General features: G+C 37.3%; 2 protein-coding genes and 1 non-coding gene across 4 annotated transcripts; 2 read left to right on the forward strand and 1 right to left on the reverse strand.

The window, feature by feature from the left end:
* The first annotated feature begins 2,881 nt into the window (after positions 1–2,881).
* LOC131073499 (uncharacterized) lies at positions 2,882–64,418 on the forward strand. Of its 2 annotated transcripts, XR_009112882.2 has the most exons (3): positions 2,882–3,034; positions 63,226–63,931; positions 64,059–64,418. XR_009112882.2 is itself a non-coding variant. In XM_058009938.2 (2 exons), exon 2 carries the CDS (start codon positions 63,239–63,241, stop codon positions 63,800–63,802), a length of 564 nt encoding a protein of 187 aa, XP_057865921.1. In that variant the 5' UTR covers positions 2,882–3,034; positions 63,226–63,238; the 3' UTR covers positions 63,803–64,418. The 2 variants fall into 2 exon arrangements, 1 of the variants encoding a protein (XP_057865921.1); XM_058009938.2 differs by having other exon boundaries at positions 63,226–64,418.
* Positions 64,419–114,291: 49,873 nt separating this feature from the next.
* On the reverse strand, positions 114,292–114,374 carry TRNAL-UAA (transfer RNA leucine (anticodon UAA)). Its single transcript has one exon. It is a non-coding gene; the product is annotated as a tRNA-Leu (tRNA).
* A 7,891-nt stretch (positions 114,375–122,265) lies between these two features.
* LOC131073500 (UPF0496 protein At3g49070) lies at positions 122,266–124,118 on the forward strand. Its single transcript, XM_058009939.2, has 2 exons — positions 122,266–122,534; positions 123,118–124,118. Exons 1-2 carry the CDS (start codon positions 122,492–122,494, stop codon positions 123,906–123,908), a joined length of 834 nt encoding a protein of 277 aa, XP_057865922.2. The 5' UTR covers positions 122,266–122,491; the 3' UTR covers positions 123,909–124,118.
* The last annotated feature ends 20,061 nt before the right edge of the window (positions 124,119–144,179 follow it).

Raw genomic sequence — 144,179 nt, forward strand, 5'->3', positions numbered from 1 at the left:
AAACAAACTATTCTATCCATGTTCTATTCCATCTAAAGACACAAATTTCTCTTATATGTAACTCTTTAAAACTGCAAATAATGTTTAATTTAATGCTCCTCGTGGAAGAAAATTAGTAACAATATGTTGAATTCCTTAGATGGAGTATCCATGGTCACCTTTGAAGCCATAGGAAGGCTATTTCAGGAATTCAATAATAAATCAATTCAAATCATTGAAGAAGATTTGTATGTTTAAATGGTTAAAAAATTTTTGACATTTTTTGGCCACTTTTTTTGCCATTTTCTATTTATGCAGATCATGAAGAAGTTGTTGGCTGCTATTAAGCAAATTTATCTGTAATTTTTTTTGCACATTAGTCATATTCCTGAAGTAGTACTTGATTTGGCAATGGAAATTATAGATTAGAATGATAAAATTCCATTTAATGTTTTTATTGTATCCGACTTACTAATTTTCTTTTTGTTCCTCACTTCAAACAAAATATATGCTTTTGAAATGAAACATTTGAGGGTTGTTTCAGAAATGCTCATTTCTATGGCTATAGAAATCTCATTTGTTTATTTCGATAAACTCTTTATTGAAATAAAGTTAATTTACTGCTCCTCATGGAAGAAAATTAGTAACAATGTGTTGGATTCCGTTAATGCAGTTACCATGGTCACCTTTGAAGCCATAGGAAGACTATTTTAGGAACTAAATATTAAATCAATCTAAATCATTGAGGGAGATTTGTATGTTTAAAAGGTTAAAAAAAATTAACATTTTTTGGGCCACTTTTCCTTCCATTTTGTTAATGCAAGTCATGAAGAAGTTGCTGGTTATTATTAAGCAAGTTTATAGATATTTTTAAGTGCACATTAGTTATAATTCTGAGGTAGTACTTGATTTGCCAATAACAATTATAGATTAGAATGATAAAATTCTATTTAATGTTTTTATTGTATTTGACTTACTAATTTTATTTTTGTTCCTCGCTTCAACCAAAATATATGCTTTTGAAATTAAACAATTGTGGGTTGTCTCATAAATGCTCGTTTCCATGGTTGTATAAATCTCATTTGTTTATTTTGATAAGTTGTTTGTTGAAAGGTTTAGTACCATTTTTTGGTTATCTAATGTCATTGATTTACTCTTTATTGAGTTTAGTTTCTTTTATTCTTCCATACTTATGCTACTTAAATTTTTTTGGTGTGATGATACTTATTCATATCATCTTGGTTGTGGGTATCATAACACTGGTTGAAGGAACCTACTCTTTCATGAAAAATATTGTAGACAATATATGATGATTTTTTAACTCTTTCTATTTCAGCACTAACTTTGACCTTTCTTAATGAGAATATGAGGTTTTGGCTATGATCTGTATTCAAGCAACATTTCCTTTGTTATGGATTTTAGGCCCCTATTTGATTTTTTTTTTAGAATGGTTCAATGCTGCATTTTATCATTTTATTGTAAAAACTATGCTTATCCATGTTTTAAATGAATGGTATAAAGGAAGATATGTAAAAGCTCAAGGATGATGACCAAAAAATTATAATGATTGATTCTAATCATGTTTCTATTTGACATTGTTGATAGTAATGAGAAAGCATTTCATACTCCCTTACATGAAAAATAATCTTCCCACCAATTACCAAATCAATATTGTAGCCTCAAATTACATTTGAAATGCTATTGAGACATCACCAGTTCAATATGAAAATTTTAAATTTAGGTAATTCTCAAGGATGCCTTTCATTCAAAAGGGAAATCGGACTTTGTACTCCTTTAGTGGCTAGAAACCCCTTTAGAGTGCAGTAACACTGCTTCATCCAGATTTATTAGACCCAATTAATACTTGTTCATTGAAACCAACCAATGCATTAGCTCATGCGTTGAAACCCTTCCTCACCATTTAGGCACACAAATTGGCATGTATGTAATGACAAACACTTAGTTTTGCACAAAGGAATCCAAAGCAATTACCTGATCACAAGTTAATTTGTGGAAGTTGCTTCACCATAAAATGCTTCCTTCTCAATATCAATCCCATCAAGTGAGTTGCTTGCAAAAAAATAAAATTAAACAAATTGATCAACATGTATTTCAAACTACAATTTCGCTAAGCTTATTTGGACAACTCTGCACAATGCTTTCCTTGCACTTTTATTTGTCAAAAACTCTACTGATAACAAGCCTTTAAGATTGCATGCATCTAACAATGTGGTATATTTATAAGCTTCATTAAGCCTTAGCTACGATAATAGATAAACCTAAAATTTCCTTCAATGATTTGTTGTAAATTATGTATTAACTAAGCACAAATACTATTATGGCAATATAAGAAGACAACTTACTATTGAATTAGTTCCTCTAATTTTAATTATTTAAGATTAAATAAATGAGCCTTGTGCTACTACAATTAAAGAGCATAAGACTCAAATAATATCAATGCCAAATCTATAAATAAGAAATAACTTCAACAACAAAATAGTATCAAGGCCAACAATAGCAACAACTTTCTTTCACTCTAAAACAACAACAATCTAACAAGAAAGCGCAACAATAAAGATAAGAAAGGAAAATTCACAACATTTGCTAACTATAAACAATACACCAATTTCATGGCCAACATTTAATCATAAGATCTAAACTTATCTTAATGAAGTACTATATATATGACTATTATAACCTCTAATGCCCAATTACAATTCAATAGATTACAATTACATTAATATATTGCTCTCAAAATATTACTCACCTAGATCTGTCATGTCTATTCACCTAGATCTAAATAACTCTACATGTCTATTCATCTATCAACTACACAATGAAGTTTTACATGTCTCAAAATATTATTTATCATATTATTAATTAAATTCATTTAGACGAAATTTTCAAATTTAAAAAATGAACAATATTTTTTTGGAACTTCTTTAACGATATTGAATCATTCTCGTCACTTCCTTTTGTTGTTCTTCAGTTTTGCATGTTTAGTTCAGACTTCACCAACGCTGTAGGCGACCGACCTCGGCAGCAAAGACAAAATGTGAGGGTTAGCATTTATTTTTTGTATTCTTACTGCCTGTGCTAATGTGATGTCTGTTACCTAATGAGAGTAATACTGGTTCATTTAATGCATTTGAGATTGCTGTATTCTTTATTTTTTGATTCTCCAAAAGGATCTTATTTGCTCGTCATTCCACAGTAGAGCACTCCCATCCCAAAACCTTCTGCCATAGTAAAACTCAGCCTTTTGCGCGCCCAGTTTGATAAAGCAGGCTCAATTTTCCGGCTTTCTGGACTGCATGTTACTTAATTTTTGGGCCGTCGAACCTTTCTATCTCAGAAATTAACTCGCATGCCAACAACAGAAGCGAGGCTTTTATTTAAAAAACAGAGTGAACCCTATCATGCTACCTGTTATGTCTCGCACAGCTAAGAATATGGTCGAATTATTTCACACAAGAGCAAGCCTATATACATCCTTCTTAAATAATAATAATCGCTTTCTTTCATAAACTCCTACACCTAATAAAGTAAACTTGGCGCGAAAGTATTCAATATCTGTTTTAACAAGCAAGATTCGTTCTGGTTGATCTAGCTTTAGGGACGTGATGATTTTAGGGTAAGAACAGAGCAATTTTCTAAAGGAATTCATACTTCTAATCCTAGATTGTGAAAACAATAAAAGCCAAATCGATTATTATAAACTTTTATTTACCTTCTGCCGGTTTGAGAAATATTAGAATTCGATATGACTTTTTAAATTTCTCTAGTTCAAACATTCCAGTTAAATGGCTAACACTAAAAGATCTAGTTAGGGACGATCGAATTTACTTCTTAACCATCTATTCAACATACCCAAGCAAATAAAAGCTCAAATTCTAAACCCTAATTATGAGACCAATAAAACCCTACAGCAAACAACATGAAATCAACAAAAGATTCGACAGAGTGACATACATTCGATATTCCTGATATAGTTTCAAGAGAGTTCGCTCCATTGCAAGATACAAGGAAAAAGGTGAAATCACTTTCTGTTCAGCTTCCCATTTTTAGAAACAGGGAAATACCAAGATGCTTGGAATTTGTCAAAAGATTTTCATCTGGTTATATGGAAAGCAACATTTGCTATGTAATGTGTAACACAACAATTTAAATGACATGAGTGATATCAATTGATATTTTAGAAAGTATAGAGCTATGTTATATAGGGACACGTGCGCTGCTCCAAAACCCTTCATCCCTGCCCCCTGCCGTTTCGGGGATGGGGGGATGCCAAGAGGACGTCCCTTTGTCATCCCTGCTTGACAAAAAATCCCAGGAAACACTAGGGAACATCTCCAGCCATTTGGGGAAGTTTCACTGTCTCTAAGATGACAAGGGAACATTCCTTGGCGTCCCCGCGTCCCCAAAACGGCTAGCCACCCCGTGCAGCTGGGAATGATTCCAGGCTTACAAAAACAAAAAAAAAAGTTTTTTCTAATTTTCTTTGCTTCTATTGGTCTATGGGGGACCCATAAGGACTTCTAAACCACAAAGGAATCCTAAAATGACATAAAGAGTTAAAACCAAACAAAACACTAACGCAACAACCAGGACTTGTTGTGCTACAATTGGATGATCCACTTCTGCTAGAGGGTGATAGTGACTCAGATGGTTCTAAGTCTTTACATATTGATAGCTCGAATGAGTCTTAGTTTCATAGATTGTTGTATTTTGATGTTTGAGACTTTTGGATACATGTTTGAGACTTTTGGATATTGATAGACCATGTGTTTTTGATGTTTGAGGCTGCAGTTATAATGCTCTATTGAAACTTATTATGCTGTTGTTGTACTACCCTCAAGATTTATTTACAAATGATATTGTTGTTATCATTTATTGACATCTCTCTCTCTCTCTCTCTCTAATATATTAATATATTTTGAAAAATTCATATATATATATATATATATATAATTTTGTATATCGCCATACAGGTTTGAGACTTTTGGATATTGATAGACCATGTGTTTTTGATGTTTGAGACTGCTGTTATAATGCTCTATTGAAACTTATTATGCTGTTGTTGTACTACCCTCAAGATTTATTTACAAATGATATTGTTGTTATCATTTATTGACATCTCTCTCTCTCTCTCTCTCTCTCTCTCTCTAATATATTAATATATTTTGAAAAATTCATATATATATATATATATAATTTTGTATATCGTTGTCCCTTATGTATATATATATATATATATATAAAATTTTGTATATCGCCGTCCCTTGCCATCCCTTGCCATCCCTTGAAAATGGCCCTATAGGGGACATCCTAGAAACGTGTCCCCGTCGCCGAAACGCCATGGAACATAGTGTTGATGTGTTTTTTAGATACCTCTAACACAGAATAAAATACCAAATGTACTCTCTCCTATCTTGATCAAAATCACCTCGGATGCTAAATTATTTGATCAAACAAGATGACTCCAAGGTTCCGATAGTCTGGTCTTGACTTTATACATGGATAGACTCAGTGATTGTGATGTGATTTGCTGGAATCACAAGGGGGACTTACATTGAACTTGAATGTTTGAATGTTGCTGGAATGCAAAATTTTACTTGATTTGAAAAAAATAAATAAAAAGGGTGAGGGTTTAGAAAGCTAGCCTAATCCTAGAATGTAAGAAACTATGAATGACTTGGTGAAATTCTACTAGACTTTGCTTTGCCATGCAAAGAACAACACCACAAAGCTAGTGTGATCTTCTAAGGTAATCTTATGATGTTCAAATCACCACCAACAACATAAACACCATCAATGCGATGCATATCAATGGGTGAGTAGTAATCAAAGTTAAGCTTATAATGAGTTCAGTTGACCACGCAAAGTATTTGGCAATCAACCACATACAAGTAGTATGAACATGCGAATTTTACCATTAATCATCCACAATAGCTTCCATCCATCTAATCAACATGAAAATAAATGAGAAGTAGAGACCATGCAAATTGTTGAATCAACACATGAAATTCACCATATTCAATTAAAATAATATGCTTCTTGCAACAAAGTCTTGGCAACAATCTCTTTTTCTCCTACTCTACTCTACCTATTTGCTAATGATCTGGCTGCTAACTATTGATCTATTCACTATTACTCAACTATTAACCTTGACAAATGAGAAAATTGAGCTTTATATAGATAGCTCTTTACAATGAGTGGCTCAAATTGATTCACAATCAATGGCCAAGGTTACACGATAAAACCCTAATTCTGGTTTGTTACAACAAATTCCTTTTCGGCCAATGAGAAAATTACATTTTATTTGACATATGTTCCACATTGAATGTGAACCAATAGAAAATGAGGTTAGGTATCTTGAATTTTGTGCTTCCATTGAATGAGTCAAGTACATTACATCTGGACATGCTGACGTGGAATTCTGTGATTGGTTGGTGATGACAAGGATGCCACCTCAATTTGCACTGTAGACTTGATACCTCATCACACACGTATGTAGTTGAGAAATATCTCTTGATACTCAACATCTCTAAGTTTGTTGTGATGATGATGGCATTGTCACGATCAAGTCGACCCTCTAGCTTTGATTGTTTAACTTGCCTGGCTTAAGCAAACCCTTTTACCTTCGGAGATGTTGTGAGCCTCATCCTATTGCAATTGTTTAGCTGAAGCTATGAAGTCTATCATCTTGCTTGTATGACTTTTTAATGTTGTTCACTTGATTCTAGCTCCTGTTTGTCCATTTGGTGCTAACCTCATTGATAGCCTTTGATGAAGTCCTTTTACACTTGTTTCGCATCCTTGTGCATCTTTTCATATCCACGTTCTATCAGACCTGCAGAAAGATAAACTTGAATCAAAACACTACGAATCAAGAAGCAAATTTAAAATTGATTACAAACTCAAGTGTGACATGTATGTTGCATTTAGGTCTAGGTTCAAATTCAACTTCACACACTTCATCTCATGCTCTCCAACACGTTACATTATGCTCGAGTTGACCTCCTTGCTTGGTCACACTTTCACCCCTCATTCGCACAACTTCTTGCTTGAGCGCATTTTTAACCTTCATTCGCACAACTTCTTGCTTGAGCGCATTTTTCACCTTCATTCACACAACTTCTTGCTTGAGCGCATTTTCACCCCTCATTTGCACAACTTCTTGCTTGAGCGCATTTTCACCCCTCATTCACACTACTTCTTGCTTGGGCGCATTTTCACCCCTCATTTGCACATTTTCTTGCATGAGCACATTTTCACCCCTCATTTGCACAACTTCTTGCTTGAGTGCATTTTTCACCTTCATTTGCGCAACTTCTAGCTTGAGCGCATTTTCACCCCTCATTCGCACAACTTCTTGTTTGAGCACATTTTCACCCCTCATTTGCACAACTTCTTGCTTGAGTGCATTTTCACCCCTCATTTGCATAACTTCTTGCTTGCGCGCATTTTTCACCTTCATTCGCACAACTTCTTGCTTGAGCACATTTTTCACCTTCATTCACACAACTTCTTTCTTGAGTGCATTTTTCACCTTCATTCGCACAACTTCTTCAAGGGAGGGCATTGTTGACGTGTTTTTTATGACCACGTCTAACACAGAATAAAGTTACCAACGGTCACCTTATCCTCTCTTGATCAAAATTAGTCCGTATGCTAGGATTACTTAAAGTTCAAACGGCTAATTCCAAGGTTCCTTCAGTGCGTGGACGTGACTCAGTTGTTTGATGGGTTTGCTGATAACCCAGGGGCCTTACGTATGTTGAAGAAACTTATGCAAGCTCAAGGATTTTTTGTACGGATGATTTGCAATAAAAGCTCTAGTTTTGGATCTTTTGGATTTTGAATTATGTGGAAAGTAAATAGGAATAGGGTAGAGGAAAACTAGGCTAAGGCTAACTTAATCCTAAGAACAGGAGACGGGATTACTTATGGAAAATCAAACCACTCTTCGCTTCGCCAACAGAGCACAACTACACAAAGGTGGTGCAATCTTCAAAGGGTGCGTGGAGGCTTTTCAAATCATCAATACAAACCATTGGATCGAACAATCTTTATTGACAACCAAAGTTAAACACATACACATCAACAAGCTCATGCTAACTTTGCACGGCATACAACAATCAACTGCACACCAAAAGTATGAGCTCGGATTCTGCAACCAGTTCTCCTATCAAATCCAGTTCTTCTAACAACATATAAGCAAATCTAATCTAATTGAAGAGAATGAGACCATGCGAGCTCCAAAACAACACAAGAACACACCAACCATGGAACAATGTATTAAGTGTTTGCTTCGAAAGCTCTTAGCAACAATCTTTGACGATAGTCTCTCCCCCTTTACAAATGAGGGGGTCACCCCTTTATATGGGCCTTAAGCCATGATTACATGCAAAACCCTAATTAGGGTTTGCCCTAAAGATTCCCCACTCAAGGTGCAACAAGGTGGGAATCGGCAATTAATAACCCATTATGCCCATGTACAATTAATTGAAAGAGCCTAAAATAGCGCCCACTAGCACATTAAATGTGCCCCATGATGTTGATTATGCCTAGAATATAAACGACACCACCATAAATGCCCATCATTCTCCTAGTGACGGCGACATGCACGGAGAATCTGTCATAAAACCATAATGAGAAGGCGACATGCAAGAAGATTCCTTATCTGATGATGACATGCATTGACTGGACCCACGTCGAGTCAACCTTCCCTCAGCAATAAGTACGCCATTACTATTCAACCAAAAGACTTTTGTCCAAAAATGGACGACCCCTTAAATGCTCCAAGTCATGCGCCATACTTGGAAGATTCCTTTCGCCAACTCATTGATTTTCACTCTTTCCCATTTTGGAGGGAATTTGAAGGATTCTCTCAGGATTTGCTTGATTCTACCTTAATCTTGTCGCCTCCTGCTTTTGAAGGAATTTCCATGTCTCTTTTCAACATCCCTATTTTTTAGGGATCATCCTAAAATTTAGGAGTCAGGTTCATTTGATGGAGAATTTCACCCCGATTCCGAATCTATAAAATTTTCCACTCTGTCGAGATTTGGTGTCAAAAAATAGCAAATTCAAAAATTTGCCCGAGGGGAATTTTTCTTTTTATTCCTCCTTGACTCCTTGGATTCCATGCCTTAGGCAAAATTTCAACTTTTAGTTTGGGTGGAATTTTCACTATGCCAAGGATTCATGGAATTTTCCATCTGTCCTTGATTGACCCATTTTGGCGCCCAATTGCATACTTGGGCGCAATTTTCCTCTGGCCAAGGATTTATGGATTTTTCCATTTGTCCTTGCCTTCTCCAGTTTGGCGCTTGACTGCATAGTTGGGCGGAATTTTTTTAATGCCAAGGATTCATGGGTTTTTCCATCTGTCCTTGGCTTCTCCATTTTGGCACCTGACTGCATATTTGGGCGGAATTTTCACTCTGCCATGGATTCATGGAATTTTCCATCTGTCCTTGCCTTTCTCATTTTGGCGCCCAACTGCATACTTGGGCGGAATTTTCACTCTGCCATGGATTCATGGATTTTTCCACCTGTCCTTGCCTTCCTCATTTTGGCGGCCAACTGCATACTTGGGCGGAATTTTCATCTGGCCATGGATTCATGGAATTTTCCATCTGTCCTTGCCTTCCTCATTTTGGCGCCCAATTCCACATTTGGGTGGATTTTTACTTATTCCATGGATTACCTGTCCTTGCCTGGAATGATTTCCCGAACCTTGGTGAAATTTTGAGCTTTCCATTTCAGGCATAGGCTTCCAGCACCTGATCAATCTTTGGCTTTCTTTGTCTGCTGTCTGACTTTCCAAAATTAGAAATGCCTGCGAACGTCTGATCCTCGTCGCCTTGTTTGACTGACCCTGCCAGTAATGACTTTCCAAAAATAGAAACCTTCAAGGTGTTAGCGTTAGATCCCTAGACAGGGTGTAGGAATGACTTACTATAAATAGAAACTTATTAAAAATAGAAATTACTAAAAATAGTAAGTTTGATTTTTGGCAAAATGACGACATTCCGGGACTCGAAAAAATCCCTAAAAAATAGGGACTTTCTAAAAATAGAGTTTCTCCGTTTGGGCTCAAATTTTACTGGGAGGTCCCTTGAAGGGTCTCGATTCTAGTCGTATGTTCAGTTTTCCCAAAACCCTAACAGGAACCCCTAAAATCTAGGACAAAAGGCAGAAACCCTAAAAAGGGACAAAACAGGCCCTATACTTCGTAGAATTCACTCGACAATGAAGCAGATTAACTCTAATTGACCCCCGAACATTCGCAAAGCGGAGAGATTGAAGAGATTGCCACCGAAACACACAAAAAAACAAGACCAAACGACCAAAGGGGCCTAAAAGCTAGGGGGTCCCTATTTGGGATGGGGTGATGTGTGATTAGGTCACAACATCTGGCGACTCCACGGGTGAAGTGTTGAAAAACACTTCAAGTGTTCAAAAACTCTCCAGGGTTTGAACCTAGAGTAAAATTCAAGTGCATGGACATCAACCTTGTTCCAGGAGATCATCAAAACTCTTAGAATTAGTTATGGCAGGCTGGTGGTATCTGTACTTCAAAAGCATCCGGGACATTGCCTTGCTGCCAGTCAGGCGTCCATAGCCTCGACGAGGTTGTCTCTGGAATTCCACGAACATAGCTCCACTGCCGGTTGGGTGTCCATAGCCCCGGTGGAGTTATCTGCACATTCCCAAAGCCAGTATTTTGATATTTCTTTTATTTTTCATCTTTCTTTCTTTCTTTTCTAGTATTTCATTTTGCTCCTGTCAATTCCTTTGGCTCATAAGCGGTGAAGCCTACTATGGGTCTGGAGATTCCAGTGGCGCTGAAGCAAGATGTAAAGTTTTCACCAACCATAACTTCTAAAAGATTTGAATGGCTCAGGATAGAGGTTTGGGTACCGTGGAAAAGATAGGCCAAATAACATCACCATCCCACCAACAGACGAAGACTCCAAATACTTTGAGGCCACCCAAAAACCCCAGACCCAAGCAAAACCACACGAGTGGACAAGCTCGAGGGAAACCGGCACCGAAAGCCGCAAACCAAAACCAAAGAAAAAGCAAGCAAAACACACAAAAGGGAAAGAACTCAAAACCCTAAACTAATATGGTACAAAGAAGGCCTCATAGGAAGGCCTATGATTGGAAATAATGCTTAAGGAACTGCCCATTGATGGGCAATGGGACGTCCTCTTCGGTCAAAGCCTTTAATCTGAATGCATTATCCCCGAGGATCTCGGAAATCTGATAAGGACCCATCCACAACTTGTTGAATTTGTCATGATCACCTCTTCTTTCATGGGCCTTATCCCAGTACAAAACCAAGTCGAAAATCCGGAAACATTTGACCTTGGCTTGTTTGTCAAACCATCGTTTGACCACTTCCTGATGCTTTGCAAAGTTGTCTAATGCTTGGTCCCTCTTCTCCTCAAGGTGTAGTAACTGCGAGAGACGTGCCTGAACCGCATTTTCACCATCCAAGTATTCTTGCAAGAACTGTAAAGTCGGGATTCTCAGCTGGATGAGAAACACTGGATCTTGTCCGTAGACTAGATGATTGGGAGATGTTCTCAAGGAATTCTTCACTCGTGTCCTGTCTGCCCAAAGAGAAAACCTTAGTTGCGTATGCCATTCCTTGGGATTCTTGTCCAACAGCTTCTTGATAGCACTCAACAGATTCTTATTTGTTGATTCTGCCAGCCCATTTCCCTGGGGATAGTAATTCGAGGAGAATTTCAATGTGATTCCGTACTCGAAGGCCCAGTTAGAAAACTTTAATGATGAGAATGCAGGGCCATTGTCGCACACCAAGGCGTGTGGACATCCAAATCTTGTAATAACGTTCTCTTCGAGGAATTTGATTAATACATCAGAGTTACACAATTTCAGGGCTTGGGCTTTGGACCATCTGGTGCAATAGTCTGTGGTGGCAAGGATGTATTTGTGCTGGGCTGAAGAAGGGGGGTTGATTGCTCCAATAAAATCCAACCCCCATTGGGCAAATGGCCTTACTTCAATAACTGGCTGAAGTGGAATAGCAGGATTCTTTTCTCGAACAGCGGCCGTCTTACACGTGTGACATGCCTTGACATGTTGGTATGCATCCTTAAATAGTGTGGGCCAATAATATCTTGCCCGGGCAATCTGATGTGCTGTAGCCAAACTACCTCCGTGACTGGTTCCAAATCTACCATGAAAATGTTCCATAATTTGTTTGGCTTCTTCTTTGCCTACACATCTTAAGTATATTCCTTCATGATTCTTCTTGTATAGGATAGCTCCTTGCAACATGTATCTTTGGCTCTTCATTCTTAATGCTCTTTTCTGGACAGGGTTCAAATGCGGAGGGCATCAGTGGTTCAGTAGATAGAAAACAACTTCATCGTACCGTTCTCCAGGAGATACCTCTTCAAGAACATAAATCTGTTGTATCAGTCCAGGCCCTGTTGTGGCAATTGTCTGTGCTAATGCTTGGCCTCAGACTATCTTCATCGGTTGTATTTCGATGTCATATTCTTGGATCGTGGCGACCCACTTGCCCCTTCTCTCACCCAATTCATTTTGCATCAATAAAGTCTTTACAGCCGCGTCAGGAACAATGGCAAATACCTTGCTTCTTAATAAATAATGTCCGAACTTCTTAATACCCTTGACCAATGCATAGGCCTGTTTCTCCACGTTTGGGTACCTCAACTCCGCATCTTTCAATCGAGAACTCATAAAAGCAATTGGATGTTCATCTTTCTCTTCATCCCTCTGGGTGAGGACTGCTGCGCAGGTATGTTCTGAGGCAAAGGAATACAAATAGAAAGATTTGGTATAATCAGGGCTGACTAGGATCAGAGCATTAACAATTGCTTGCTTTATTTATTCAAATGCTTGCTTTGTTGGAGTCGTCCACTCGATCTTTGCTCCTTTCTTCAGCATGTCATTCAGTGGCTTCACGATTTCAGCGAATCCAGTAATAAACTTCCTGACGATGTTAATTTTACCAAAGAATGATTTCAATTCTCTTTGACTGGCGGGCAGGCCGATCCTTGAAATGGCCTCAATGCGCTCTGGATCAATAGAAATCCCTTTCTCGGAAATAACATGTCCAAGAAGTTTCCCCTCAGTAACGCCAAACATACATTTCTTGGGATTCAAAGATATCCTGTACCTTCTACAGCGTTGGAAGATTTTCCTCAGATCATCAACATGACCTTCCCTTCTTTTGGAAAATAATGTGAGGTCATCCATGTAAATTATTATGCATTTTCCCACTAAATCACGGAATGCTATGTCCATTGCCCTCTGGAAGGTGGCTCCTGCATTGATCAAGCCAAATGGCATCCTTCTGTAGGCGAAGGTGCCCCACTTGGTGGTGAAAGTTGTCTTTAGTCTATCTTCTTCCTCCACCAGAACTTGGTTATATCCAGAGTATCCATCCAGGAACGACATCATTTGAGATCCATTGGCGATTTGCAACACCTCGTCCAAAGATGGCAGGGGGTAATTATCTTTCTCAGAAGCCCTATTCAGATTTCGAAAGTCTATACATAACCTTATTTCTCCATTTTTCTTCCTCACTGGAACCAGATTGGCGACCCACGTCGAGTGCCTGATCGAAAATATTATCCTTGCTGAGAGTAGTTTCTTAACTTCTTGATAAATCAGTGGTTCTAGCAATGGATTCACAGGTCTCTGTCTTTGCCGAAAGGGCTTGCTTCCTAGCTTTAATGGAATTGTGTGGGTGAAAAGAGAAGTATCATAGGTTTTCAAATCCTCATATCCCCATGCGATAACATCAGAGAATTCTTTTAGGTTCTTTAAAATTCCTTTCTTTTCCTCCGGGGTACAAACTTTCCCAATGAACACGTTCTTGGTTTGTCCATCTTCCCCCAGGTTTACTGCTTCACATTCACTACCCTCTGTAGTTTGATTCCTGCTCAACCTATCAGGGTCAAAGAGTCTTTCTAACTCAATCATTCGACGAGGGATAGTATTTGTTTTCAAGTTCATTATCCCATCAGCATCATATTCTGCTTCTTCAAGCTCTTCCTCATCAATTATCTGTGCCGTAAACACCTCTGAGTTTGTAAGAAAATCCAAGATGTGTTTATCATCTTCGAACACTTGGAAATTTGTAACATTGTCTGGCACGGAGGGAACTGAAGTTAATTCAACTGTAAATTTCTTCAAGCCTTCCATGGCAAGGGGCTCCAAGGAACTGGCTGCTTGAGCCAACGCATTGGTGGCCTCATTGTCACCTCTGTGTATCGTCTTGATCTTGAATGCGTCAAAACTCTCAATCAGGTCCCATACTCTGTTATGGTAACGACACAACCTTTTGTCATGACAGGCATATAATCTCCTTATTTGCCGTACCACAATTTGTGAATCTCCCAGCACGTGCAAGGTCTTTGCACCCTTTTGGATCGCAAGGAGCAATCCATGGACCAATGATTCGTATTTGGCTACATTGTTAGTGCAGGGGAATTGTAGCCTGTATGCAGCCAGGTAAGCTTCTCCAGTTGGACTAATTAATTCAACTCCAACGCCACTCCCATTCTTGGATTTGGATCCATCGAACCTTAAGGTCCATATCTGACTGGTATTTTGAATTTGGGGCGGCTGAATGGCGTCTCTCTTGTTTTCTCCTTCTTGGGAAACTTTCATTTTTTCATCTCTGTGTTCCAGAACTGTCTTGGGACAGGCTCCAACATTACTGGTTTCTACAATATTTGCTATTGTTGGGTTTGGTGGGACCACCTTTACTACTTGCTCAATAGCAAGTTTACACATTTTGCAGGTAAGTTCTGAATGGAAGGCATTATGAATTCTGCACCAATTGGGCAGCAATAAATCACGAGTGCCAATGCCTCTTCCCAACTGGGTCTCTTGCTTTACACTTCTCAGGACGAAATCTCTGAAACTATCAAACATATCCTTGCCTCCACTTGGTTGTTCTTCGGGATCATCTTCAATAAGAATCTATGTGGAGTCAAGCATTTCCTTCCTCTGTTCCGTCTTTGTCGAGTCATGCAACATCAAAATCTCCTCAACCTTGGGCCTTGTTGACGTGTATTTTGTACACTATCAAACACAGAATAAAATACCCAAGGGTACCTTATCCTCTCTTGAATAAAGCCTCTGATTGCTGAAGATGTCGCGAAAAAGGATCAATCAGGATGACTCCAAGGTTCTTCGATGTAGGGTCTCTACGTGTGGATAAGCACCTGTGGTCGTTGTGAATGCTGTTTCATCAAGGGGCCTTACGTATCCGAATTGCAGGAACAAAAATTTCCTAAAAACTAACAAGTTCTCAAAAAAGATCAAAAGAAAGGGTTTGCAAGAGATGAATTCTAACCAAATCCTAAGAATGACTCAATGTAGGCTAGACTTGGTAAGATTCTACCAATTTCAGTATTGCCAAGGAACTACAACTTTACTAGAATTGATGCGATCTTCTAAGGTGATTAGTGATTTTTCGAATCATCAAGAATTATAGACACTACCATGAAGGTACATATCATTAGTCAATAATGATTGAAGGTTTAAGCAATCCAAATATCTCCAGTTGACTACACAAGGCGTTCTTACAATCAGTAAGAAGCTAGTGGTTTGGAATGTGAATCTCACCAAAGATCAAGCCCAACACTTAGTCCTTCAAATTTAAATACTATTTCGACTGAGAATGATTCAAGAAAGTAAACAACCATGAAGATAGCCACAAGAATTGCAATAAAACACCATAACTTCAATATTTTATTGATCTCAAAGCCAAAATAAACAACAATTGTTTGAAGTCCTTTCTTCAATGCTCAATCTTGCTACAAAATAACTTTCTTCTTTCTAATATCTAAAATCTGATTTCTAATCTCTCATCTAATATCTAATGACAAAATGAAAATGAGTGAGGGTATATATAGCATCCTCAATTACAATGAACGGCCCAGATCAAAAGAAGATCAACGACTGAGATTCTGACACCTAAACCCTAATTAGGGTTTATTACAAAAAGTTCCCTTTTTAGTTGAACAATATTAAATACATAGCCAAATATTTAATTGGCACAAAAATCTAGGAAACATAGACCAATGATAATTAAGGCGCCACATCATCTACAACAACCTCTCTTCTAGAACCTTATTTCCTTTCCAATGTTCCTTCTTAGCATATGCAATGAATCTGGACACAATTCCTTCAATTTCAGCAATAGGAATCTCGGGAAGATTCCTCATTTGTTCCTCTAAGTGGATAACCTGATCAAAGGCCTTGAGAAGAGCCACATCCCATCCAAGTTCGAGTTCTTTGATTTTCTCAATCAGGAGCATAGTAGCGAACATTTGATCCCGTTGCCCATCTGTGATGACATTCTCATCTTTGCAAAAAGATGACCTTGACTCTTTCTTCCAACTCTTGAAGGTCCACATCTGTCTCAACTTCAATCCTCCTGCCAAGAATGGTACATAACACCTCAAACACCTTGTCCTGAATTGGATGGATGACGCCTTCAACTTGATTGCATTTGGTGCTGATGTCCTTGAAAAGAACCTCCTTCATCTGGAGTAGAGTTGACCTGGAGTAAATTATGAGCTCCTCCATCCATTATCTTTTCTTGTGCTAGGATCTTCCTGGGTGTTTGCCTGATTACTTGTAGAACAGGAATGATAACATCCCTAGTGTGAGCGAAAGCGGCTACTGTTATCATTAGGTTGTGGACGATCTCAAGGACCTGGATAGCTCGATGGATTGTCTGCATCATTCTTGTTGCAGATTCAACAGCTACTGTGTGGGATTTGTCAATCCAAGAGCTCATAAGCTGAACCAAGCTCTTGACTCTCTCTGCCTCGCCAACTGATTCAAGGGGAAGTGCTTGCACAGGAGACACTGCTGGATCCTGACGTCCCAAGGGCTGATTGAGATGGCTAAAGTAGCCTCTCCAAGCACCGACCTCTCTTTCAAGCTTTCTATTCTTTTCCATTTCTTCCTTAAGCTTATCTTTAAGTACCTCAAATGAATCGGTTGCCTCATCCAGTGCCTGCTCAGCAGTGAGTGGACCAAGTTCAAATGTTTCTACATCATACTCTTTTGCAAGGATTTCACCTTCATACTCGTCCACTGTTGGTGTAGCTATCTGCAACTTCCTGGACCCTGTCTCATCTCTGATCATCTTGGTTATCTTGGTGGCCTTCTTCTTCTCCGTTACTTCCTGAGAATTCCCTACAAGGCTCTCTAAGTCAATTACATTATCTTCATCCTCAATCACAATCACCCTTGTCAATCTCTCCTTCAACCAATCTGGAATGGCGGATCTTGTCTCTCTGACTTGTATTTCTTTAGGCAAAGGTTCTTCTTCTCGGAGAGGAGATGTCGCTTCATCATCATTCTTGTCTTCATGTAGCTTATTGACTTGGGGAGATCGACTTGACGAATGCTGAGGTGCCTTCCCTTTTTCAGGTCTATCATTCTGTACTATTGACTCTATAGATTCATCCACCTCAGACATCGTCATCTCTTGTCCTTCAACTTGACTTGTCCTTTTCTCATGTCGAGATGATGTACCTGATGAGCGATCTCGATTAGCCTCTTGCTTCTTCTTGGAGGGTTCCCTTTTCTCAGGTCTTTCTTTCCTCTTCGCGCCTCTAGGATGGGAATTGTCTTCACTTGCGCTTGCTCCTCCCTCTTCTGGTCTTTCCTCCAAAGTATAAGTCATTGGTACGTTCTGTTCTCTTAAGTTTTGATGTTGTACATCCACCCATCTGCGAGTACATGACAAAATTGGAGCCATCAAAGCTCTCAAGTCTGTAATCTCAGGCTCGTTCCAATCTATCTTTACTGCTTTGTCCTCTCTGTCATAGGATGACTAGAGATGTCTGCCACTATCCTGAGCTTGATCGGCCACTCTGTAAACTTTGCATTTCCTGATGAAATCCAAAGGTAATCTGGAATGCATCTTTCTTTTCACTTCTAAATCACTTGAGAGATTCATCCAAAAGTCTTCTACCTGAAATTCGTGCTTGTACTTTCTACCATATGTCTCCTCTATATACCCATAAGGGTCAAAATTCTCTCTCGAGGCAAAGAACGTGAATGAATATGAGGCCAACTCCCTCTCTGCATCATCCAAGGCTAGAGCATTAGGACATACCTCAACTGAATTCCCCAATATGATGGGCACGGGAGCTCCATTTCTATGCCTGTGTCTGAATGCCTTCGCATAGTCTGCCAACTGCCTAGTGACCTCGAGTAGCACTATCTTGTCTGTCGGATACCTCAGCAACATGTAGGGGGGTGAAGGACATCCATGGACTCTGATATATGTAAACTTTTGAAATTGGATGAACCAAGCACCGTACCTCTTTATAAGCTCTTGTGCATCTAGAGATAGCCGGTTGTGAATCTCGCCTTGCAATATCCTAGTGATGTTCATCGTGAAGGTATCATTGACTAACTTGTAGTCACTTCCTGGTGGATGATGCAAATGAACATAAGAGTCACAAACTCTAACCTCTCCAGGTCCTCTTCCGATCACTCCTCTGTGAGGTAGTCCTACATATTCAAAACTCCTGATCAAGGCATATATGACGTATGAGCTCATGTGAAATGACTTAGTAGGCTTTAGTCTTCTAAACTGCACGTCCAAGCAATGGCTAATAATTCTAGCCCAATGAATCGTTCCTTTTCCTTGAACTATCACTTGGATGAAGTAGAACATCCACTTCTCAAAATAGAAGGCTTGAGGAGCCCCTGTAACTCGATTGAGCAAAGTTATCAAATCTCTGTACTCCTCCTGGAAGTCGATCCTATGTGGTGTATTGGGAATCTTGCTCAGGCGAAGACGACTTTTGAGTAACCAATTCTTATTGATGATGCTCAAGCAAGAGTTTGGATCATCTTCATACATGGACCTGGCTCCTTCTAAGCTTTTGTAAATCATATCTTTATGCTCTGGAAGATGGAGAGCCTCACTTATAGCCTCCTCTGAAAGATAAGCCAAAGTGTTCCCTTCCTTGGATATGATCGATCTTGATTGTGGGTCATAATGGCGAGCACACTCAGTCATCAGCTCATGGCACTGTACTGTTGGAGGAAAACCGGCCGCCTTGATGATGCCACTTTCAATTATTCTCCTTGCGACAGGTGATGGCTTTCCAATGTAAGGGACCTCTCGAAACTTCCTGACACTGAAGTTTCCCTAGTTGGTATCTCCAATGTTGCTCCACTTTGACACGATCTTGGTCTCCAATTCTTCATTCCTCTGATCTTCCTTCCTGAGGGCTGGACGACTAGTGGATGCTCTTGCCTTTGGGGTCGCCATCTTGACACCTACGCAACATCTCATAATGAGTAATATATTTTGCAACGTAGAAATATAGAGTAGAAAGGAAGATTAAAGATATTAATTAGGAAACTTCATGATAAATCTTGAGTTATCATTTCCTAATTAACTACGCCATTTTCAAAAACTTGAAGTTCAAAATTCACAATTTCAACGTTGGGACTAGGATGATCTCGCCATACCTCCACTTGAGAATTAATTCTAAAAAAATGATGCAAAAATAAGGAGAATTCGCTAGGCAAAATGTAGATTGAAGTCCTTCCTTTAGCAAAATGCGCCTCCTTTAGTCTTCTCAAGCATCAATTCCACCACCTTTAGTCTTCAACACTTAAGATAATTCGCTCCAACTAGACCAGATTTCGCACCCCCTTCCTTGCTCCTCAAATCGCACTTGAAGTAATGAATGAATGATGATTAAAATTGCTCAAAATTCCCCCATTATATAGGGCGCTCACCATTTCATCTCCCCATAGGCCGACTTGGCAAAATAGGCCAAAATATAAATAAAATTAAAAAAAAGAAGAGGCAGACTTAATAAAATAGATAAAAATAATACCTCAAGTGCTCCTTTTTCAATTTTAATTTAATAAAAATTAATTTTAAATGCCTTTATAATTAAAATTTCGATTTTCTAAGGCCCAAAATTAATTTATTAAATGCCATGCGCCTTTATTAAATGCCAATTTAATTTAAATTTTTTAAATATTTCGAAGTTGATGATTTTGGCATATAATGCGATTTGGAGGATGTCAACGTTAGGATATGGCAAAAAAATAATGAATGCCAATGACTTCGCTCTGGTCCCTTGGAGAGGGATGGGAGCACTTTTTCATTTTTGGGCTAGGATTCTCAATTTTTTGAAGTCAAACCTTTGTTCACCATGCTTTAGAGGATCCTTACCATCTCACACAACTTTGCCTTAGCATAATCTCAGAAGGAATTTGTTGATTTCATAAAAAGTGCTCTGGTCCTTCAGTGAGGGACGGGAGCACTTTTTACCTTCTAGGCAAAAACTTCATCATTTCATTGTTTTCAATCAAGTCTGGATGCTTTATCATGTTCATTTCGTCCTCCACCATGCCTTTGATGTTTCGATTTGACCAAACAAGGCCAGGAATGGCTCAAATAAGTCTTTTCGCCTTTGTCCTTCAGTGAGGGACGGGAGCACTTTGCCTTGGTCCCATGGAGAGGGACAGGAGCACTTTTTCCTTTAACCTTCAAAATTCACCATTTTTGTGCCTTCAAAATCTTCAAAAGTATCAAGTCATGTCCAATTATCATTCCGGAAGACCCTGCACAAAACAAAATAGAAAAGTCAGTGACAAATATGCATAAAATAACATTTGTGCTCTGGTCCCTTGGAGAGGGACGGGAGCACTTTTGTCCTTTCTGGCTAAAATATTCAAAATTTAGGTCTCCAATCATTTCACAAGGCAGAATTAGGTCATCTTCAAGGCCAGGAATCAGTTAGCAAGCTCTTGCAAAATAAGAAATTGCACTTAGAATGAAATTTGCCCTGGGCCTCCAGTGAAGGACAAGAGCACTTTCTCTGCTTCAGGCATCATCTTGCCTCCAAAATTTGATCAAAATTTACCTAGGCAAGAATATACAATTTCATCTTCAAAATACTAACACTTAGACAAAATTTGAATTTTACCCCAAAAAACCCTGACTAGACCTAACCTGGGACCTATTTGACTTCCTGACAGAGTTATCTTACTTCAATAATCAACCCTCGGAAGGACGCTTAATAACTTTCAAAATTTGACTGGACTCAGCTTGAAAAATATCCAAAAGAAACCCCTAAGGCTTAGCCCTAGCCTAGACCGCTCACTCACCCAAAACCCTAAAAGCAGAGAGAAGAACAGGCAAAACAAAAGCGAAAGAAAGGGGGTCCCCATTCTAATGGGGCGATATGTGAAATGGTCACAACAGGCCTGTAGGTACCCAAGTTGGTCTCTAGAAACAGGATCTCATTGCCTTCTCCATATTCAGTGATTGTCAGGGGCAATTTGGGCGTGCTATCAATTCTGATCTGGTTGGGAACGCACTTCCATGGAAGCCACATGTGGGAAAAGTCGATAGAGATATATCCGTTTAACTTCCTCGACCAATCTCTACTCAGCAACATACCATATCCGTCTGGGATGTCCACCACTGAAATATCAATACAGCTCTGCACCCTTGGCTCGGCAACTAATTGCATGTGAATGTTGTTGAGCTCTCAGACAACGGGTACTTCAGTCTTGTCAAGCTGCGTGACCTTCTTGTTTGTATGTAAAGGCATTAATCCTAGTTTCTAGCACATTGCCAACGACATTAAGTTGCTTGAAGCGCCAGAGTCTATTAGGCAATTGTGTAAGAGTTTGCCAAAAATCCTGACAGAGACCAGGAAAGGAGCAGGCTCATCCCTTTCTATGTAACAAATTGTGGGCTTCCTTCTCTGTTCACTACCATTGCTAAATTCTTGATTCCTCCCCTCTTGCTGTGAATCTTGTCCTGTAGCTAGTGCTTGAATGATTTTTGTAAAGGTTGGCTTCACAGGTTCACTAACCTTTTGAGTTGTTTCTTCTTTCCTTGCTGCAGGGGTATTTTGCAGAGCCGGTTGAGTCGTCACAGGATTCTGCTCTTGTGGATGATAGGGAGAAATTTGCACCATTTTGATAAAGCTTGGGGGCTGCTACGGGGTGTCGAATGCATCAGGAAAAACTTGTGGCACATCCTGAACAACATTTGTGTTTGATGCCAGGTTTGAATTGTTGGGCGTGCTCCTTTGAACATTCGTTAGGGCTTGCGGGACACTTCTTGGTAGTGGAGCATCGCTCAGGCTTCCCAACAACGAATCTCTTACTTCAAGGATTTTCATTAGTTCGAACAAAGGCAAGCTTATCTTAATCTTCTTGAACTCTTCCAGAACGTAAGAGCTCAATCTTTTCAATTCCTCCCTGGGAGGATTATCTTGTTGTCTCTTTTCTGCAGGTTGAGCGGATGGTTGGACTCGTTCACCCTGAGGAGCAACTGCTTGTCTGTACTTTGGCGAATCCCTTAGTGGACTAGGAACATTGCTGGCGTTGGGATTTGGAGGAGTTGAGAAATTATTTGGAGGGATAGAAGATGTGAGCGGCTCATGGTTCCGATGATTTCTCTGATACACCTTTGGAGCGGCATTTCTATTTGTTTGTTGAAATGCTTGAACCTCGCCAACTGCTTCCACTAGAACACTATTATTCAATGGAGGGAAGATGTATCCATCTTTGACTTGAGGTTTGTCAGGCGAGACTTTTGATGATCCTTGATACCTTGGGGCCTTGTTGTGACGTTTTCACACATCGCCCCATTGCAAATGGGGACCCATGTTTTTTTGCTCGTTTTGCTCGTTTTCGCTTTGCTTTTTTAGGGTTTCGTTAGTTTGTTAGTTGTCTGGATTTAGGGTCAAGCCTTAGGGTTCTAATTACCGTCTTTTCGGACCAAAATCCAGTCGTTTTTGAGGGCTTTTGAGTTTCCTTTTCTAGAATGCAAATTTTGAATGAAATGAATTCGCCAGAATGGTCTATTTTCAATTGGAATTTTGAATGCAGAGCTTAAATTTGTCTAAGTGTTGAAGATGAAATGTGAATTTTTGTCCAATTGAATATTTTTGACCAAATTTTGACATTTTTGATTTTTGATCCTAGGCATCTCAAATGATTTGTTTTCGCCTTGTGAAGTGTTAAAATGTCTAAAATCATGTTATTTTGGCCTGTAGGAGCAAAATCGCTCCTGTCCCTCAGTGAAGGACAGGGGCTCGTTTTCAAATATTTTACTATTCCTGCAGGGTCAAGATGAATTACGAATTGGAAGTGATGGAGAAAGGCGAGATCTTTCCATTGAATATAAATTGAAGATTTTCATGAGCACAGAAATGCCTCCAGGGGAAAAATCGCTCCTGTCCCTCAGTGAAGGACCGGAGCTACAAATCCAATTTTGCTTTGTCCTTGCAGGATTTTAACGTCTTGACGATGTGAAAAGGTCCAAAGAGGTATATTTTATCAAATGAATATAACTTGAAGTGCTGTCGGGGAGATCAACAGGGTAGCAGGTCCGGCTTGAGTGAAGTCCTGATCCTGAAATTTGGCTAAGTCTGGAATGCCCTGATCCTGAAATTTGACTAAGTCTGGAAACTAAAAAAACCTCCAAAAACTAGATTTTGCAATATAACTCCTGGAGGTCTGAAACCACTCTCAAACATCCTGAAAGTATATATGGAATATAACTTAAAGTATAAGAAAGAAGAAACATAGAAGGAAATGTTATATTCCATAAAAGTTATCCTGATAGAGAGTGCGAAAAGTCAAATTTCGCTCGTGTCCCTCTCCAAGGGACCAAGGCGAATCGCTCGTGTCCCTCACCAAGGGACCAGAGCGAAAATGCTTAGTTGAGCCATTCCTGACCTTGTTTGGACGAATCGAGACATCAAAGGCATGGTGAAGGACGAAATGAGCATGATAGAGCATCCAGACTTGATCAAAAACAACGAAATGATGAAGTTTTTGCCTAGAGGGTCAAATTCGCTCCTGTCCCTCACTGAAGGACCAGAGCGAAATTCTTCATAAGGTACGTCCTGAACAAAGACCAAGCAAAATTTATGTTCGAAGGCAAGAAAGGAGGTCAATCGAACCCGTTGAAGACAAATTGAAGATTATCAAATGTCAACAAAGGACCAAAATGCTTAAGTTCGCTCCTGTCCCTCAGGAAGGGACCAGAGCGATTTTTGTTGTAGATGATTTTCTCGCCAAATTTCAACCGATCTCAAGGCATGAATGAATGAAAGGAGGCATTGCGAATCCGTTGAATATAATTTTCGAAGGTGATGAAGTAAAATGAGGCCCACAAGAGCAAAATCGCTCCTGTCCCTCTCCAAGGGACCAGGGCGAGGTACCTTGTAGCCCTCGTCCCTCTCCCAGGGACCAGAGCGATTTCCTTCATTAGACAGAATCCAGGCAAATGTCAAGACAAGTGTACGTTCAAAAGCAAGGAAGAACATGAGATGGACGCATTGAATACAAAATGAAGATTTTTTGGACGTCCACAAAGGTCCTAAATGTCTAGTTCGCTCCTGTCCCTCAGGAAGGGACCAGAGCGATTTTTGATATAATTGATTTTCTTGCAAAGTTACAAACAATGTCAAGGCATGAACGAATGGAGTGAAGAAAGACGAATCCGTTGAATATGGACTTGGAACCTGACAAAGTGAGATAAAGGCTACAAAAGGAGGATCGCTCCTGTCCCTCTCCAAGGGACCAGGGCGATACAATGGTGATGTTACTTCCTATGCAAGTTCAAGGTCGATCCAAGTCAAGACAAGGTGGCGAGGGACATTTCAAGGCGTCTTTAGCAAGCACAAACATTAAAAGGTCGTCACAATGATGAAATTCGCATCCTAGGACATAGATCGCTCCTGTCCCTCTCCAAGGGACCAGGGCGATGTTAGATGCATTGGTCATTTTGTGCAAGATTTACGTAAGAACAAGATTTCATAAGGTAATGCAAGGTCTAAGGCATCGTTTGAAGATAACATACAAGAGTTTTGAACGTCCAAACATTGCTAATCAAGGTAAAAAGCTCACATCGCTCCTGTCCTTTGGACAAGGACCAGGGCGATCCTATCAAGAGCACTCATATTCCTTCAAGATCAAAGCAAGGTGAGGTTAAGCGAGGCAAGGGACGACGTTTGGAGGACATCACAATGAAGATCGAAGATAAAAGGATGCATATTGAACGTGGAAATTTGAAGATCGCTCCTGTCCTTTGGACAAGGACCAGGGCGATGAACATCCAAAGACACTCATGAACGCATGCAAGGCAATCAAATTCGAAGAGCTCATCATGATGATTAATGTTGAACGTGGAGATGAAGGAGTTGAACGTGAAAAATGCAAAAATCAAGACAAAATCATGGATCGCTCCTGTCCCTCTCCAAGGGACCAGGGCGATGAGGTACGTCCCTCTCATTTTCATAGTTTTGGCGCCAAATAAGCAATTCAAATTTTCCTTAAATGCTAAGTTTGATAAAAAATTGAAAATCCTATTCAATTTGGCATTTAATGTGGCATTGATCTTTTATTAATTATTTTGCCTTTATTAAAAATCGAAATTTGCAAATTAAAAACGTAAGGCATTAATAATTAATTAATTAATTAATAAAAATCGAATTTGAAGCGCTACAAAGGGAGGTCGGCCTTGCTAAATCATTTAAAAATCATTTAAAAAATTGTTTTATATCCTCAAGTCGGCCTAAGGGATAAATGCAATCCAAGCGCTATATATGGGGAGTGGAAGATTTCATTTTCACATCATCATTTTATCCTTCTACATGCGAATTAAGGAAGACAAGGGAGAAGTGCGATTTGGAGTTTACTAATAAAGGTGGTGCGATATCTTGGAGACTTCGTTGGAGCGAATTTGTCAAGGATTGAAGACCACGTCAAAGGTGCGAGACTAGGAGGATTTGTTAAGGCGAACTTGAAGATCCATTTGAGCGAATTGTCAAAGAGGCAAGACTTGAAGATCACGTTGAAATCCAAAGGTGGTGAAATTGATCTTTTGAGGAGATAACATTGAAGACTATTTATACCTCAATTTCGCCTAGGCGATTTTATTCATTTTGCATTTTAGAGTTAAGCTCTCAAGTAAGGTATGGCAAGATCTCTTGTTTTAATTTCGAATTTTGATTGTCATTGCCTTAATTTTGAATTTTGAAATTTTGTTTTTCTCTTAGCTCAATCGTCGTTTTTAGGAAATGATTAATAAAGGACTTATCATTAAGTTTCCTAAAAAATTGCTCTCTAATTTATGTTATGTATTGCAAAATCATGGTACTAATTTTGAAATGTTGTGTAGGCATCAAATGGAGGTCTCTTCAAGGAAAATCAAGCCGGATCAAGGACGGTCTTCGCCAGGACGATCAAGCCAAGACAAGGGCGACCTCTTCCAATCCAGCGTTCCAAGGCGAGGTACATCATCCTGCACATCGAGGACAAAAGGAGTTAGAACAAGAGTTAATTAAAGATAGCCTCTCAACGACATCAAATTGAATATCTAGCAAGCTTCAAGTGTCAGATGAGGTGGCATCCCAGTCATCACTCCTCCAGTCAGTGAAGTCCACCTCAGCATGTCCAGATTCAATGTACTTAACTCATGGAAGGTGGCACAAACTCCGATGTACCTACCCCGGCTATCCATTGGTCGATTTTTCTAAAAGGGACATGTGTCCAAGCAATACAATTTTATCATTGGTCAAGCAAATGTTATGTAATGGTTGTAACAAACCCTAATTAGGGTTTTCATTGTAAAATCTTGGCCATTGATCTTGAATTGATCTAAGCCATCAAATTGTATTGTGGGCACTATATAAGCCCAAACATTTCATTTGTAAAGGATGATTAGAGAGAGTTGTAAATAGTTGGAAGAGTTAGAATATAGTTGATAGAATAGCAATTAGAGTAGAATAGGAGGACAAGGCAAGAAATTGTTGCCATTGATTGTAAACAAACTCCATTTTCATTGAAGTAATGGTGAAATATGTCGTTTTCTTGCAATTTGCATGGTTTCTTGTTGAAGTCTTCAATCTTAGATGGTAGATAATTAGATGAATGGAGGAAGTGTGATTGATTGATGGTGGAATTCGTACATCCATACTACTAGCAGTTTGTTGATTGCAGACTTGCCTTGCGTAGTCAACTGGAATCATTCAGCCTAAGCTCAATTTCAATTTGTTGCCTCTTCATTGATATGCATCAACTTGGATGGTATCTATGCCTGCGGTGATGATTTGAACATCATAAAGCTTCCCATAGAAGATCGCACTAGTCTTGTGTAGATGTTCCATTGATGTCAAAACAAGATCTAGTTAGAGTTTCATCAAAAAATCAAGTCATTGCTCCTACATTCTTAGTATTAGGATTAGATCCTCTCTTCGCCCTTATCCTTTTTCATTTTTTCAAATCTAAGTTAGTAAGAGCCTGTGTCCAGCAAAGCAGATCGGAAGTTCAATGTAAGTCCCCTTGTGATTCCAGCAAATCACATCATACCACTGGAGCTTGTCCACACGTAGAGACCCTACATCAAAGAACCTTGGAGTCTACCTAACTGATCCTTTATGCGAATCTTCAGCAGTTAGAGACTATTTTCTCAAGAGAGGATAAGATGCCTTTAGGTATTTTATTCTGTGTATGATTGTGTATAAAATACACGTCAACAGGCCTCCACAGGTCCATTTGTTGACGTTGGTGGGAATTTGTAAGATCCTTGTGGTGGCGTATAATCCTCAAATTCAGGTGGGAATCTGAAATCCTCTAAAATAAGGGCCTGGTCATATCTTTGCGTTGGGACTATCTCATATCCCGTTGTTGGAGGATTCTCAGGACCTTCAGAATTCTTCATTTCTTGCCGTAAAATATCAGCAACTACTTGAAATTCATGACATTGTAGCTCAGAATGCTGACTTGTATTGTGCAGCCTACACCAAGTTGACAAGGTGGCTTCTGCTAGGAATATTTTATCTGCCGACCTATTGTCGGAGGGTGGTGGATTGTCCAGCAGTGAAGGCACACCCCCATTATTTGGTGTTGTGTTCCATGCTTTCTTATGGAACCCTTGATTATTATTGTTATTTTGAAAACCATGATGGTTGTTTTGATGCTCGGTACTATGTCCTTGATGGTTTTCATGATGGTTTGGAGGGTTATTATGATACCCTCTGTTGCCTCCTTGGTATGATTGATGATTTCTCTGCATGCTTTGCATCTGGTTATTCTGATTTCTAAGGTAAGTCACCTCAGTAGACAGCCTTTTCACTTGTTCTATCAGTTCTTTCATATCATCCCTTTCTTCTTGAGTTCTGGATGGAGTGGCTGTGTTTTGTAGATAGACTAGCTGCGATGGCAGGGCTTGTGACATTGGGGCCCCTAGATGAGGCACTAACTGATTCGCTGGCGTGGGAACTGGATTGATAGCAGGGAGATAATTTGCTATACCAACTTGTGGGTTATAAGGCATCGTTCTTGCAGCAATCGCTGGTGATCGTAGGCCAATCTTGAAAGCCTCATCATAGGCCGCCTTCAGATCAGCAGGGTTGGTTTGCTGGACAAACATAGAGGTGAAACAATCCAGTGCAACATAGTATATATTTCTGGCTGCTTCATCATTCACATTGTAAGGCGAGCGTAGCCTAGAATAAGCTCTCTGGAATCTGTTGTTAAAGGCGCCAATTGGCTCCCGTTTTTGTCTCCTTACTTCGATAAATTGCCGATACACTTCTGCTGGGGAGACAAGCAATCTGAACTTTGCCAAGAATGTGTCTTTCATTTGTTGCCAAGTTCCAACTGAATCCACCGGCAGGTTAATGTACCAATAGAACACCTCTTCGCCCAAGGAATATAGAAATAGTCGGCAGGCGACATCCTCGTGTTGGATATCTCTATTCTGGAGAGTATCTTCAAATACTTTAATATGTTCTTCAGCAGTACGATTGACTTCATTAATGTGGAACATGGTGCAGAAATGCTTCGGATTCTTTGGCATGTTATGATATGCGGCAAAGGAAGCGAGCGGTGAGGCATTTATAGGATGCCAATTCAGTCCTGGGGCTTGTTGTTGTTGTTGTTGGTGTGTGTTGATGTGTATTTTGTACATGACCAAACACAGAATAAAATGCCTAGAGGTATCTTATCCTCTCTTGAGTAAAGTCTCCGAATGCTGAAGATATCGCGAAAAGGATCAATCGGAAGGACTTCAAGGTTCTGCTTTGTAGGATCTCTACTCGCGGATAAGCACCAGTGGTCGTTGTGTTTGCCGTTTCTTCAAGGGGCCTTACGTACTTTCAAAGAAAGTTTGTCCGTTTTACTATCTTTCCAAATGAGGGAACAGGATTTTCCTAATACTAATAGATTTTCAAAAAAAAGATCAAAAGATAAGGGGTTTCAAGAAAGAGATACTTAAACTAATCCTAAGAATGACTTGATGAAGGCTGGTCTTGCTAAGATTCTACCAATTTCAGTATCGCCAAAGATTACAACTCCACTAGAATTGGTGCGATCTTCTAAGGGTATTCAACGATTTTCAAATCACCAAGGAGATAGATACTATCAGGGAGATACGTACCAATACTTCCAATGATAATTGAACTCTCAATCAATTTCAATGTTTCCAGTTGACCACACAAGGCGTTCCTACAATCAGTAAGAAGCTAGTAGTTTGGAATGTGAGTCTTATCAAAGATCGAGCACAACATTCGTCCTTCAAACTTCAAATCTAAATGATATTTCTACTAAGAGTGATTCAAGAAGATAAACAACCATGAAGATAGCCACAAGGATTGCAACAAAACACCATAACTTCAATATTTCATTGTTCTCATAGCCAAATAAGCAACAATTGTTCAACTTTCTTTCTTCACTACTCAAATTTGCTACTAACAAAATTAAACTTATTTCTCTCCAACTTTCTAACTTTTTTCTCTCTGTCTCTAACTCTTTAAAATGAAATGAGTGAGGGCTTATATAGCATCCTCAAATACAATGAACGACCCAGATCAAAAGAAGATCAATGGCTGAGATTTTGACACCTAAACCCTAATTAGGGTTTGTTACAAAAAAGTCCCCATTTAGATAAACATTATTAATCCATAGCCAATACAAAATTGGCACAAATACTGAGGAGACATAGACCAAGAGGAATTAAGTTGCCACATCATCTTATAACAATTTTTCATCTAGAACTTTGTTCCCTTTCCTATGCTCTTTTCTAGCATATTCAATGAATCTGGACACAATTCCCTCAATCTCAGCAATGGGAATCTCAGGAAGATTCTTTATTCGTTCTTCCAAGTGAAGGACTTGATCAAAAGCAGTGAGAAGAGTCGTCTCCCATCCAGGCTCAAGTTCTTTGGTTTTCTCAATCAGGAACATAGTAGCATACATTTGATCTCGTTGCCTTTCCGTGACGATGTTCTCTTCCTTGCAAAAGATGACCTTGATTCTGTCCTCCAACTCTTGGATGTCCACATCTGTCTCGATCTCAATCCGCCTGTCAAGGATGGTACACAACACCTCAAACACCTTATCTTGAATTGGATGGATGATGCCTTCAACTCGGCTGCATTTGGTGTTGACGTCTTCAAAAAGGACTTCCTTCATCTGGAGCAGAGCTGACCACTGTAGGAGGCTATGGGTTCCTCCATCCATTATCTTTTCTTGCGTCAGAATCCGTCTTGGTGTTTCTCTTATCACTTGTAAGACTGGGATGATAACATTTCTAGTGTGAGTGAATGCAGCCACAGTTATCATTAGATTATGGATAATCTCAAGGACCTGGATAGCTCGATGAACTGTCTTCGTCATTCTTGTTGCAAATTCAACGGCTACCTTGTGAGATTCATCAATCCAAGAACTCATGAGTTGAACTAGGTTCTTCGCCCTTTCTGCTTCACTTATTGATTCAAGAGGAAGTGCATGCAAAGGAGATATTGTTGGATCCCGTCGTCTCAAAGGCTGGTTAAGATGGCTAAAATAATTCCTCCAAGCACTGATCTCTTTTTCAAGCTTCTTATTCTTTTCCACTTCCTCTTTGAGTTTGTCTTTGAGTGTTTTCAGTGAATCGGTTGCTTCTTCCATAGCTTGCTCGGTAGTAAGTGGACGGAGATCAAATGTTTCTAGATCGTATTCTCTTGCTAGAATCTCATCCTCATATTTGTCCACCACTGGTGTAGCTATCTGCACTTTTCTGGATCTTGTCTCATCTCTAATTATCTTTGTGACCTTCTTCTTCTCTATTACTTCATGAGAATTTCCTATAAGGCTTTCCAAGTCAAATACATCTTCTTCCTCTTCAACCACAACTACCCTTGTCAACCTCTCTTTCAACCAATCCGGAATGGCAGATCTTGTTTCCCTCACTTGTATTTATTTAGGTAGAGGCCTATCTTCCCGGAAAGGAGATGTTGCTTCATCATCATTCTTTTCTTCATGTTGCTCATTAGCACCAACTTGGGGAGATTGACTTGATGAATGCTGAGGTGTCTGTCCTTTCCCTTGTTTATCATTCTGTACCATGGATTCCATAGACTCATCAATTTCATATACTATCTGCCTCTGATCTTTTCCTTGGCTTGCTTCCTTTTCATGCCTAGAAGATGTGCTTGGTGGGCGATCATGATTCGTTTTTTGCTTCTTCTTGGAAGGTTCTCTCTTCTCAGGTCCTTCTTTCCTCTTTGAGCCTTTGGAATGAGAAGTATTCTCACTCACACTTGCCTCTCCTTCTTCTGGTCTCGCTTCCAAGGTGAATGTCATAGATACATTCTGCTCCTTCAACTTTTGATGCTGTACATCCACCCATCTGCGAGTGCAAGATAAAACGGGAGCCATCAAAGCTCTCAGGTTTAAAACCTCGGGCTCATTCCAATCTATCTTCACTTCATTGTCTTCCTTCTCATAGGATGACTGGAGGTATCAACCATTATCCTGGGCTTGATCGGCTACTCTATAAATTTTGCATTTCCTGATGAGATCCAAGGGTAACTTGGAATGCATCTTTCTTTTGACTTCGACATCATCTTGGACATTCAACCAAAAGTCCTCCACCTGAAACTCATGCCTGTACTTCTTCCCGACTGTTTCTTCTATATGACCATGAGGATCAAAATTCTCTCTCGAGGGAAAGGATGTGAATGAGTATAGAGATAATTCCTTCTCTGCATCTTCCGCAGCTTGAGTATTAGGACACACTTCAACTGAGTTCCCTAGTATGATAGGCACGGGAATTCCATTTCCATGCTTGTGTCTGGATGCCTTCGCATAAGCTGCCAACTGTCTAGTCACCTCAAGTAGTACTATTTTGCCTATAGGATATCTTGGCAACATGTAGGGAGGTGAAGGACACCCATGAACTCTGATGTATGTGAATTTTGGAAACTGAATGAACCATGCACCATGCTTCTTCACGAGCTCTTGTGCGTCCAGAGACAGTCGATTGTGAATCCCACCTTGCAATATCCTGGTAATATTCATCGTGAAGGTATCATTGACTAGCTTGTAGTCACTTCTGGGCGGATGATGTAGTTGAACATAAGAATCACAAACTCTTATTTCTCCGAGACCTCTTCCAACAACTCCTCTGTGAGGTAGTCCTGCATACTCAAAACCTCTGATCAAGGCGTATACAACATATGAACTCATGTGGAATGACTTGGTAGGCCTTAGTCTTCTCAACTGCACGTCCAGGCTGTTGCTAATGATTCTAGCCCAATTGAGCATTCCCTTTCCTTGGACAATCAGTTGTATGAAGAAGAACATCCATTTATCAAAGAAGAAAGCTTGAGAAGCACCTGTGACCCGATTGAGCAAAGTTATCAAATCCTTGAACTCTTCTTGGAAGTCGATTCTGTGCGGTGTATTGGGAATCTTGTTTAGGCGGGGCCTGCTCTTGAGTAGCCAATTCTTGTTGATGGAGTTCAGGTAGGAATCAGGATCATCCTCATAGATCGACCTAGCTCCTTCTAGACTTTTGTAGACCATGTCTCTATGTTATGGGAGATGAAAAATCTCACTTATAGCTTCCTCCGAAAGATAGGCTAAGATAGTTCCATCCTCGGCCACGATCGTCCTTGAGTGTGAATCATAGTGCCGGGCGCACTTAATCATCAACTCATGACACTTGACTGCGGGAGGGAAACCTGCAGCTTTGATGATGCCACTCTCAATTATCTTCTTTGCAACAGGTGACGGCTTGCTGATGTAGGGCGCTTCTCAAAACTTCTTCACATTGAAGTTTCCTAGGTTGGTGTCTCCGATATTGCTCCACTTGGACACGATCCTGGTCTCCAATTCGTCATTCCTCTGATCCTCCTTGATGAGAGCCTGTCGAGTAATGGATCCTCCGGCCTTGGGGGTCGTCATTTGACACCTACATAAAAGCTTAAAGTTAGGATTTGAGCATAATATCTTCATTATAGGAGATTTGAGACCTTTCAAGGAAATAACTAAATATTAATTTGAAAATAATGATAAATCTAAGAATTATGGATTTTCAAATTAAATTAAAATCAGATTGTACAAGACTTAGATTTTCAAAATGATTACTATGGAAAATCAAACTAAATCTTGAATTAAAAAAACTTCAAAAATCTGATTCTTCATACCTCTTTCTTGAATTTTAGCTATCAACTTTGAAAATGAAAGAAGGAAGATGATGACTTCGCTGGGCAAGAATGTTAGATCTGAATTTCTGGTCTTCCTTTGGATGAATTATGCTCCAATCAGCCTTCAAAAGAATTTCGCCTTCTACTAGCCTTCAAATACTTGGCAAATTCTGGAAATTATCCTCCAATCTAGCAAGAAATTCGCCTCCAACTTAGCTAGAATTCGCTCCTCTAGATCTGCTCTTCTAGTTCGCATGAGAACAATGAATGAATGATTTAAATTCATCAAAATACTCCTCCCTTATATAGGGCGCTCAACTTAATTCTCCTTGAGGTTGACTTGACAAATATAAAAAAAATTAAATAAAAACCCCTTTTAAAGGATGGCCGACTTGGCAAATAAAGGGAAAATAATAAGTATTGAGCGCTCAATCATAATTTTTATTTTTAAAATTAATTCCAAAGCTTCAAGGGTGGATTTTTTCATTTATTTCAAGGCTTAGCAATTAATTAATTAAATTATGAATGCCTTAATTCATGGCGAACTTGTTTCAGCCTCCCAAGTGTCTTGTAATAGGCTAATTTTAGCGAAAATTTATGGGCTAGCTTAGGAATGTCAAAGCTTGATTAAGGCTTGATGAATTGTTTTTTGTTCTCCTTAGGCATTAAGAATATCCAAAGTGATGTAGCTTTAAATCCTTTCAAGGCTTGTTTGGACCTCTTTCCTAGGTTTGTTCACTTCATGAATCAAAATCTTTACAACCTAGATTTGCAATCTCCCATGTCCTTGTCTTCACAATTTTGCAACTTGCCTTTGACTCAATCTAACAAGGATGAAAAATAGGTGTTTTTGAGGATTTCGCCCTGGATCCTTTGGAAGGGTCAGGAGGGATTTTCCTGACTAGGCCATGAATACTATATTTTCTTCACTTCTAAATCCTTCGGAAGGCGAGTTTACGCTTGTTTTGGCCTAACAAAGTCTTGGATTTCAACTTTTAGCTCTTCACATGAGTAAATTGGGTGAAAATAGGTATTTCGCTCTGGACCCTTTGGAAGGGTCAGGAGCGATTTTCATCATTTGGTTCAATTCCTTCAAACTTGATAATTGTTGACCATTCAAGGACATGCCTAGAGGCACCTCTAATCTTGACCCACACTAAACTTGGCATAAATTTGAGGGAAAAGATAGGTTTTGAGAAAATTCGCTCTGGACCCTTTGGAAGGGCCAGGAGTGATTTTCTCTTTTTGGGTCAAAATTCATCTTTGCTTGATCATTGATTTCCTCTAAGGCAATCTCCAGGGTCTATTCATCTCAACCAATAAGTTAGCTCAACAGGATTTTGAAGGAAACACTGCTTTTTAGGAATTTTCGCCCTGGACCCTTTGGAAGGGTCAGGAGCGAAATTCATCTCTCAGGCCAATTTTCCAATCTCCTTCACTTCAATTCATCAACATTCGCTCAGTTTGAACCCACTTCCCAACCTACTAGCATTGGTTTGATCTTCACCAGGCGAAAAAGGTCAATTTTGCTCAGTAACCTAGCCAGGGACAAGACCTATCCAGAATTTCGCTTTGGACCCTTTGGAAGGGTCAGGAGCGAAATTCTCTCGAGCTCAAAATTCACATTTTTTGAAGGTCCAAATCTTTCCAAGGCATTCCAAATAGCTTCTTTCATTGCAATCCAGGCTTAGTTTTACTCAAACCTTGAAGGAAAAGGTGACTTTAGTGTTTTTCGCTCTGGACCCTTTGGAAGGGTTAGGAGCGATTTTCTTTGCTTGTAGCTCATTTTTCATCATTCCGACTTCAATCTACCTCACAAGGTTAGGAAATAGTTTTCTTCTTTCACCCAATCCAAGTTTGATTTGGTTTTGCAAGGCAAAATAGGAGATTTTAGGATTTTCGCCCTGGACCCTTTGGAAGGGTTAGGAGCGGTTTTCCTCCTTTGGCCTAAAAATCATCACTTTTGAAACAAACATCAAATCAAAGGTAGTCTCAAGGGCATTTCTTACCTTAGTCTAGCCTTGTCTTAGCACAAATTTGAAAGGAATAAGTAGGTTTTAGGATTTTCGCTCTAGACCCTTTGGAAGGGTTAGGAGCGAAAATCTTGTTTTAGGGCTATTTTACCATCCTTCCAACTTCAAATCACCTCCAAGGCATAGAACATCTTGTCTCTCTCCTTTCCAGGGTATAAAAACCAAAATCTTGTCTTGAATTGCAAGGAAAAAAGGGGAATTTTAGAAATTTTGCTCTGGACCCTTTGGAAGGGTCAGGAGCGAAATTTTCATTAGGCTTTCAAATTTGCATTCTTGGCAATCAAAATCTACTCTAAGGCAATCCAAATGCCTTCTCACACCCTTGTCCTAGCTTGGCCTTGCGCAAAATTTTGAAAAAAAGATGTTTTTAAGGATTTTCGCTCTGGACCCTTTGGAAGGGTCAGGAGCGAAAATCACCTCTAGGCTCAATTCCTTCATCTTTCATGGTCTCTGGCAACCTAAAGTCACTGTTAAGGGCAACTTCCTCTTGATTTTGCCTTATCCCACACTTGACCTAGCAAAAATTTGATAGCAAAAAGAAGTTTTGAGAAAATTCGCTCTGGACCCTTTGGAAGGGTCAAGAGCGAAATTTTCATTTTTGACCCAAAATCATCATTTTCTAAACTTGAAACTTCTTTGCAAGGTAGGATTTCGTCCTTCGTTACCCTAGGAATAAGAATCCATGTCCAAGAAGGGTCAAAAGGTAGGTTTATAAGGAATTTCGCCCTGGACCCTTTGGAAGGGTCAGGAGCGAAATTTCCTTTCCTGGCTAGAATCCTTCATTTTCTCAACTTCTAAACATCCCCAAAGGCTAGATCATGTTCATACTTCATCTCATCATGCCTTGGACATCAAGTTTTGGCCAAATAAGGTAAGAGATGTCTCTTGGAGAGATTTTCGCTCTGGACCCTTTGGAAGGGTCAGGAGTGAAAATCCCTTCTTGGGCTAAATCTTTCATTTCTACTTTCCAAAACGACCTCAAGAGGCAAAAGCAAGTCATTTTCCTTCCATCCATGCCATAACAAATCAAAACTTGATTTCCTTTATTGCAAAAGTAAGAGCTTTTAGGGATTTCGCTCTGGACCCTTCGGAAGGGTTAGGAGCGAAATTTTTCATTTTTTGTCCAAAATCCTTCATTTTCAATGCTTTCAAACCTCTCAAAGGCAATAAGAACGTCCAAGCTTCCTTCCAAGGTACCCTGCAAATCAAAGATTAGCCAAACTTAAGATGAAATGTGCTTTGGGAAGATTTTCGCTCTGGACCCTTTGGAAGGGTTAGGAGCGAAAATCCCTTTCTTGGCTAAATTGCTCATTTTTCAAGCTTCAAACCACTTCACAAGGCAAAATTAGATCATCATCCACATGAGGAGCAAGGTTTCTAATCCATTCAAGTCAAGAAACAAGGTTTATGATGAATTTCGCTCTGGACCCTTTGGAAGGGTCAGGAGAGAAATTCTCCTTTAGGTCAAAATCTTGTCCTTGGTTCATTTCATTTCCTTTCTGCAAAACTCTTTTCAATCATCATCAGGTGCATTTGCTCATCAATTTCTGAAATAACCACTCCGATCTCCCTCTGATCACTGACTTTGCTCAATCGACTCAAACCTAGAAGCAAACAGGACTCTAACAAGAAAACCATCAAACTGGACCTACCTTGACCTTAGACCTATCCACCCTGCTCTTCAATCTCACCATCTTGATTCCCCTCAAAGGAATACTTCATTAAGGCAAACTTAAGGTTCCAGGCAGACGACTAACGACCTCCCAAAATTAGACTAGACTCAGCTTGAAAGAATCCCTAAAACGAGCCCTCAGAGATTAACCCTAAACTAGCCAGCCCAGGCAACCACTCACTCACTCAAAACCCAGCAAGCAGAGAGAAAAACTAAGGGAAAGCAAAACCCTAAGAAAAAGAGGGGGTCCCCAGCCTGATGGGGCGATGTGTGAAATGGTCACAACAGTGTGCCATTGCAGATATTGGCTGCCGCTGAACAATTGGTGGTGTTGGTGCTTGAATGAATCCTTGCTGAATACCCGCACCAGCTACTCTTATTATTGTCCGCTGCGATGGTGGGGTCTGGTGTTAATGCATTAGTAGCTTCTGCAAGATAAGACTTTCCTAACCCTTTAATCTCCTCTATTCTGTTTTGGTTTACTCATCTATGTTATTAGATTATCTGATTTATGCTTTCCGAATTGAATATGTTTATCAAATTATAACATTGATCATGATTATGATATTGACATTGGATAAAGATTGACGACTTGCTTAACATAGTTAAGCGTCGATCTAAATGCTTTCGGGCTAGTAACCCGATAGCATATGTAATGCTTATTGTTATCGGGATAAACATTTATTCGGGCCATTAACAAAGCATCATAACTAACACCGTTTCAACCAAGTGTTAAGTATTAAATGTTAGTTAACAAACATAACCGAAATCGGGATGTGCACCGATCAATAGGTGCCTTGATCGGTCATGTCTAAAAGACATGACCAGTCAAGACATCTATTGACCGGTCTTCTAAACATATAAAGCCCGACATGAATCATTTGGAGAAGACATATAAAAATATTAATGATCTCTCTCCTTCTGCCTGCAACAAAACAATCATATTATTAGACAATATAATCATATAAAATTCTCACATATTTAATATGTTCTTTTATTGCAATTGAATAAAACTTTACATGGTATCAGAGCCAAGTTGATCGAACTTGAGGCTATTCAATTTTGTGAATAATTTAAGAACAAGGTTATATACTACATCACATTTCTCCAATGGCCAGTGCTATCAGATTCGAAGACAGATTCGGAGGTGGCGATGATTTTTCAGCCTGGAAGTTTAGAATCCAGATGATCTTAAAGGAGAACAAAGTGGATTCATTTGTTCAAACTAAAAATGATCAACCTGAAAATGACCCTGACAAAACAGCATGGATTGAGGGAAATGAAAAGGCCATCAAAATAATAGTTGATGGGGTGAGAAACAACATAATGCCCATCATAAGAAAACATCAGACAACCTATAAAATGTTCAAAGCACTTGAAAGCACATTTGAGATATCAAATGCAAGTCGAACTCTGACATTAAAACGAGAAATAAATCATATCACCATGAACAAGGGGGAGACAATCAACGCCTACTTTATGCAGATATCAATTCTAAGAGATGAACTAGCAACTCTGGATTACGAGATCCAAAGCAAAGAGTTAACACTTATTGCTCTAGATGGGTTGCCTAGTGGATGGAGTACATTCGTCTAAGGCATCAGTGCAAGGTCCAAGCATCCTAAGTTTGAAAGATTAAGGGACGATTGTCTCCAAGAAGAATCAAGATTGAACAAGATGGGAATAAAACAAAAGAACATAGACGAAGACCTTCAAGCTCTAAATACTAACACAAATAAGACAACCAAGAAGAAGCAATTTAGGAAGAGGAAGGGTCATCAAGGCAAGAACACTTCAAAGAGAGACCTATCACATATTCAATGCTATAGGTGCGTTAAGTTCGGGCACTTTGTTGCAAAATGTCCAGAGAGAGCCAAACAAGCCACATTTGCCAAAGCAGGAAAATCTAAAAGAGAAGATGACTCCCAGAACTATGTCCTCTACTCAGCACTTACAAGCCATGCATCAAATAAGTCTAACTCCTGGGTGATTGACAGTGGCTCATCCAGACACATTATAGGGTTTAGAGAAGTGCTAGACTCCATAACAGAGGATAATGATGAGGAAGTAACCATCGGAGATGATTCCTCACATCCAGTTAGAGGAATTGGTTCCTACACCATCAAACTGAAGACAGGCATATCATTGCAACTCGAAGGAGTACTATATGTCCCCGACATCAAGAGAAATCTAGTCTCCATATCAGCCCTAGAAGATAACAGATACAGAGTAACCTTCATGGAGAACAAGGTGTTGGCTTGGCCAAGAAATTCTTCCATCAAGAAAGCTAAAGTCATTGGTCAAAGACAAGGCTATTTGTATGAGCTGTGCACAAAGCCCAACCTAGCCCTAATTCATGAAGCAACAAATGCAAATGAGGTCTGACATAGAAGACTAGGCCACCTGAATTATAGAGCTTTATCATCTATGGGAAACCTTGTCACAGGTTTACCTAAGTTGCAGCAATATTTTTCAGAGGCATGCAAGGGATGTGCCTTAGGTAACAATATCAAGGGTGCCTTCCATAATAGTACTAGGAAGACGAGCAAAGTTTTAGAGTTAGTTCATTCTGATATATGTGGACCCATGTCCGTTTCCTCTCTAGGAGGATGTTTGTATTATGTAATATTTGTTGATAACTACTCTAGGAAAACTTGGATCTACTTTCTGAAGTGTAAAGAATCAAAAGAGATCCTTAGTAGGTTTAAAGAGTTTAAATCACTGACGGAGAACCTCCCAGGAAATAAAATTAAAATCCTAAGGACTGATAATGGGGGGGAATACACATTAGAATTATTTAGAGATTTTTGTAAAAACTTAGGGATTAAGAGGGAGCTAACAATACCTTATAATCCTCAACAAAATGGGGTAGTTGAGAGGAAAAATAGGACAATTGTAGAAGCTGCCAAAGCCATGATTCTTGATCAGAATCTAAATATCAATCTTTGGGCAGAAGCAACTAACACTGCTGTGTATATACAGAATAGATGTCCTCACTCACATCTTGAAAATAAAACTCCTGAGGAAGTATTTACCAAACTAAAGCCAGATATCAGCCACCTTAGGATATTTGGGTGTCCTGTCTATATACATGTACCTAAAGAGAAAAGACTAAAACTAGAACCTTCTGGAAAAAGGGGAATACTTGTAGGATATAGTGAAACATCCAAGGCCTATAGAATATATATACATGGTCAGAGAAATATTGAACTTAGTAGGGATGCAATCCTTGAAGAAGATTTAGCCTTCAAAAGAGCCCAAAGTACAATAGAGCCTGAAATCTATATCTCCACTCCTAACATAGAAGAAGATCCTACTCCTGAGCTTCAGAGGGAGAATCTTGAGGAAACTATAGGTGAAACTCCAATCCCACCTAGAGAAAACCTCAATAAAAGACCTCTATGGGCCACCAAGATTGTAGCAAAAGCTCAGAAGTTTGCTGCTCCTTCAGGAACCTTCAGGGAAAGCAAAAGACCTAATAAATTCACTAGCTATGTTGCTCTTATGAATGATCTCTCTAAAGCTGAACCAAACAATGCATCAGATGCACTTAAACATCAAGTATGGAAGGATGCCATGTCTGAAGAGTATCAGTCCATTATGAAGAATGATGTTTGGGAGATCGTTCCTAGGCCTACTAAGAAATCTGTTGTTTCATTTAAATGGCTTTTTAAAATGAAACATGTTGCAGATGGCAGTATTGAAAAGCACAAGGCCAGATTTGTAGCTAGAGGGTTCTCTCAAAGGGAAGGAATAGATTATGAAGAAACCTTTGCACCTGTAGCCAAATATACCTCAGTAAGAACAGTACTAGCCATTGCAGCAGCAAAAGGGTGGAAGGTGCACCAGATGGATGTTAAGACAAAATTTCCTAATGGTGAGATCTCAGAAGAAGTCTACTTAGAGCAACCTGAAGGATTTGAAATTCAGGGTGCAGAGTCTCATGTGTGCAGACTCAAGAAAGCTCTCTATGGGCTTAAACAGGCTCCCAGGGCCTGGTATGAAAGAATTGACACCTATCTCTCTAAACTAGGCTTCTCTAAAAATGATGCAGATCCAAATCTCTACTACAAACAAAATAAAGGTGATATGTTAATATTGATTCTATATGTTGATGACTTACTAATCACAGGAGAAGATCACCTCATAGATCAATGTAAGAAAGATTTATCTAAATAATTTGATATGAAGGACTTGGGACTCCTTCATTACTTCCTAGGTTTGGAAATATGGCAAAATTCTGAAAATATTATACTAAACCAAGGAAAGTATACCTTGGATATTTTGAAGAGATTCAGAATGCATAATTGCAGACCTATGACCTCTCCCATGGAAACAAATTTACATAAACTTAAGGAAGCATCAACAGAGTCACAATCCACTGACCCTACTCTCTACAGACAGATGATTGGGTCCCTGATGTATCTGGTGAATACAAGGCCAGATATCTGTTATGCGGTCAATGCCTTAAGTCAGTTTATGTGTGAGCCTAAGGAAATTCACTTGATTGCAGTAAAACACATTATGAGATATTTACAAGGTACTCTAAACCTTGGTCTCAAATATGAGAAAGTCGATCTAGACCTACACGGATTTACAGACTCAGATTGGGCTGGGAGTGTGACTGACAGGAAAAGCACTTCAGGGTGTTGCTTCAGTTTAGGATCAACCATGATATCTTGGATCAGTAGAAAACAATCTTCTGTAGCACAAAGTTCCACCGATGCCGAGTACATTGCAGCTTCCATGGCTGCTCGAGAGGCAGTATGGCTTAGGAAGTTGCTTGTGGGACTATTTGGTGAACCCATGAAACCCACTGTCATCCACTGTGACAACCAGAGCTGCATAAAGCTTTCTATAAATCCAATATTTCATGACAGATCTAAGCATATTGAGATTCCATACCATTATGTACGAGACATGGTAGACAAAAATGTGATCAAATTGGAATATGTTAGTACAGGAGATCAGACTGCAGATGTTCTGACCAAACCACTTTCTAGAGTGAAGGTTGATCACTTCAGAAAAGGTTTAGGTATGATAGAAAGGTAATCTACTTTGTAAATAAGATGTTTAATGTGTAAACTTCTTTTGTCATGTTGGGACATTCTGGGTTTCACCCCCTGTGTTCATATCTAAGAGGTGTCTCAGATTATGAACACTTGTATGCAGACATCATAAGGTGACGATCTTATGATTCTCTAAACCAATTATCATGTTGGATCTCTGGTATGTCATGGATGTGCCATGATGGTGTTGTGATAAAACTTTTGTATAAAATGTTTGTGCACATATCACAACCTGGATAAGATGAGAATCTAACCATTCTCATATGTTTATCCTTAGTATTGCGTGTTTAGGCAATACTGATATCACGTGCTCAGGTGATATCTTGTCATAATAAAATGATGAATCTTTTATATCAGATGGCTAGGTGATACTCTATGTCACATACTTAGTGATGTTTTATATTTGTATCTTATGTCCTGATGGTACTTCATATCATATGTATAGATGATATATATTCTTGGAGACTGACATTATGGAAAAGAAATGTGATGCAGGTTCCTTTATCTATCTTCCAAAGCTAAGAGGGAGTGTTAATGCATTAGTAGCTTCTGCAAGATAAGACTTTACTAACCCTTTAATCTCCTCTATTCTGTTTTAGTTTACTCATCTATGTTATTAGATTATCTGATTTATGCTTTCCGAACTAAATATGTTTATCAGATTATAACATTGATCATGATTATGATATTAACATTGGATAAAGATTGACGACTTGCTTAACATAGTTAAGCGTCGATCTAAATGCTATTAGGCTAGTAACCCGATAGCATATTAATGTCGATTCATTTATGAATCGGCATTAATATGCTATTGGGGTATTAACCCGATAGCATATGTAATGCTTATTGTTATCAGGATAAACATTTATGTAGGCCATTAACAAAGCATCATAACTAACACCGTTTCAACCGAGTGTTAAGTATTAAATGTTAGTTAACAAACATAACCGAAATCGGGATGTGCACCGATCAATAGGTGCCTTGATTGGTCATGTCTAAAAGACATGACCGGTCAAGACATCTATTGACCGGTCTTCTAAACATATAAAGCCCGACATGAATCATTTGGAGAAGACATATAAAAATATTAATGATCTCTCTCCTTCTGCCTGCAACAAAACAATCATATTATTAGACAATATAATCATATAAAATTCTCGCATATATAATATGTTCTTTTATTGCAATTGAATAAAACTTTACATCTGGAACAAACAGGTAAGATCTTCAACACTTGGTGAACCTTGACTTGAGGATGCGGTTTCCTTCTTCCCACGTCTTGGCTTGAATGTAACCTCTTGGAATTCCTTTGCTCCTGGGGTAGATCGCATAATCCTTTGATGTCTTTCTGGTGAGAATTAATTAATACGCTCTAGCTTCTTGGACCACCGGAGGCCCAGAGCACGTGGAGCAAGTGGAAACCTTTGGTTGAGCAAATCTCTTTCAATCTCAACAGCAATATCAATAGCCTTTTCTTGTTCTCCTTCTAACACCAGTCGAATTTCATTGTATTGATCTTCGCTTGTGCTTATCTTTTGAGCAAAATCAGCTATGTCAGCAATGATATCCTCCTGATGATCGTGAAATCCCAAACCAAGCTGCAAAATAGGAGATGAACTTCTAGTGCCAGGTAGCACCATCTTGAGTCATAACTTCTTCTTTGAGTAATAAAATTTCTTCTTCAAATGAAATCTGCCCTCCTTCTAGCTCCAATTCTGTTGACGTGTTTTTTATGACCGCGTTTAACACAGAATAAAGTCACCAACGGTCACCTTATCCTCTTTTGATCAAGATTAGTTCGTATGCTAGGATTACTTAAAGTTCAAACGGCTAATTCCAAGGTTCCTTTAGTGCGTGGACGTGACTCAGTTGTTTGATGGGTTTGCTGATAACCCAAGGGGCCTTATGTATGTTGAAGAAACTTATGCAAGCTCAAGGATTTTTTGTATAGATGATTTGCAATAAAAGCTCTAGTTTTGGATCTTTTGGATTTTGAATTATGTGGAAAGTAAATAGGAATAGGGTAGAGGAAAAATAGGCCAAGGCTAACTTAATCCTAAGAACAGGAGACGGGATTACTTATGCAAAATCAAACCACTCTTCGCTTCGCCAACAGAGCACAACTACACGAAGGTGGTGCAATCTTCAAAGGGTGCGTGGAGGTTTTTCAAATCATCAATACAGACCATCGGATTGAACAATCTTTACTGACAACCGAAGTTAAACACATACACATCAACAGGCTCAGGCTAACTTTGCACGGCATACAACAATCAACTGCACACCAAAAGTATGAGCTCGGATTCTGCAACCAGTTCTCCTATCAAATCCAGTTCTTCTAACAACATATAAGCAAATCTAATCTAATTGAAGAGAATGAGACCATGCGAGCTTCAAAACAACACAAGAACACACCAACCATGGAACAATATATTAAGTGTTTGCCTCAAAAACTCTTAGCAACAATCTCTGACGATAGTCTCTCCCCCTTTACAAATGAGGGGGTCACCCCTTTATATGGGGCTTAAGCCATGATTACATGCAAAACCCTAATTAGGGTTTGCCCTAAAGATTCCCCACTCAAGGTGCAACAAGGTGGGAATCGGCAATTAATAACCCATTATGCCCATGTACAATTAATTGAAAGAGCCTAAAATAGCACCCACTAGCACATTAAATGTGCCGCATGATGTTGATTATGCCCAGAATATAACCGACACCATCATAAATGCCCATCATTCTCCTAGTGACGACGACATGCACGGAGAATCTGCCATAAAACCATAATGAAAAGGCGACATGCACGGAGAATCTGTCATAAAACCATAATGAGAAGGCGACATGCAAGAAGATTCCTTATCTGATGATGACATGCATTGACTGGATCCACGTCGAGTCAACCTTCCCTCAGCAATAAGTACGCCACTACTATTCAACCAAAAGACTTTCGTCCAAAAATGGATGACCCCTTAAATGTTCCAAGTCATGCGCCATACTTGGAAGATTCCTTTTGTCAACTCATTGATTTTCACTCTTTCCCATTGTGGAGGGAATTTGAAGGATTCTCTCAGGATTTGCTTGATTCTACCTTAATCTTGTCGCCTCCTGCTTTTGAAGGAATTTCCATGTCTCTTTTCAACATCCCTATTTTTTAGGGATCATCCTAAAATTTAGGAGTCAGGTTCATTTGATGGAGAATTTCACCCCGATTCCGAATCTATAAAATTTTCCACACTCCGTCGAGATTCGGTGCCAAAGAATAGCAAATTCAAAAATTTGCCCGAGGGGAATTTTTCTTTTTATTCCTCCTTGACTCCTTGGATTCCATGCCTTAGGCAAAATTTCAACTTTTAGTTTGGGCGGAATTTTCACTATGCCAAGGATTCATGGAATTTTCCATCTGTCCTTGCCTGACCCATTTTGGCGCCCAATTGCATACTTGGGCGCAATTTTCCTCTTTCCATCTGTCCTTGCCTTCTCCAGTTTGGCGCCTGACTGCATAGTTGGGTGGAATTTTGCTAATGCCAAGGATTCATGGATTTTTCCATCTGTCCTTGGCTTCTCCATTTTGGCGCCTTATTGCATATTTGGGCGGAATTTTCACTCTGCCATGGATTCATGGAATTTTCCATCTGTCCTTGCCTTCCTCATTTTGGCACCCAAATGCATACTTGGGCGGAATTTTCACTTTGCCATGGATTCATGGAATTTTCCACCTGTCCTTGCCTTCCTCATTTTGGCGCCCAACTACATACTTGGGCGGAATTTTCATCTGGCCATCGATTCATGGAATTTTCCATCTCTCCTTGCCTTCCTCATTTTGGCGCCCAACTGCATACTTGGGCAGAATTTTCACTCTGCCGTGGATTCATGGAATTTTCCATCTGTCCATGCCTTACTCATTTTGGTGCCTAACTGCATACTTGGGTGGAATTTTCACTCTGCCATGGATTCATGGAATTTTCCGTCTTTTCTTGCCTTCCTCATTTTGGTGCCGGACTATATAGTTGGGCAGAATTTTGCTAATGCCAAGGATTCATGGATTTTTCCTTTTGTCCTTGCCTTCCTCAATTTGGCGCCTAACTGCATACTTGGGTGGAATTTTCACTCTGCTATTGATTCATGGAATTTTCCATCTGCCCTTGCCTTCCTCATTTTGGTGCCCAACTGCATACTTGGGCGGAATTTTCACTCTGCCATGGATTCATGGAATTTTCCATCTGTCCTTGCCTTCCTCATTTTGGCGCCCAATTCCACATTTGGGCGGATTTTTACTTATGCCATGGATTGATGGATTTTTCACCTGTCCTTGCTTGGAATGATTTCCGGAACCTTGGTGAAATTTTGAGCTTTCCATTTCAGGCATAGGCTTCCAGCACTTGATCAATCTCTGGCTTTCTTTGTCTGCTGTCTGACTTTCCGGAATTAGAAATGTCTGCGAATGTCCGATCCTCGTCGCCTTGTTTGACTGACCTTGCCAATAATGACTTTCCAAAAATAGAAACCTTCAAGGTGTCAGCGTTAGATCCCTAGACAGGGTGCAGGAATGACTTAGTATAAATAGAAACTTACTAAAAATAGAAATTACTAAAAATGGTAAGTTTGATTTTTGGCAAAATGACGACATTTCGGGACTCGGAAAAATCCCTAAAAAATAGGGACTTTCTAAAAATAGAAAGTTGCTCCGTTTGGGCTCAAATTTTACTGGGAGGTCCCTTGAAGAATCCTGATTCCAGTCGTATGTTCAGTTTTCGCAAAACCCTAACAGGAACCCCTAAAATCTAGGACAAAAGGCAGAAACCCTAAAAAGGGACAAAACAGACCCTAGACTTCATAGAATTTGCTCGACAGAGAAGCAGATTAACTCTAACTGACCCTCGAACATCTGCAAAGCGAAGAGATTGCCACCGAAACACACAAAAAACAAGACCAAACAACCAAAAGGGGCCTAAAAGCTAGGGGGTCCCTATTTGGGACGGGGTGATGTGTGATTAGGTCACAACATGCGTGATGCGTTAAAACGTCACAACACATAGGTATAAAGATTTGGAATCATTTGAAAAAAAGCAGAGGATAAATAAAACTTTTACTAGTTGTAAAAGTTGTTTGGCCCACTGTAGTTATTGAAAAATATATTATGGAGGCTGTAAATATGTGTTGTATACGTCACATGTTTGATAACTGTAGAAATTTTCGTGAGCCTTCTTTTAAAGTGATTTTAAGGCCCATGCTTGTATATCCATTGTAGTGTAATATTGCTTAGCGTCCTACTACGATGATGTACCTGTTAATAACCCCACATGAATTGGGGTTAAGAAGAAATGAGAAATATTTTATTGTATGATGAACCATAGAGTTAATTCAGTGAGTGTTGTTGTCTTGGTGCTCATGATGAGTAGAGTAATTTTATAGTCATAGAAAGAAAGAGTGTTCTCCCCCTGGAGTAAGGAGATGCTAATCAATTGATCCCATTTGAAACTTCCTCGCCTCCATTATCTTTTGCTAATCAAGGATTGCTTAGTTCCCTGCTTTCAGAAAACTGGAAGTTCAAGTTCGATGGTGTGTCCTATGGGAATCCTGGTTTCTTTGCTGCAAGGTGTATTATTTGGGACTCCAATGGTTCCCTTATCAAATACACTTTGAGGAAGCTTTCTCTAGGGACACATATAAAGCAAAGGTGGAAGCACTCCTTGGTTTACAACTACTAAAATATTTCCCACCAATCAAGGTAGTAATTGAGGGCGACTCTATGGTTATCATCAAATGTCTTAAAAAGTGTTCATTGTTGAATTAAAGTTTGCAAATGATTCTACATGTGTCAATAACCATTCTTGATACTCTTGAGGAATTATTTGTCTCTCATTGCCTTAGGTTAATAAATTAGTGGATAGATGAATCGTAGAATTAATACAGTGGGTGCTGTTATATCGGAGCTCACGATGAGTGGAGTAATTTTACAGTCTCAGAAAAAAGGACCCTTCTCCCTCTAGAGTAAGGAGATGCTAATCAATTGATCCCATTTGAAACTCCCTTGCCTCCATGATCTTATTCTCTCATTGGCAGATCAAGGATCACTTGGTTCCCTCTGCTTTCAAAACTCTAGAAGTTCAATTTCGATGGTGTGTCCTGTGGGAATCCTGGTTCCTCTGCTGCGAGGTGTCTTATTGGGAACTCCAATGGTTCTCTAATCCAAGCCACTTTGAAGAAGCTTTCTCTAGGGACGAATATGAAGCAAAGATGGAAGCACTCCTCCTTAGTTTACAACTACTAAACTTTTGCCCGCCAATCAAGGTAATAATTAAGGGTTACTCTATAGTTATCATCCAATGTTTTAAAAAGTGGTCACTGTTGAATTGGAGATTGCAAAACATTCTACAAGTGTCAATAGCCATTCTTGATATTCTTGAGGAATTCTATCTCTGATTGCCTTAGAGAGGACAATAAATTAGTGGATCGATTATCTAATGGGGGTATTGACCAAGCCGATACCATGATCATATGGATAGGTGACATGATGGTGAGCTTGTGCAACAGTATGAACTCGAGCCAAGCCTCATTTGATCTTAATGATCCATAGCATGGTGCTTGGCCGCCATTATTGTTGTCACTGTTTCCTCTCAAGCTGCCAGCTCTTCTGCCATCTGCCAACTTTTTTTCTCCCACCTAATCAGTCATTTCTGTGTAGAGATTTCATTGCTACTTGTCGATCATGGAGGTGGTGAAACTGGGTTCCTTTGTTCACCAGGTGGCTTTTATTGGAGAAATCTCTCCAGCAAGACTTTACAAGGATTTTACTTTCCAAAAGGAGGATGTTCAAGATGCTATCGAGGAAATTCTTTGGTGGGATTTCATCAAGGACATGACTTGGCACCAAGTGAGTTCAAACTTTCAAAGATTGCCTTAACTTTTGTAAACAATGTGCTCACTCTCCTTGGGGACAAGGAATTGGCCAAGGTATTGGGGAGGTTCTACATGTGAGAGAAATTCAGAATGGGGTTGAAGACATGGTGGATAGAGCATTTGTAAGAAAACTCACCCCGCTTTCTTGCATGGTTTGGAGTTTTGTGGACTGGCCTACATTGAGGGTAAGAAAAATTGAAACCTGAACAAAAAGCTTTTGCTTAAGGAAATTGTTTCTATTCAGAATTTTCTAAAAGATGGTTGCTGGCTGGAGGGTTACTATCCTGTGGTGGATATGGCTGAACTCTTGCGATCAATGAAAATCTCTCCCTTTCAAGAGATTCAAAGTGGCCAGCTGAAAAAGCTGTAAAATTCCTCACTGTCAAGCTGCTCTGGTTAAACAGGTGGACAAAACTTTAATCTTGTAGCTGGGGTGTCAAAATGTGTTGGATCTGGTTCCCTGGGATCTCTTTCTGCATTCACATTTCTGTTTTGCTTTTCCAGTATTCTAGTTTGTTTGGTTCATTTTGACTCTTAGTAAATTTTGCCGGTCTGTTTGGCTATGATTTTACAATATGTTTTTGTATCAGTTTCTGTCATGTAATGCATCTTTTGCTCTCTGGTATTCTTTTTTGACTGGATTGTCATCCTTTTATCCTTATCATAGTGCTTATGTATCCTTTCTGTTTATTAATAAAATGGGAGAGGGCCCTTTCCTCACTTTACCTATCAAAACAAAAATACATTGACTGTTGGTTTTGCTGGGTTCTTTTTTGAAAGGATTTCCCTAGGGTAAATAAGCATATAATTTTTTGAATGTGTCATTGTTTTCTTTCAATTGCATATCATTCTGTTAGCACCACTTCTCCTGTATCGGTTTATTAGTAGTATCCTTTTTCAAGGGCGTGCAATTGTGCATTATTTTCGTATGGCTCTGAAACACACATTTCCATCATTGCTACTGGATTGATACTGAAGCCCCTAGCTACTGGATTGATAACAGTGATTATATAGAAGTTAAATATATGAAACCACTTTAACATGGCCATCTTTCTTATCAACACATTAATTACTGTCACCATAATATGCACAATGGAGGCCCAGCACCAGCTGAGGTGGCAACCTCAAAAGACTCAGGCTGACATACCCAATATATGATTTTAGCCCCAAGCATGGGAGATATCTTTTGAAATGATACTTATTTTGTTAGGGTAAATCTTCTTGTGCACCTTGTTGAAGAGGTTCACAACAGCCAAGCTTGAACTTGGGCAGTCAATGACTCTGTGGCATGTGTTTCAGTACTAAGCCACGCCAGCTCAAAATTAAAATCAATAACCTGACACCCAGGCTCCAACAATCAGTGTGTATGCTATCCTATGGAATGTCTCACATATCAAGCTTTGAACATTAGCATCTTATTAATTTGGGTTAGCATTTGACTCATCAGTTCAAATTGAAAATCTGTGCTCCCAAATTAAGATGAAACATGTATAATATTAGGATTTATGCTTGGGTTGTTTGCTTTGGAACGTATCTCATAATTCTTTGGTGGCTAGACCCTTTCATAGATAGCTACATTTCCCTTTTGGGTGTATAGATTTGAACTAAGGGGTCTTCACCCATTATATTAAACCTTAATATGATACTGTTTGACAAATTGATATTGAATTAAATTATTAAAATTAATAAAATACTGTCCGTGTAATATTTATGTTAGGTTTGTTTAGTAGATGTATGATTGATGGTATTTTTAACTTAATTCGTGCCCTTGACATTGCGATTCTGAACTAATTGTTAACTCTCTGTGCCTTTGTTAGGGAAGGGATTCTCAAACATGCCTTAATGTGTAAAATATACGAGTGATGGCTTCACAAAAGTAGACTACAGTACAAATGACATTAAAAAGGGACAAAATCAAACCTTGCATTAGGTCAAATATGTTAATTCATGTAGATCACATAGGTCAAATTTGTTAATTCATGTAGATCACATACTTTGAGTGTAATGTCTCTTCTCGAATGATGAGTCTCAGAAATGCATTTACTAGCCTTCCTCAATCCTGGGGCTAGGAAAAAGCAAATAATTAAATGGGAGCCCAAAAAGCTAAAGATTCAGTATAATATATTTAATTGTTCATTATGACTAAAGTTGGGGCCATTTTTAAGTTATAACATTATTTCCTCTAGGCGATGATACTTGAGGGTCATAAAATAATTAATAAACTTGTATATATTGCTTAAGTCGGATATAGAAGAGTCTCTAGAAGCATTGCTGGCTTTTTGTATTGGCTGGAGTTATTTTATAAAGGGGTCGATGCAGCATTGGAGGCATTCGTTCAGTCTAAATTTATTATTATTATTTTCTCTGCAATCGGTGAGCAACCTACAGGACGAACCCCGTGTCTCAGGCTAAACGTAGCCCCAGGCCTGTGTTTGGCGGCTCTCACAGTATTCCTCTACAGTTTGGAGCAGCGCTTCATAGCACTCCTTGTTGTTTTTAGTAATCAGATTTAAAGAAAATAACAGAAACTGAAAATGCAACACATTATGGCACAAAACAACACAAGAACAACACAGCAGTACCCTGGGAAAACCTCCCTCCTGGAGGAAAAACTCAGCAACAAGATTCAGCTCTGATTATATTAATATCAAAAGATGTTCAAGTAGAAATTCCCCACCTAGGGCATAAACAAACTGACTTATCTGAATCTTGGATTCGGATCAGAACATGACTGAACCTCAATCACATATAGGGCAGATCTTCAACAAACTTGAAGCACAATAGTCTGAAAATACTTTGCTCTATAAATTTGCCCTCCTTAAATGAATTCTCTCAGCAGGATGACTCAATATAGCTCAGACTATGATTGCAGACCTTCAATCACGATCGCTGACCTTCAGACTGTGTTCGCTGATCTCCAGAATGTGTTCACTGACTTCTTGAAGAATCACTGATAGTTTAGTAGGAAATTCGCTGTTTTGCAGACATACATTGCTTGTGTTGGATTATGGTTTGTCTTCAAATCACCTTGTAGATATAGGTGACACATGCCTTAAATAACCCTAAGTCGGCTTGCATATATTATGCCAAGAGTTTTACACGTTACAATTATATAGGTCAAGGTCTAATTACAAGCTACATATTTGATAGGTCTTGCCCCATAACAATTATATAATACATAAGTTGAACGCCCAAATAGGGCCTGCCCTATTATTATAAGTTACAATGGGGCCCAGCCCAATTACATGAATAACTTAAACTAGAATCCGATTCTAGCTACATATTTCAACCCTCCTCACTAATGCTGTGTTTGAAAGAGACATTTCTAGCAATCAGCAATCAAAATCAGTGACAAATATAAGAGGAATCTTGGACGGCAGAATTCTGGAGCTTAACTGAATTGAGCTATTAACAGCAGCCTTCATTGTCTTGCTTTTTCCATATTGCTGCAATCAACCCCTCTGCTGTGGCGTTTCTGAAGGAAGCAGGCTAAGTATAGAGGAAGAAACGTGGCCTACATATACGCAACAATCTGCTACAGACATCCAAACCCCACGCCATAAGCTGGAGATTGTTAGCCATTTCTTGAAGGGAAGATATTATTAAGAGTTAATGAGGATCAGATTTGTGGCATTTCATTAATTAGTTCTCTTAAAATTCGATTCATGCAGATTAGAAAAGCAGATTGAATTGCTGTCTATTGTTTCTGTACGCAATAATAATCCTATGCATATAGGTCTTGAGAAAATTAAAGAAAAATTTCAGTTAAATTGTTGCATGCATACAATCTTCCAATAATTAGAGGAAATTCTATTTCTTTGAAAAAAATAAAGTTAAATTTTCATACTTTTCAAGAGCAAATTCCGGTTAGAACATTTTAGTGGTATCAGAGCACAGTGACCCTGCCAGCCTGCGAGGGTTTCCTTGTGCATGTCGGTTTGAGGGTGATCAAATCAGTTGCATGTCAGTTTGAAACTTCTCTATGCACTCGAGAGGGTCTGGATCACATAGATACTTCACCAGGAGTAGGTCCGAACAGCAGTTGGAAGAAGAATAGAATCCCTTGTTTGATTCTGGCAACATGGCAGAGCAACATGAAGGAGGCAGTAATGGACAGCCTAGTCTTCAAGATATTATGGCTCAAATGGCTCAGCAGCAACAACAGATGATGCAAACTTTCATGCGGACAACAACAACAACTCGTTAATGCCATTGGAAATATGAGAGTTCAACCGCATGCACAGAACCAGGATGGTGAAAGAAGCGAAGCTGGACATGAATCTTAGGATAGAACAACTTCTAATGCTGTTAGGACAGCGAGCACAAGATCTGATTGGCCACTTCGTCCTGTGTATTTGCCAAGGCAAGCTGAGGAAGAAGTAGTTCCTATGTTGGAGAAAGGAGAGACTCATATTACTGATGATGTCATGGTGGCCTATGATGAGTATAGAGCTCTTCCCCCTGATGTAAGAGGATTGATCAACTTGAATCAGTTTATGAACCAGAGGAGAGATAAAGCCAGATACCGTCTAGAAAGACAAGAAAGGAGACCTAGAGGCCCAACTAGGCAAGACACACATCCTCAAGAATTCAAGGATGCTTTAAATAAGGTCTCTTTGCCCATATTTTACAGAAGTGGAAAGGTTAGTGCCAGGTCTTGGGTTCACAAACTAAACACATTCTTGTCATTGAAGCCTATGGAGGAGGACAAGGCCATACAATCATCTACGATGCATTTAGAAGGTGTGGCATACGATTGGTGGCACCACGGGCTTGTATCATAGGATCATGGTTTGATTCATTCATATGAGGAGTTTGTCAATAAGTTGATTGCACGGTTTCACAGGAAGGATGTTGAGGTTTATTACAGGGAGTTGGCTTAGTTGAAGCAGTTTGGTCATGTCAAGACTTACATCAATGAGTTCCAAAAATTTCAGTTATGGTCTTGTTGACATGTTTTTTATGACAGCGTCGAACATAGAATAAAGCTGCCTAACGGTCACTTCACTCTCTCTTGATCAAAGTGCGAATGCATGTTAACATGCTAAGACTGCAAGAAGTTCAAACAATCGACTCCAAGGTTCCTTCGATGCGTGGATGTGACTCAGCTGGCTGATGTGTTTGCTGGTAATCCAAGGGGCCTTACGTTTGCATCATTCTTTCACTTCTTTGTTGTGGCTGGAACTCCATCATCGAATATGACAATTCTGCGATGTTGCTGCTGCAAACGGACTAAAATGAATTGAAAGTAAAAGGGAAGGGGTTTAGAAGGATCTAAATCTACTCCTAAGGGCAGTGATAACAATGAATAGTGCTTTGGTGGACAAATTCCAAATAAACCAAGCTTTGCTTTGCCAAGATCAACTGCAACTCCGCAAGAACCGGTGCAATCTTCTGGGGATGCTAGAGGATTTTCAAATCGAGAAAGTACATTTGAATACCCAAAAACGACGCAATCCAAACATCTATCCACAATCGAACTCAGCACAAATTTAGGGGGCTCAGACTAACTTTACACTGCAACTTACAATCAGCAAGATGCAAAAAATATGAACCATGGAAATTCATCTGACACCATTACATTCTCCATTGAAATCAAAGCACTTTACTATTTCCAATCTAAGCAAGGAAGGTGAAACCTTGCAAGTTTTGAAAAAATAACTTAAGTGGACACCATCAAAGAACAATGTTTCACTATTATTTTCTCAAAAACTTATCGCAACAATTTCATGCAAAGCTTCCTCCTTTACAAATGAGGGGGTCACCCCCTTATATAGGCCTCAAGCCATGATTACATGCAAAACCCTAATTAGGGTTTTCTCTAAAAGATTTTCCACTCAAGATGCAACAAGGTGGGAATCTCCAATTAATAACCCATCATGCCCATACACAATTAATTCAAAAGTACCCAAAATAGCATCCATTGCACATTAAATGCACCACCTCCTTCAAATTCGCCCAACACGTGTTGAATATTCATCCATGCAAAAATCACCCCATTATGTCATAAATGATCCATCATTTCCACATGCGGCGGCTGCATGCAAAAGGAATCTGCCATAAATTCAACATGCAATGACTGGGTTGCCATTTGGTCAAATATTTCGGTAATGAATGCACCACTCTATTGCCATGTGTTCAATAGATTCTCGCCATGCAAGTGGACCCCGCCGTTGTATATTAGCTCTTGCACATCTGGAATTGTTGGAGAGGGAAAATTCGATTCAGGAAGAATTTTCCTGAAGTCTCTTCAACTTTCCTTGCTCAGAGAAGGTTTTTCATCAATTCTGCACATTTCCTATTTTTTAGGAAAATTTCCAAATTAGGGTTCCACGGTCCAGGAGAGAGAAAATTATCCTACGAATCCAAATTTGTAAAAAGTTTTTAAATTTGGATGTGATTTGATGCCCGAGAATGGATTTTTAAAAACTTTTCTCGGGGGAAATTGCTTGTTTAGTTCATCCCTGATTCCTCCCTTGCCTTGGAAATTTTATCTTCAATTCATCCTTGGATGTGATTTCTTGTCGTGGAGGAAATCTCCTTTGGAAAGAAATTTGTTCCTTACCCTGAGGAATGAAATTCTTCACGCCTTAGCCAATTTTCATGATTTCCAAGAACTATGTCTTGAAGGAAGAAATTTCAAACACTTCGTCAATTTTTTACCTTTCTTGGAATTTCTTCCTCTTGGGTGCAATTCTTCCTCGATGAAGGAATTCATCTCTTTGTGCACTGTCCATGAGAAGATCATTTTAGCGCACTCGTGTTCTTGGGCGGCATTTTACACTTGGTGGGGAATTCTTTCAATTCCATGGATTCCTTGCATCCCTCTATCTGGCGCTCCTTCTATCACTTGGGAGCTAAATGCCTTGGTCAAGGACTCTTGCAATTTGCCTGTATCTCCATGCACTCTTCATTCTGGCGCCCTCCACAAGGTTGGGGCAGAAATTCCTCCTGAGGAAGGAATTCATTGTTTTGTGAATTGTCCATGTCTTCTTTTCAACATCCCTATTTTTTAGGGTTCCTCCTAAAATTTAGGAGCTAGGTTCATTGGATGGGGAATTTTATCCCGATTCCGAATCTATAAAATTTTCCACACTTAGTCGAGATTTGGTGTCTAAAAATAGCAAATTTGAAAATTTGCCCGAGGGGAATTTTGCTTTTTATTCCTCCTCGACTCCTTGGATTCCATGCCTTAGGCAAAATTTCAATTTTTAGCTTGGGCGGAATTTTCACCATGCCAAGGATTCATGGATTTTTCTTTTATCCTTGCCTTTTCCATTTTGGCGCCCCAGTCCAGTCTTGGGCGCATTTTCACTTTGTCCATGGACTCGCGGATTTTTCCACCTGTGAATGCCTTTTCCATTTTGGCACCCCAGTCCAGTCTTGGGCGCATTTTCACTTTGTCCATGGACTCATGGATTTTTCCACCTGTGAATGCCTTTTCCATTTTGGCGCCCCAGTCCAGTCTTGGCCACATTTTCACTTTGTCCATGGACTTGCGGATTTTTCCACCTGTGAATGCCTTTTCCATTTTGGCGCCCTAGTCCAGTCTTGGGCGCATTTTCACCATGTCCATGGATTCATGGATTTTCCTCCTGTGAATGGCTTTTCCATTTTGGGCATGGATTTTCAGTTCTTGACCCATTTCTGGCTTTCTCTGTTTGCTGTCTGCTGTCTGACTTTCCGGAATTAGAATTGTCTGTGAATGCCTGATCCTCGTCGCCTTGGCTGACTGATCCTGCCAGTATTAACTTTCCAAAAATAGAAACTTTCTAGGTGTCAGCGTTAGATCCCTAGATAGGGTGCAGTAATGACTTACTATAAATAGAAACTTACTAAAAATAGTAAGTTTGATTTTTTTGCAAAATGGCGACATTCCGGGACTCGGAAAAATCCCTAAAAAATAGGAACTTTCTAAAAATAGAAAGTTGCTCCGTTTTGGCTCAAATTTTACTGGGAGGTCCCTTGAAGGGTCCTGATTCCAGTTGTATGTTCAGTTTCTTCAAAACCCTAACAGGAACCCCTAAAATCTAGGACAAAAGGCAGAAACCCCAAAAAAGACAAAATAGGCCCTAGACTTCACCAAACTCGCTCAAACGAAAAGCAGACTTGACCAATATGACCCCCAAACACTTGCAAAGCAGAGAGACTGACGAGACTGCTGTGAAAAGACCTCAAAAACAAAGCCAAAAGACCGGAAGGGCCTAAAAAGTAGGGGGTCCCCATTTGCAATGGGGCGATGTGTGAAAACGTCACAACAGGTCCTTGACATGGTTGAAAGGAGAGTTACTATGCTGGTTGTTGAAGGTCTGAGTGATAGACTGAGGGGATTGGTAAAGGCTCATAAGCCTAGTACACTTCATGACGCCATAGGACTAGCTTTGGACTTGGAAACTACACCTTCTTATCAGCCTTAGAAGTTAAGTTTTAGCCCATGGAAATCTGATAAAAAAGGCTTTAATCAGCAGAAAAATATTCCATCAAAGGCTGATCAAGAGTGCAAGAATGAACTTAGAAGGAAAAAATTATGTTTCAACTGTAAGGAACCATGGGAACCTGGACACCGCTGCCTTGGGAAAGGCAAAGTACACTTGATTGAAGTCACGTTTGATGATGAAGAACCAGAAGAGCAAGAGGCTTGTGTAGAAGGTGATGGTGAACAAGAGGATCAACAACCATAGATAGAGTTGGAAGAAACTTCAACCAAAGAAACTCCACGCATTGCCGCTCTATCTAGAGTTATAGCCGGCCTTTTCGGCTGAAGGGTGTTCTTAAGGGACAATGAATGGCGTGTTTAGTGGATAGTGGAGCCACACACAATTTTATGAGGGACTAGTAATGAAGTGTGGACTTCAGGTTGAGGAGTTTCTCGGATTTAGTGTCATAGTTGCGGATGGCTTTCCATTGACTTGCACCAGAGTGGTTCTTCAATTGAGTATACAGATTGGAGACTACACATTGACAGGTGCTTTTTATGTGCTTGGGCTCAGTAACATAGATGTTGTTTTAGGACTGGAGTGGCTGGAGTCACTTGAACGTTACGTTCTTGCCTTTTAGTAGATGCAGTTGGAATTTATGGTTAATGGTAAGAAGATGGTGCTTAAGGCAATGTCTGATGGTGGTCCATGAGTTGTATCAGCAAGAAGGATGGATGCCCTCTTCAGGCACAAAGATGTTGATTGGGCAACACAGCACTTCGTCTTCACCAAACCAACTTCCAGTAGCAAGGCCGAATACCATGTGGATATCCAGACAGTGCTAGATAAGCACAATATAGTCTTTGGTGATATACCTCCTGGACATCCACTTGATCACGGGTTTGAGCATGTGATTGAGTTGGAGGAGGGCGCAAAGCTGGTAATTACCAAGCCCTATCGACATCCGCGTCACTTTAAGGAGGAAATTAAGAAGACAATCAAGTAGCTTCTTAGCAAGGGACATATATGGCCTAGTTCGAGCCCATTTGCCTCATCGGTGGTTCTGGTGAAGAAGGATGGGACCACTACGATCGATGAGTTACACAGGGCTGTGTACTTTTCGAAGATAGATCTCCTCTCTGTATATCATCAGATACGGGTCTGAGAGGAAGACATTCATAATACCGCCTTCTGTTGCCACTACGGACACTTTGAGCTTCTGGTCATGCCATTTGGGCTCATGAATACACTGGCAACATTTCAATCCTGCATGAATCATGTGTTTCGTGATCAATTGAGGAAATATGTTTTGGTTTCCTTTGATGATATTTTGATCTATAGTAAGACCTGGAGTGATCATCTACATCATTTGGATGGGGTCTTGAGTGTCATGGAGGCTCAATCGCTCTATGCAAAAGCTTCCAAATGTGAGTTCGAGATGACAGTGATACTATATCTCGGACATGTTATTGGTGCAGATGGTGTGAAAGTGCATCAGGAGAAAATTCAGGCAATCATAGACTAGCCACCACCCAAGAATATAACAAAATTGCGAGGCTTCTTGGGGTTGTGCTTTTACTATAGAAGGTTTGTGAGAGTTTTTTCATAGCTGGTATCCCCATTGATAGATTTGACTAAGAGGGTGCATTTCTATGGTTTGAGGAGGCACAAATGACTTTTGACAAGCTCGAGGAAGCCATGAGCTTGTGTCCAGTGTTAGCATTACTAGATTTCACACAACCATTTGTTCTAGAATGTGATGCATCGGGTTTGGGGATAGGTGCAGTGTTGATGCAGAATCGACCCTTGATTGCATATGAGAGCAAAAAATTGAGAGACTGTGAGAGATTGTATTCTACATACGATAAGGAGATGCTAAAAATTATGCACGCGCTAGCTAGGTTCAAGCAGTTTCTAGTGGGAATCAAATTTGTTGTTAGGATAGATCACAACAGTCTCAAGTACTATCCAGAGCAGAAGGACTTGGATGAGCGTTAATAGAATTGGGTAAACAAGATTCAAGCTTACGACTTCGATGTAGAGTATGTGAAGGGCAAGAAAAATGTTGTTGCCAATCCAAAAGACCTGCACTTTGCTCTCTCACAGAGATTTCAGCTGACTGGAAATCTCAACTGTTGTCAGAATATGTGAAAAATTCATTTGCTTCTGATTTGATTGATGGCAAGGTATGAGATGACAAGTATTCAGTGATTGATGATATTATATATTACAAGGACAGGATTTATCTTGTACTAGGTTCCAGGTTGAAGGCCAAGATTTTGAGGGCACTACATGATGCACCTATGGCAAGACATCCAGGTTTCTTCAAAATTTATCCCTAGATTCATGAGAGATTCACCTGGAAGGGATTGAAGGATGACGTACTTCAACATGTTAGAGAGTGCTTGACTTGCTAGCAAAACAAGTTAGAACACACGTTCCCTGCAGGCCTTCTACAACCATTTACGATACCTGAGCAAAAGTGGGAGGGGATATCTATAGATTTTATTACAGGACTTCCTCGTGTGCAGGGGAAAGATTGCATATTTGTAGTCATTGATAGACTCACAAAATATGCACACTTCTTTGCTGTACCTACAGACTCCTCAGTGCCATAGATTGCAAAGTTGTTCTTCATAGAGGTCTTCAAATTGCAAGGGCTACACAAAGCAAGTGTGAGTGACAGAGATAGCCGATTTTTGAGCATGTTTTGGCAAGAGTTGTTCAGATTGGTGGGAACAAAATTGACGGCCAACATGAGTTACCATCCTCAAACGGACGAGCAGACAAAAATAGTGAATAAGTGGATCGAAAGCTACCTGTGAAACTATGTTTCAGGGCAGCAGTGTGCTTGGGTGAGATGGCTTTATCTAGGTTAGTATTGTTACAATACCACCTACCACATGTCCATTGGCATTTCTCCTTTCAAAGCACTCTACGGATACAATGCCTTGTCATTCATGGACTTAGCGTTCGAAGATAGCAAAGTTCCACGGGCTAAGGAGATAGTGCAGAGCTACCAGGATATTCTCAAGGCATTGAAAGATAATCTTCAACACGCACGAAACCAACAAAAGATGTATGCAAACAGACACCGTGTTGAGAGGACCTTTGAAGTTGGAGACTTAGTTTTCTTGCATCTACAACCATACAAGCAATCCACGTTGAAGACAAGTGGCGTAGGAAAATTAAAACCGTGTTTCTCTGGGCCTTATGGGGTACTGAGGAGAGTTGGGGAGGTTGCATATGAGCTGGAGTTGCCGGAAGGCAGCAAAATACATAATGTGTTTCATGTTTCATGCCTCAAGAAGGCATTGGGACAGCACACGGTTGCATCTCCTGAGTTGCCTCCATTAGATGAGGAAGGGAAATTGATATTAGTTCCTGAAGGCATTGCTGATTGGAGAGAAAGGAAGCTGAGAAACAAAATGGTCTGGGAATATCTGATAAAATGGGAGGATTTACCATCCTAATTTGCAATTGTTGGAGAACTAACAATTCCGGAAAGGGAGGACTGTAATATCCTTTCTCAAATGATGAGTCTTAGAAATGCATTTACTAGCCTTCCTCATTCCCGGGGCTAGGAAAAATTAAAGAAATAAAAGAGAATAAGTGAATAAGTAAATGAGAGCCCAAAAAGCTAAAGATTCAGTATAATATATTTAATTGTTCATTATGACTAAAGTTGGGGCCATTTTTAAGTTATAACATTATTTCCTCTAGGCAATGATACATGGGGGTCATAAAATAATTAATAAACTTGTATATATTGCCTAAGTTGGCTATAGAAGAGTCTCTAGAAGCATCGCTGGCTTTTTGTATTGGCTGGAGTTATTTTATAAAGGGTTCGATGCAGCATTGGAGGCATTCATTCAGTCTAAAGTTATTATTATTTTCTCTGCAATTGGTGAGCAACCTACAGGACGAACCCCCTGTGTCTCAGGCTGGATGTAGCCCCAGGCCCGTGTTTCGCGACTCTCACAGTATTCCCCTACGGTTTGGAGCAGCGCTTTATAGCACTCCTCACTAACACTGTGTTTGAAAGAGACATTTTCAGCAATCAGCAATCAGCAATCAAAATCACTGACAAATATAAGAGGAATCTTGGACGGCAGAATTCTGGAGCTTAACTTAATCGAGCTATTAACAGAAGCCTTCATTGTCTTGCTTTTTCCCTATCGCTGCAATCAACCCCTCTGCTGTGGCGTTTCTGAAGGAAACAGGCTAAGTATAGAGGAAGAAACGAGGCCTACCGATCTGCTACAGACATCCATACCCCACGCCATAGGCGGGAGATTGTTAGCCGTTTCTTGAAGGGAAGATATTATTAAGAGTTAATGAGGATCAGATTTGGTATGTGGCATTTCATTAACAAGTTCTCTGAAAATTTGATTCATGCAGATTAGAAAAGCAGATTGAATTGCTGTCTATTGTTTCTGTACACAATAATAATCCTATGCATAAGTGTTGAGAAAATTATAGAACATTTTTGGTTAAACTGTTGCATGCATTCAATCTCCAATAATTAGAGGAAATTTGATTTCTTTGAAGTAAATCAATAAAATTTTCGTACTTTTCAAGAGCAAATTCCTGTTAGAACATTTCATTGAGGGGGAAAAAAGGTAGCAAGAGAAAGTTTTAGCTTGATAGAGATTTATCCAGCTATTAGAAAATATTGATGAGAAAGAAGATAGAAACTAAAGAACTGTCAACAATGCATTGGTGTTACTTATTTCTGTTATTAAGATTACAGTTAAAATTACTTCAAAAGACACACTAAAGACAATATGGTTTTGTTCTTTTACTTCTCTTCACATAAATGCTAAGTTGTCAAATCAAAGTCAGGTATGGATACGAGTATGTGGGTATGGTCAAACAGTACAGCAAAACAAATTGCGCCCTTACATCTCTATAGAAAACATATAAAAATCATAAATTTTTACATATTTGCAGTCCAAAAATAGGAACTACCCCTAATTTTAGCTGTAAGGGCATGTTGCGGTGGTTGAAATGTGGTGGTGGTGTTGTAGACCTTCATGTTCAAATACCTACTGGGTTGTTGAGCTTGCAGGCTTTGTGCCTGTTCTGGGCCTTTGAGCTTTCAGATTTGGATAGTTAGCATTAATGCTAGGGAGGTCCCCCTGTTTGTGGCCTCTATAAACATGGGCCAGGGTAAAAATTCCCAAGATTAACCAAATAATTAAAAAAAAAATTGCAAGCAGCATCTGTGAACCTGATGTTTTCTATTTTTGTTTTAACTGATAAGCTCTGGCAAAAGTAACGAACTCAATATTTTTAGCTCGAAAGCAGTTCTGCACTTCTATTTACTCTAGCATCATTCCATCCTTCTTGTTCAGGTTCCACATCCACCACTTTTTATTCAATTTCGAAGAATGAAGAAACTTACTCAACAATACATAGCAATGAATGTTTTTTTGTTAAAATATCTGCTTTCTTGCATTATGCATTGTTCTTGTTAAACTTTTTTTTAGCTTTCTTTAATACATATAATGATGCAGGGAGATGTTTATTATTCAGCAAGCATGCACAATGACTATGGTAGTATTAGTGTTTCTTTGTTTTGAATTATATGAATTTGAAAACTATGGTATATGTTCTGTGCAGCTTATTATCCAGGATGAGGCCCTTGGATGAGCAGGAAACAACTGCAGTTTTTGAGAAACTTTACAAATTTGTAGGGAACAATCTAAAGCATATCGTAGAAAGGCCTTCTAGTGAAGGTCCTGATGGGAAAGCTGGACTATACTGTTTCCGCCTGCAGAAAAATCGTGTCTACTATGTGAGCGAGGCCCTTGTTAAGAGAGCTACCAACATTGCAAGAGATAATCTTGTGAGCCTTGGCACCTGCATTGGAAAATTTACAAAGGGTGGTAAATTCCAGCTCACCATTCAATGCCTTGATCTTCTTGCAGCCCATGCCAAGTACAAAATATGGCTCAAGCCCACTGCAGAAATGAATTTTCTCTATGGTAATCATGTTACGAAGAGTGGATTGGGAAGGATTACTGAGAATACTGCTCAGAATGAGGGTGTCGTTATTTTTAACATGTCTGATATTCCATTGGGGTTTGGAGTAGCTGCCAAATCTACACAGGATTGTAGGAAGCTTGACCCCAATGGAATTGTAGCTTACCACCAGGCTGATATTGGTGAATATTTGCGCATGGAAGATGAGCTCTAAAAATGAAATGGACTGCTTCTTATGTGCTTAAAAATGAAATGAAATGGACTTACAAAATTGGCTGCATAATCCTCAGGAGATAGTCTTCGCCAGAATCCTTTTCCCAGGAACAACTGAAACCAATTGCAGGTTTTTCTATTGTTTCTTTGAGATGATTTTAACCTGGCCAATTGGTTTAAGTAGTACAATGTTGTAACAATAGAAGCAGATATCTTCAAAATATTGTGATATATTCTGATATAGCTATTCTCTGCAGGTTTCCCAACATTTTCTTGAAAATATCTATATTTTTTCAAAATATCATTGTTTGTGACTTTGACCAAGATTTCCAGCTGCCATTATTGATTAGCAGTTAGGTCTGTTGTCAAGGGACAATGACAATTATTGCCATCATTATTTAAAAAATGAACATAATTATATTCAGTTGTGAAGAGTCAAGACACTTGTGATAATTTGGTTTGAAAATCTTGTGAACAAGGAAGGTGATTGTTGTTATTGTGATTAATGATTATTACTTTCACCTTGGATAACAACAAACATTGCTGTAATTATTTGTGATTTGCGAGTCTAGTCATTACTAGACAAAAGAGTAAAGGGATTATGCTATTCTTTGACTTATCTTTATTATTATATCACAGATGTTACTGCTGTTGTTGACAATTTCTAATTATCAATGGATATTGTTGTTTTCTACTTCATTTGTAAACATAGGTGTAATGTTGAGGTAATTGTCTGGGAATTTTGTTGTCACATAGAGATTTTGTTGTCATTATTGCCTTTTGATATAACTCTTGTGATTAATAATCTTCATACAATCGCTGACTGGTAACATTCTGTCATTATTGTGATCTGTATCATTCTTGGTCCACATGGTGTTCAATAGCATCAGTTATATTACTGTGATCAATTAATTAGGCGTTATTACTGCTGTAATCATTATAAGAAATATTGCGGATTAAAATGATTAATCTGAAACATTGTTTGTTAAGCAATGTGAGGTATGATTGTTACCACTGCTGTAAACTTAAGAGATTTTTGGACAGGTTAGGGGAACAGTTGTCAATTGTAATTATCATTGTGTATAGATTAGTTTCTTGGACATAATAGTTAAGTTGAACGGTAAGGTTGAAAGGTCTTATTTACTTTGTGTTTTATTAGTTCCTGCTGGTAGGCATGTCATCTAATGCTTTCATTGGATGTAGTTGTATGTAATCATTTTATGATATTTTATCCAATTATAATTTAAAATTAAACAAAGTTGAGCATTAAGTCTATTAATTTTTTCAAATGAATTTTTATCTATTTTACTATTGATTGTTCCTATGAACAGTCAGGGACAACCTTTTTTTTTTTTTTTAAAATTTTAGAGTAGAGGTTCAACTTTATCAATAACATTTGTCTATTTTTTCAACTCTATTAATAATCCTTATAAATACATGCATCTTGAGCTGACAGGAACAACTAAATTAAGCTCTCTAATTAAACCATTCTCAAAATTTCTAATAGATATGAAGGCCAAATTTCTGTAAACCATGGAGAGTCAGCATCACACATCATATTTAATTAAATATTAAAGTGGCAAAATTTCCTTGTTTTTTCATTTTTCATTATTGATCTTCATTTAATTTGTGAGCCTTTTTTGTTCACTCTAGAATTACACGCATCAATTGTTTTTAGGTTGCTTTATGTATCGTGTTCACTCTAAATCAATCTTTTCTTCTCCTCTAACCACATGTATTGCACCATTTCTTCAATTTTTCTTTTGTTGAAAAGTGTCAACATTATCATTCATAAAGAAATTATAGTGCACATTTACAAAAAGGTGGGTGGATATAAAATCACACCAATAATAGTCTATGAGGTTTTAAAAAATATAAAACAAATAGTTGCTAGGGAGGAAGAGTAGTGGCACAAGAGGGAGGTGGATGGTCTCAATTATTTGACTTGCCCATACATGGTCCAAAGTTTTTATGGGAGGGTCTCACCCTATTTTTTATTTTTTATTTTTTATCTTGATCATTGTAGGTGGGAGAAACAGCTACTGTCAGTCAAGGAAAGGCCACTTAAAGAGTGTCGCCTAGAGGGGTTAGATAGGTTGAGTGTTGGCTGCAATGCAATCTTGTGACCACGATTCCTTTGGCCAGTTGGGGGAGGAGTTTGAGACCAAGCAACTTGGTTTCCACTACTTGGAAGATTCCTACCTTCCCAATGCTTGCAGGGAGGCAAATGGCCTTGAGAAGAGGAAGAGAATGAAGAAACTCTAGCCATGGTACATGGGGCCTTCCCCTAATGGTCAAACGATTCTTGAAGGTGAGCCACTTGTAGGGTAACTTTGTTGGTTTGTCCTTGGATTTGTAATGACACATTAGAACACATTATTGCTTTAGAAAGAAACAAAACATTTTGGTCAATGCAGTATTGAGGAAAAATTGTAGAGTTTCTATCTTTTCACATGCTGAAGAGAATCTCTATCTTGAAAGCTTGACATATTTGATTAACAAAATGGGGGAGATGAGGCTAATCTCTCAAAAGAACCATGTGCCCAGAAAAAAGTTTTGCTTGGAAAGGTCAAAAGAAATCATGAAACTAATTCTAGGGCTTTTGGGCTCGAGGACAAAACCGCAAAAGGTGCTTAGAAGACTCTAACTACCCACATAACGAGCAACAAGGATTTTAGATGTTTGTATGAAGTAGCTGTGACCCCACTCACTAGTAACCCTTAGAAAATAATGGATTAGACAAAGTGGGGCAATTTATGCTCCATTATAGTAGACCAAACATTGGGAAATCTGCATTACTAAATTGAGATCGACGAATGCAAATGCCATCTTTGGTTTAAAATGGGCACCATGGGTAAATGTGGAGAAAGCCAACAACATCTAAGATGGGGCATGTAGTTATAGAAACCGTTGTTTGTACCTCACTTCCAATCTTTCCACCAACATTTGGAAGACTAAATTCTAAATTTGTGGACCACATCAATTGATATGGCCCTTACACCAATTTCAAAAGTCTCACAATCTTAACTATTCTTACTAAGGGGATAAATGTTGTTAGCAAGTAGTGGATCATGTTTTGTTTTCAAGTGTTCATCATTGACACAAAGGCTACTTCTTCTTGGAGGGGATGTTGGCATTTTTTATGATTATGTTGTAATTGTCATTGATGGTCATACACTTGCTATGAGATCACTTTTTGAATGTATGAATTATATTCAACCGGTAATTGTTCCAAACTGGTATCATGTGTTAGTCTTTAGACTATCAGTGTTTTGCAGAAAGTGTTTACCGATCTCAAGCGATATGAAGACCCCAAGCGGTTCGAGGATCTCAAGCGACATGAAGGATCAAAGCGGTAGAACTCATATTTCCCAGTCTTCATTTTCGACAAACTGGCAACTGGTATTTTGCGTAAACCGGTATTTTGTATGAACCGGTAATACTGTGATGAGTTACCAACCGACATTTTGCGATGAGTTACCATCCACTGATTGTTTGGCGGTGCCGACACTCTGGCGGTGCTTTTTGTGTCTTGTTACCAAATATGTCTATATGCACTGAACCTAGAAAATTGTATTGTAAACCTATTGGACCGACATGAAATCAGATTCCTTTATAAGGATATCATGTCTAGGGTTTTAGGTGGTTGTAAGGGTTTTTGAAAGTGGTTGATGAGTTTTTGTAAGTGTGATCAGAGAAGAGAAGTTTAGGTCTGTGAGAGAAGGCAGAGTGTGAATGTGTTGAAGACTGAAGTAATGCTAGAATGCATTAAGAACGAGCTATCAAGGATCTAACCAAGCAATCTGTTCTATTTGCTAGATCACTCACTTGTTGATTACTCACATCTTTGACAAGTTAGAAACCCTTAACCGGGTAGGCCCAGAAGAGCCTTTTAAGGCCCAGAAGAGCCTTTGTAAATCCTCTAACAAGGTGGTTCACATCTGTGGATCTGAAATCCTCTCACAAGGCAGTCTTTAATCGGACTTATCTCCTAACAGAGATTGAGATTTCTAACAGGATCTGTTCTGGTAAAGAACATTGTATGACCTTAACTGGTCTGGTTTCTATTCTGCTGATAGTTACTTGCGAGTTTCATCTCACCGTGGTTTTTCCCATTTGGGTTTCCATGTCAAAAATCTTGTGTTATGGTGTTACTGCTCCTCTGGGTGAATGCCTTATTTGCTATTTGGTTTGCATGTGTGTCAACCGGTTTGTTTGTTAAACTGTTTTATCGGTTTACTACTAGACTGTTTAAGTGTTTAAGTTCAGTATTTTTTGGTATACTAATTCACCCCCCCCCCCTCTTAGTATTCATCAATCAGTATCAGAGCCAACCTTTCTATAAGCCTAACCACTTGGAAAGAGATATGGAGGAATACACTGTGAGGGAACTTACTCATCGACTCACTCAGTCTGAGAAAGCCTATGATGAACTTATGGTCAAATATAAGGCCTCTCAGGCAAAAAGAAGAGAGCATGCTGAAAAAATGATGGAGCTATCTGAAAATAGTTCTTCTGATGAAGCGGACATGGAAGTCCTAAGTCAAGAAGTAGAAAAGTTGAATGAATCCAATTCCAACCTGAGAAAAGAGTTGGAAGGACTGACTATCCGAATGTGCCAAGAGCTTGAGAACCAGAGGAAAGCTGAAGATCTGGTAAAAGACATAGATCATGAAATCTCCAAGCTGAAGCAAGAGATCAGTGCACTTACCGCTCACCTTCATGAAAGCAAAATGGAAAAAGAAGAAGTGCAAGTTGAACTAAACATGGCTATCTCTGAGAATGTAACCTTGAAGGAATCCAATGCTGCCATTTTCAAAGAACTCACTGAGTCAAAAGAAATACTTGCCAAATTCAATAAGAGCTCTGTCAAGCTAGAGTAGAAGCTTGAATCAGCTAAACCGGTAAAGAATACCAATGGACTTGGTTTCTCTGAATATGAGGAAGGTGAGACCTTTGGAACAAAAAGTGGAGCATCAAAGAAACAACCGACATCAAAGGATAAAGGTAAGCAAAAGTTCAAACCTGTCTGCTTTAATTGTCTCAAGGAAGGACACACTGCTATTGTATGTAGAAGTAAGGCTTACAATAATTTCCTTATTTTCTAAACGATAAGCCTAGATCCAATAGATTCAATGGTAATTGTTATGCATGCAACAAGTTTGGGCATAGAGCATTTGAATGCAGGTCTATCATGCACAATACCGGAATAACCCTCAAAGGAATCAAGGAGTTTTTTCTGAACCCTCTGGGAACTGGAACCCAAACCAGTTTAATACCTATAGTCATTAGTCAGGTAGCGGTGGCTATCAAGCGGCAACTGGATGGAGAGCAATCTGTGTGATTTGTCATGGTCATGGTCACACTGCTGCAACATGCAGAAGGAAGAATGAAAACATGAATAATGGAGCTTGGAGAGCGCTTGGAATGGTTTGCTATCACTGCAACAAACCGGGTCATACAACAAGATTCTGCAGAGCAAGAAAGAGTATATCGGATGATATACTGGTCACTCCGGAAGGAAAGATTGATGCTGAAATTGTTTAGGTAGACATGAAGAAAACCTGGAAGAAGAAGCTTGAAGAAGTGATTCAAGTAGAACCAATTTCTGCACCTAGTGTGGAAGTCGCTGAACTGACAAACTAAGCATCATAAAAACTCAGGGGGAGAAAAAGGTGAAATATCTCGAACCCCTGGTTGACACCGGTAAAAGACCTTAACCGGTATGTGATGCCTGTCAGTTGGCAAAAGATAGGAAACGGTAAAAGGCAAACTAGGGTTTACGCCCTAATTGTGGAGCATTTATTATGGTAGGTGGAGAATCTGTTTAAAAGGAATTTTCAGATCATTTCTCACTTATCATTTTTCAAGCGAAGAAGTTTTTCAAGTGCAGAGCGAAGAAAAGCGATTTACATTGCGATTCAAGGAATTTATCAAAAACCTGAAGAAGAATCTGAAGCAAACACCTGTTGGAGAAGTGTAGAACGCAAAGCAGTATCTCAGCAACCGAAGGAGTGTGAAGCGAAGTTCAAATTGCGAAGCCCTAAATTTCGATCTACGAAGGTATTTTTCAAAATTCCCTGTTTATCATGGCTTCAACATCACATGCTAGCTCTAGTGCACCCGTTGATTCTGTAGACCATTCAACGGAAGACAAAATACAATGCCCTATCTCAAATACCCACTGGTGTCATAGTGGAAGAAGGCATTTCAGATTTCATTGACTACAAGATGGAAGACCTAGGATCTCTGATGATCCATTCCCAGTTGAATCTGTTCTGCGGAAAGGATAAGAAGATTAAACCAGAATTCAACATTCTAGAAAAGAAGAAACTTCACAACGCAACCTATTTTCTTGAAGAATTTTTGGATGATCACATTCAAATTATTCTGAGTAGGGTACACAGTGATAAGATGTACTTAGAGCGGATGCATGATATCACACCAGGAGCGATTCATGCCGTCACCAGTTTTTGCAATGTCAGTGAAGTGCTAGCCCTAAGAAAGATTAGCAAGACAAAAATGACTAAACTCACCGGTTCTATGAGTGATTCACGAGGATTGACTGTCAATTCAATCAAGGACGATCTTGTCAAATATGCATGTATGGTGATAGGATACCATACGTTCCATGCTAGCAGAATCAACTCTGTCTCTGTTGTAGCGATAAATGCCGCCTACAGGATGATAAAGGAAGATGCATCGTTTGATCTGTGCACCGATATGCAAAGACAACTCCTGTTGAACCTCAAGTCAATCAAACAGGACAATGCCCTGAAATTTAAGTTTGGACAACTATTGGTTGGGTTGTTCTTCTACTTTCAAGGCTACTTTCTAGGAGTAGGTGATATTCAGTGGTCTGTTGACCAACCGGTGATAAAGCAAATCAAGGAAAGCCTACAAACGGTTGGAACCGGCTATCCGGAAGTGCTGAACAAATATTTTGATGAGTTCAGATGCAAAATGAACCAAAGGATAAGAATATCCGGTGATATAGTCAAAAAGTATGAGGAAGACATTTGCTTCACCATCAAAGTTGATGAGTGCATAATGGAGGCGGTTGAGCCTAGACAGGAAGAAGTGGAACCAATGGGATATGAGGTAATGAATGACATGTTAGATGGGTATGCCTCTACCCTAATCGCCTCGCTCCTTGATCCAAAGGAAAAGAGAACCAACACCTATTTGGAAAGGGTTACACCGGTTCAAAACCCTCAGTAAAGAAGGGAAAGGCAGTGCCTTCAGCATCGACACTAGTTACTCCAGCAAGTCCCAAAGTGACCAAGCGGTCACCGATAAAGAAGAAACCGGAAGCGGCACCTGCCAAAGTCTTTGAGAGGAAGCGGAAGACAAAAAGCAATTCACTAGACTCAGAGGACACTGTCTCTGAAGAACAACCTAAAAAGACTAGGCAAACGAGGAAAAAGACAAAGAATGAACCGACAAAATCTACACCCGTAAATATTGATATTTCCTCTTACAAACCTTTGACACATTGTCAAAGAACAATTAAGAATATTAGAAGAAAAGTACTTGGGGATTTAAAAGAATGCTTTGATGATTTTAATGATGATGAAAAGAAAGAAGTTGAACAAGAAGTTATCAATTATTTATGCATTAATGATCGGTGGCCATTAGAAATTAAATCTGAGGCATCTGATTCTTTGTATAATTCTTTAGACAACAAGTGGCACATTGCCATAGAAAAAGAACAAGAAATAAGAGAGGAAGTATTTGCACAATACTTTCTTGATGTACCTAAAACAGAATTGTATGAAGTGGTGGAGAAATATAAGGGCCTCTTCTTCATGAGAAGAAGAAGACTCCTGTTATTGGAAGGAAAAGTTCCAGAAGTGGTCAAAGATACCCACTCCCTCGCTCAATCAGCTTTAAGACTGCATGAAGTGGCTGAAGCCAACAGGAAAGCTGAGCAAGAACCAGAAATCACTCAACCAGATGAAGTATATGACAGTGAAGGAGAACCGGTCACCACTCAAATGGAACCGATTGATGTTGATGCCTTAAATGGTGACAATGTTACTCCGGATGCACTGGTAGAATCAAAAGGTCAGGAGAAACAAGAAGAAGACAAGAGAAAACAGGTAGAGGAAGAAAAGAAGAAACAAGAGGAAGACAAGATAAAACAGGCAGAGGAAGAGAAGAAGAAACAGGAGATAGAAAAGACAAAACAGGCAGAATAGGAAAAGAAGAAAGAGGATGAGAAGAAAAAGAAAGAGGAAGAAAAGAGAAAAGAAGAGGAAAATAAGAAACAAGAGGATGAGAAGAAGAAGAAGGAAGCGGAAAAGGAAGAGGAGAAGAGAAAGGAAGAGGAGAAAAAGAAGGAAGCGGAAAAGGAAGAGGAGAAGAGAAAGGAAGAGGAGAAGAAGAAGGAAGTGGAAAAGGAAGAGGAGAAGAGAAAGGAAGAGGAGAAGAGAAAGGAAGAGGAGAAGAAAAAGGATGACGATGAAAAGAAGCAGAAAGAAGAGGAGAAAAAGAAGGCAGAAGAAGACAAGAAAAGAGCCAATGAGAAAGAAGAAGCGGCATAGAGCACTTAGATGGAGACTCCAAAGACAATCGGTAGTCAAGCCAAACTGGCTGACATTACCAGTCCTATTGACCTCTAGTCTACAAATGAATTGGAGCTACTGCAGAGCATTAATTTTTCTCAAGAGCGATTGGATGCTCTAAGGAGGAAAAATGAGGAAGATGTTATCCAACTGCGGTGGAAACACTTACCAATTTGATACCCGGTACAAACCTCCCCAGTACCGATTCCTCACTTGCTTGTTTAAAGCTTCTATGTACAGTTGTGGATGACCAGGTCCAAAGCTTGGAAGAAGTTGCAGAATCAAATGCCAAAAAGGAGCATGAAAAGGCTCTGAACATTGCCTTGGTGAAGAAGTTGAATGAGCTTTGGTCAGAACTCCAGAAGACACAAAAGAACATCTGAGATGCAATGGATGAGGGCAATCTACTACTCAGCAAGATATGTCAACCTCATCTATTCTGTGATGATGTGCTCACTCAGAAGGACAAACTGCAATCTGATATGTAGTCATTTATTAGCACCTTCAAGATGCCATATGATTGCTTTTCCACATATGGTCAAATTGTTCATTGGCTTCAAATCTAGTCTGCAAGAATAGAGGCAGAGATAAGCAACCAGACACGTAATTTGTAGAAACTTCAACTGATCCTACTACCATGACTGCAAGTTCTCTAGAAATGCTATCTAAATCTTGATGCCCTAACGGTCACTCAAGAGATGAGAACGATAGATGCCATGGAAGAACATGTCTCCCAGATGCAGACAGAGAAAGAGGTGGCTACCTCCCTACTTGAGTCATGGTCCTTATCCATGAAGCAATTTTTGTAGGACTTTAAATCAGTTTTTGACAAGTTTTACTCTTTACTGTCATAAACACTTATTATTTTAATACTAATGAAACAGGGGTCAGTCTGCAATGTTTTTGTCATTGTTGGCAAAGGGCGAGAAGTATATAAATTTTGATGTTTTGATGTATATTTTCATGTTTATCTTTGACAAAGAGTAGTATACATTGTATTTTTTGCAAAAGGGATAGTGTATATGCTTAGGGGGAGTAATTTTGTTTATGGCATGATTTTGTAAAACACTTAGATGTCAAAATTTTCCTAAGTGTTGCCATCAATGCCAAAGGGGGAGATTGTTGGCATTTTTGATGATTATGTTGTAATTGTCATTGATGGTCACACACTTGCTATGAGATCACTTTTTGAATGTATGAATTATATTCAACCCGTAATTGTTCCAAATTGGTATCATGTGTTAGTCTTTAGACTATCGGTGTTTTTCAGAAAGTGTTTACCGATCTCAAGCGGTATGAAGACCCCAAGTGGTTCGAGGATCTCAAGCAGCACGAAGGATCAAAGCGGCAGAACACATATTTCCCAGTCTTCATTTTCGACAAACCGACAACCGGTATTTTGCGTAAACCGGTATTTTGTATGAACTAGTAATACTCTGTGATGAGTTACCAACCGACATTTTGCGATGAGTTACCATCCACCGATTGTTTGGTGGTGCCAATACTCTGGCGGTGATTTTTGTGTCGTGTTACCAAATATGTCTAGATGCACTGAACCTAGAAAATTGTATTGTAAACCTATTGGACCGACATGAAATCAGATTCCTTTATAAGGACATCATGTCTAGGGTTTTAGGTGGTTGTAAGGGTTTTTGAAAGTGGTTGATGAGTTTTTGTAAGTGTGATCAGAGAAGAGAAGTTTAGGTCTGTGAGAGAAGGAAGAGTGTGAATGTGTTGAAGATTGAAGTAATGCTGGAATGCATTAAGAACGAGCTATCAAGGATCTAACCAAGCAATTTGTGCTATTTGCTAGATCACTCACTTGTTGATTACTCACATCTTTGACAAGTTAGAAACCCTTAACCGGGTAGGCCCAGAAAAGCCTTTGTAAATCCTCTAACAAGGTGGTTCACATCTGTGGATCTGAAATCCTCTCACAAGGCAGTCTTTAATCGGACTTATCTCCTAACAGAGATTGAGATTCCTAATAGGATCTATTCTGGTAAAGGACATTGTATGACCTTAACCGGTCTGACCTTAACCAGTCTGGTTTCTATTATGCAGATAGTTACTTGTGAGTTTCATCTCATTGTGGTTTTTCCCATTTGGGTTTCCATGTCAAAAATATTGTGTTATGGTGTTACTGCTCCTATGGGTGAATGCCTTGTTTGCTATTTGGTTTGCATGTGTGTCAACTGGTTTGTTTGTTAAACTATTTTATCGGTTTACTACTAGTATGTTTAAGTGTTTAAGTTCAGTATTTTTCGGTATACTAATTCACCCCCCCCTCTTAGTATTCATTAGGGGATTCCTATCCTCATTTTCTCTCTTATGGAGGTATGCAAGTCCTCTTATCCTTCTTTCACCAGTGCATTTATTTCATTTTTCCCTTTTAGAGAGGAGTTTTTCTTGAAAAGATGAATTGCAAAGTATTTTTTTAGTACTCTAATTGAGAAAATTGAATTACAATGTAATATCTTTTGTTGGAAGAACTCATAGTAGGTAAAACCTTACGTAAAAGTTTGTAAGAACTCAAAAAACTTAAAAGTTTGTAAGAACTCAAAAAACTAAGTGTAGGCATCCTATTTTTATTTTCAAATAATATAGAGAATATATGATAACATCTATGAAAGGAAATAAATTCCATAAGATTAATTCCACCTGCTTGGTTGCCTAGGAGTGTTTGGTGAGGTGTCTCCAATGCTTTGACTCTTTTTGTAGCATATTCCACTTGACATGTTCTTGACTTGACTCTTGAATCTTTGCGTGATGTCAAAAATACTCCTAGATACCTAGATGACCTTCGAATTGGGTCAAAAGTCTCTAAAATTATCCCTACATCTACTTATTCAACCCCTATATTCCTGCTCCACTTTCTCAACCTGCTCAACCACTTCTCCAAAGTTATAGGATATTTATTCCTCTTGATTTTGGAATCGAGAAGGCTCTAGGGTTGGATGGAAGAGAAATGAGTCATTTAAGACCCATCTAACTACTCTGAATTGTGCCATAAGGGCTCCAAACTACCCCTTCAATGTACCCAATATCTTTGATAAGCCTTTGTGTAGGTCAAGATGCTTGTTAAGAGTCATAAAACTAAGTTGAGGCCTTGAGAAAATTTGCAATATCCATATGTCTTCTCTTGTTCTAAACCATTATGATTCTTTGCCACTTATCATATCTGTCTTTATTGCTCTCACTGCCATCTTTCTCTTAACTATCATCTTTTGTTCTTGGGTCACTGCCATGTAGCCTCTACCATACTTAGACTGTCGCTTCTTGCATGTTTGATATTTCTTTTGCCATGAGCTATAGGATACCCTATTCACAATGGTTCTCTTTACCTTTCACTATTCTCCATCTTTATGCAAGCTTATTCCTATATGTTATAATAACTTCTCGTCATATTTAGGGTGCCTTCATAGAACGTAATCAAATAAGATCTTTGTTGTCACTATTGTGTCATTGATGTTTGATCACCTTATTATGAGATCTACCCTTTGGGATTGTCATGGTTTCACACCCTTTTTCCTTGTACTATCCTAAATATTCACCTAATGATTCTTGACACTACCTTTAGGATAACTTTTTGTAGACGTCTAAAATTAATTAAATTAAATATTTAATTAATTTAATCCCTTCTACATAATTAATTTGTTTAATTATGTTTATCATTATTCCTCTTAAAATTAATTAAATCAAATTCAATTAATTTTATCACTATAGTCCCATAATTAATTTATCAAAATTAATTATTCCCCATTCTTCTAAAGTCATCTCAATCATTAATTCTTCTAAATTCCTCTTAGTTAATTAATTCTAATTAATTAACTTAAGTCATGTGATTCCTACAAATCACTTCTCCTAATCCTAACTCAACTTAATTAATTCTTCTAAAAGCATGATTATCATTATTCCACAATTTTATATTCTTCCACTCATTCTCTCTCCTCATGTCACATCCTCCCAACTTTTTCACTTGCACTCTAATCACTCACTAAGCCACCTAATCAATCCCCTTAATCATTTGCACATCCCCAATTCAAATTCTTCGAATCTCCCCATGCATCCTCTTCCCAAGGAATTTTTAGGGATGGGTCAACTTTGATCCTTTCAAGGAAATTCAAATTCTTTGAATCTCCCCATGCATCCTCTTCCCAAGGAATTTTTAATTTGCTTTATCCATTTAGTCTTCCCACTCATCTCTTATTTTGGAATTTTTAATTCCTCTCTCCTTTCTCCAGGTATTTTTTAATTCTTTTTTCTCTTCCCAATGTACTTGGGAGCTCTTCCCATGTACCTTGAGAGGTGTGGAGATAAGAAATGCCTTTATGACATATCTCTTGAATCCCACACCTTGTCCTTTCAATCCATGTGCTCCCTCTCAAATCAATCTCAACCCTTCATTCCAAAGTCAATCTTGGCCCTTCATTTTGGCCTCCTCCAGTCTATAAATTGGGGTCTCATTTCCTCATAAATCATGAAAATCCATTCATCCAATTTTATGCTATCCATTTGAGAATCAAAATTCTTCATCATGTCATCATAATGCCAAAATATTGCCTTATAATCCAATCCATTATCCATCATGCTTAGTCTTTGATTCATATCCCATCTTGTTGTGTAGTGGAGAACAATCCACAATCCTATCAAAGAGCCAATCCAATCAAGTGGACAAGGGGCATATTCCACTTCACCGAAGGCTCAATCCGAAGGAGAAGGTAAAAATAACAAGGTACAAATGGTTTGTTTTATGTTTTGAATGATTTATTTGAATATCACCATTGAACCTTGCTTTGAGGTTTTTTCCCCTCTTCATTTTGGCACGCCTGGTGGGACCCACGTCCCGATTTCTAACATTTGTGAGAGTTTTTATTGTTTTTAGCTCGCAGGTTTCTGCTTCAGTGTGTTAGTTTGCACATCAGCGCGTCTGCCTCACTGGTTCAGCGCGTTTGTTACGGTTTTGCGTGTTTGATTAAAAATTAAAAATTTTTGACCGCCATTTTGTAGGTTTTTCAGAACAACGCGTCCGCCCTACTTTAGCGCCTCCACCTCAGTGTCTTTCGACACTTAGTTTTTAGAGCTTAGATTTTAATTTTTCTCTTTCTACTAATTAAAAAAGCACAAAAAACACTAAAAAGTACCTAAAAAGAACCCAAAAACAATTGTAGGATAGTTTTTTATTCTGTTTTTAATCAATTTTAAGTGATTAGTTAGTTTTTTCGGGTCTACAGGCGAATCAATGCTTGCGCTAAGCCCACAAGCTCGCCTTTTTTTTTTTTTTCTTTCAAATTTTGAATTTTTAAATTCGGTTAACCATTATTGCTAGCTCTTTGTTGTGCAACGTTGGTGCATGCGCATCAAAGCCTGTGATATAGTTTAGTGTGTGCGAGTTAGATAAAATTTTGAATTTAAATTCTGCAATTTTTAAAATTCAAAATTTCCCCCTTTTTGTTTTGTTAGTTGTGCAGACTTTCTTTAACACATACGCAGGAGCTTCACCGCTTCCGCCTGTGGATCAACGCCAACGCTGTATCCTTAGGGATTTTGGGTTACTAATCAAAATTTTGAGTTTTTGCAGGCTTATTTCGTTTGGCCAAGGCACTATATTAAGACTACTAACTATTTTTGCTGCAACACGCTTGTCCAAGACATCCTTTTTCTCACTAAAGTAGGTTGTTTTGTTGCATTTCTAGTCAGAAAATCATATACATGTGGAACTAAAATGAACAATTGTCTTTTGTGTCTTGTGCACTTCCACATTTAGTGTTGGGTGGACCCACTGTTGCACTCTAGTATCCTCTCCCCTTGCCTTCGTGGATCTTGGGTGTAAGAGAATGAGTGATCAACACCACCCTCTTTTTCATTTTTGTAGTGAGGGGTATTCTTGATGGGGATTTGATCACCTCACAAGGGTATCTCTAATTGGGACACGTTGGGAATATCGACTCTCCTAGTGCGATCTTGAGCGGGTTTTTTTGAGCCACTATATAAATATGCTAGTTAAACGGCTGAGGTGCTGAGTGAATTTGATGTATGTGGGGGCTTTCACTACACCAATAAGCTTAGTTAGAGCCTTAAGTGGCTTGCTTCGAGAATCCGTTGTTGGATTGGTGATCCCTCATAATTACACTAAGAACCTTGTTTAGTAGCCCAAATTCCCACATTCATAGTGCAGGGGATGCAGATCATACCCTGAAGTTACCTCTCATGTACCCACTCAAGATGAGACATAAATTCCCCATATAATATCTCTTTAAATCTTTGGGGTAAGAGAATCTGATAAGCCCGAGAAGTGAGTGCACTGTAAGGGGGAGCCAGTGCTACTAGAATCTCTATCCATCCACTTGTTTGAGGTATCGTTTGTGCGAGAGGCCTATTGAATGGTTTCCATCTTCTAGCCTAAGTCGTGTTGTCTTCAAGCATGTTTTCATTTGTGCAAAACTTGTAAAATTTGTTTGGGCTAATCTAGGCCCCCAATCCCTCTCACACTTATCATAAAGCGTTATCTTGGCCAATATGTATTCATTGCTTGATACCTCTTGCCAAGTCAAACAATTCCAACATTCCCACATCTAATCAAACCCTTCAAATTCCACCTTGTCACTATCAAATCCCTATCCCCTCATCTCCATCCAAACAATCATTAATCCTCGACCAAATATCTTTATCCCATCATCAATCCATTCTTGGGTAGCCTTCCCCTTCTTCTTGCTTCCATCAATCCATAATCATTTTCTTCTCACCTTCAAGGACTTATCACATCAACCTAATCAAATCTTCAAAAATCCCAATTAATCAATCAATATTCCTTTAATCCAATCATCAATCATCAATCCTAATCCAAAGTCAACACTTTGTGAATGTTTGATTTAGACCTTTATCTTTAATCAATCATCAATTGGCTTTTTGTGCTTGAGAAATAATCTCCCCCCAGTACCTTTGCTTAATCATTTGGGTTGATCAAAACCCTAAATCCTTTGCCCTATTTTGCCTAGGCACATAAGTCCAACCTAAGTAGAAGAAGGCTTAATCATTTGGATCCTTTTGCCCTAAGCACCGTAAGTAGAAGAAGGCTTAATCATTTGGATCCTTTTGCCCTATTTTTCTTAGGCATGTAAGTCCACCCTAAGTAGAAGAAAGCTTAATCATTTGGATCCTTTTGCCCTATTTTGCTTAGGCACGTAAATCCACCCTAAGTAGAAGAAGGCTTAATCATTTGGATCCTTTTACCCTATTTTGCTTAGGCACGTAAGTCCACGTAGAAGAAGGTTTAATCATTTGGATCCTTTTGCCCTATTTTGCTTAGGCACGGAAGTCCACTCTAAGTAGAAGAAGGCTTAATCCAAAACTCTGAATTTTACCTAGCTTGTTTGTCACCTTGCTTTGCGGTTTGCATCATCAATTTCATGCCTCACTTAAGTCCTAATCCAAGGGCCAAGGTTTCATTTTAATCCAAATCAATCTTGTCCTAACCCAAGGACCAATCCAATCTAATCAAATTCGACCCAATCCAAGCAAATCAAATCAAATCAAATCAATCCATCCATCCATCCAATCTAAAGTTACTAAGTCCTAATCCGCATATTCATCGAACATCATCTCATTACTTTTTTTCGATCAAGTCTATCCAATCCCAACTTATCCCCCCATTCTCAGCATTTTGAGGTTAAATGGCTACCCAAAATCCACATCCAAAATTCAAAGCTTGGTATGAGAAAATGCTCATGGAAGTTTATGGATCACCCTATCAACCATCCACATCTAGCTCATACATGCCTCTAAATTATCCAACTTCCACCTATCCATGTATCCCATCCCAGCCCATTTACCAAGTCAATCCTTCTTGGTCTATTATAACATATATACTATCCATGAAACTAGATGCTTGAAACAAGCGTCATGTGTATTCCCCCCATCTTCTTGCACTCTACACTTGGGGGAAAGATTCATCCATTCTATCCTACCATCTGCACTATCCATATCCATTATCCTCTATCCACATCCTATCTAAGTCCACCCTCCTTTCCTATCTTTGGTCTTGACTATCCTATCCATATCTTCCATCTCATATCCCTCATCTTATCTAAATTCATCCCTCATTCTTACCTTTGGTCTTGATCATGCTAGAGAAAATAATGCGTACGCATGCTTTGGGAAAATGCAAGCCCAAATTCCTCCTCCATTCATATCTACCACACATTATCCTTCAATCTCACACACCTTTATTCACCATCCTTCTAGCCTTAATTAGGGCATTTACCTCCTTTGCAACATAGTTCTTGGACCCCCATTCCACCTATCCTCCATCCTTAGTCCCCCATATCCTATCACCCATCCATATACTTAATCCCTTCACCCTTTATCCAAGCAATCTCCCCATCCATCCATCCTCTTACCAAGCCTTGGTTCTCCCTTGTCATTGGTCCCCCTCCATTTATCCTATATCCACAAACCAATCTCATCATATCATAATCATATTCCCCATCCCATCCAATCCTATTCAATCATTTACCCCCCTCCCATTTTATCCAATCCATTTATGACCCCCATCGCATTGAGCTTTTCCCATCTATCTGAGCTTATATTGACTCACACGTAATCCAAACACCCATCCATACTGTGCAGAAATCCTCTCACCTAGAGATATCACACACCATCTTGTCTCTTACATCTATCAATCTATCAGTACCCTGCCCATCAGGATGCATCCTTCCCATGTCTGGCAGTTTATCCAAATCCATCTTCCTGCCCATCGAGATGTATCCTTCCCATGTCTGGAAGCCTAACCAAATCCATGTCCCACTCTTGGCAAGAGATGTCAGTTGGCCATGTGCAAGTTGTTTGCATGATCGAGTTTTTTGCTCTGTTTTTTTCATCTTGTGTCCCATGACTATACCTGTTCAGGGATGCCCTGATCATCCTATATCTCGACATGTCTTGGTTGGTGTATAATGGGGCATTGTTTTTTGGGTATGACGTGTTTGATGGTTTCTCTTGTACGATCCTACAGTCTTGCATTTACATCATCATCGATGTTTGTGAACCTGTGTACATAGAGATACCTATTGTTTGAGAGTCTAGTCCACACCTCAGATATTCAAAACATCCTGATTCCTATAATCAATGGTATGTATAATTTGTGGCAATATCAAAACTAGGTTTTCTCTCTACATCTATACAACAAGAAATCTCATCCACTCCATTTCATTCATTCATCCCATTTCACCCATTTATCTTGGAGACTCCAATTTATTCACTCACCCCCCCTTCATCATCTTCATCTTTTCATCCTCTAGTCCTCCTATCCTTTTCGAGAGCACACCATTGTTCTTAGAACCCACATGTCCTCTCGAGGGGGCATACCACTATCTCCTCATTATCCTTCCTCATCTCACTTATGACTAGGGCATCATGCTACTAGTCCTTATCCTTTCCATCCACTATGTTTTATTCTTCTTTGATATAACATCACTCTATGATGCTATATCAAAGAGGGGCAAAATGTAGACATCTAAAATTAATTAAATTAAATATTTAATTAATTTAATCTCTTCTACATAATTAATTAAATTAAATATTTAATTAATTTAATCCCTTCCACATAATTAATTTTTTTAATTATGTTTATCATTATTCCTCTTAAAATTGATTAAATCAAATTCAATTAATTTTATCACTATAGTCCCATAATTAATTTATCAAAATTAATTATTCCCCATTCTTCTAAAGTCATCTCAATCATTAATTCTTCTAAATTCCTCTTAGTTAATTAATTATAATTAATTAACTTAAGTCACGTGATTCCTACAAATCACTTCTCCTAATCCTCACTCAACTTAATTAATTCTTCTAGAAGCATGATTATCATTATTCCCCAATTTTATATTCTTCCACTCATTATCTCTCCTCATGTCACATCCTCCTAACTTTTCCACTTGCACTCTAATCACTCATTAAGCCACCTAATCAATCCCCTTAATCATTTGCACATCCCTAATCATCTTGATTAGGGATGGGTCAAATTTGATCCTTTCATGGAAATTCAAATTCTTTGAATCTCCCCATGCATCCTCTTCCCAAGAAATTTTTAATTTCTTTATCCATTTAGTCTTCCCACACATCTCTTATTTTGGAATTTTTAATTCCTTTCCCCTTTCTCCAAAGAACTTTTAATTCCTTTTTCTCTTCCCAGTGTACTTGGGAGCTCTTCCCCATGAACCTTGAGAGGTGTGGAGATAAGAAATGCCTTTATGGCATATCTCTTGAATCCCACACCTTGTCCTTTCAATCCATGTGCTCCCTCTTAAATCGATCTCAACCCTTCATTCCAAAGTCAGTCTTGGCCCTTCATTTTGGCCTCCTCCAATCTATAAATTGGAGTCTTATCTCCTCACAAATCATGAAAATCCACTTTTCATTCAATCTTATGCTGTCTATTTGAGAATCAAAATTCTTCATCATGTCATCATAATGCTAAAATCTTGCCTCATAATCCAATCTATTATCCATCATGATTAGGCTTTGAATCATATCCCATCTTGTTGTGTAGTGGAGAGTAATCCACAATCCTATCAAAGAGCCAATCCAATCAAGTGGAGAAGGGGCACATTCCACTTCACCGAAGGCTCAATCTGAAGGAGAAGGTAAAAATAGCAAGGTACACATGGTTTGTTTTATGTTTTGAATGATTTATTTGAATATCACCATTGAACCTTGCTTTGTTGTTTTTTCCCCTCTTTGCTTTCATTCCTTATATGCCCTTTTTTTATATTTTCATATTGATATTTGAACTGGCATGGCATGCTTACTAGGTCTATCGCCCTTGAACTATCCATCCATATTTGGATCATTTTTTCTCTTCCATTGATGAATAAATGTCATAGTTTCTCATTGCCACAACACTATCTATCTATTTCCCTTCCAAACTTTCATAATTTGTGAGTCACAATCTTATTAGAGATGTTAAGTAATGTAAATTTAATGAGAACCTCTTGATAGATTTAACTCTTCCAAGAAAGCATGATCACAAAATTCTTATATCAACAAACTATTGCATTTAGATACCTCTAACTTTATTAATGCTCTTAAGCAATGGAAGTTGTTACAAATTTTCTTGTAGGCTATCAGAATCCCCTTCATATTTTTTATAAATTATTTACAACTATTTGAGTTCCTTGTTTGAGTCCCTCATGACCTATGATGCTCTTTGCCTCTATGACGTCTAAATTTTGTTAAAAAATGACGTCCTGACTTTTTTCCTTTGGCATTGATCCATACTGCCTTGCATATCCTTACCATGAAACTCATCCCTAGTATTCATTACCATGTCATTCAATATCTTACAAGATCTTTTGACTTATATGCCTTTTTACTTCTTGGGCAGTGATACTCTTTCATATCACTATCACTCGGAGTTTTTCAAAAAACTTGAAGTTTCACATAGATCCTTCATTATATTGTCTATCATATTTCTCTATCTTGTACTCATATATTTCCATTCTTATTTATCATATACTTGTTCAAAGCATATGGTTTATTCTCTTTAATAGTTTTCACAAAGTCGTCGTCATATTTTTTGACAAAGAAAATGTTCTTTTTAGGATTCAATAGGCAATCTCGTGATTGTATTATCAAGATAGAAATAATAAGGGTTTAGTAAAATAATATATCTTTGTTCTGATGGTCTTTTTTTCACCTTCTCAATCCTTTAATACCCCTTCATCGGACTATCATGATCTTCTATGTTTGTAACCCTTAGCATCACTATAGGCAATCTCATCATTGTATTACCAAGATAGAAATAACAGGGTTTTGTAAGATAATAAGCCTTTTTTTAAGAATCCTTTATTCACCTCCTCAAGAATTCAAGACTTGTTCATATAACTATTAAATTCTTATTTAAAGGTAACCCTTAGCATCATTATCTCCCTTTCTTCTAAAAAAATTGTCTTCTTCAAAATTATACCCCAAATTTTAAGGGATTGTCATCTCCAATTTCCAATTGGTTTATGACTTTCATTTGTTCTTTACTCTTACTATGGTTGTCACTCTCTATAAGATACTTCTTCATCTATGAGGTAATTCTTCATCTTCATTTAATAACTATGTATATTGGTTTTCTAGATTTTATCTTTTCTAGTTTGCTCTTCTCTTAAGTTTTGTTTTGTTCTCTGGGAAAGCTTCTACACTATCTCTACATTATCAATAGACCTTTTCATTTACATGATGGTTGTCATACACCTAATTGCTTGACAGTGGTGGTTATGACTACCATAGATTACAACTTTCCATTTTTACCATAAAAGAATCCACTATCAAGGTAATGACTATGAAAAAGAACCCAGAATAATTTGTGATACCTTTCTAACACGATCATGCATGATACCATGCTAACTTTTACACACAAGAAAATAAAATATCATGAATCTTTGCCAGCTTCAAGTCATTGTAATTGTTACTCTTCACCTACAAGCTTCTTTAGCACTAGGGTTTATGTTTGACATAGTAGATGCACACCATGATGTAAGGTTTTGAAAATGAATATGGTTTGCGATAAACTCTGTCTAATGATGAAAAGTGTTCCAAACATCTTGTTAGCAAAATGGTGTATCAACCTTGCGATTATAAAAGGTTATTGTTAATAAATGAGCATAGGGGATTGCAAGGGGGGACCCCCTCATAGTGTCTTGAGAAATGCCCCCCTTGATGGGGGGTCTAGGGGCCGCATGCCTCAATAGGGGTTTGAGGGTAGTGACCTTAAAAGCCACATTTTATGTATAGTTTATTATTGTAAATCTTGACTGTTTATCATTAGGTCAAAGATCTAATGATGGATATTGTATGTCGGGATTAGTGTAATCAGTATATGCAAATTGAAACTAGGAACTAACATACCAATGAAACTTTTGAGTATAAAGACTAACTAAGATTAAACTAATTTAAACAAGTTAATCCCCAAGGTGTGTGCCATTGTTCTCTATCTCATAGGATTCCTTAAGTCAATGGTTTCTCTCAGATCATTGAGCAACTAACTTTTGGAATGACAACTCCAAGAATGAGTGATAGTGAATGATAATAATCTATATGCAATGCATTCTAGATCTAACCAAGCTTACTAAGACATGATCTTAAGCTATGATAAAGATGATGATATGAATGAAACTAATTAGCTATGATAACATGATTCATGATTTACATTCTATATTAAAGTGATCCTAAATGATTAGAATGCTATATCAAATAGAGGATAAAATGCTTGTTTAAAATTAAACTATAATGTAGATGCATGAAAATTTGGATGATCAATAATGAGAGAAATGAGGCCTATTTATAGAAGAAATGGGCAATTGGATGGTTAAGATTGAGTAATATTAACAAGGGATAGGATTTAATTATCTTCAATCCATGTTTACAATTTTCACCTTTGAAATGGTGACAATTGTCAACATAAGATGGCTTGAGAGGAGAGAGAAGAGGCATTAAATGCCTGAGAAGAGATGGTGGTCACCCTAGGGGGTAAGGTTAGGGTTGAGTTATTAGATAATGATTTTACCCAAAGGATAAACTCTCATGCAAGGGTTAATGGGATAAACATGGTCAAAGCAATGAATGCTTGAAGAGACCCATAGGTTAGATAAGGGTCAAGTTAGAGAGAAAGCCTCTAACCAAGGGTTGAGTTAACCATTAATGGTTATGAATACTTTGAGGGTTAGCTTGCTGAAGACATAAAGCCTTTAATGGTTTGTGAAGACTTTGAGGGTTTTTGAGAAGTGATATTCTCTTAAGGATTGTGCAAATGCTTAAGTTGGGGGGGGGGGATTAGGCTAATTAGGATGGTTTAGAAGAATCTAGAAGATAATTAGTCATGCAAGTGGATTTGTTAGGAGAATGCAAGTGGGGGAATATTTTTGGATTTAATTTGAAATAAAATGATTTATTTCACAAATGTGGATGACAACTTGCATTTGAGGAATATTTAAATAAATTTGATTTATTTAAATGGGAGAAAGATTTTATATAAATGTAAATTTAATTAAATGGAAAAAAAGGAGATTTAATTTAGATAAATGTGATTTATTTAATTAAAGGCTAGAATGTGGCTAGATGAATAAAATAAAATAAATTGAATAATTTATTTAATCAAATAGAGGAATATGTGGGGGGATTAATTAAATATGATTTAATTGATAGAGGAATTTGATTAAATGGATTAAATAAACATTAAATATTTATTTAAACAGATGGTCAGATTTATGCGTCTACATTTTGCCCCTCTTTGAAGTGATGTGTGTGCGCACATTAGTTCAAAGAAAAATTGCTTGATATTGATAAAGTTTTTTGATGTTGTTGTCAAAATTTTCGATTCTTCCCCATATACTGGTTGTCGGATATTGATACTAATTTTCGGATACTGATATGACAATGATGCCCCCTCGGGAGATGAATCAGATAGATTTTGGAATTTTTAGGATTTTTCGATCGATTTATCTCTTGATAGGGTGATTTGATTATTGGATTGATTGGATTGATAAGATTGAGATCAAGTCTGGTTTCAGAAATGACACCTCCTGTATAAGACAAAGATGATCAAAACGTTTGGTTTCAGGAAATATACATCTTGTATAAGACGAAGATAGATGATCGCGTCTGGTTTCAGGAAGGATACATCCTTAATAAGACATGATAGACAACAATTGTATGAATGATGAAGATATTAAAGTGAAAAATGATTCCATGATGATGCGATATATATGCATATGATTTTACTATGATATGTTCATATGATGATTATGCATGCATCATGATGACATTTATTGATGTTTATTAAATGATATGAATGCAACTAAATGCAATGATGAATAATGATGATCTATTATAGCTATGCAAGCCTAATTGTACAATGTTGTCATTCCATTGGTCAATTTTTTGTGCTCTTTTTGTCATCATTGAGCTCTTAAAATGTTGAAAGTTAGTACAAACATCAATGGTATAATTGAACCATGATGACCTGAGTACAACTTACATGGATTTTGATATTGCAAAATGACACAAGCGTCGAGTTATAATTGAACCAAGTCGACCTGAGTGTTGTTTGCGTAAAACAGACAAGAGTTAATCTTTATCCTATACAAATCCAAAATGTATTCAATGATGTGTTACCGATCACGTCTTGTGACAAATTTGCATAATATTAAAGATTCACTCACAGATAACAGGAAAAGAAAATACCAATCTCCTTCCTTGCTTCTCTAGTTCAATATATCCTTGAGTTGCTCAAAAGATCTGAAAACCAAAAAATTAGATACGTCAAACTACATGCTGAAGTAATCAAACCATGATTCAGAATAGATCATCCATCATGTTCTGTTTTGTGTCGATCTTGATGTTGAGTTTGACGATCTTGATCTTAATCTTGATGTTGAGTTTGATGATTGGCTTTGGGATTTGTTGTTGAGGTATGTTTTGATGTGTTTTGCCCTATTGCTGGTTGTTTGCTTGATGAAGCGTAAAACAGATGCCCCTACTGAGATCAAGATTTTGCCCTCAGTTTTTGACACAACCTTTAGTTTTGGATATATAGGATGATCACCACGCCATGGTGAGATGTTATTTCAATGCTCGAGATATATACGAGGACTTGTTTTGGGATGGATATGGATAATGATAGTGTAAAATGAATATATGATAGGTGTAGGAATAGATGAAGGAGATGGTATATTAGTTATATGGATATTGGTTTGTGTCTTTGTTTTTGTTTTCTCAATGCGATGTTTGATATATGATGTCTGGTTTCAAAGAGTGAGTACCCCGTGTAAGACCAATCTTTCTTGTTTTGAGTGTACCTTTCCTTGTATAAGGCATGTTGATGTTTGATAAAGTTTGATCGATGGATTGATGAACAAGACATGTGATCAATTTGATTGTAGACTTTGAGAGTTTGCCTGTTTGTTGATTTGATTTGATGGATGGTGTATGCATTTTACTTTGTTCTTAATTTTGATCAAGATTTAGGATGGAAAAGGGGATATGGATGGAGAGGGGATATGGATAGGAGAAGCAAGATTATAGATAGTGATGGATTTAGATAAGGTAATGGATATTGGAGGAAGGATAAAGGGAGAAGTGGTAGGAAGAATAGAGTGGATGAAACTTTCCCCCAAGTATAGAGATCTTCTATTTACAAAAAGGTGATATGTGAGATTGTCATAGCATCTAGCACCACCCGAATAAAAATTCCTGAACATTGCAAAGATAGAGACCCAACCCACACTTAGAACCTCCAGAAAATTCAACCGAACATATCTAGCGACTAGGAAGTATACTCAAAAGGGAAGAAGAATCCCAAACTGGATCAAGGTACTTAGACTTTGATTACCCATGTGTGTGAAAGTGGGTTCATTCTAGCTCATATGATCATTGTAATATTTAGAATCCAACGTGACTAGCTACATGAGTTACCCTGGCTTCAAAAGCATCCTGTATAGAGCCTCATTGCCAGCAAGCGTCCATAGCCCCGACTAGGTTATTGCTGTAATCTCACGAATATTGATCCATTGCCAGCCAGGCGTCCATAGCCTTGATGGAGTTACTCACATGTTCCCAAAGCCAAGCATTTTTGATATTTCATTTCATTGCATTTTGCTTTTCTTGATCATGTTTTTGATCTTTTGATATTGTCTTTTTCTCTTGTCATTGATTTTTTTATTCATTGGCTTGTAAGAAATGAAGCTCATGCGGGTTTGAGAGTTACAGTGGTGCTGGAGTAGGATTTTGGATTTTTCACTAGCCACATTTTCAACTAAGAGATCACAATGATTTAGAGCAATTGATTAAGTGTATGAAATATAATCATAAAAAATATGTCGGCACCAAGATACAATAAATGGTTCTATTTTGAGTTGAGTACGCATCCAAACCAAAAGATAATGTTGAAGAGGAACAACCTCAGATTCTGAAGTGTTTCATGAATATATCTAGGAAATGGACTAAACATAAGATTGAGCATGGGAAAGCGTGTGACAAAATGACACAAACACCTATCTCATAGATGAATTATTTATGGAAAGGATTGAATGAGAGGGATGGAAGGATAAAAAATAGGTGTTGGATAATATATAGGATGTTGGAAGATTTGCACCAAGGATAGATGGAGATGTCTTCAAGATGAATGTTGGCACACACCTTGAGAGGTGGTGGAGTGATGAAAGAAACGTGGATTTTAGATGTTGAGATTTTGAGGGAGGGGTGGATGTGGATTTCAGGTTATAAGGACCCAAAATGGATGAAGGAGGTGATAGAAGAATAGATTTGGAAAGTGGGAGATGTATAGATAGGTGATTGAAGGAATTTTTTGGAGCGGTAAGGATAAATTCCAATTTTGATTTTTCTTTGGATTGTAATACTTTTATGGGCGACTTAGGAAGCCTCATAGTTTTTGATTTTTCCTTTTGATTAAAGGGATTTTGTAGCCTTTTGGATATTGATTTTTCTTTTGGATCATATTTTTCTTTGTTTTGACATGTCTTTTAGCTTGGACATGTTGATCTTTGGTTGTATGTGGATATTTAGACTTATGGATTTTAGTTTTGACATCCAAATTTCTTCCAAAAGGAATGGGATTCGTGGATGGATATGAATGATATGGAGGTATTTTGGATGGGTTGATGTAAGGTCCTAAGATGGATAGAAGGAAGGAAGGCTTTGAATTTGGAATGAAATTAAAGGACCTAAAATGGATCTGGAGGATGAAGGGATACCTTGATCTTGACGTGGAATATGATCATTTGAGTTTGCACTTTTCTCTTGATTTTGAATTTGATCATTGAAGGGGATGTAAGGAATATCATGATCTTTCGTAAGAGGTGGATGTTGAATGAGACTTGAAAGGACACTCTTCTCTTGAGATGAAAGGGGATCATCATGGATGGAATACATAAAGCTTAGGGGATCATCGTAAGATTCTTGGTAGGTGGGATCTTGATCGAAAATGGGGTCAGATTGGAAAGTCATGATATCGTGATCTTGATTTATGCTAGGACTCATTTCTTTTGACTAAGATTCTTCCTTTTCAAGCGACGAGGGATGGTCATACAAGTGATCAAAATTTTAAATTCTAGATAGGTTGATTTGAGAACAAATACTTTGTTTTGACACCCAAGCTTACTAAGTCGAATAGAGTTCGATATTCCCCTATTGATATGACTAAGTGTGCCAAATGATTAATGAAGTCTCTCGATGGAGGATGATAGATCCTGATATGGAAACTAAATTGATTTGACTAACTTGGATAAAATAGCTAAGTATTTGATGTTGATATTGGTTGACAGGTGAATTTGGATCACTTGTTGAAATATAGTTTGTTTTGCTTAGGAAAGCGTGTCTATGACAATATGACCTAGAAGAAGGTTGAAAAGGGTATCTGAAAATATTTCTGGTTTTCTGAGAAAACTCTTATTTTTCTCTCTATCTTCAATGATGACAACTCTATGCACTAAAATAGATAATGAATTCGCTAAAATCTGAGTTTAATGTGCTATACTGATCCTCCAAAGCGCTATGATGTCCTCTATATGTGCTAAACTAGTGTAAATTTTCTCTAGATGGTTGAAAATTTTGTTTTCCTAATGTGCTAATGTTTGCCTCTGATGCGCTAATGTTTTCTTCCAATGCGCTAATGTTTTCCTCTGATGCACTAATGTTTTCTTTCAATGCGCTAATGTTTGCCTTAGATGCGCTAAACTGCTCTGCGATTGAAAGTTTTCGATAATTTGACTTGTGTTTGTGAAAAAAAAATTGTTTTTTCAAATGGATGATCTTTTGGAAATGATTTGAAAACACAGTAGCAAGAAGAAGACAATTTTTCTAGTCTAAACAATGATTGTATGCTCAATAGGATCTTTTCAAATCCCTGTTTGTTTTCATCGGTTTGAACAAGAAATACACATGAAGCAGACTCTCTTAATCTCAAAGGTCATTTAAAATATCAATAGCCCACACTTGATACTCCGTCAGCTCAAACAACCCTGTCACACCCTAAGGTGTGCCCCATTTTTTGCCTTTTGCCATAAGTTGACCCAAAGAGAATTGCTTCTCAATCGGATCATTTTCTTGGGAGATTTATGGTGAGTGTCTTGGGGGAAGATTCTTCCCCACCCTTGTACTATGATACTAGAAATGTTTCGCTAACTGACTTGGCGAGGCTTCTAGTTCTAAAGTTTTTTGTAAGACTTTCGTTCGGTCTTCAGTGATAAACTCCCTCGGGAGGCTTCCCAACTTTTAGAACAAAGGATTTACGTATCTCAAGGATATTGGGGGAAGGCTAATCACCGAGCAAGACCATTGAACATGTTTTCATCACATCCACATTTGATTATAGTGGGTTTGGAATACTTGGCATTTAGACATTCCCCACTTAAGTCGTTCCCCTCTCACCGATGTTATGGGCTTCTTGGGAGGGCAAGCCTGCTAAAGGATTTATCCTATTGTGATAATGAAAGAAAGCAATTAAATGATGAGTTTGTCTTTTTGATCACGCAATTAAGACACTCTTTCTTTTTAATCCATATTGTAATTGTTATCTAAATGATACTTTAGAGATGTTTCTCCAAAAGACATGGGATTATTTTTAACTAAGATTGCAATTTGTGAAAAGATAACAAATCCTTGACTTTTGAAAGGAAATCCTTGTCAACAAAAAAAATTGCCAAAATGATAACAACGATTTCAAATTGTTTTTTTTTTTTAGAGCTTCCAAAGGAAAGTGATTGTTCTTTTTAAAGCTTCCAAAGGAAAAATGTTTGTTCTTTTTAGAGCTTCGAAAAAAAATGATTGTTCTTTTTAGAGCTTCCAAAGGAAAAATGGTTGTTCTTTTTAGAGCTTCCAAAGGAAAAATGATTGTTCTTTTTAGAGATTCCAAAGGAAAAAATGATTGTTCTTTTTAGAGCTTCCAAAGGAAAATAAGATTGTTCTTTTTATCCCTTTTGCAAAATGAAAATTTTAACAAAATAAGTAAAAGAAACCACCTAATCTAAGTCCCCAAGTTGTTGCATGAAAATTAAGTTCCTTGCAAAACCAATATCTCTGTTAGCCGAGATGGTGGGCTCACTAGCCTAATTTTTCCTTCTTATTTTACAACTTCAGACTGATCTGTCTGTTTTATGCGCTACATAGTGAAGCCAATGCACTATAAAATGAAACAAAAGCTCTAAAAGAAGAAGTCTATGCGCTAATTTGATGCTGATATGCGCTAGACTGCTATCTAAATGCACTGAAAGATTTGGACATAACAAACGCTAAGATGAGATTGTTATGCACTATTGTATTCTTCAGATGCACTAAATAGGGAGTTATATGCACTAACGAATGTTGTGTAGGCACTAAAGGACCTTGTAGATGCGCTATTCTGTGTTTCCAACATGACTTTGTCTTTAACCTGTGTGCAAAAACATTTTTAAAAATGGGGATGTGCCCCACGGTGGGCACCAAAAATGTTTGCCAGGATTAGTGTAATCAACATATCAAAATTGAAACTAGAAACTAACATACCAATGAAACTTTTAAGTATAAAGAATAACTAAGCTTAAAATAATTTAAACAAGTTAATCCCCAAGGTGCATCTCATTGTTCTCTATCTCACATGATTCCTTAAGTCAATGGTTGCTCTCAGATCATTGAGCAACTGACTTTTGGAATGATAACTCCAAGAATGAGTGATAGTGAATAATAATAATCTATATGTAGTGCATTCTAGATCTAACCAAGCTTACTAAGACATGATCTTAAGCTATGATAAATATGATGATATGACAATGAAACTAATTAGCTATGCTAACATTATTCATGATTTAAATGCTATATTAAAGTGCTCCTAAATGATTAAAATGCTATATCAAAGAGAGGCTAAAATGCTTGTTTAAAATTAGACTATAATGTAGATGCATGAAAACTTAGATGATCAATAATGAGAGAAATGTGGTCTATTTATAAAAGAAATGGGCAATTGGATGATTAAGATTGAGTAATATTAACAAGGGCTAGGATTGAATGATCTTCAATCCATGTTTACAATTTTCACCATTGAAATGGTGACAATTGTCAACATCAGATGGCTTGAGAGGAGAGAGAAGAGGCATTAAATGCCTGAGAAGACATGGTGGTCACCCTAGGGGGTAAGGTTAGGGTTGAGTTATTGGATAATGCATTTACCCAAAGGATAAAATCTTGTGCAAGGCTTAATGGGATAACCATGGCCAAAGCAATGAATGCTTGAAGAGACCCATGGGTTAGATAAGGGTCAAGTTAGAGAGAAAGTCTCTAACCAAGGGTTGAGGTTGAGTTAACCATTAATGGTTATGAAGACTTTGAGGGTTATCTTGGTGAAGACAAAAAGCCTTTAATGGTTTATGAAGACTTTGAGGGTTTTTGAGAAGTGACATTCTCTTAAGGATTGTGCAAATGGTTAAGGGGGGGTTAGGCTAATTAGGACGATTTAGAAGAATCTAGAAGATAATTAGTCATGCAAGTGGATTTGTTAGGAGAATGCAAGTGGGAGAATATTTTTGGATTTAATTTGAAATAAAATGATTTATTTCACAAATGTGGATGACAACTTGCATTGGAGGAATATTTAAATAAATTTGATTTATTTAAATGGGAGAAAGATTTTAATTAAATGGAAATAAGTAAATAAAGGCAATTTATTTAATTAAAGGCTAGAATGTGGCTAGATGAATAAAATAAAATAAAATGAATAATTTATTTAATAAAATAGAGGAATGTTGGTGGGGGGGATTAATTAACTATGAATTTGATTAAATGGATTAAATAAACATTAAATATTTATTTAATTAGATGGTCAGATTTATGGGTCTACATATATTATGTGTTCTTTCTTGCATTATAAGGCAACCTTATTTTATGAGGGCATTTTATTACGATTGTGCATTGTGATGTATTATGAGAATTTAATAGTGATTGAGTTGCCTTTGTATCTCTGGTTGGTGATACTCCTACATGAATCTTTCTCTATAAGTATATTGTAATATGTTGTTGATTTCTGAATAATATATTGGGTGGCCTTTTCTCTCGAAAGGGTTTTCCCCACATAAATTATTGTGTTGTGGTGTGCATGCTATTTATGTATATTTTTGTTAAGTTACTATAACTATTGTAAAGGTCTAAAAAAAATTGCATTACCCTCCTCTCAAGATCAGTGTAGGAAGTTGTTATGCTACCTTAACTTCCTTTCACTTCCTACATCAATGCATCTTTAATCTACTCCTCAAACCCTTCAACTTGTATATCTTTACCATATGCTTTATGGACATGAGTGTCATCTATATCCTTTCCCTCAGATCCTTGATGCCACTGTTCTCAATATCAACTCGCTCATAACATCAAAATAGGAGTTACATATCGACATGTGTTCCTTTTCTTCATATTTTATCCATGGATTGTCATGAATATTGGCGTATAATAGAATATGTAGCGATAACATATGATTATGATACACCATGTAACAAACAAGGCATCTTTTCAAAATAAGAAGATAATTTTATGAAAAAATGATAGAATTGACATATACGAATTGAGACAACACTTCTTTAAGACTCCTTCAACCCTTCATACAAGCCTAAAGCTCTTCAACTATCTCATCAAAGCTCTAGCTGCTATTGTAGCTTTTCTCCAACTATTAAAATATGCCACAAAGGTAGGAACCCTAAAGGGTCAACCTAGTCAAGACGACTTGCCTTTTCTTTTGTAAAATTTTTCCCTCTTTACATTCATGTGCTTTATCTTCTCTAAGACCTTTTCTTCCTTAACCAAGTTGAAAAAAATTGACCAAACCTTTGTAAAGAAAGAAAATGGACAAGGCAAGAACATAACAAAAAGCCCTAACTTTGTGAATGAAATACTTATTAAATTTCTTTTTGAAAATAATTCTTTCCACATACCAAAACTTAAAACCTTTAGAAAATCTTAATAAACATGATAACCAATCAAGATAAGGCAAATAACCTATGTACTACCTATTATCATATAATTGGAAATGGGTAATAGTATGCATCTTAAATGTGAAATTAAAGACTTCATTCACTATAATGTCATTTAGGTAGCTGGTGTAAATGAAAAAGGGAATAAACTTTTAGCTTCTCCAAATTAGAACTTACAATTTTTTATGAACCCTTTACTATCCCATTCAACTAACCTTGTTAAACCCTCCATAGAGATAGTGTATAGCGATCTTGATTCTCAAGATGACTCTATTACGAATCTAGTTAATGTGATAGATGATATCTTCATCGAGCCACTTTGATAGATGATATCTTCATCGAGCCACTCAAACCTAACATTACATTTAATTGCATTGATGCTTCTATTCATGTACTTGATGGACCTCTATACATTACCACCATAATTAATGATAATCCCATATGGGGGGTATTCATTGATCTTATTTGCATGGCAAATTTCATTACAAAAGAGTTCCTATATGTGCATGAATTTCAACAAGAAACTTATGAGAAATCAAAATTATTGGTTAGAATATATGATGGTTCCACTTATCCAACCCTTGGCACCATAACCCTTCATGTCCAAGTTAGGCTCAAAATATTGGATGCACTCTTTACCATAATTCCAACCTTGGTCCAATTTTGTATGAAGTTGGGTTACCCTTGGTTCACATCCATGAGGGTGATGCCTTCTATAATCCATAAGTGTTTAATTTTTTAGTTGAAGGTTAATCCATGAAGACTTTTCATTTGATTACCTTTAGCCTTGTCCAACTAAAATTTCTAAGTGTCACATAGACTTCCCACTTTTATCCTAGCATTAATTTAAAGCCAATAAGATTTCCCAATTGTTTGCCTTAAGTTCTTCAGGCCTCATTTTGGCTATTACTTTTGAGGACCCTTCGTATTTTGTAGCTATGTGAGAAGTTCCTCCTATTCCATAGGTAGTGAATAAAACATAACCTAAAGCTACCGTCCTTCCATGTCCCAAAAGAATAATGTTTATCTTGTGGTTCCACCTCTTCCATCCTCACGAGGTGAATCTTGACACAACCTAGATCTCCTCTTTGCACTTTAATGATTGCTTTATTCTTCCTTTTTCTTTGAAACCTGGAGGAAATCAATTATTGAACATTGTGTTGTCATTGATACCAAATGTGTATGTCATGTGAGTTGTCAGATTATCATTATGTTCTCCTCAATGTCTAAGTATTTGAAAAGTTGTGATTTTAATTACTTCTATCATGTTATGCCATTTGGAATCATAAGGTGGTGAAATAGGGTTCTTACATGCAAACTAAGAATCTTAGGCCTATTCCGCTCTTACATTGGAAGGAAGATGATCCATTTGGCTGAAGATACTTCTTCACAAGGTGATATCCTTCACTGTGGAGTTGAAATGTGTTTATGCAAATGATAGATGGAGAAATGTGAATTAGGATGAAGAATTGACCCTTTTCTATGTGCATAAGATTGTCAGAGACAAAGAAACCAATATTGAGAAAGGAGATAGTAAGACATACCAAAACAAACTCACAGTCCAAATTTGAGGCAAAAGTGTAGGAAATTAGTCGCCCAACTTGACCTACTCCTGTCAGTTTCAGCTCATACGAATTGCAGACTGTAGATCTCCACTTGATTAGTCTATACCTATTTGTGTAGATTCACCACTTGATCCTCCACATATAAAAGAGAGGAAATTGTTTGGTAGAAAGGGGTTTGCCTAAGTCAAACCCCGATTTTGGAATCAACCTTGAAATTCATTTGAATTGAATTGAATATGAAAGGAAAGCATGTTGATATGTAGCAGAGGCTAGATCTGAGAATAAAAGTATCTTGTGCCTTGATGATGCAAATGCTTCTTTGAAGATGATCACAAATGTTGATGCAATAGCATGACTCCACATAAAAGACCTAAAAGGACATCACAAAAGACATTCTTGCATGAAGGTTGCTGAAGGTTTCCACAATGAAGGATATGGTGGGATGAAATGCCTTGAATGATGAATACTTGAATGCTTGAATTCCTTATCATTTGTATGTTCATGTTACCAAAAATGAGGGAGGATACCTTGCTTATATACCTCTCCCAAGTATTTCAGGGTGCAAAACTCAGAGTAGGTAGACATGGGAAAATATTTCTCGCTCAACCTAGCTAAGTGTGCCATGGTTTAAACTTGGGGCAAAATATTGGGGAGCGGGGTGCCCTAGGCACCTTGCTCCCTCTAATGTGGCCTCAATTTAGGAATTGAGTTGTGATGAATGGAATTGAATGCGAGAGGCCATAAATGCTAAAATAGGGCCTTGTTGAGAAAGAAATTTGATAGAGATGCAATTTACAATGCTATAAGAACATCTATGTTTTGGAAGGCTACATTCAAGCTATGTTGAGTAGGCCTCTTACAAAATGTTAATGGTATCATCATTAACCTGCTTTAGTTGTTTGTAGAGATCTATAAGTGTTTATTGTACGTTTTTGAGGTTTGTTGCTTAAAAGTTGTATGTCCACTGCTACAATGTTTTGTACCACATTACGTCACAATGATGTTTAGTGACATGAAACTTGGAATATAAGTAAGGCTTTTCACATAAAAATCTATTCAAGTTATAGAGGTGGAGCTAAAGAAGAAAGAAAGTCATGGTCGATAGTATGCTCATAGTGTTAGTTCACTATTTGTGTCATTGTTCCTAATGAATACAACATATTATTGTAATATGCACTAGTTGGAGGAAGCATGGGAAGGTTGTTTGGGACCAATTTAGTTTGTGTTGGGTAACACATAATGTGTTCACACTCTTGGTGTAACATGTTGGATTTGGTTCAAGCATATTAAACATTTGATTTAAGGTTTATTCCTCTGGCCAACATTAAGATGTTGTAAATAAGTTCTAGGTTGAATTGAGAATGTAATTAATGCAAGAACACATATATATTAGTGATTGAAATTATTCCAAGTTGGCGTTGTCTACTCAACTAGTATAAGTGTGAAAATTGAAATGTAGATCTCATGCACATTGTTACAGTGTTCTTAGAAAGAAAATCAGATTAGGAAGCTATTGAAGGTATAGCCTTGAAGGTCTGCATGACATATATTTTGTATAATTTTTTGTAATTGGGGTTGGTGCCTAATTACCCAAGTTGATACTTCTTGGATTAATGAATTAGTGTCTCCTATAGGTTGGTGCTTGCAAAGCTAATTAGGGATTGGTTTCTCCATCATAGGTTGTAATTAATGTGGGTTGGTTCCTACAAAATATTGTAAGTAGACTTTGTTTGCTTTGTGAGGTTGGATTTGGGTAGTAGATCCAAGCATCTATTCTCACTATGGTTTTTCCCTTTTGATTTTTCACGAAAATCTAGTGTTTTATTATGTTGATGTGTGCTTATATTTTTCTTAACAGTTCCTATTATAGCTTGAGAAGTTATCAATGATAATTAATGTTGAATTAAGATAAAATTGGCATAAATTGGCTCAGGCGATTTTGGTAAAATATTGTCACCATATGCCATAGCTGAGATTGAGAGGTTTGGGAGCTACTTTATCCAATTAAGAAATTTCACTTACATCAAAGTAGTAGGTTGTACAGTGGCTCTAAACAAGCTACCTCAACACCCATGTGATAGGTTGCTTGCCTTTTAACTTTGTAGCCAAATACTTGATGCACATAAATTGGTTACCAGTAAACAAAAACCATGATTCAAGTTGTCAGTGAAAGTTGCTGCCCATTTTTGTTTAGATACGAAAGCAACTAAGAATGTAAAATTTGAACTATTGGATTTCTCCTTAAAACCCTTGCAAATAGAGAAAAGCTAATTTTATCCCATTGACACATTCACTAAGGTGATAGGGTTACATTTCAAGCAAGTACCAAACATTGAAGATCATTGGACCAATTGCATAGATGACCATGAAGTAAGAATTAGAGATTATTGTAGATTGGACTTGGACTTGACAACTCAAACAAAAAATATGTATTTTAGATAAAATAAGGGCAAAGGACAATGAAAATAGATTGCACCCCCTTTACAATAAGAAAGGATCTTTGACATTCCTATCCACAATGTGGACAAGAATTTAACAAAGCCCAAAGATATGAGGCAAAGAGTACGAGATGTCTTGTACTGGACAAATAAATGGATTAGCTACCCATATGATATGCTCCCTATTCCACAAGTTGAAAGCAAACCCCAACAAGAGCAGGGCAATACATCCAAAGGTAAAAGGGTCCATTCTACATCAAGGAAGTTGCCTCCTTTGACTAAATCAATAGGTCATGAAAGGGATTTGACAAAACAAACTCCATTGAAAGTGCACATGCAAATGAAAAGAAAGAAGGGACCTAAAGGAGCTCCTTCAACAAGTGTTGAACTAACTAAGAAGAGATAAGAGGTTCCTTCTATTATTGCTACCATTGCCACTACTAACCCATGTTTAGTCCACTAGAGGACTAGATCTGCTAGAGCCAAAGAAAAGACACTAAGGAGACTTCTTAATGGGGTCGTTGTAATCCTCACCATTTAATTTATCAATCCAAAGCGATGTCCATGGCTGTATACAATACATAATTGAAAAAAGTCTTTTGACGATCTATTTTAACTTGCAAGAAATGAAAGCTAATCTAAAACACTCTTGCATGAATTGAAAATTTCTAAATTATCTCACACTTGCATGAAAGGAAAGAGGCTAATCTGATTGAAACTTGTTGGAAATACAATGCTTGCTTGATTTCAAATCTAATCTAGAAATTTGAAAAATACATTGTTGGAAATGAAACTACAAACTATCCTATTTCCTCAAGCTAAAACAAGCCTTTCTAATCCCCCCATTTTCTCAAATGATTCCAATGGATTTATAGAATTATCATTCCATATTTACCTAGCCAATTCCCTAAGAATTTGGATCCAAGATCCTATTTTTAAGGGAGCATTTACAAAAACTTTCAGAAAACTGAACTTGCTGTCCTTCATCTCGCCAATCTATCTCAATGATTTTCTGATACGAATTGCTCCTTATATGTTGTAAATCTTGCCAAACCCTCAAATATGGTTTCAGCCCTTGAAGTCTAGTTTCCAGATCATTTTGAATTTTTGAATTTAGTAAATAAATGAGGAAGATATGATCATTTTATTGAGACTACATTTTTCACAATTTCTGGGCACTTGAATTTTAGGAAGTCTCAAGTTCTCTACGTGAATGAAGGAATTATTCTTCAATTCAGTTGACCAAATAATTGTAGATCATCATGAAGAATATTATACAATCATTCAATTACATTTGAGTGCTTTGGTAACTTGAGTTATGTTTGTTGGAGAAGATAACATAGTGTTGTGTACAATTGCAACTTTCATGAAATAGATACTTTGCCCTTTGATTTAGGAATGACCGATGCTCCATGATTTTGCATGAATTTTGGAGTGTGTTGGGAGTCTTCAAGATTCTTCTCTATATTCTCTTAATATCTTCAAAGCCTTCTACAATGTCTGGAGTTGTCTGGAGCTCTCTGCAACAAGTGTTATTTAAGCTTTTTCTTGTCATGAGTTATTCAATAACTCATTCAACTACATTGTAGCATCTTGCACACTCATAGAGACATATTAGAAGCATTTTGGATCACATTTATTTAACTAAAATAAACCAAATATTTGCTTTATATTCTACCTTAAACAAGCTAAAGAACTTTCAATTATTACTCAATCCACTTTTACAACAATACACTGAGAAGAAAATAGATAATTTTAATGGGTTAAATATGAGACAATTAATGGTCTCATCATTGTTAGATACTTGATCAGTCCCAAAGACACTGAGAGGGGGGGGGGTGAATTAGTGTCTAACCAGTAAACAAAATATTTAAACTTGTTTGCAACTTTATAACCCAGATTAATATACCAGTAAGCAAATAATAATGCAATAAAGAAAAACAAAAGTATAACCATCAATGCACTCCATAACACATATATTTTTGGTGTGGAAACCTGGTAGGGGAAAAACCTCGGTGGGATTTGTGACCCATAATATTTACTCACTGGCCAATATGAATAAATATTACTTATACAATAGGGGCTTGCACATGCAGGAAGGCCAACAGCCTAGAGCTCACTGCTCAATCAAGAAAAGAACTCCCACTGAGTACAATTGGATGGTTAAATCCAATGACAATGTATTGCTCAAAATAAAATCTACAAAGCTGGATTCAGTACCGGTTTAAGCTCTGTTAGATACCTCTTCCATAAACCTTGCCTCGCTCTGCTCTTCTCTTATTCACTCATAAAATAATTACATCAAAATGCATATACAGTTATTTGCTTACATACATACCTAATTCCATTTTAAAATGACCTACAAGATCTCATACATATATGAGTCTTTACAATACATCATGTTGGCTATAAAATATAATTATAATACAAAACAATATTATTTCCATGTCGGCTTAGAGTGCCGGTGTGATCTATTGTTGGTGTAGACTGGATGCCGGTGTGAATAAACTTGTAGTGCCTGTCGGTGCCGGTAAATGATGTCTGTTGCCAGTGTAACCTGTGAACCATGTTACCAGTTGGTTGCCATCAATGACAATATCAACTATTCTCATCTGAGTGTATAATGCCAACAATCTCCCCCTTTGGCATTGATGGCAACACTCATGAGAAAAATCCAAAAAATGATATCCAAAATTTGAAGTCCAAAAACTGAGTGTGCTCCCCCTGAGCAAATGATCTCCTTATGTACATTTTTCTCATACACCACTACTCCCCCTTTGACATCAATGACAAAGGATGTCAAAAGAATCAAAGAAAAAAATTACCTAGAAACCCGTAACCGGTTATGTACAATCTAAAAAATGTCTGCCAAGACCAAGTTAAGACCTTGCAAAAACTTAGTACTGTCAAAAATTATGGTCTCTGTTTGTCGGATCATCCCGGTCAGATAATGCATCTGTTGCTCTGGTGATCTGTTGCCTTGAGTAGATGCCTTAGACAACTCATTCCGGTGTGTTAATACGTTGTCCAATCTAGGACCAAGTTTGTTCTTCAACTCCTGGGTTTTCATCCTTAGCCTTGCTTTCTCCCTTTCTAATTTCTCAATCTTCTCTTCATAGATTGCCATTTCCTGATCCAAAACTGAAGTAAGTTCTGAAGAACCAATCATATTACTAGCTATATCATCAATTTCCTTTTGTGTTTTCCTTATTTCCTTATCAATATCATCAGTTAGATGGTGAGACTTATGTGCTTCTTTGTACAACTCTTTATATTTTAGAATGGTGAAATTTAGTGTCGGTAACAAAGAATCAATCTGCCTTGTACAGTCTTTAATTGTCCTGTCAAAGAATTCATCTTTCTCCTTATTCACCCTTTCCTTAATGGTCTCTTCATTTATTTTATCCATAGTTTGAATGTAATAAGCAATGAATTTGGACAATGTGTCCAATTTACCTAAAGATCCATCAATATGATCAACTTTACATGCCGATGCAATCATTTGCAAAATTGGTAAAGTATCATCAATGGCCTTAAATGCTAAGGCATTGCATTCTGTAATCTTCTTTATTGAATATAAAAGTACATCTGTAACATTCTTTGGTCTATAATACATAGTGGAAGTGCTAGGCAGAGTGTTAGGTTCTGCAATTGGTTTCTTATCTTCTCTGAATGTCTGCACATTAACCTTAACCATTTTCTGCTATCTTGCTTCCATCATTAACCTCTTCTTTATTCACCGTTTCTTCCGTATTCTCACTTTTATCACTTTTGTTTTGAACCTTATTTTCATCCTTACTATCATCCTTATTGTTTCCTCGCTGACTGCTGGTTCAGATATACTTTGTTCATGCCCTGTTCCAGTTCCAGTTCCTGTTTATGCTTCTGCTTCTACCGGTATCTTAATATTAAGTTGAGTATCATCAGGGATGTTTTCTGTTTTCTTTACTTCATCTGATTCCTTATCCATGACAATGTTAAAGTCCCGAGTGTCCACATTCATAGTAAAAAGAATGTCTGACTCGGGATCTATGTCATCTTTTGTCATTTCCTCTGCCTTCTCTTTAGGTTGACTATTAGTTTGTGTCGGTGCCTCTGCAATTATTGGTGGGGTGTCCTGTGCTGGTGGAGGAAGGTTATCCTTGATCGTGATATCAGGTACACTTCCAATTTTCCCTTTACCTTTATCAACTTTCTAATATACCTTAGCAAAAGACATCTACTTTCTGTCTGTCCTTCTCTTCTTTCTTCTCTCTCTCAACAAAAAATATATCCCAGTTATCCGCTATTTCATCTGCTATTTCTTTAACTCTGTCGGCCATAAGACTAACTTGTTGGTGACCACTTACAAAAATAGTTCTATTTGCCTCAGATATTAGATCAACAATTTCCTGCTTGGAATTAACAGGATGCACAGCTAATAGAGCTTCTACCTTTAATTTATTGTCAAGCTCTATGATGGACATTCTCTTAGCCTCTAATCTTAAGTATAAATCATTTGGCAAAACATCTATGACCTCTATGAGAACTTTCTTGTATATGTCTAGGTATAAAATAATACTTTCTTCTATGGTTTCCTTATCTGAATCATTGAAAGAATGATAAAATTTATTCACATTACCAAGGTTACCATTTTGTGTGATTTCATTGATCAACTCTTCCGGTGAAAGAGTATCCAGTTCCTTAGGTTCAAATTTATTATTTGGAGTCACTTTCTTCTTAGGACTACTGGGCTCTCTTACAACCTAATGTTTCTTTCTCTATGTCCTTGACTTCTTGGGAGATGGAGCAGGTGCCGGTGAGGGTTTTCTTTTCTTCTTGTCCACTCTCTTGAATTCAGTTGCCTGATCAGTGTCAGAATCTGATGAAGTAGCCATAGGGGAAATGTGAGCTACCAGTTTATGCTCTGATTGACTTTCTTTCACACTAGCAATAATACTGCCAAGATTCATCAATCCTTATTTAACATCCTTTACAAACTTAGAAGCATCTTTCATTAGTTTCTCTCTTTTCTTCCTCTGCTTTTGCATGTCTACTTCCTTCTCAATTGTTTCTGCATTTACAAAAAAATCCTCTGATGGTTCCGGTGGAGCATCTAAGATTATTCTAGCATATGAATCTAAGATGTGAGAATCCACCTCATATCCCATTTCTGTAATCCAGATAGTTCTAGGTCTAACTGCTTCCATCCATACTTCATCTCTTTTCACTACAAAGCATATCTGTTTATCATATTTATCGACAATGATTTGGGGAATCCTTTCCCTTTGTCTCATTTTAGCTTGGAAATTCTTGAAATAGTCTTTCACCAACTCATCACCATCATATCCCATACCGGTAATTGCCTCCTTTATATGTTTTCCAATAGAAATATCATAGGAAAATCCTTATGTCCTATACCGAGAATCTCTTTTGAAAAGTAAAGCATTAACACACAATCAGACTTCCAAATTTGAAGGTTCCTTTCTTATCACCTTTGATTTTGTGCAAATTCTCTAACAGTTCATCCTTCAACCATCCACAGATTTCAATTTTAGCATTGTTTAATATCATCTCATGAGCACTATGAATGCAGGAACAAGATACAAAATTCAACCTATTAGTATGAGAAACTTTATAACCAATGGCCATACTTGAAAATTCAACATTGTTATCCATTATATCATGGACCCTAAGTGACCTATTGTCAAATGTAGCTCCGGTTAAGCTCATAACCTCTTTGTTTGGGATTTTCTTCTTCTTATTAGGCCTAGTGCCAGTGGATGGTAAAGGAGTAATAGCCCTTATAGCTTCCTTAATAATCTTAAAAACTGAGTCCAACCACATAAATTCACCATGAACCCTGCGAAGAACATAGCGGACGGTTGCATCTGAGAATTCTGGCATATGGAGGATATTAATGAAACCTAAATCCTCAACTACCTCGTGTTCCGGTTTCACTACCCCATTCTTGTCAGTGATAACATTCGTGTACATGTTCTTCAAATCTTTAAACCCTAAACTCTCTATGTTACAATGTATTTATGCCCTAGGGTCTTCAACAAACGCAACTCCCTTCGAGATTCTAGAAAATGTACCAATGGAGTCATCTAGTTTTGCTATCTTAGGAATAATTTTAAAAATGGGTCTAGGTCATTTTATGTTCTCCACAATGGTAGGGTTTGCTATGAATTCAGGAATGGAGGATGAAGAAGCCATTGCGAAAGATAAATACCTTTTAATTGAGAAATCCTTGAATGTTCTGAAAGACCTTTGTTGCTTCACCTTTAGAATGCCTTTGCTCAAATTCACTCTCTTCAAATGCTTGGAGGCTTGGCGAGTTGAAATGAGAAGTTACAATGCCTTTATAACCAGAAATTAACTTACTACTACAATAAATGCTTCGCCAATGAAGTGAAAACTCCACATATCTGCCGGTAAAGAAGAATTATAACTTCTTACCACCAACTAAGGGTAAATGCATGATTTTCAATTTGTTGCCTTACCCCTAAGGATTATTCCTTAGATGATGAATCTTCTACCGGTGTAGGATTACCCTATTATGCCGGTGCAGAGATAGATTAATCAATTCTCTGATATCTCTTCCTAATCCATTGTTTAGAAAATTCTTGGTTGATTTCAGTCACCTTTTCTTTGCCTTTGTCATTAGGTCCTTTAATGTTTGCTGGTACAATCTTACTTATAGAAAATTTTGCAATATGCTCAATCTTGTTACATGCATAACAAGTTACATTGTTTCTCTGAATAGCTTTTCCATAACCTTGACCGGTTTGAGTTTTGCATTGATTAGATAAATGTCCAAATCTACCACAAATATAGCATTTCACATTCATTCTGCAATTGTCTGAGTTATGACCATTTTTATTGCATTTGGAACATTGACTGGTGGGTAAGTTTGTATTCTAATTATTCCTAAATCTGCACTGATTTGCTCTATGACCAAATTTGTTGCAATTAAAACATTTCCCATTGAATTTATAAGCATTAGGTTGCCTTACCGGTTTGTTGTGATCATGATTGTTTGCAGTCCTAGAACTTTCTCCATGTTCAAATCCAAGTCCAACTGTTTCTCTATCAGGTTTCTGACTTTTTAGCATATCATCAAGATTATCTGAACTCTTCTTGAATTTGTCTTTGTATTCATTTGCAGTGACCAACTCACCTTCCAAAGTGCTAACTTGTCTCATAAGTTTTTCTTTGTCATTTTGCATATGAATCAAATTTGTTTTAAGCATATCAATTTCATAACTAAGCCTTAGAGATTCATCTGATCTTTCATTAATTCTTCTGGCCAAATCTTCTTCATTCCTCGTTCTATCTTCAATATCGTTGCATAGTCTGATGGTTAAATCTTGCATCTCATTCTTCATGTTATTGTTCTCTTGTCTCAATTTCTCTGCAATATCTCTGAGAGTTTCCTTTTCTTCATCTTGATTTTGCAATTGTACATGTAATTCTTTTCTCTTATTCTTTGCTATAACCAGGTTATCTTAGAGTGCTTTGATGAATACCCGAGCAGTTCTGAGTTCATCTTCCAATTTGATATTCTTCAATTTTTCTGCATCAAAATCTTAAAGAGCTCCTTCCAACTGTTGTCTCAAACTTTCCATTGGTACCGGTTTCAGAATCTTCCTCAAGCTGTTAGGCTTCTGTAAATAGAGGACTAGGCTCTGATACCAATTGTTAGATACTTGATCAGTCCCAAAAACACTGAGAGGGGGGGGGGGTGTGAATCAATGTCTAACCGGTAAACAAAAGATTTAAACTTGTTTGCAACTTTATAACCCAAATTAATATACCAGTAAGAAAATAATAATGTAGTAAAGAAAAACAAAAGTATAACCATCAATGCACACCATAACACATATATTTTTAGCGAGGAAACTCAGTAGCGGAAAAACCTCGGTGGGATTTGTGACCCACAATATTTACTCACTGGCCAATATGAATAAATATTACTTATACAATAGGGGCCTACATAGGTAGGAAGGCCAACAACCTAGGGCTCATTTCTCAATCACAAAAAAAAGTCCCACTGACTACAATTGGACGGTTAAATCCAATGACAATGTACTACTCAAAATAGCATCTGCAATGCTGGATTCAGTACTAGTTTAAGCTCTATCAGATACCTCTGCCATAAACCTTGCCTCGCTCTGCTCTTCTCTTATTCGCTCATAAAATAATTACATCAAAATGCATATACAGTTATTTGCTTACAAACATACCTAATTCCATTTTAAAATGACCTACAAGATCTCATACGTATATGAGTCTTTACAATACATCATGTCGGCTATAAAATATAATTACAATACAAAACAATATTATTTCCATGTCGGCTTAGAGTGCTGGTGTGATCTATTGTCGGTGTAGACTAGATGCCGGTGTGAATAAACTTGTGGTGCCTGCCGGTGCTAGTAAATGATGTCTGTTGCCGGTGTAACCCGTGAAACATGTTACCAGTTGGTTGCCATCAATGACAACATCAACTATTCTCATCCGAGTGTATAATTCCAACAATCACTTCTAAGAATGATCTGGAGGTTTACAAGAGGTTGAGAAGAGGACCTCCTCCAATATGCATAGTTAAGGATTGGTCTAAGGAGGAAGCATAAGAAGAAGGCACCCAATTGAAAATAAATAAAAGAACAAGGGTAGAAGCCTCAAGTATGCAAGAACAAATTGTTACCTTTTCTTAGGCTCAAGAGGCAACCCCTCCACAAAAAAATTCAACTGATCAAGGAGAAGGTCTACTACCATCCTCCTCAGTTAATGTGCCTAAAAAAAAATGGTAGAATAATGATAACCCTAAGATACTATTCATATCAAAACTAATATAGAGGGGGAAGTTGATAAAGGTGATGTTCTAGGAGTATTTCCTAGGGAAGGACCTAACAGATCATAAGAGCCACTAGTGTAAGAAAATATTCCTCAAGAAGACATACCAGATAAAGATTCCCTACAAGAAAATGTAGAAATTGGGGAAGTAGAAACACAACTAAAGTGGAGAAGACTATTGAGACAAATGTTAACATGGATACTTAGAATCTAGAAAGTGAAGAGGGTTTCTCTCAATACTTGGAGGAGGAGGTATGGATGAAGAAAATGATCAACAAAAGGATGAGCCTCCCCATGTCAATAGAGAACATCAGGAGGAAGAACCCCCAAGAGATTGCCAAGAAGAAGAATCTTCCCAAGAACATCATGTAGATGAGCTTCCAAAGGACAAGGAGCAACAACATGAGGAGCATGAACTAGAAAGAGGGCATGAAGCTAAGAAAGATGTTCCTTTGTCCCAAGATAAGAAACAAAATATAGAAGAGGAACCCCATGATGAGAGGAAGGTGAAGAAAGTGAGTAGGTGATTAATAATAGAATTGATAATATTATTGAAGATTACCTTGTGTCAAAGGAAGAACAACAAACATTAGAAGTAAAAAATCAGTCTGAAGTCGTGTCTGGAAGTATTATAAATTGGATAACAAGAACCTTCAAATGAAGGGAAATGAGATACAAGGAAGTATGAAAATGAGTTCACAATCTTCAAATAGACTTTTGAAACTCTTGAGCCAAAGAAGAAAGCTCGTAGGTTCTCTGTTATTACCATTGATGTCTTAGGCCATCAAATGGCCCAAATTGTTGTACCACTTGAAGATAAACCCAAGAGTGAAATGAAGCCATAAAATTATCAAATATTGGAGATAGACCTCAAGAAGTAAACTAAAGGAGGAGAGAAACAATATTTAAGGCAGTCTATAGAGTTATTCTCAGAAGACTAGATAAAAAAGAGGACACCAAAGAAGAGTTGAAAGCACAAGTTAGAGAGTTGAAGAAATACATTGGTCAACTCATGGGCCCAATAGATTCAAATTCTCCCTCAACGAGCTTGCATGCACACATGGCATCACATCTTCAAACGACGATTGTTTTGTTGCAGCTGCATTGAATTGGAGGTAAGATATAGAAACTCAAGGATAAGAAGTCATATGTAAAGTGATGGCCTTATATCATATCATCCAAGATCAACTAATGGTGCTCCATCACATGTTGGTTGAGGGAAAAGAAGGCATAAGCATTGAAGACACAATTTTCCTATGGGATGATTACCTTCCAATTCTCCACATTATTAAGAACATCGATGGAAGATACTGATTGAAAAGAGAGTTTTTGATGATGATGCTAATAAGGAACAATTGTTGAATGGATTAGAGCCATCAAAATGGTGATTAAAGAATACAAGGAGTCTAAAGAAATGGTAATAGAACAAATTAATAGTGAAAACACTTTGTTGGCTAGAACTAAAAAATTTGTTGAAAGTCTTCCATGTACACTGTTCGATGATAAGGTAAAGGTTAATAATGTGCAACATAGTGCGAGAATTCAAAGATAAAATGCATATATATTGCACTCTGTATATTATAGAACAAATGTTGTCTATGAAGTAGCATATTCAATTCATGAATGTTGAATTACCACAATTTGAAGAGGAAGAGAAAAATGAAAGTATTTTTTAAGAATCTGGTTATAAAATTGAAGTATACAAAGGCACTAGATATTGAAGAGCTGCATAGCATGGTGAACTTGTTCAATCAACAATTTCCAGAAGTTGTTGCTCATTTCTAAAGATGATTTACTTCAGATTTTGGATGGATGTGTATATAGTAAATAGTTGGGCCAGCAAATAGACATTTTAGATGATGTTTTCTAACTAGTTTTGTGTGAGCTCCAGTTAACTCCAACTACCACGTGGGTCAAATAGGCAGATAAAGGGCATTCAAATTTATGTTCTCATGTCCAAAATAATGTAGACAACTTCTAGTTAAGTTCAACACAGATCGAGAAATATGTTTCATGTTTTGAAGAAGGAAACCCATCACTTTTGAAACAATAGTTAATTAGCACATCAAACACAACAAAAGGAGCTCTTTTTCTTCAATTTTAGTGGCCTAAATTGGTCATTAATCATTTGAATGAGTCTTAGATGCAATTTACTTAAGTTTTAGAGTAGTTTTAAGTTGTTATTTTCTATTTTTCTATTTTTTTGTTGTTGCAAAAACCCTAGTTTCAGTTTTGCAAATTGGATGTTGTAATGGCTCTATAAACCCTTCATTTTGTCTTAAAAAGGGTTGGAATTTATACAAACATTATTGTGAGATGTTTATGCAATTTTGGTGTAAAAGTTTTTGCTAGATTTGTGAGATTTGGATGAATAAAATTTAGATTTCAACATTTCTAGCTTGTGTGAATGATTGAAACAACTGCATTAGTTGATATTGTTGATTATTCAAATATTTAATTGTGAAGGATAACTTGGTTAGATCACATTTGAATAACTCATAAAGAATCTTGTCCTGTATGTGTGCATTGACTATGCCCATATAGTTAGATGGATTCTAAAAATCTTTTGATTCATTTATTCCTCGATGATTGCATCATGTTTACATGAATTGAGTAATTTGATTTATGTTATGTGATTTTTTATGATCTAATCTAATCATCATATGCATTAAATCGTTGAATGGTTAACATTTTCTAGTAGATCGAATTGCAAGTTTATTTGTTTACCTCTTGTTTTCGTTCACTTTTGTAATTTATTTCACAATCATTAATAGAGTAGATCATTAGGATAGATTAGTTGTTATTGCTATTTTAAAGCAGATTTATAAATAAAAAAATACAAAAAATATTTGTTACAATTGTGAGAAGTCCACAAAATTTTCTTTCACATTCTCTAGTTTGAAGTGTCAAACATCAATGTCCACCTTGAATACTTTCACATTTGTTCCCAGTGATCTACCCTACACGACTAAGATCAAAGCTTTTGTAACTTTGTATTTAGAAATCTTGCTTTGCAAGAGAGGATATTCATCCCGAATCTCGTACCATTGTCCATGCTAACACCATAGTCAGAAGTAACAAAACTAGTAATTATTGCTCCTTGCATCCATGAATATTTAATGACAAAATGTAAAAAGTGTCGAGGAACTTATAAAGGTGTTATATTAAGCCAATTTTTATTCCTTTTGCATCTTTAGTTGTCTTAGTAAAAAATAAAGATGGAACTATGCATATATGCATATTTTTTAGGGCATTAAACAATAAAACTATTAAAAATACATGCCTAATTCCTATACTTGATAAGTTAATTAATGAATTTCATTGGTTTGATTTGAGACTTGGGTATCATCAAATTTGGGCAAGAGAAGAACATGTGCATAAAAGTATTTTACAATATCATTTTGGGCATTTTGAGTTTTGAGTTAATGCCCTTTGGTTTAAATAATGCTCTTGTTACCTTCTAATCATGCATGAACCATGTGTCTAAAAATCAATTGAGGAATTACGTGTCAGTAGTTTTTGATGATATTTTTATCTATAGAAAATCATGGGAGGAATACCTACTAAATTTAGATGAAGTTTTGGGAATATTGGAGCAATTGTATTTTTATGTTAAGGAATCCAAATGTGAGTTTGGGTTGATAAATTTTTATAATTTAGGACAGATTATTGGTGCTTAGGGAGTTTGAGTTAATCAACAAAAGATACAAACCATTTCTAGATTGACCCCACTATCAAATGTACTATTGAGAGTGATATTTATGCGTTATAGTTAATTTAATATATTTGTCAAAGGATTCTCTCAAATAGCTATTTCTTGGACAAATTTAACCAAGAAGGGAGAATTTGCATGATAGAGACTACTCAATAGCCCTTTGATAAAATCAAGAAAATGCTAAATTCAATTACTATATTAGCCATTCTAGATTTCTCCCTTTATTTTGTTCTACATGCGACGTCTTAGGTGAATTAGTTGGAGTGTTATTAATGCATAAAGGATGCCCAATATCTTTTGTAAATTAGAAGTTAAAAATTGAAAAAGGTTAGTCAATCTATGATAAGGAAATTCTATCTATGATACATTCTTTAGAAAAAAAATGGAGAATATTTTGTTTGTGGAATATTTATGGCCAAAACATATCACAATAATTTCTTAGCCATAGTTATATAAATGTTATACAAAAAAATGGGTGAGACAAATTCAAGCCTACAACTTTGAAATTGAATATGACAAAGATAAGAATAATATAGTAATTGATGCTCAATCAAGGAATGGATGTTCATTATCAAACATTACTCTTTATTGAAAAATTTATAATAATAAAATATAAGAAGGATACATTTGCTATTGACATTTTGGAAGGAAAGATCAATGATGATAAATATAAGGTAGTATATGACCTTATTCTATGCAAAGAGAATTTATCTTATCCCAAGATGAAAGAAAAAGAATACATAACACACCATTGAAAAGGCATTAAGGTAACTTAAAGACCTACCAAAAAGTTAGGAAATATTTTCATGAAAGGGTTTCAAAGGAGATATTCTTCTTAAGTATGTCAAGGAGTGCCTTATCTAACCAATAAAATAAAATACATGCCTTTCCTACATGGTTATTACAACCATTGCTAATTCCAGACTAGAAATAAAAAATAATATTAATGGATTTTATTATAGGATTCCATAAGTCACACAATTTTTTGTATACATGTTGTGGTTGACAAATTTAAAAAATATAGCCATTTCTTTTCCATATCTATAGAGTTTATAGAACCTTAAAGTAGTTGAATTATTTTTCAAAGAATTTTCTCGCTTAAATGAGTTACCAAAAACTATAGAGAGTGATAAGTACCTAGTTCCTCATCTAGTTTTTGCAAGATCTCTTTCATTTAGTAGGAAGTAAACTATCTCCAAGTATCAATTATCACCACAAATTGATGAACATATCAAAATAGTCAACAAATGGATTAAGGATTATTTATGGAATTGAGTAGTAGGTCATTAGTCAACACAAATAAAGTAAATTTATTTAGGGGAGATATTACAAGATCGTATATCATATTGTTAGAAACACAATTGCTGTTGCACCAAAAGATGGACTTGTTAATGTCTGATACAACCATGAGACTTATTGAATCCACAGTAGGTGGTTAAGCCATGTTGCAAACCCAAACACCATGCTACACATCACAAGGAGATCAACGGTGCACACCTTGCAACAATTCCCCCCCCTTCTCCCTAGCACAAGCAAGGGGTTCGAATCCGTGACCCAGGCTCTGATACTAGAAACACAATTGTTGTTGCACCAAAAGATCGACCTTTTAGTGATCGATACAACTATGAGACTTAATGAATCTATAGGAGGTGGTTAAGCCATGTCACGAACCCAAGCATTGCGCTGCACAACAGAAGAAGAGCAAGCATGCACACCTTGCAACACATATGTCCATTAGGATGAAACCTTTCAAGGATTTATATGATTATGATGATTTATCCTTTGATAGGAAAGTATCAAGAGCAAAGGATCTAGTTAAACAAAATAAACAAAATTTGAGATCATTAAGAGAGAACCTAAAAAGAGCACATAATTAGAAAAAAAAAAACTATAGATTGATCAGCATTGAATAGAAATAAAATTAACTATAGTTTGATCAGCATTGAATAGAAATAAAATTCAAAGTAGGAAATATGGTCTTCTTCAGAGCACAACCTTATAGAAAATTATCTTTCTTTAAAGTGAGTGGAGTGATGAAATTGAAACCAAAGTTATATTGCCTTATAGAATCACAAAATGATTTAGGGAGGTTGATATGAATTAGAATTTTTAGAAAATAGTAAGATTCATAATGTATTTCACATTTCTTGTTTAAATAGAGCTTTATAAAGTCAAATTACTCTTTCATTAGAGCTACCCATTGGACACGGTATGAATACAGGATAAAAATTCTTCTACACAAATAAATTACAGAGCTATGAATTCAAATTCGCAGCTTCCACAAAGGCAAATCCAACAAAATTACTGCTACATTTCTTCCCAAGTTTTTCTAAAAATCTGTAAATTGCAGTAATTAGAAAATTTCTTTTTTGCTGGCTATGGGGTTCGAACCCATGCGCACTTATGTGCAGAAGATCTTAAGTCTTCCCCCTTAAACTCTCGGGCAAACCAGCGAGATGAATTCGTACAATTTCGTAAGACTTTATAGTCGCTGCCTATTATTGGCTTAGCATTATTGTATTTCTTGCATTTTTTTCATACCCATCGAAGAAAACTTGAAGTAAGAAATCATTCTGTTTACTGAGCCTTAAAAAGAGTACCAGCTCTTTTGTATATTTGTTCAGCTTGCTTATTCTTTTGACACGTATACTAACACCTGTCAAAGCCTTCAGCTTGCATGATGTGGTTTGTATCATGCTAGGTACCTTGGTTGGCCACATTTTTTGACAAAAGAAATTGAGAGGAAAATATGAATGGTACCAATAAAGTTGTTTAGCCTAGCTCACAATATAAGATTCCAAATAATTAACGAATCTTCAAAGTCCATAGATATTTTGAGTTAAAAGTGAAAAAAAGGAAAATATCAATGCTACCAATAAAGTTGTTTAGCCTAGTCCACAATATAAGATTCCAAATAACTAACGAATCCTCATAGTCCATAGATATTTTGAATTAAAAGTGAAAAAAGGAAAATATCAATGGTACCAATAAAGTTGTTTAGCCTAGCCTACAATATCAATGGTATCAAGAAAATTGTTTAGTCTAGCCCACTCATTTTGCAGGTCTCTGATTTTCGCTATAATCTGGAAACAACTTAAGCCAATGTCTCCGCAGATCATTTTTTGAATACAACTTTTGCACGATCTTTCAAAAGTTATGTTGATGCCACTAACTTGCACAGTTCGCATTCTGCACATGTTTTTGGAATACTCTGCTTCAACTAGCCACTTTACCTAGAGGGCTAATCTGCCTTGCAAAATCATTTAATTTTATCTGAATTAGATTTGAATGTTTAATACTAGTCTCAATTGTTGATGATTAGAGAAGTGCGCAGGGCATCTTTGACAAAGTAAAACATAAGTAGTGTCCATCAAAATTAGCAACCCTTTGAAAGATAAAGCAATTGCTAGAGAAATGTGGGTAAGCAAGGTCAACCAACTGGAGCAATGATCAAATGGTTTTCTACCAATAATAATTTTGGTTTAATGTATGATTTCAGTTTGTAAGACACAGTCTGCTGGTGCAAAATACACATTCAAATATATGTCAAGCTAATTAATTACCTCATGTGAGTTCCTTTTATTGATCGCGATAGGCATTTGTTTTTATCACATACTAAATTTTCCATAACCCAATTGAATCGCCTAGGACACAAACTGTCATCCTTCTAGAACATAACATGTGAATTTCAATTTTTGCATTTGGCACTCAATGTAAACCTTTTTAATGTTTCAATCTAGTTTGTCTTGGAGAATCTTTTGTTTTTTTTGAGATTTGCATGCATCTTAGTAAACAAGATTGATACTATATGTGCATTAGATACATTTGCATACACCTCAATAACAAGAGGGTGATGGTACGTTGACATAAGATAGTCAATGTTCACATTTCTATCTAAGATTTTTCATAGCTTAGCGTGACATCAAATTTTAATTAAGGCAAGAATTCCACAAGAACTGAAATGACAATAACACATGATTTGATTTGTTATGTTATAAAGTTATAAGTTATAACAAATCTAGATGATTAACAAATATCATCAAAACTAAAATTCAATACTCTGTAAACATTATCTATAGCACAAACTGGAATGGAGAAGCTCAAACGCGTGGCCATGACCTTGGAAAGCACAGTATAATCAAGTGTCTTTTATACCTTTGAGGAAAGTATTGGTTTAGAAAAGAAACTTTTGCATGTCCAATATGAAGATATCCATTGGGCTTAGGAGGAAAACCTGTACAAACTTTTCACATTTCTCCATCCAACAAACCAATGCCAAAACAACCTTCCTCTTTTGGTTTGTCATTACTTTCACTTTTGATGTCTTGAAGCTTGCTTTCTTTCAGATTTACTGGCTTTCGCTTGCCAATTCCTCTTTTGCTTACATATTTAACAACTACTCCGTTGAGTATTGGATACTCTAACAATATTAAAATGAACCATCTGACTAAATTTCTTTCATTTCAATATCAAATGTTTGTAGCTTTCATAATCCAAATCTCATGCCTTCTCTGTAGATTGCGCTTGACACTTGCTCCTATCTACACTAGTTTGTAGATGTGTTCTCATATTTAGATTTCTTTATTTATCCTACGCATTATAAATTTGCATGTAGAAATTGTTCTTGGGAAACTAGTTTGAAATTAAAACATAATGCATTACAATATTGGTGTCCAAAAGCATTTGAAATGTCAGTCATTAGTTTTAGGCCAATGCAAAATTTTAATTGTTTTATCCTTTGCTATTTTTATAGTCATTCTAGTTGCACTTGCCATGGAGAAAGAAAAATCAGAAAATGTCTGTACCACATAGAACATGTATCCAAAACTGTTATAAAAAGCATGGCAGATATGCCTCTTTTTTAAAGTGCTTGAAGAATTTGCTACAAGCTCGTAAGCTCTATACTTGTATTTCTTTTACTTTTACTTTTTCTTTTAGTAGGTTTTATGCACTCTTATGAAACTTTTTGAATATATGTACGTTTAATACTTATTATACTCTTTTCCTTCACTTTTATGGTTCATTTTTTACTTACTCTCTGCTTACTTTGATTTTGCTAGTCATGAAGCTAGATCCTATTGCACCAAGTTTGTGCTTTGCTAGATAACTTAAGATTTCATACAAATAGAATTTGTTTCTTTATCATTGCTATTACAAGAATTTTCATTAATACCAAGGTAAAGAAGCATAGATAAAAAAACTAATCTAAGTTTGCATTAGTTGAGCACCCTTTAACACGCAACACCATATTTGCCTTGAGAATTTCAACATGATAACAAAAAAACTGCACTTTAACTTTGCAGCTATAAAGGTTTCTACTAGTACACTCATCTATGGTTAGAACAATAACCATTATTTAAAACTCTCTCATTGTAACTCTGTAACATTTTTCTCATAGGACGTTGTACTTTTCTTGATGCTTAGGAGGATGAATATGACAAGCTGAAAGGTAAAATAGTAGACTTTGAATATTATGACTTTGCAAGATATATAGATAGTTTTTAAGTCTGCCAAGACAATTTTACCTAGGTGTGATATAGGTTTTATTCACAGTTTTTCCCAATTTAGGCAAGAAGCATTACACTTACAAATATGAACTGAATTCACTAAAATCATGAATTTTGATTAGTATTGTCAAAAATCATCAGTAATAAGACCACATGAAATATACAATAACACAGTTGACATTATAAATTCCTACAGATTTTAACACAATTTATACAACTTTGATTACTTGCAACTATTTGTTATGCACAATCTCTACATCATTCATACAAAGCTCTTACTACTACTCTATTGTTGTTTGTATTTCATTTTTAACTTGGACAATTATACCATAAAGTTATGTTTTTAAAAATGCTAAATATTTTCGTGCTTAATCACTCATTGACTGCTAGAGAACTTTTTTTTTCATATTCATTCCTTTTGTATGATAGCAGTCACATATGCTTATTTGCTCAAGGTTATCTTGTAATCTAATTTTTTGGACTAGTTTCTCTCAATCATATCTTAATTTTGTTAACTTTGCATTTTGTAGGTTTCCAAATGTAGATTTTCAAAATCAATTACACAAGATCTTAAAATACCATTCACATACCCATAGTGTTAAAATCAACAAGTACTATATACTGTTTTGTAAATAACCTGTTAATTTTCTTTAAAAAAACATTTGATATCATGCTTAGTTTTGGTAAATGCAAATTTTGTTTAGTGCTGAATTGCATATAGAACAACCATAGTATCAGATACTATACTACTTAAACTTCCATTTTATACTAATCTTGAATGTTGAATCTCAGTAAAATACAATTACTTATCATTTCGGTTGTCAACTATTTCAGAACTTGTATGAATAATTTTTTTTTACTTACAACATATTTTGTTCACAGTGTTTACATATTATGAAACAAAATGTTATTGATTTTTTCATTGTCGTTGTACAATACTCCTCTTTCCTTGCACTAGGCAGGGACTCCAGCTCTGCAGAGCTCTTGTTAATATCGTCGACAAGCTACAAATCAATTCCTATAGGTCACCATCTTATTTGAAACATTTATGAGGGAAGTTTGCAACCCATTAATTGGGTATCAATCTTGGCATTATAGCTGTAATTCCTTATATTTTATTAAAAATAATCCCCAACATGTTTGTGGCTTTATTTAGGAAGCCACACTTATTTGAGGGAGATTATGGGTTGATTACTTTTAGTTTGTTAGAAAAAATGAATGAAAGGAGTTGTGTCTTTTGGAGAAGGGTATAAAGGAAAATTTGAGTAAAGAGAATTGTTTCATAATTGAATATATTTTTATATATCTATTTATATCTTTTGTTGAGTGTGGATTATATATTAATAACTCAAGGACAAAACCTTTCAAGGATTAAAAATTAGAGGACTAAAAACCTTTTATTTTCTTTGTTGAATATGTGAATGAAAACCTCTCATTTAAGAAAATTGGAAGTTATTTATGAAAGTCGCCATTGTATTAAACTATTGTTGACCTAAAGAAAATTAACGATAATACAAACAAATGAATTTTTAATATGAGCATGTGCAATTTTTTGAGTTTCTCGGGTAATTTATAGATTTAATTTTGATAGTAATTACTAAATCAATAAGTTGTAATTTAGGAATCCTTATTAATAATCAATTGCACAAGTTTATATAATGTGTGCTAGGGTTAAAACTAAAGGAATTAGATAGAAGACATTATGCCTATGTAGTGGGAGGTCCTAAACGTGTGAGTTCTTCATTGACAATTTTTATATGGATTTTTTTATTGTGGTTTATGGATTGGATGAGTTGTTGGTATGAAATACTAGTTTTTTTATACACTTGGTGGTATGGATGATTGTATGTATCAATTTTTTTGTGGAATTGCTTTTTTTTTCAGTTATGTGGGTTTTTTCCATAGGAATAACTTGGAGTCTTTATTAAGACATAGATTTGATGCTTGTGTTATTTGATTGGTGCATATTCACCTTGTCTTGTTCTTTTTTTTTTTTCCAAGTGTGGTATGTTGGAGAATGAGAGAAGTTCTTGCTTGAGATGGTGGTCACCTTAGATGTAATTGTGGTATCTTGATAGAGCATGAAAATGTGTTGGAGATTCATGCGGTTTCATTGTAGCATATAATGATTTGTTTCATCAATGGCCCCTTATGCAATGTTTAAATTAGTGGAGGAATGTTAGAAAAAAATAATTGTACCCCTTTTTTAACTATGTAAAACTAAATATTTATTTGTGGCACATCTTTCAAGATGTGTTTAGCCACATTAGATATTTATTTGCATTAATATCTAAAGTTATATGGAACATTGGTTAGATATTTTGTGTGGTAGATGTGGAACAAATATTTAATATTTGTGGCAAATACTTGATTTCGGGGTTAGTGGTTTTGTGCTCTCATGGTTTTAAGATACATGGGTTTTCTAATACTTCTCAGTGGTTTTGAAATGAACTTAAATCTATAAAAGAAAGGACACAGTTGAGGTTGAGATTGGACATCAATTGTATTGGGATTTCTAGTCTAGTGCATATGTGAAGCATGACATGGGATGTGTGGTTGCATGGTTATCCATTGTGCTTGAACACATGAAGACTATATTGGAGGAAGTTGGTGTTTCATAAGTATTCATGAGACTATATAACTATATTGTTATATTTTTAATGTTTTTGATTAGGAAAATAGAAAAACAAGGGCGTTGACCCTTTTTACAAATTGCCCAAAGGCAGAAAAAGAAACAAAACAAGTTAGACAAGCCTTAAGCAGCAAGACAAAACCACTGTTGAGGGCAAGCTAAACCTGTAATAGCCCAAAAGAAATCAACTCAAGAGTGAGGAGCATCACCCAAAAATTGAAACCGAGGAGTTTAGGGGGGTGACAACTTACCTTTCCACTTGCGACGAACAACAATCTAGACAATACTTTCATTGGGATCAAGCTGGGAGACCCCCTCAACGAAATTGTCTACAACAGGAACAATCAGTTGTTACAAAACAACGTCTAGAGTAGACTCAACAAGAGTAGACCTTTGTTGCAGAACAAGAGCAACAAAGACGAAGCATCAAGTCCAAAATAGCCCACACTAGAAGTGACCAAGGGGCCAACATAGGCCACATCAGCTATCAGAGGCACCACCTCATCCCAGGAGGGGTCCTCGTCCGCATGTGATTATACAATATCATTAGAATTAGAATCCATAACAATTAAATGGTCAATAGTTGCATCTTTCCACCAAGTAGCAACACCTTTATGGCAAGAGAGAGAACAATTTGAAGCTAAATGACCGATTGAGAAGCATCTCCGACAGAGAAAGGGGAGGCCCTCATAATCCAACGATTGAGTCCAAGGCCTATCCCCAACCATGAGGACCACATCCCCTGGGAGTGGCAAAGAGATGTCTATGTCGATTAAAATGCAAGCGAAGGTAGAAGGACCCTAGAGGACATGACATCATCAACCTTCAAGAAATGACCAATAGTGTTACCAATGGCCTCGTAACAAGAATGCTCCCAAAAATGAAGGGGAAGGTTGGGAAGACGCACCCAGACCAAACACACATTAAGTGATTCGTTAAGAGGGTTGAAAGAAGGAATCCAAGGCTTGACCAAGAGAGAGTTGACTCCTCAAGCCCACAACTTACCCAACACCAAGTCACGATCATCAAGAGAAGTAAATGAAGCAATGAAAAAACCCCTAGCACAGGGAAAAAACTCAATGCAACCAGCAACCGAAGGCTTCCAAGAATTACTCACCCAACAATGGAGGTTAGAGAGAGAAGGCCATAACCCAATAAATCTGCACACAAAACCATAGTGTTGGTAGAAGCCAATGTTATCTATCACATCTTGCCCACAAACCACCACATGGGAAGTCTTGACAAAAGAGAAGAGACGAGGTTTCCCCTTGGGAGGAAGAGCAACAAGAGCCACATGAGCAAAGCTACATCCTCCAGTAGAAGGTCCACAAACTCCAACACCAGAAGAGGCCCTACTGGCAGCATTTGACCCACCCACCAAAGGAGCCGATGAGGGAGCCCCTTTCGAAGGGCCAACAATAGAGGCAATAGCGGCAATTGCAGGTCTTGAAGGAGGAGGGGTTGAGAGACACTCAACAACCACATTTGCAAAGCTGTTGGCAACCGAGGGCATAATTGTTGGGAGCAGGAACTTCATTTTCAAATTCTTTATAAAAGTTGAGGAGCGGAGCCGATAGTGTTACTATAGTTGAGGAGTCCTCATAAAACATATATTTTTAATGTTGAATAATACATCATGTGTGAATAATATTGGAGGCTAAATTCTTCCTTCATGAAGGGTTTCAAAGAGCATATTTTTGTGTCATCTTGATACTATGTTTGTCTATTATTTGCATGGTGGATTTTGAGCTTTTGTTTGTATATTTTTCTCATTTGAAGTTATGTGGAAATGTTTTATATTGCTACAATTTTTTCTTTCAATTATTAGTATATTATATATGCAATTATAATACTTGAAAATTAGTATATAATTGTTTTATTTTTTTTAATAATTTACAAATATATAGAATTTAAAGTTTACACACCAACCTTTGTATTGCAACTTTAATGTAAAAATTGTCTATCTATTTAAAGTGTTTTCTCTAAATTAATTCTAACTCAATTCTTTCGTTACCCTCTTTTTAGATAAAATATTACAATTCTAAATCTTACTATACAATATTATAAAACAAAACAAATTCTACTTAAAAACAAATTCTCTTATTACAAAATTCCAAAAACAATATTATTCTTTTTTGTTTTACTTAAATCACTAATATCTTAATGGGATGATTCTCAACTTCAGATTTTGTACGCTACATCTTTCTTTCCATTGCTCACTGAAGCTCAATATTATTTTAGTTGACCAACTAATAAAAACTGATATAGATATAAATGTATGTTTTGATTTTTTAATTGGAATTAGAGTTGTAAGAATCTTCTCAGAAAGCAGGGACTTTTGGATTGACTCCATTGCAAGAAAGCCTTTGAAGCTCCGGATCTATGTGTTCAGATTCAACATACTTTGTCAACCAGGTGGAAGAGGAGAGAAATGTGCTTAGATTTCACCAATTCCAGTCTGCCCACAAATGAAGGTGCACACAGATAGTTTGGAAAAGGTCTTATAACAGTTTCATATATTAAAGATATTAGGTTTGGGCAGAGTCCATGTCTATTGAAATTGAGAGCTTCTGGAGTACGTTAAAGATATTAGATTTCTGAATTTGACAGTCAAAATCAGAAGCGCACTCAATTTCAATTTAGTATATTGTTTAAATCCCAAATAACAAACAATATATTGACTTTGTGATAATTTCTGTGAATTAAAACTGTGTAGATTAAGACTCAATATCCAGGCTTCCGATCATACATCATGATTCTTTATCAGAATGAGATTGTTTTCATTCGAATGAGGAATCATGACGTATCTTCTGAAATATCAATCTTAAACCTCATCTGATTCCAATGAGAAAACTTAACATATGATCCAAAACGCTGATATCAAACATTAATCTACAATCTAAATCCAAAAAAATTATCACAAAACAAAGTGGGTTGTGGAAAAATCAGATTCTGAATATATTGCCTGTTTCTGGATTCCAATTTTGTTTAATATCTACTGTAATTTGTCTTCTGGTCTCTAACACTTTGTCCTAACATTGAAATTTATGCTACCAGAGAGGAGTGCACAGGAGGAATGGAGGCTGAGCCATAACTATAAGATTGTCCTCAAAACAAAATCATTTGATAAATTCTGTCAGGCCGTCCAAACAGCTCTTTGCCACCAATTCAACAGCAGAACTGCTCAATCCCAAAACATCTTGTTGGAAGACCTGCTTTCACCGAATGAAGAAATTATAAATGCATCCCTAATTCATCTCATCAACAAACCAGAGCTCCATAAATTAGTGTCCTGTTATTTCTCCAATACCCTAAATTCTTTCCATGTGTGTGCCCTGCTTCTCGAGAGCACACACAGAGCCCGAGTGAGTTACATGGCCTTTCAAAATGTTTTAGAGCAGGAGAATCCCTTTATGCAAGGTGCCCATTTTAAGGGCATCTGTGAATTTTTTGAGGGTTTGCATCAGGAGTTTCAGCCGAGGCGTCAAACCCTAGCTAAAAGACTCAAATGGCTTTCCTTTGCACATAAATTTTTTCCTGAATTAGTGAAGGAGAATTCTCAAATGGATGCGGCTGCAAAGGGTACTTACATTTTACTGAACCAGTTGGAAACGACCAGAATGTTAGTCGCCCGGCTGTATGATGAAGTGGAGCACAATAAAGATGTAATAAAGATCTGGAAAGCAAGAAAGGATGAAATTTATCCTCTTCAGCAAATAATCAAGCTTTTGGGAAAAAATGACAGGAATTACAGGAGCAGACTAGATGAAATTGAAGAGCAGGGTTGCCTTTGTTTGATGGAGATCAACAGAGTGAGAGCTCTTCTTCTTCAGCACATAAAAAATTAACTTCCCGAATTCTTGTCTGCTTATTTTTCCTGAAATGGATTTGTTTCAGAAGATGGGTGTGAGCCTGTGAGGTATTTGCCAAGCTCTTCGCCATTTCCATTTGCTTATTCATTTGACTTTACCATTCTTCAAAAGGAGAATGTTTCCAGTTTGGGATTGCCGGATTTAGAGCATTGCTATTCAATAAGATTGTTTGATTTTGGAAACGTCTATCCAGTTATCAGAATTGAAAAATTGAAAATCTTCTTAGGGAAGGACAGATTTTTTTTTTTGGAAATGTCTATCCAGTTATCAGAATTGAAAATCTTAATAGGGAAGGACAGATTTTTTTTTTTAACTCTTTTTGACAATATTTTAATTTTTGATGCCAGCAGGGATTTAGTTTTTTTTTATTTTAGCTCTTTTTGACAATATTTTCATTTTTATGTCTGGATAGACAAGGTATGATTGACAATTAAGAAGGGAGATAGCTATCCAGTTTCTAGAATGAATGTATTAAGAAATCATTTTTTTTTAATGGAGGTCCAGACCTGTCAGCTGCCAGCCCAGCAAGGGCATGAAGCCCGCGAGCTGCCAAATCATTATCTTTTATACATTATAAATATATAATAAAATAGATGTTGGGTGCATTCTAAAGACTGGATAGCCATTCCCATTTAGAACAAGTGAGGAACAGATGTGAAAGTAAAGTTCTAAAGTGGAAAGTGGCAAAATCATTGCAACATTTAATTTAATTTGTTTCTTATTATTGTTGGGTGCAAATTTTTATGTTAATTTGTAATTGTTAACGAAGAAGATTATGTTGTATATTGTGATTGATGATCAAAATTAGGCTTATAAATATGATTTGTGTTCACAAACTTACACGATGAATTTGGGCTTGTTCTAGAGTGAGTTGTGTTTGTGGTTTAGTTCTTGAATTTCTATCTCCACATGGATTTATCCCATATTAATATGATATTTGGTATATATTCATCTTTGATTGTTTCTATGTTTGAAACAAAGTGGGTGTTGAAAAGCATATTGGGGTTTGTTGTGTTCATACAAAAAGTTTATATCTTCTTCAATAACAAGTCAAACTATTTTGGTGAAATAAAAAAGATCAAAGACATGCCAAATAGGAATACTATCACCTAGATTATAGTGTAATATTTGTTAATGTGAATGTTGATGCAAGAGTGCATATAGTCCTTTCTAATATTACATGTTAATGAGCTGATTTGATGATGAACTAGTGAGCCAAGGCTTGTAGTTAAATATAAGATCCTTGGTTCTCAATTCAAAATATTTGGCATTTGAAGGGTTGGCTCAAGAAGGAAGGGAAAAGATGTTGGAGTTAGGAGGACCATGTGTAATGCCCCGCCAGGAAACCCCGAAGGGTTAAGCTAAAATAACAAGAATAGAGTGCAACATTTTTTTTTTTTTTTTAAAGTTACAACACATAAGATGCAACAAGATATCAAAGATTCAGATTACATAGCGGAAGACTTCAACTAACACCTAAAGAGTTTCCCAACGAGATTACTTAAATTTCACAATTCACTAACTCACACAATTAAACCAATAAACTGAATATCTTAATAACGAAATAATTCATAATCAGGATAATTTCTTTCAGAAGATGGAAATATAAATCACAAGCAAGGATTCATCCATTAAGATCCATTCATAATTTCCATTCAAGCTTTTCATTTAAATTAACAAGCCATACAACTAATACACTAATACACTAGGATTTTCACCATAAACATAAGAGATCTTTCCAAGCATATTTAAATTCCTTAACAACAACTGAGTATAATTCATTACTCTAAGATGCATTATTCCATATTCCAACTTATTGCATTTAAAGGACGATTACACACATGCATTAGCGACAAATCGCATCTCAACCAATTATGCATTCGATCAACATGGCATTTAAGGAAGAAATGAGTATAAGCATTAATAGTTAATTCCAATTATCCACTTAACCATTTTACATAAATTAATCATACATGATAGAGCTGAATAAAGGAAACATAAGAGAATACACCACATAACACCATAATGATCTCGGAGTTCACCCCTAAAGGGCTACATCTCCGGGTCTGCTCAACTGCAAGACCCCTTCTGATAATTAATAAGGTTAAGAGTACAAGAGGTTACACCAAGTACTATCCAGCCATCAAGGCGATACATAAGCAATATACAAACGACCACATCGGTCAATAATACATAAACGATCCTTAAAAAGAACAGGATCCAGCTGACATAATCAAAGCTAAAAACATAAGTCCGGAGGAGCATCCATAAAGATGAGCCATCACCACCCAAGGTCTAACATGAAACCGACACTCACAAGGGCAGAGACAAAAGGACGACCCACAAAGGTACTCAAACAGGACAAGACGACAACACACTAGCGAACGTAGGGACAAGTGTCATCACACAACCTGGTATGGTTACCATGGCAAGTCTTCATAGGTCCCGGTCCCATACACTGGATCACCCTGGCAACCTAATCCGAGCTTCCGGCCCATCCAAGCCTCATGTGGACCCACACATCCTCTCGTGAAGACAAGGAAGATGGTTTGCCATTTCAGGCCTTCTCACAGCATGCCGAATCTATGATAGCATTCGTCCCATGTGTGAGGCACATTATCTTATTTAGAGATTATTTTCTAATCTACTTAGGTTATCACTTATTAGACTCACTTTCGACGGGTTACCCAGCAGCCACTTTGGGCGCGGCCCCCAATCGAAAGCCACTTTCCCATACGACACTAGACTAAACTCAGATGAACTCAAAACCAATGAATACACATGGTAAGATGAACGGAGTTCAAGAAGAGAGATACAATCATCTGGTCAAACACGACTCAAGGGTAATCACTTACTGACGGTACTCTAACTAGAGACCTGACAACTAAGGTTAACCACGAATCATTATTCGACTCACACATAGAGGATATGACCAACTATGACAACATCACAATACAACAGTCAACTCGGAATCGAGGACTGAAACAGGCACCCCAAATCATTTCATACGACAGGGACCTAACAAACAAGCACTCTTGCCATTTCATAATTAAAAGCGAATACAACAATAAAACTCGCAAAGCAATAATCAGAAAAGACAATATTTCTTCCAATTGATTTAAACATTAAAATCGATCAAGTTTTCTGCATGATCTAAAGCTGATTACAGTTATCTACCTCAACTAGGGATAATTTGTTCTTGGTTTTCTAACTCTCTAAGGTTCAAAGCATCGAATAGGCAAATTAAGCCATAATGAGTTTTTAACCAATTCATATTATTAAATCTCAGACAACCATTAAACAATTAAAATAAGATATTTAATCTCCAACAAACATCATAGTTTTACTGGTTCAAAACCGTCCTCTACAGATTCATAATTTCCAATGCATATCGTTAAATTTCTAATGCCCAACGATAATTATTTCACTACTTTACAATTACTCAAATGATATGTTCTACGATAAAATTTAACATCATCAAGCAGTAATTACATCGTATTTCAACGATCAAGATCTAGATTCATTAATCCAGGATCGATCAGAATATAATCAACAATTTTCAATTGCGAAAATCAACAGTTTTAGAACTTAATCAAGAAAGGAGCATAGGTCGAGAAATGGGATTGAATAATTAATTCACTTATAAACCCATTATAAGATTAATCCATATCTAGTTATCATTTACCACTATATGCCACCTTAATCCAGATTAAAACTAATTAAACTTAACATTAAAATACTCTCATTAAAATGATATACTATCATATGTTTTTTTTTTTTATACTAAACAAAATATATATTACAACAACCATTCTTTTTAAACCATGTTTAAGGCAACAAAACGCATTATTAAAAAAAGTAAGTGGGGAGGCGAGCTGGGCGGGCCGTGCCCTAACCCTAGCCGCCGTCCACACCGAAATCGCAATGGAGCCCATGCGGGCGGCGCCGTTGCGGTGCCCGCAGGTCCGCGGCGCCCTGTGGCCACCGCAGTGCCGCGGGCAAAGTCTAAGCACCAGCGAAGGGGAGGAGAAAACAGAGGACGGGTGGGGGCGATAGGGAGGAAGTGGGGGCACGCGCGGGGGAGGGGAGGGGAGCGGGTGGAGCTCCACTCCCCGCTCTCCCAAACCCCGACCCACAGCTAAAACAAATAAAAGGAAACGCCCAGCCCAAGAAAAATAAAAACGCCCAGTTCGGAATCAACAAAAACGTTTAAAATTTTTCTTCGAACACACAGTTCGGATATAAAAAAAAATAAAATGTTTCCATTCCTTTAAAAATACAGTTCGATCCACTAAAACAAAACGCCCATTACAGAGCTTGCTAATGGATTTCAATTCACTATAAATTTCGGTTTAAACGAACTGGTTTAGATATCATATTTTCTTGAAGGTTTCTCATCCTTTCCAAAAACAAAGGGTTTCAAACACCCAAACAACAATGAAGAAAATACACATTTCCATAAAAATTTCCAGCCAAATTCATAATGAACATTCAAATTGATTTTCAATAACCAATTCAGAATCCTACCTTAATTCGCAATCCTGGTATGGCTGAGGGAGAGCCCAATTCTGCCAGATCCAGACCAACCATCTTCCTCTCCAAAACCCCCAATTTTGTCCAAAAAAAATCTCTCCAACCAAAATCTTCTCCAAATTGACCCCCCCTTTCCAATTTCCCCAAATTTGGGTTATATGGAAGAGTTGACCCAAAAATTCTATTTTTGGAATTAAAACTTTTATTTACAAATAATTCCTCAAAATAATGCTTTTCTAAATATAGCAACAAATAACTTGTTTTTCATTTCAAAAATCGATTTCCTCCTTCAACTGAATTTTAAACTTTCTGATTAATAATCCAACAGAATGCAATTAACTCTATTGCGATAAAATATAAAACTTTCTTTTTCAACAGCATAATAATATGCATTTAATATTCAAAATCAGTCATAAAATCGAATTTACTCCCAATTTAAAATAAGCAATTCATATCAACGGAAATCGCATAATGGAAACCAGATTAATTAATCCATTAATCATCAATGCACAAATGCATATTTAATCAAGACAATTACTAAGGACTAAATAATCAATTTAACCATGCACACCAAGCACGCAAGTCGAGAAAGTCAACCAAACAGATGACTCGCAAACCCAAACAAACAGGGATTACCGACGACGACTGGCGATGCTCACTAGAGCACGACTAAGGTCAACTAGGGTCTTACAACCACCTAATCCAACTCTAAGGATTAAAAAGGTACACTCAAACCTGCAATTCTAGGTGAAGACGAACCTCGCACTCACGCGGCATTGTACCTGAAATCTCCTGCAACCAATAATCATACATGCATACATACATAAAATTTAATGAAAACGTTAGCTCAATATTGATACCATGAAATAGGCACACTTACGACTTGCATATAACTAGTGAGAAAACCACATCAATAGCTATGCGTAAAATCAACATCTGACTATAACATAATATTACGATTAACTACTCAAGATTAAACCAAGGTTAGAAATAGATTAGGGTAGGGGTACTACACCATGTCATGGAGATGGAGGTGGTCCTATCCAAAGGACAAATATATACCAAGTCTAGGGTATAAGAATGACTATAGCGAGAGCTTATTCAAACCATTTGAAAATAATATTGGCTAATGTATATTAGGTTGTAGTTTGTGTCAATGTGTTTACAACAAGGCTAAGAGTGAGTAAAAACAAAGAGAATAAGAGGGTGACATATGCTCTTTTCTCCTCTATATTTTAGCCCCACTTTGGCATGCCTGTGCACTACAAGAATCATGCATGCTAAAGTAATGGAATCAATAAATAAAACAAGAAAGTAGATTAAGGTACATAGTGGGATGAAACCTCATGATTTATTCATGTTTTGGTAGAGCAACATCTCCAAACTTCCAAACAAGTCTTTCTAATAAAAACTATATTAGTAGCACAAAAAATATAATCATCACCATTCGTGTTTTAGAATGTGAAATCCATCAAGTACACAGAGAAAAAATATTTCAAGTCTAAGTTTGGGATGGAGTCATGGGGATGTGACCAAATCCACAAACCCATATAAAAGATAAGAAAATACATCATGATGAATAGTAATTTCATGGAGTTGAAACTAGTGTGGTCCCTACAATCTATACAAGCATGATACATAAATGAAAAACATGATTTGTAGGGTTTTTATGAAGTTGGAACCAACTTGGTTCCTAAATTGTACCCAAACATGAGATAATGTGAAAGTTGGGGAATGTGATCATCAAGCATAAATTTTCATGGAGTTGGAACTAATGCAGGACCCACAACCTATGCCTACATGAAATCATGTATAAACTAATAAATGCTAAAGTGTATGATACAATTTCCCTCCCCTGTCCCTCAAATTGGATGGTGAATGCAATAGTAAATTTGTTAGGGAAACTAACTTTGACATGCCAATAATCTTGAGTAAAGAACCAACTTGATGTTTATCCATGAGTATTGAATAAGATATGACTAATTATCTCCATTAGTTAATTTATCTAAATATGATGTGTCAAAGATTAAGCATGTGCCTAATGAGATATTTACCTTTTAAAGTGGATAGAAGCTACACTAGATGATATCGAGTAAGGCAATAAGAATACGACTATGCTAATTATGTGAATATAATACACTCTTAACCTATATATACATTACATGTTATATGTGTAGCCAAATTGTGGCTATGATAACCTTAAATTAAGTTATATGATCATTTCTATGGCTTTATAAAAGTATTCTAGAGTTGATCTGGATAGTCTTTGTGCATAAGCAAGGTTTTAATATAGGAGGAAGCAATTATTTTAATGTCATCATATTGCAAATTGTGTTCTTATTCCAGAGAATTTTGTAGGTTTCCCCCTAAAGTAGCTTATTATTCAAAGCAATAAGATTTACACAATCCATTTAAATATTGTTAGTAGTTTTTGGATTTGATTGTGTGATATTTTTTTTACCATAAACATTTCGAATCACACTTCGTGATTCATCATCAAGATGCAAGAAAGTTCAAGGAGCTTATTATTGTCGAGTATGTAAAAGTAATTCCTATTATATTTCCAAGTATTTACTATTGCATTATTCTCTTGTACAAGTTATTTCGTTATATTTGGTGTTAGAGTCATGATTTAGGAAAATGTGAGGATGAAATCTGAAGTTTTGAGAACTTGCCTATATCTCATGAATGCTCACATTTTTTTAATCAATTATTAAATTCAAAGAATTATTTAAGGAATCTATAGTCTAAAGTTTAACACTTTGTGATTAATATCAAGCTTGAGTTATTGTAATTTTAGGATTTTGTCATAAATTCACACTATAAGCCACAATTTTTGGAATATGTCAAATTTGTTTACAATTTTTGAAATGTTACAAAATTTATTGGGTGCTTGCTCTTTGAAGTTTGAATTTTGGATATAATGTAATTCTAAAACCATTTAATCAAAGTTTATTCATTGGTGAAAATCAAATTCTATAGTTTCAAATTTCAACATGATGGGGCCACAAACTAGTGGCTAAGGTAAGATTCCTACACATTAGGATGAAATCCTAACAAAGAGAATATAGAATTGGAGTAAGAATCAAGTGGGGCATCAAATAAAATTTCATCTTCATAGATGATAAAATGCATCATTTGGAAGAACATATTCACAACATATGAGGAAATTTTACTAGCAGCAATATGAAATTATTTTCTCTTCACGATTATATCAACATTGTTTATCATATAATCATAAATGAAGGCTTATCCAACCATGCAGAGAAATAAAATAGTGCATAACATAACTCAATAAAACAATGAAATATCAATATAGTCTTGGTTCATTCTTGATCGTAATGAAATTACAATGTAATACAATAGGCTTCCAACATGCTACACCATAGCCATTTGATTATAAATAGGCATAGCTATGTGAAAATTATAGAATTTGAATGATAGTATAATTAAGTGCAAAGTGTCATGTTGTAAATATTAACAAATTGCTTAACTCGATCATTTTGAATACTTTCTAATGAAATTGAATGATGTTTATATAGTAGTTTCTAGCCTTATGAGTGATCTTAGGTAGCCACAAGGAGATACTGAGATTGATGCCAAATATAATGTGTAATCAACCTAACATGTGAAATATTATTTTGTAATGAATACGTGAAGATTGATTAGCAAAGATTGATGCAATTCATACCACAATTTATCCTAGTTCTATTGTATCTTAAAGGAGCTCCTTTGTTACCACAACCTTCAAAAGGTCACCACAAACTATGAACAATAAAACTAGATGTTCATTTGGTATGCTCAGTAGTAAATTTGGAAGTGAAATATGCATTATGGTAATCAACATATCCTATGATTTGAATGCAACATTATACGATCAATGCATAATATTTATTATCAAGCATGAGGTAAAATGAACAATTGCAATGAAATTTAGTAGGATCTATAGTGAATGGTTGAGGATTGGAATGTGAATGAAAACATAGAAATAACCAAGTAAATAAAATAAAATATTTTTGGTTGATTATAGATTTCTCTTATGCCCTAGGATTTTCTTGCAGTGGATATCTAGGGCAATCTGAAAAGTGAGTCCCTCACTTTTTAAATGTCTAGAGGGAAACCAAAATGGAGTGCCTCAAACCTTGAAATCAATGATGAACCTTATTTAGGCATACCTTTCCACTTCAACAAATACTACTCATATTATTTATTCCTAATGTTTATTCCAATCCTACTATCCAAAAACTCTTCAATCTTATTTTTTTCTACTCTAATATTTGATTCTCCCAAGTGTACTTCTAGACCACTATTTACTAAATATTCTTCATAACACTAATACAAATATGCAATAATGAATACTAGTGATATTCCCAAGCCTCCTAATAACTCCATTTCATAGGTTTTTCCTAAATCAAACCACTTAAAAATTCTACAAGGATTGAACTTCTTCATCTTTAGATTATTATTTGTCCTTGTAGCGTCCTAAAATTGCGACACTTGCAATTTCAACTGCATTTCGGTCTTCACGATGGCGACGCAACACGGAACCTGAATGGAGACCCTGAAACTTGTCCACGACACCAAAAACTGCATTTTCAAGCACCCTGGCCTGAACCTCCTTTGCACGCTGCTGTCCCGGGAGGTGGGACCAGAGCGCCCAGCGCCTTGGTCCCTGGCCCTATTTTGGGCCCGGTCTCCTATGGGACTTCGGGTCTTTTTGTTTGCAAATTGGAAATAATATTTCCTGGTCGGCCTAAGGTCGGAAAAATCAGTCTTTTAACCCTAATTGGCAAGTATATAAACTACATTTTCCTCTCCCATTTAGGTAAGAGGGTCATATGTGTACAAGCGTGGAAACTATACTCAAGCATTCAAGCATTCAAGCATTCCTTCAAGCAATTGATCATTTCAAGTCTCCATTCAAGGCTAAGTGTTGCATTCAAGACAAGGATTCAACCATTGAAGAGGAGATCACTTACAACATACTACTACAACATACAACATACAACATCTATACCTTCGCACATAAGGATACAAACATCCTTACAACAAGGTATTAGTACTTGTTTTACATTACAGACATTTACATTTACAACATTGCTCATTTCTTGGTTAATTCCAAAACCGGGGTTTGACCTAAAGGCAAACCCCTAATCCCTAACCCCCCAATTGTCTTCGCTTTTCTGTGTGTAGGTTGCAGGTACGCGGCTGAAATTGAAGATCTGGAATCCTTGTGCAGAGATGAACAGATCCCCCTTCGTTTCGTGGATTTTTCGGAGGACCGTGGCGCTCGGGCGCCATCGTCCCGGCAACTTTCGCTCAAATTTGCAGGACAGCACCGTATCGACATTTTACTGCTAATTCCAGGTCCGCAACTTCATACTGTATTCCTATCTCAGTTTATAAGCGAATCTTTCTCACTTTCTATGCATTCCTAGCTTAATTCTTCTATGCACATTCTTTACAAAAGAGGGTAGCCTTGCTGTCATAACCCTTGAAACTCATTTAGCATCCAATCTTGCATTGCGTGGGATTGGATCTTGTGGGTTTCAACCCCTCTTTTGAATGTAAAGTCTCCCAAGTGAAAACCATCAACCCTAGCGACCTCCCTTCTCTCTCCTTGGAGTTGGAAGAGGGGAGAGCAACTAGGGTTCGATCGCGATTTTCCGCTTTACATTTTGGTGAACCCGACGTGAACATCCTTTCTGATTATTCATGGTTAGATCTGAAAATTGGATTCCTTGATTACATTTCCATGTTTGATCTTTTGCAAATTTTAGAGGTTGATTGCATAAAAACCCTAAATTTTCTTTTTAGTAATTGAACTTGTGAAATGTCTAAATGTTAATGCTTGTTTCAGATCTGCCCTTCTATTACAAATTATCAATTCATATCTATGCTTTAATTTTGAAAATTAAGTGGTTAAGTGTCAAAACCCCAATTTTTAAAACCCTCTTGATTCAACCTTTGTCCGACAATTTCACTGATCAAAACATCTCCAAATCAGCTGTAACTTTGGATTCCACAATAAAATCACAATATCTTTCATCCCTGAAAATTTGGAAAAAATTTGAGAGGACCGTGTGCACTCCGAGCGCCATCGTCCCCGACATTTTTTCCGAAATTTCGGGAGCTAGATCTTACTGTATTTTCCTGCTAAAATCCAGAATTTTGGCTGATTTTATCAAATCTAACACTTTCAAAATTACAGTCAAAGTTGGTCTTGTGATTGCTTGGATTAAGGCTTCTAAACATTCAAAAATCATCGAAATTGAAATTTTGTGTCAAAATTGTGTTCTTACTGTCCTAAATCTGAAAAGTGTGTTTGCATTCATTCGAAATTTCAGTGCTTTATTCAAATTCTTACAATTTGTGACTTTTGAAATTAAGTGCTTAATTACAACAACTTTAATTTCCGCTTTCAAAATTGAATTTTGCGTGAAATTGAGTCAATTTTTAAATTTCAAAATTTGCATTGCTCTTGACATTCCCTCTAAAATCATAACATTCAAAATTTCAGTTTCCCTCTCTTTTTCAAAATTCAAATTTTTGCATTTTTCGACAATCTTGGTAGGGTTCAATTTTGAGATTGCAACTTTAAATTGGCCTATCTACAGATCGTAAAATCACTCAATTTTTTCAGATTAGCTCTAAAATCATCATAACTTTCATCCCTGCAAATTTCGAAAAAAGTTGTCAGGACCGTGTGCACTCCGAAGCGCCACGGTCCCTGACATTTTTTCTGAAATTTCGGGAGATTGTCCTGATTATATTTAACAGCTTAAATCCAGAAGATTGGCTGATTTTACTGAAAATTGCTACCTCTAAAATTCAAAATTTTCTCTCCCTCTCTAGTGCATGAGTTTTACAACAATAAGCCCTACTTACACTATTCCCGTTAGACGAAGCCGTAGAATTAAGTCTTTCCGAGGTTTAATTACCGAGGAGATGGAACCTAATTTGAATAGCCTTTTTAACGAGGACATGGGTAATTCCTCTAATCCTCCTAATGATGAAGAAGCTCTCCATGAGGTTTTTGAAGAACAAATTTCGAAATTGGATAACCAATTTGACGATTTTCGACAATGGATGTCTCAAGAATACCTCGATAGTCAAGCTCTTCCTTTAATTGAGGGTCTAAAACGTATGCTTCAAAGTGATAAGAATGGAATTGATATTTTGCGTGGTATTGCACACATTGTGGATTCGAATGTGATGCCTATGAAGAGTTGTGCTGAAAATTTGGGTTATACACAACCTCCTACTCAAGTCAATCATTCTATTCCTTTGATGACTTCTATTGCTAGCATACCTACCTTTACATCAAACATAATGGCTACTTCTACACAAGACATTCCTCCTGTGATCACCAGTCAGGGGGGCAATCCTTCCTTTTCAATTAAACCTCTTCCTTCATTCAATCCGATTTCTTCATTCACTCCTTCAATGAGTGTCCCTATTATATCTCCACAAATGAACATGACGCAAGGGGGCAATTCATTCAATCATTCCATTCCTCCTTGTAGTGTTCCTCCTGTCCAATCATCTCCTATGACTAATTATCATAGGGTCCCACCACCTTACTCTTTACCTTCTTTCAATAACATAACACCTCCATCTCAATCTAACACATCTAATATGAACTCTTCGACTGAAGCGACCATTAACAATCTTGCACAAACCGTCTCTTCTTTACAGCAACAAATTGCCTCTATGAATCAATCTAAGTTTAGTGTGCCCACATTTGATGTTGCGAGCCCACTTTCTCTTGACATTGTTCGAGCTATCCCTCCTAAACATGTTGAAATCCCGCATTTGGAGCTCTATAATGGTAAAGGTGATCCTCTAACACATGTTAAGACTTTTCAAACAATATGTACTGATTTTGCTTATGACCAAAGGTTGCTTGCGAAACTGTTCACTAGAACATTAAGAGACAAAGCCCTACAATGGTATTGCTCGTTGCCTTCCTATTCTATTACTTCTTTCGAACAACTTGCAAATGCTTTCATTCAACAATTTCAAAACAATATAAGTCCTAAAGTTACTTTGATTGATTTAATGCATTGTAAACAATGTGTTAAAGAAAAAGTGATTGATTTCATTGGTAGATATAAGCATTTGTATGCTCAAATTTCTTTTCCAGTGCCTGACAATGATATTCAAAGAATCTTTATTTCTAATTTACAAAAAGATATTCGAGACAAACTTCTGTTTTCTGAGTTTACTTCTTTCCAACAGTTGTGTGCAACTCTTCACAATTATCAACTGACTGTGAGTCAAATGGAACAATCACATCCTATGGCTCCGAGTGATAAGGGTGATAGAAGTCAACAACCATTTGGGAAGTTTAAACCGAACAGAGATTCCATCAAATTCAATGAAAACATCATCAACAACAATGTGAATGCAGCATCAGGTGTGCCTCCTATTTCTAAGTTTTTCAAGAAAGAAAGAAAGTATACTCCTTTGAATGAATCATTGCATAGTATTATGAATAAGTTATTGGAACAAAATGTGCTTACTCTTCCTCCTATAAGACAAATTGATCCTGCAAAGATTACTTCACCTTATTTTGATAACAAATCTTTTTGTCAATTTCATCGTCAGCCTGGGCATGATACTGAAAAATGTTTTTCTTTAAAGGGTAAAATTCAAGATTTGATTGATAATAATACTATCTCTGTTTCTGGAGTGAATGATAAAGGCAATACATCTGTAGCTCCTCCTAATCAAAATCTTCAAATTTTCACTGATCCATTACCTTCTCATACCTCTAATGCGATTGAGACTAATGATTCCTCTCTTTCATCTGATGGTCTTGTGTCTATGACTCCAAATGTGATTAACTTTGTAGAGCAGCAAGAAAACCCTAAAGAACCTTCCATCACATTTGATTCCAGTGAAACCATTAGGGCACCTGATGGTCCTTTATACATATTTGCAAAAGTCAAGAATACACCTTGCCGTGGAGTGCTTATTGATCCTTCGTGCATGGTTAATGTTATTACTGAAGAATTTCTTTTTACTTTGCAATTGAATCAAGTGATATATGACAAAACAGATGTGATTGTGAAACTATTTGATGCATTTTCTTCTCCTGCAATTGGTTCTATTACATTGCCTATTGAGGTCCATAACAAATCCTTTGAGGTGAACTTTTCTATTATTCCTTCTTCCGAACAATTTCGTGTGAAGCTTGGCTATCCTTGGCTATCTTCCATGAAAGCTATTGCTTCTCCTATTCACAAGTGTTTGAAATTTCCCCATAATGGTGAAGTTGTTACTGTCAATCATAGTCTCTTTAAACCAGCTGAAAGAACTTCTAGCGTTCCTATTGATTACTTTTGGCCTAAACAATTCCAATCTCTTCCTCCGCGAAGTGATCATCTTTTCAAATCTTATCAAAAGTGGAAAACAGATATGATCCTATCTCTAAGTGAACCTAGAACACCCAAACTTGACATTCCCATCATTCTTGAGAAGGAAGTTCTTCCTTTGAAAGATAAAACTAATGTCTTTCCTCAAGAAGATTCCCAACCCATCCCTATGGATGTGACTATGTCTATATCTAATAAACTTCCTAAAAGTAGACCTATCCCTCCTCGTCATGATGGACTTGGTCTCCTTCCTAAACCAAATATTCCTCCCTTATATGGAGCAGTTCCTCCTCCTTCTTTTTATAGAGAGAAGAGACCTTCTTCTTCTCCTATTATCCAGCCTAAGAGACCACAACCTAAACACCCAAGTGATAAGGATGAGAACATTCCTCCTCCTCAATCTTCTTCACTTCCTACTAAGACTAGACGAAATCGTTCTGCACGTGAATGCCGACGAAAGCGTCGTCTTAGAGCTCAAGCAGCTGCTTCTCAAACTTTGCAATCTCCAAAAACACCTTCAACAAGCATTATTCCATTTTCTCCAAAATCTCCTAAACATAAGATGCATGATGGTCTTGATCCTGTGCGAATTAAAGACCCTATTTTTATAAATCTTGATGATGCTATAGATGAAAATGTTATTCATGATGAAAATGTTACTTCTCTTGCTTCTGATAGTGAATATGAACTTATTGATATTGATAACCATTTATCTAATGAATTTTCTAAAGCACTTATCCTAGCTCCTAGACAAGAACAGCGTGGCTTGGAACATGAACATAGCCCTTGTTTGGATCTTGTGATAGCTCCATCTGCTGTGTTGGATGTTCCTCCTCTAGCGTGTTCCCTACCTTCCCGAAACATTGATCAGCAAGATCGGGGGGTAGATGACGTGCTAGACTAGTTACATTAGCCTAGCAGATTCTCTCCTCCTCTCTTGTGTTACTTCTTCTATACGTTATTCTCATTCTTCTATTTGTTGTCCTTGGTGTTGTCTACTTGAGGACGATGCAAAACATTGAGATCTCTTTTGGTCTCTCTCATGTTGACTCAAAAGACACATGTGTTCCCTTCTTCTAGGTGACCTTCCTTGATTGGGGAATGAAGAACAATTATGCATACATACATATGATATACATGAATTATCATACAGCATACTGACCCCGAGGAAAGCGAAGTCACCTCGTGCTTTGTGTTTTGTGTCTATTATCCTTGGGTTTATCTCACACTTGGGGGCTAAATCTTTGTGATAACGTGCTCCTTTCCTTTCTCATTTCTTATGTGTATCACTATGTTAAAACAATCACCCCCGTTGAGGCGTGTGCGATCGCTTTAACGTAGGGGGGCATACACCCTGTCTATCCCTTCAGGATACATGAAAATTTCTTGGAGAACTCAGCTTTGCCTTGAAAATTCTCGGTATTTCTCTTGCATGACTCATAGTGAGGGAACCTTACTACTGACAGTCATGGTTCTCCCTCGTGATCTTCCCTTTTACTTTGTCAATCGAAGTCGTAAGATCCTTAGTCCACTGGGGGCTTGGTGTGTCTTGCCTCCTTGACGTGGTGAAAGTCTTTCAATATTGTTTCCTTGTACTTTACCGGAAGTATGAGCATACATACTCCCGCTAAAGTGGGGGCTAAATGTAGCATCCTAAAATTGCGACACTTGCAATTTCGACTGCATTTCGGTCTTCACGATGGCGACGCAACACAGAACCTGAATGGAGACCCTGAAACTTGTCCACGACACCAAAAACTGCATTTTCAAGCGCCCTGGCCTGAACCTCCTTTGCACCCTGCTGTCCCGGGAGGTGGGACCAGAGCGCCCAATGCCCTGGTCCTTCAGAACCAGGGCACCCAGCGCCCTGGTCCCCCAGGACCATGGCGCCCAGCGCCCTGGTCCCTGGCCCTATTTTGGGCTCGATCTCCTATGGGACTTCGGGTATTTTTGTTTGCAAATTGGAAATAATATTTCCTGGTCGGCCTAAGGTCGGAAAAATCAGTCTTTTAACCCTAATTGGCAAGTATATAAACTACATTTTCCTCTCCCATTTAGGTAAGAGGGTCATATGTGTACAAGCGTGGAAACTATACTCAAGCATTCAAGCATTCCTTCAAGCAATTGATCATTTCAAGTCTCCATTCAAGGCTAAGTGTTGCATTCAAGACAAGGATTCAACCATTGAAGAGGAGATCACTTACAACATACTACTACAACATACAACATACACCATCTATACCTTCGCACATAAGGATACAAACATCCTTACAACAAGGTATTAGTACTTGTTTTACATTACAGACATTTACATTTACAGCATTGCTCATTTCTTGGTTAATTCCAAAACCGGGGTTTGACCTAAAGGCAAACCCCTAATCCCTAACCCCCCAATCGTCTTCGCTTTTCTGTGTGTAGGTTGTAGGTACGCGGCTGAAATTGAAGATCTGGAATCCTTGTGCAGAGACGAACAGATCCCTCTTCGTTTCGCGGATTTTTCGGAGGACCGTGGCGCTCGGGCGCCATCGTCCCGGCAACTTTCGCTCAAATTTGCAGGACAGTGCCGTATCGACATTTTACTGCTAATTCCAGGTCCGCAGCTTCATACTGTATTCCTATCTCAGTTTATAAGCGAATCTTTCTCACTTTCTATGCATTCCTAGCTTAATTCTTCTATGCACATTCTTTACAAAAGAGGGTAGCCTTGCTGTCATAACCCTTGAAACTCATTTAGCATCCAATCTTGCATTGCGTGGGATTGGATCTTGTGGGTTTCAACCCCTCTTTTGAATGTAAAGTCTCCCAAGTGAAAACCATCAACCCTAGCGACCTCCCTTCTCTCTCCTTGGAGTTGGAAGAGGGGAGAGCAACTAGGGTTCGATCGCGATTTTTCGCTTTACAGTCCTATATAAATCTCATTTATGAGATGTACAATAAATTATCTCACATTGCTAATTATTTATATCTCCTATTATCATCATCTTGTTGGCCATTAGGTGGAATCGATTATGTGTTGCATTGTTGTTTTGTTATTGATGTCAACACTAGTTGTTTGGATGATTTACCGACACCCTTCTAGTCCCGATAAGTTGAGTGGTTTTTGGTTAACTTGGATGCGACATGATTCGGTTGGCTTTGGTATAATCTGGTGATGGAATTGACTTGTTCATAATGCTTATACTCATATTTGGTCAGTTGGTTTTGGTCTGGTGATTGGATGCTATCCTACTTGCTATGAAGATTGGTTTCTAGTTCCGGTGAGGGTTTCACCGGCAGAGCTTTTTGTGGAGATATTTGATGCATTGCATAATTGGTGTTGGTGCAGCTTTTGATGGAGTTTCAAGATGTTGTTGGTGATCATGTTTGAGACTTGGCAATTGGAGACCATTGCTGAAGCATGTGGACCTATACTTGGTCCCGGTTGATCTAGGTTATGGATCGACATTGATGTAATGTGAGGATAGGGCCTATTGTTGTATTTTTGGGATGTCTTATGTGTGGATATTATTTATTTTGGTCTAAGGCCGACATGGTTTGTAAATATGTAATTGGTTTATTGTCTGGTGGCTGACCTGATTGTTTATGGTCGAGGTTTTGTATAAATAAGATGTAAGATCTCATTGTAGATCATCATGGTTATTGTAAGAGGTCATGATCAAGGAAAGTAATGTGCGAATAATGTAATATTATTCAGGCAAAGGAGTTGGTCTATCATTGGTGATTGAGTTGGGTTTATGGAAGAGGATTTAGTCTTTTGGTATTGAGCTTAACCGAAACTGTACTCAGGCATAAGAGATGCCATCTTTTGTAGTTCAACACTTCTCTGGATTGTAGTCTTGATTTGTATGTAGTCAGTGAGGCTCCTTTTGTGATGAGCAATGTGCTCTAGGTTGTTGGCCTTCCTGCAAGTACATGCCTCTTCATTGTAAATTCACATACTTAGTGCAAAAGTATTATCTGACTGTGGGTAGGCTTCCCACTGTGGTGTTTCCCTTTATCGGGTTTTCCATGTACAAATCTTGGTGTTGTGTGGATGGCTTTTATTTTGTGATTATTTTTTATGCTTAATTGGATTAACTGCTATTTTGGTATTATTATTTCGGGTTCTAGTATTGTTGTTTTAAATTGCTAATACTTTCAGGAAATCTGTGACAATTGATTCACCCCCCCCCCCCCTCAGTTGTCTTCTGATATTTTGAACTGTCTAACACTTCTTTCTCCTTAAATCTATAATTCATATTCTCCAAGTGACTTCTTTTATTTGTGCTATAAATTCATTTACTTATAGACTTCTCTTCTCCTTAGTACTAATGTCTACCTCAACTGATATATTTCTAGAATACTACTAGATACAACTATAAATGATATTTTTCTCATACTCCTATTTACTATATTATTATATGAAAACTCTACTCAAGCATTAGAACCATGTCTTGTTTATCTCTCTTCTCTCCAACCAAATATCTTATCAAATCATCTAAACCCCTATTCACAACCTCTATTCATCCATCAAACTATGGGTGATATACCAAACTAAATTTATAAAAAAATTCAACTTCTTCAACAATGTCATCCAAAAGTAGTTGATGTTCATCCCGTTAGTACTGGGAAAGAGGTGGTTGAGGGGGCTTTGACAGGTTCTCTATGGAATGCAAACGAAAAGAAAGTTATGAATGATTGTATGGCTAAAAACATGGAAGCCACCCAAAAAGTGAAGGAGAGTTGTGATAAAAAATTGCAGATGTTGAGGCTAGGATTGCCAAATGTGAGGCTACCCTACGGGGCATCATGGAGAGAAATCATAATATTGTTAAGGTCTTTGTCGAAACCATGTATACAATGGTTAGCAAGTTAGAGAAATCTTATATGGAAAGGACTAATGTGGATGTGGATAAGGATGTGGCTGCTGGTGTTGATGAGTCGGGTCCTCCAGGTAAACATACTCGTGCTAGCCTGAAAAAGAGAGTCACTGAAGTGCCCCAGGACATTCTGGAATTGAATAATGCTACCAAGAAGATGCATTAGCCGAGTGCTGATGTTGCCAAGAATATTAAAAATTTGGGTTGATTTTTTGTTTCTTTTGTTGTGTTGGTGTTGGCTGTTTGTTGGCTTTTTGCTATCTTGGCGGGTTGGGCGGTCTTTTTTTTTTTTGTATCTGCTGTCTCTCAGCCCTATGGGGTTTTGTCTGATGGTTTTGTCTAGTTTGGGATTTAAATTATTTATCTTATGTAATCTTGATGTAAAGGGTTTCGGGTCCCTTCAAAACCTATTTTTTTCGTAATAAAAAACAATGTCATCCAAAAGTAACCAACAAACTCAATGTTTATATTTAAAGCTATACTTCTTATTAGTTATGCAATATGCCATCTTAGAAAATCTATCGACAACTTCATATATGAAATCTTGTCCTCTTTGTGTCTTACGCAACCCCTATACAAATTCCATACTTATGTCTTCCCAAAGTTTTTCTGAAACTAGTAAGAGTTGATACAAACTAATATTTTGATAAATTCTATAACTTTGAATAAATTTACTCACATCCTTGTAGATATATGGCTAAACATAGGTCTCACTCACTAATGTCACAATATCATTTCATCCAAAATGCTCTACTAATTGCCACTATGCTTCTTCTTGATCAAATTTTTACTTATTGAGCTTTTTGGAGTACACATTTGATTACCTTTGAACAAGATATCATTTAGAATCAAATAATTAAGCAACTTTATTCTATCTATACTTAGTAATTCTTTACATTTGCCTTTGAACAAGATATCATTTAGATATCATTTAGAGGTGGTCTTGTGCTTGGTGCGAGTGGGGGTGTGGGGATAGGTGTAGTGTTAGCTGTTGTGGGAGGGATGGAGGGTGATACGAAGGGTGGCAGGTGACCCACTCAGAAGAGGAGATATGACTTTCTACCTCCACCAGCATCTTGGATAGGGATAGGTGCAATTAGGTCCATGACATAGGTACCTGTTTAGATTAGGATGCCGACCTACCAACATGATGCTCAGATTAGGGTGCTATAGGTCTTGGTTCAGAAGTTGCAGGCATAGGTGCTAGTGCAACAGTGACAGATTGTGCAGCTACAGGTAGAGAGGGACACAACAGTAGAGCGTCAGGGATGAAGATAGGCCCTTGTTGATAGGTTGGACAGAGTAGTTGCAGGCGCTCTTCTTCGAGACACATTGAGGGAGGTACAATACTCGGCTACATACACCTTGTATGAGGATATGGTCCCTCAAGAGCATAGAGCTCCTAGTTACATTGCAGTGGCATCCACCCAATACAAACACGGTCATTTGAGGATGGAGAGAAGAGGCGTTATGGG

The sequence above is a fragment of the Cryptomeria japonica genome, chromosome 1, assembly GCF_030272615.1.
Source record: "Cryptomeria japonica chromosome 1, Sugi_1.0, whole genome shotgun sequence".
Classification (NCBI taxonomy): domain Eukaryota; kingdom Viridiplantae; phylum Streptophyta; class Pinopsida; order Cupressales; family Cupressaceae; genus Cryptomeria; species Cryptomeria japonica.

Bases quoted from the DNA above. Each gene is read 5' to 3' on its own strand.
- LOC131073499 (XM_058009938.2), top strand. From the start codon at position 63,239: ATGAGGCCCTTGGATGAGCAGGAAACAACTGCAGTTTTTGAGAAACTT.
- LOC131073500 (XM_058009939.2), top strand. From the start codon at position 122,492: ATGTGCTTAGATTTCACCAATTCCAGTCTGCCCACAAATGAAG. The intron at 122,535-123,117 runs GTGCACACAGAT...TTATGCTACCAG, and splicing joins CAGTCTGCCCACAAATGAAG to AGAGGAGTGCACAGGAGGAA.